Below are 144,179 nucleotides of genomic sequence, written 5' to 3'. Positions count from 1 at the left end.
CTGGCTGGCTGTATGGGTGAGGGCTAGGCCCTAACTGGCTGGCTGTGTGGGTGTGGCTGCCCTCTTACTGGCTGGCTGTATGGGTGTGGCTGCCCTCTGACTTGCTGGCTGTGTGGGTGTGGCTGCCCTCTGACTGGCTGGCTGTGTGGGTGAGGGCTAGGCCCTGACTGGCTGGCTGTGTGGGTGTGGCTGCCCTCTGACTGGCTGGCTGTGTGGGTGAGGGCTAGGCCCTGACTGGCTGGCTGTGTGGGTATGGCTGCCCTCTGACTGGCTGGCTGTGTGGGTCTGGCTGCCCTCTGACTGGCTGGCTGTGTGGGTGAGGGCTAGGCCCTGACTGGCTGGCTGTGTGGGTGTGGCTGCCCTCTGACTTGCTGGCTGTGTGGGTGAGGGCTAGGCCCTGACTGGCTGGCTGTGTGGGTGTGGCTGCCATCTGACTTGCTGGCTGTGTGGGTATGGCTGCCCTCTTACTGGCTGGCTGTATGGGTGTGGCTGCCCTCTGACTTGCTGGCTGTGTGGGTGAGGGCTAGGCCCTGACTGGCTGGCTGTGTGGGTGTGGCTGCCCTCTGACTTGCTGGCTGTGTGGGTGAGGGCTAGGCCCTGACTGGCTGGCTGTGTGGGTGTGGCTGCCCTATAACTGGCTGGCTGTGTGGGTGTGGCTGCCCTCTGACTTGCTGGCTGTGTGGGTGAGGGCTAGGCCCTGACTGGCTGGCTGTGTGGGTGTGGCTGCCCTCTGACTTGCTGGCTGTGTGGGTGGGCTGGCTGTGCTGGGTGGGCGCCCTCTGACTTGCTGGCTGTGTGGGTGAGGGCTAGGCCCTGCGGCTGCTGGGTGGGCGCCCTGACTTGCTGGCTGTGTGGGTGAGGGCTAGGCCCTGACTGGCTGGCTGTGTGGGTGTGGCTGCCCTCTGACTGGCTGGCTGTGTGGATGAGGGCTAGGCCCTGACTGGCTGGCTGTGTGGGTGTGGCTGCCCTCTGACTGGCTGGCTGTGTGGGTGTGGCTGCCCTCTGACTTGCTGGCTGTGTGGGTGTGGCTGCCCTCTGACTTGCTGGCTGTGTGGGTGAGGGCTAGGCCCTGACTGGCTGGCTGTGTGGGTGTGGCTGCCCTCTGACTTGCTGGCTGTGTGGGTGAGGGCTAGGCCCTGACTGGCTGGCTGTGTGGGTGTGGCTGCCCTCTGACTTGCTGGCTGTGTGGGTGTGGCTGCCCTCTGACTTGCTGGCTGTGTGGGTGAGGGCTAGGCCCTGACTGGCTGGCTGTGTGGGTGTGGCTGCCCTCTGACTTGCTGGCTGTGTGGGTGAGGGCTAGGCCCTGACTGGCAGTCCTGATTTATCCTGAAGTTATGTAAGAGCCGTAGTGCAGCGCTGGCGATTCCATGGCCAAGATGAGCTCAGCCCCACAATCTCCTCAGAGAGAGAGAGATACAGAGAGAGACAGACACACATCCAGACAGACACGTGTTAGAGTCATCTAACGGAAAGAGTTTTGTGAGGTGAACTGTGGGTGTCTGGATGGTACAGTGAGTGATGTGTAGTGAACTGTGGGTGTCTGGATGGTACAGTGAGTGATGTGTAGTGAACTGTGGGTGTCTGGATGGTACAGTGAGTGATGTGTAGTGGACTGTGGGTGTCTGGATGGTACAGTGAGTGATGTGTAGTGGACTGTGGGTGTCTGGATGGTACAGTGAGTGATGTGTAGTGGACTGTGGGTGTCTGGATGGTACAGTGAGTGATGTGGACTGTGGGTGTCTGGATGGTACAGTGAGTGATGTGGACTGTGGGTGTCTGGATGGTACAGTGAGTGATGTGGACTGTGGGTGTCTGGATGGTACAGTGAGTGATGTGTAGTGGACTGTGGGTGTCTGGATGGTACAGTGAGTGATGTGTAGTGGACTGTGGGTGTCTGGATGGTACAGTGAGTGATGTGTAGTGGACTGTGGGTGTCTGGATGGTACAGTGAGTGATGTGTAGTGGACTGTGGGTGTCTGGATGGTACAGTGAGTGATGTGTAGTGGACTGTGGGTGTCTGGATGGTACAGTGAGTGATGTGTAGTGAACTGGCACGTGGAGTGTGTTAATTGATTTTTAATGAAGTGAGGAATTCCACTCAGTCTCATGGGCTCCCCACTCTCTAAATAGAGCCTTAATTAGCTTCATTTGAGGAGATGGGAGCATCCGCACATGAGCACTGGCTTACCATAACTCAATTTGCAGTGAACAAACACACGCACACACACACACAAAGGGATATGGGCACAAAGCAGCAAGACAACATCAATACTAAGCGCAATGTTCAACCAGCAGTCGTCCTTACCTTGAGCACCTCTCAAACTGTGTGGTGATGTTTGTTACCACTAGGTGTTGCTGTATTTCAACAGCCGTAAGGGCTATTTGTTATGTAAGTGTGAACAGAAGGGGCAGACTGGACATGCATGTTTCATCCATTAGCTAAAGGGGGCTAGTTACAAAAACACACCCAGGGCTATACTGTGTTCAGCATGCTGTTGCCATGGAATAGCAGCAACAGGGGTTATGTTGTTACTTGTGTTGCTGCTCACACACACATGCACACCACACACACACAGCCTGACCCTCACACCTGTGTTTTCACTAGGGTCACCAATGCCTACATTGACTCACTTGGACGGCTCTGGCATCGTGGCAGCAGCCGGGTATTATGGGTAATTACTCAGACCTGATTGTATGGTTGGCACTGTCTCCATGGGGTCCGTCCAGACTCTGGGTAATAATGCAGGGTAGGCAGGGGCCCATCCCTTCTCCCCTCCCCTCCCCTCCCCTCCCCTCCCCTGATGCCTGCCTGTGTGTTGTGGGGCAAACATGTCTTTGTCCAGTAGCCATGTTGAACAGTAGCCATGATGCATCATGGATGTTAATTATTGCTCCCCGTCCCCCTCCCCTCCCTCATATTTCAGAGGGAACAGGCTCATCCAGTTTTCCGCGAGGCTGCAGTGCACTCTGGGTAATTGCTCATGGGGCGGCAGGTCTGTGATCAGCTGCATTGGGCTCATGGAATCCAGCTCTGTGTTCTGATTGGACACGTCAGAGAGGGAACAGAAGGGGGCCACTGGCTGACGTCCAACACATCGATACACACTCACATGCGCACTCAGATACATACACAAAAGTGTACATATGTATGCACAGGGTACAAATCACATCCTGATGAGCAGAAATGTACTGTACACTCAAACACAGCGGTAGGTAATACATAGGATTTAGAAATGCTATGGCAACACTATAAAGTCAGTGGTTCCCAAACTGAGGGGTCGGCGGGCCCCCCCCCCCCCCAAAAAAAAATACAAATTATAATACTATATATATATATATATATATATATACATACAGTACCAGTCAAAAGTTTGGACACACCTACTCATTCCAGGGTTTTTCTTTATTTTGACTATTTTCTACTTTGTAGAATAATAGTGAAGACTTAAAAACCATCAAGCGCTATGATGAAACTGGCTCTCATGAGGACCACCACATGAAAGGAAGACCAAGAGTTACCTCTGCTGCAGAGGATAAGTTCATTAGAGTTACCAGCCTCAGAAATTGCAGCCCAAATAAATGCTTCACAGAGCTCAAGTAACAGACACATTTCAACATCAACTATTCAGAGACTGCATGAAACAGCCTTCATGGTCGAATTTCTGCAAAGAAACCACCACTAAAGGACACCAATGCTTGGGCCAAGAAACATGAGCAATGGACATTAGACCGGTGGAAATCTGTCCATTGGTCTGATGAGTCCAAATTGGAGATTTTTGGTTCCAACCGCCGTGTCTTTGAGAGACACAGAGTAGGTGAACGGATGATCACCGCATGTGTGTTCCCACCGTGAAGCATGGAGGAGGAGGAGGTGTGATGGTGTGTGGGTGCTTTGCTGGTGATACTCTCTGTGATTTATTTCGAATTCAAGGCACACTTAACCAGCATGGCTACCACAGCATTCTGCAGCGATACACCATCCCATCTGATTTGTGTTTAGTGGGTCTATCATTTGTTTTTCAACAAGGCAATGACCCAACACACCTCCAGGCTGTGTAAAGGCTATTTGACCAAGAAGGAGAGTGATGGAGTGCTGCATCAGATGACCTGGCCTCCACAATCACCCGACCTCAACCCATTCATTTGGGATGAATTGGGCCGCGGATTGAAGGAAAACAGCCAACAAGTGCTCAGCATATGTGGGAAGTCCTTCAAGACTGTTGGAAAAGCATTCCAGGTGAAGCTGGTTGAGAGAATGCCAAGAGTGTGCAAAGATGTCGTCAAGGCAAAGGGTGGCTACTTTAAAGAATCAAAAATATAACATCTATTTTGATTTGTTTAACACTTTTTGGTTACTACATGATTCCATATGTGTTACTTCATAGTTTTGCTGTCTTCACTATTATTCAACAATGTAGAAAATAGTAAAAATAAAGAAAAACCCTGGAGTGAGTAGGTGTGTCCAAACTTTTGACTGGTACTGTATTTTAAAATTATTATATATATATTTTTTTTAAAGGAACTCAGTCCGGCTTTAAACTTGCTCTTGAAAGTTGTAATAATGGAAGGTGCATTTTCGAAATTGGGTAGTGCATCATCAGTTTTCCTTCGTCATGTTAGTCATTGCATAACTTAGAGAGCTATTTATAACTTGTCAGAAATGTCCAGATTAACTAGCCCATGTCAGCTAATGTTTTTATATTCTGTATAGTTTTTTTTAGGCCATAGATAATTTTGTAATTTTTTTGTCATTCAAATATCACGAATACACATTCGACATGGCAAAATGAACAGTTTGTGTCATGAACAGTGCTTGTACCCATAGAAATAGACATGGCGCACGCGCAGGGGAGGGGTGGGGGTGGGGGATGTTCCCCAATGCTAGAAGGGGGGCCCCGAGTGAAACATTTTGTGAACCACTGCTATAAGTGAAGCCCACACAACACTGTGGGGTTCATGGTAAGTGGCCCTGAAATGGGGAGGTATGCAAGGGAGGCTTGGGAAATACTCCACAGGGTAGACTCGAACCCAATGCCCCTTTCCCTCCCCAAACACCCTCCCCCATCTCGTCCCTCCCACCCTTCTGTCCCCTCAGGTCCTTCCCAACACCCTCCTCTGTGATCCCCCCCTCAGGCTTGACCTCTGAACTTTCCTTAGAGACAGAGAGAAACAAGTCCAAGGGTGATGTGTGACCACAGCATCTGGTCTACCCCTCCTGAGAGCAGGGGTAGGCTACACACTGTGTTGCAGAGCTACTGATGATAATGATACAAATCATGTATTTGTAAGTAAATGCTTGGAGCACTGCTCCCTAACCCTCCCTTAAACAAACCCACTCTGTTCTTCCTATGGTTTTGGCCTTGGTCCTAATTGTAGATGATGTGTGTGTGCTTGTGTACATGTGTGTGTGTGCATGCATGTGTACGAAGGGAACGGTATAGGGGACTAATAGCTTAGAACTTAATTTAGAAACATGCATATTCCTGCTCATCTTGGAGGACACTAGCTAATCACATGGATCCAAAGGAACCAAACTACAACAATTGCCTTGGAGAGAGAGACTGTGTGTGTGTGTGTGTGTGTGTGTGTGTGTGTGTGTGTGTGTGTGTGTGTGTGTGTGTGTGTGTGTGTGTGTGTGTGTGTGTGTGTGTGTGTGTGTGTGTGTGTGTGTGTGTGTGTGTGTGTGTGTGTGTGTGTGTGTGTGAGAGAGAGAGTCTCTCTCTCTCTCTCAGGGATGGACGCTAATAGCTCGCCTTAGGCCACAATTTAACTGTCTAACAAGGTTTTCCCCAAAGTGGCCCCAGGGGCATCTTTCTCAAAGACAATCAAAAAGCTCTCTTCACATGCACTGTCTCTCTCTCTCACATACAGTACATACAATACAAGTATTTCATCAAACTTTAATATGAAGACACTGTTTAAAACAAAAAGGCTATTATGATTCCTAAAAATATATGAATACTATACATGGAATACTGAGGCTAGATCAGACCTGGGTTCAAATACTATTTGAAATCTTTCAAATACTTTGGGCTTTTGCTTTAGCCCATCTGGAGCACTAGATTGGCGGGGATTTTATTTGTTCCATTGCAACAAGCAATCTCAATCAAGCACAGAAATAGTATTTGAACCCAGCAGGTCTGGTACTGTGTTTCAAGATGTGTAAGTGCAGCAAACAAGAGAGAAATAGAACTGATAAAGCCCTGGAGACTCTCCTCAGTGAGATTAGGCACTGGCGCTAATACAGGCTAATCTTTGCCACTCACAAAACATGCCACACTGACGCTAACCCCTACCTGAAGCTCATCCTTATAGTCAACACAGTAAGTGCTATAGGTATGCCACGACAAACAACCTTCTATGGAATACGATGGTGGGCAATGCCTTTTTAAAGCATCTAATTGTGTTGTGGAATACATGCTAAATGCATAATTAGTCTTCAGGAAATAGCTTTAGGTAATTACAAATCTGTTACTTCCATGGAAGCTATGGTCACCTCCTGTAGCAAGCATATAAATGCACTATATAATGACAGAAATGACACCTATTTTCCTCCTAGTACATAGTAAAGTGTGGAATGTAACAGCAAACAACACTAATTTGGGGTAAGCAGCTGTGAGTGCAGTAATGGAGCTCTGGTGGTGGAGGTTACAATAGAAGCTAAGTGGCAGAAAGTACCACAAAGGGTTCTGGCTGCCTACACACCGTCCAAGAAATATGCACAAGGTTACAAGTTTAGTAGCTGTCATTGTTCAATTGGTAACGTACATGCGCGCACACACACACGCACACAAACACACCCATCTGGTGAATTGTACACATACAGAAACCCAAATCAACCCGCTCACAAGATTAGAATTTCACCATTACATAACTCTTTCTCTCTGTCCCCCATCTCTCTCTCTCTCTCTCTCTGCATCTTCCTCTCTCCTCTTTCTCCCTCTGCCCTCTCTCTTTCTCCTTTGCCCGTTACTTGTTCTCTGTGATTGACATCATGATGACCGCCACCCACAATCTCTAAAGCGTACACTTGGGATATAGCCAGGTGCTACTGAACAAAAGTGAGCTGATGAGGTCAAAGTTCAATCCCATATTGCACCACATCACACTACACCGCACTACCAGAGTGCGTCTGCTACCATCACTACCAGCCAGTGTATTAGACTAGATGAAGAATCCTGCCCGGATACACTGCATCTATTAAGAGATACTGCCAGTGTGTTTAACTAGGACTTTCTAAAGAGAGAAAGCTTGTTTATTTGACTCAGAGTCAATCAGCACTGGGGTGCTAGGGATCTCTTATCCCTCACAGCTGAGATAAAGTAGAAGAAATGTACTGTGCTGCAATGTAATGCTAGTCACACACACACATCACACTGACTGAACATATTCCATTGCTCTCAGCGGGGTATTGCCTAGACTCCCCTCAAAAGCTGACGAAATAAAATCAACACAGAGCAGTCCCTAAGCAAACACACTTGGATTCCACTGGGAACCACACTGACACAGACACGTGCTACAGGCTACAGTATCTAAAATACACTGATAAATCAAACATGCACACACACACACCACCTCTCCTCATTTGAGTTGAAAGTAGGAGTGAAAGAAGAGCAGACAGGTCGAGTGAGGAGAGACAGTGATACAGGGTTAGAGAGAGGATAGAGGAACACAGTTAGAGATAGATAGAGACTATACATAGTCATATGTGGATGTGTGTGTGTTGTGGTGCAACGCCTCAGTGTGGAGGATTAGCTCTCCTGGCCCGGGCTTTGAGTAATCTTTCCCCCAGTTACATAACACTGGGCCATTAGTCAGCAACACACACACACACACACAATGAAAACATTTTCCTCTCTTTTATTCTGGTCATTCTTCAGGTACGTTGACACACATTTCACCACCACCAATAAAGGTTTGTAGGGATGCTTCTTCACCACAATGAATGATACTCAATGAAAGTAAGTTTGATGTTCCTAACTAAGACAATAATACACTGAACAAAAATATAAACGCAACATGCAACAATTTCAAAGAGTTACAGTTCATATGACAAAATCAGTCAATTGAAATAAATAAAAGAGGCCCTAATCTATGGATTTCACATGATATGCATCTGTTGGTCACAGAGAACTTAAAAAAAAAAATGGGCCTCAGGATCTCGTCTTGGTATTTCTTTGCATTCAAATTTCCAGCGATAAAATGCAACTGTGTTCGTTGTTCGTAGTTTATGCCTGCCCATACCATAACCCCACTGCCACCATGGGGCACTCTATTCACAGCAAACCGCTCACCCACACGATGCTATACACGTGGTCTGCGGTTGTGAGGCCGGTTGGATGTACTGTTAATGACGTTGGAGGCGGCTTATGGTAGAGAAATGAACATACAATTCTGGCAACGGCTCTGGTTTACATTCCTGCAGTCAGCATGCCAATTGTATGCTCCCTCAAAACTTGAGACATCTGTGGCATTGTGTTTAGAGTGATTAAATGATTAAACTGCGCACTACAGTATAGATTATGTAAATGATTAGACTATGCGTTACAGTATAGATTATGTAAATGATTAGACTATGCATTACAGTATAGATATTATAAATGATTCAACTATGCACAACAGTATATATTCTTTAAATTATTACATGATGCACTACAGTATAGATTATGTAAATGACTAAACTAGTCATCACAGTATAGATTATGTAAATTATTAAACTATGCACTACAGTATAGATTTTGTAAATTATTAAACTGCACTACAGCATAGATTATGTAAATTATTAAACTGCACTACAACAGATTATGTAAATTATTAAACTGCACTACAACATAGATTATGTAAATTATTAAACTGCACTACTGTATAGATTATGTAAATTATTAAACTGCACTACAACATAGATTATGTAAATTATTAAACTGCACTACAGTATAGATTATGTAAATTATTAAACAGCACTACAACATAGATTATGTAAATTATTAAACTGCACTACAGCATAGATTATGTAAATTATTAAACTGCACTACAACATAGATTATGTAAATTATTAAACTGCACTGCAACATAGATTATGTAAATTATTAAACTGCACTACAGCATAGATTATGTAAATTATTAAACTGCACTACAACATAGATTATGTAAATTATTAAACTGCACTACAACATAGATTATGTAAATTATTAAACTGCACTACAACATAGATTATGTTGGGGATTGCTTCCGTAGAGCTTCAGGAGGCATCGATCCCCTGATCACGCTAGGATTGACTGATCAATGCAGATGCAGGATGCCTCATTCTATTGGCATTGGGACCTCATGCATGATATTCTGGCTATTTGTGTTTTACAGGCCAGAGCAAAGCACGGTGTGTGTGTGTGTGTGCATGCGTGCGCTTGGCATGAGTGTGAAACAGAGAGCGAAAAAAGCGATAGTTAAAGCGATGTGAAAGAGAGAAAGGGAGTAGAGAGGGGTGAGGAGAAGGAGGAGAGAGACTGTGGGCTTGTTTGAGTGGAAAGGCTGAAGCAACCAACTGCAGACGAAAGTCGAGGAGTGAAGTCGGAGGAGGTGCATCTGCTACAGCTGAAAGTCAGACACTGATGTGGTTTTCCAACAGCAAGGCTTAGTGCAACATGGCAGTGTTTGTTTGACCTGACCAAAATCCATTTAGGATCAAAACGTTGTCAATAAAGCAGTGAATTGGGAGCTTTAACAGTGTGCGCAGGCTTTCTTGGTCTTTACTAACATGGCATTGTTGCCATTGTTTATAAACGTTTTCTTTGTAACATGTCTCCAACCCCCATATCACACACTCACAAACTGTAAATATATGTGTGTACATTGTATTATCAATTGGGGAGAGAAAGCCTCAAATATCACATTAATTTGCATGGGTGTAAAGTACTTAAGTAGTACTTTAAAATATTTTTACTTAAGTACTTTTTGAGGGTCTCTAACCTTTACTTTACTATTTATATTTTATACTTTTACTTCACTACATTCCTAAAGAAAATAATGTACTTTTTACTTCATACATTTTCCCTGACACCCAATAGTACTCTTTACATTTTGACAGGAAAATGGTCCAATTCAAACACTTATCAAGAGAACACCCCTGGTCATCCCTACTGCCTCTGATCTAGCGGACTCACTAAACACAAATGCTTTGTTTGTAAATTATGTCTGAGTGTTGGAGTGTGCCCCTGGCTATCCGTCAATTTTAAAAAAAACTATAAAATTTTGCCGTCTGGTTAGCTTAATATATGGAATTTGAAATTATTTATACTTTTACTTTTGATACTTATGTACGTTTTAGCAATTCGATTAACTTTTGATACTTAAATATACTTTTACTCAAGTAGTATTTTCCTGTGTGACTTTCACTTTTACTTGAGTCATTTTCTATTAAGGTATCTTTACTTTTACTCAAGTATGACAATTGAGTACTTTTTCCACCACTGTTAATTTGTACATATCCACTGTATACATATGAAACGCGACGAAGTTGCTTGCTGTTTAGTCACGTCTTTGGTCCCGTTCATGTGGGTCAAACAAAGACACTCTAATGATTGGATGACAAATATTGCCTCCCACAATGCATGCAATGACTACAAGTTGCAGCTGGTGAAGAGCAACTGCAGAAAATTGAAGTCGACCGCAGTCGAACCTTCATGACCTTTGATCACATGGTTGTTGTTCATGCAGTCAACATGTAAACATACGTCTAACAATGTTTATTCCCATAATGCAACACACTTTGAAATGCTGGTCACCGACTTGAAAAAAGTGATCCGCTCAAATGCGCCGAGAGAGAGAGAGAGAAGAAGACAGTGAAAGGGGGGACTAGGGTTGCAAAGCTACTTGTAATATACCAAATTACTGGAATCTATAGCAATCTATGGCAACTTTGGTAATTTATACCTTAATAACTTGTATGTCTGTGTCCATATTGTCCATGAGTGTTTAATGGATAGACCATATGGTTGTTAATGGGATCGGGGTGTGAACTAAGGTGTTGATGGAAAGGCTTTGTTAACTAGTCCTACAGGCAGAAATGAGCAGTTTGGGAATATAGCTATAGGATTACTAGTAAGGATGCACTGATATGACATTTTTGATCAATGCCGTTATCTGCGTTTTTCCTTGCCAAAAAAACGATACCGATAACCGATATTTAAAAATGTTGCGGCCTTTTTAAGCATTCTAGTACAGTTAAATAGTTAACACACACACACATGAACACAGCGGTCTAAGGCACTGCATCTCAGTGCAAGAGGCGTGCGTCACTACAGTCCCTGGTTCGAATCCAGGCTGTATCACATCCGGCCGTGATTGGGAGTCCCATAGGGCGGCGCACAATTGGCCCAGCGCTGTCCGGGTATGGCTGGGGTAGGCCGTCATTGTAAATAAGAATTTGTTCTTAACTGATTTGCCTAGTTAAATAAAGGTTACACACACACACACACTGACCTAAAAATTATTTTGTTGGCATTTAGGCATGTCCCCATTACCAGTAAAACATAATCAAGACCCATTTCTTTCACTTACTTGCTGTGCTGTTTCGTTGTTCATTTGTTCAGTCGTTTCATTCTCAACCAGGATTTTATCATACACGTCAAGCAGTGAAGTTTCAGCTCTGTCTGTCCGTGGCCTCTCCTCCTCGGTGCGCACTGTCAATGTGTCCGTTTCCATCTTGTCCAGCTGTGTATGTAACATTTCACGTAAACCCTGTTTCTTGTCTGCATCGAAGTAACGGTCCTTGTACCTAGCATCGAGCATGGCGGCGACACAGTAGAGGCTCTGAGAGAATGCCACCGAATCACTTGTTCACAGCCTCAAGTACTTTTGTAAGTTTTAACCCAACGGTCTGTCTGCAGTTTTGTTGAGCAGGCGGTTCAATGCCATGACAGAGGATATCAGGTCTGCTGCAGACGCAGTTGATGAGCTTATTTCTCAAGTCAGTTGTTCAAATGGCGCTAGGAGTGTGTTCATATTTCCAAGTTTCAAACATGTTCTCAAATGCCATTGAAATGGCAGCAGCGGTATGAGAATCAGCACATTCTTGAGCATGCAATACGGCTTTCCTCAGTACAAAATCCTCGTCGACCCACTGTGCTGTCAGACTCAGCATACTCATGGGGCTGACATCGCTGGTCCAAATGTCCGTTGTGAAGCTAATAGCAGTGACGCCCAAAGCAAGTAGCTCATATATGTACATTTCAACAATACTGTATAACTCCATTGGGGCAACATCTGAAAAATAGTGTGTACCGGGGCTCGACCAGTCGGTGAAAGCCAACATTATCCACGACAGAGGATGGTTGATTGTCAAGGGCAATGAATTCCATTATCTTGGCAATAATGGATTTCAGATTTGAGTTGTCTCGCTGAAATGTTCTTACTCTTTCAAATGACTGCTCGACTTGAACTTGTTTAGTTGTTGGAAGTGTGCGCTTAGTATTTTTCTGCTTTTGTTCTGTGTAGCTCTGTATTCTTCGTGGCGTCATTACATAATCTACTTACGTTATATAGGTATGCATGTCAGCTTTGACATCGGTTTTGCACATTGGCGTTAAACTAGACATTGGGCTGATGCCGATTTTGGCATTTTTAGCTAATATGGTCTGATTTCGATATGCTCACTGATATATCATGCATCCCTAATTACTAGACTGCGATTTCTGTGCATAGGATGACCAGATTAAATGAATGTAATGACCTTCACTTCAATACCTTCAGAGAAACAGAAATAGGGTGCACACTGGAGGACAACAATGTTTATCTTTGCGTTCGAAGTGATACCTACAGAATCACCACTATAGTTATACTGCACGGCTTTGTGTTATGTTGATAATAAACATCATAGAAGAAGTGGCATCATTCCTTTAGATTTAATATCTCCGATCCTCTTTCTTTCTTTCTCTCTCTCTCTCTCGCAATCTTCCTCTCTCACATTTCCACCACACCTCAGGTGAAGTGAAATGGTAGGTGAGGGTTAATTAAGGTTGTTATAACAGAAAAAACCTTGACGTTAAGTTTAGGCATTCATTCTGACTGGTTGTCAGGGTTAAGGTTTTGGATAAGGTTAAAACAGGAAAAAAATAAAACAAGTGCCTAGCACTGAGTTAAATAAAGGTTAATATATATATATATTTTAAAGCACTAGGATTGAACCCGCAATCCTCAGAGCCGAAGCGCACAGTTTAACACAATGCCCTAGTAAGCTGCGAGCCTACTAGCTGGTAATACGTGCTCACGTTGCCCCTAGTGGATGGTATTGAAGGCATCTCCTGACGTCCTGTGGACCTGGACAAATGTCGAATACTGAAGTCTATCTGGTGTGATCTCGCTGCAAATAGCCCACCTCTGACCCATGATCCATCCTCCTTCTGCCCTGGACTAAACTCAGTGACCTATACCATCTATGGGAGGGTTAGCCTGGGTAATACTGGCTTCAGCAGCATAATCTGATCAGCACAAGACTCAGTCTATCTCACTGAACACACACACACAAACAAAAACATAGGAATAAATCGTATGAGGTGTACAAAATTGGATTGCATTACAGTAGATTGTCATTGTGTGTGTGTGTGTGTTGGTATGCATTTGTGCATGTAGCCTAAACACATATATACACATATATATATTATTAATTTAAGTGTGTTTGGCCATGTTTATTAGGCCTATGCATGTATTCCCATATCTGTGAGAATGTATGTATGTGATCATGTGCACTTGCATGGAGGCATCATTGTGTTTATTATAATGAAGGTATGTTTTGGGGGGTTCACTGTGTTTGTGTGTGTGGAGGTGGGAGTGTACAGTAAAGTGCAGGTGCAATGCAAAGGTGCACGTGGTTCCTGAAGCCCCCTGACCAAACACAGGCCGAATCAAACTGAAAAAACGAATCCATCTGCACCAATATGATTCTAGAATGTGAATTGATTTGAGGTAAGGTAAAGAGATGCAAAAAAGATGCAGAAAATAAACCAAACATTATTTAATTTGAATGGACAATGTTTGTTAATTAAAGAAGTAGGCTGTTTGATTATTAGAATGATTGAAAAACAAATTTCAGTGATTAGAGAACTTGTATAAACCAATTATTAGTGATAGCCTGGTCAACAAGATCAAAACGGGCTTGAAGTTATTTAATTGGCAGTAAAAAAGAAATCAGGAGAAGGTTCACTTGGGAAAATAAATGCTCGGACCCCAAACATTAAAATCTAAGAATGAGTTCATGGAATCAAATCAGGGAAATAAAAATAACAGCTTTTAACAAGAGCACATAAAAAACATTTGACTTGAGCGCGCTCTTATTTTTTTTAAATGTTTTAGGGCAGTTCAGGTTGGGCTTTAGGCCAGATGTGTCAAACTCATTCCACAGAGGGCCGAGTGTCTGCGGGTTTTCGCTTCACCCTTGTACTTGATTGATGCATTAAGGTCACTAATTAGTACGGAACTCCCCTAACCTGGTTGTCTAGGTCTTAATTGAAAGAAAAAAACAAAAACCCGCACACACTTGGTTCATGTGGAATGAGTTTGACACCCCTGTTATATGCTAATTGTTTCAGAGGGTTTCCAACATGCTTGACCTTGAATAACGTATATTTAGCCTAACAGTAGGCCTATAAGAGCCGCGACAATGAGATTTTTTTGATAACCAACTTCTCTATGTTTCACCAAACAACGTTTTCTTTCTCCCTTGTTTGGTTGTGATTATTAGTCTAGCATATGCTACATCATCGTCCGTCAGTCAGTCGGGATAGGAATTTTGGCAATTGCTAAATGATAATTAAACAAGACATATTGTGGGGCCCTCTATTTTTTTATAACCTCGTGGATGGGAGTGCATTTCTCTGTGAGCGGCATAGACTCCACAGGCCGCAAAGGTTGGGAGAGGGGCCGCCCGCGCACACTGATTTAATCATATCCGACAAAACCCTTTGGGGCGTGCAGAGAGAGAGAGGAAGACTGGGAGGGAGAGAGAGCATCTTTTACCCACCACGGCTATAAAGTAAAAGGTTAATGCAAGGAAGCGCTTGACTTTCAAAGCCAAATACCATTAGCTAGCAAGGGACACCATAATAGTCACGAAAAAAAAGAGAAAAATACTGTTAATATCACAAAAGTGTTGTGGCCTAAATTAATTATGTTAAATAGGCTAAATATTGACTAGAATATCTAGAACTTCAACAATTGGCAAAAATGAACAGGGGAATAATGTAATAATAATAATAATTATAATAATAATTTGAATGCTATTATTACAACAGCAATTTCTGTATGCACCATCCCATGTTTTCTATTTAATGATGACAAACTCAAATTAAGCTACCCGTTGATAATCAATGATTACCGTTAAATTGCCTATAATTCAGAAGTCTACAGTTTAGTTCAACCTCACTTCATTATTAACATAATTATGTTTTATTATAATTTGCGATTATAGGTATACAACGTAGAATTAGTATGTTGCCTGAACAACAGAGGCAATAGCCTACCTCCCAGTGAGGCTATCACCTGTCTTTCATAAAAAAAACAGATTATAGGCTACTTTTATGTAATGATAATAATTCCTGTAGGCTTAGTTTCTTCATGGGTTATATTTTTAGTGATTGTATTTATTTTACAATTAATAAGTTATAGGCTATAGTGATCATCTTAATAACACTACCTATGTAATTTGCCCACAATTAGTAATCATAGATACGCTAATTTGTTCAATTATTGGGCAGAACTGCATTGCCACTGTTTTGCCATTCTGGCATAATTTGTAGGAGATGTAAAACAGGCCTACTATTCAGGATTAGCCTTTGATCTAATGCACATGATTGGGACCGGGAGAAAGAGGGAGAGCTGTGGAGTGAACTTCCGTCTGGAAGACGGGGGTCAGTTCTTTATCGCTCACTCTCTCTGGTGTATGTGTGCGCGTGTGTGTATGTGTTGGACCTGGGGGGCACTGCATTTCGATGCTTTCGGCGCGGTGCGGCGCTTGACTGACGGAAATGGGTTAGTAGAGCGCATAACACGTTGGAACACAGAACCTCCGCGCTTGGCCCTAGCACCATGGAGGTCTGGTACACACAGCCTATACCTGCTGCTCTCTGAGAAAATAGTTGTTTCTTTAAATCATCACTGGCAATAGTTAATGGCAATGGCAAGAGAGGTCTTCACGCGCGCCCATTTGTTTGTAGTGAGTAGAAGTTCCTCCAAACTAGTGGCGTGTGGAGTTAACTCAAACACTGTAACTCACTTAATTAATGCAAGGTGTTTGATGGACCACACACACACACACGAAGATCCGAACAGGCTACAATAATGACAATAAATGGCCATGTTATCCTCACACTTGGGCTAATAGTCTGACTGAGGCTGTATGAGCAAGTTAGGCTGAAAAAACGTCCCGAGTAAGTTTACACAGCCCACACACAACATAACTACAGTCCCGAATGGATGTGTGGAATACCAGTGTGATGTGAGTGAGTGGATGTGAGGGATATAGCGGCCGGGCGCCACGCGCGCTCCATGGCCAGCTATTTAAATGAGCTGTCAAAAGCAGTTGGATTCTCCTTACCTCGCATAGTGGTTGTGGTGCGATTCGCTTCCGAATGCAGCAGTCATGAAGAAACAAACATAAAGACTTAAAAAAGCAATATCCTCGGGCAAAAAAACAATGTTAATATTCGGCGTCGTCCACGTTCATTCAAGGAGTGTTTTTTATGTGCAAAAGCATTCCAGTCCAGAACGGGCTCGAGCTTGGTGACGCACTGGGCAGAGCGCGGGCGGTGGAGTCTGGAGCCGTAGTCGGACGGTTTGAGTCGTGCGCGCAGCGAGCATGCGAGTTTTCACATGACATCTGCGTCTGCACATCAACCCGAGGTTTTCACTGTTTCCCCCCGGCGGAGGGGAGAGCGCTAGAGGCTTACAGGAGCAGGGATTGGACTAGCACTTTCTGCTCCTCCCACTCTCGAACGTCCCCAATGAGTGTGAGTGTAGTAGCCCATACGAGACAGTATCCGTCTGCGCGTGAGGGCACTGTCATCTGTAACTCACATACATAACAGTGAGGATAAGATATATCATCCTCCCAAATAAATTGTGTTTACAAACAGTTAGTTTGCCTACAATAACACATAACCTAACTATCTAACGGCCATATGTAGAACCTACTGAATTGTAGTCAAAAGATGGAGCGTTTGGGTTAAGTCTGTCTACATGAATACGTTTTCTTTAGAGTTAACTATGGAATGCGGGGGAAATCACACGTCTCTAAGTTCACAGACAGTTTGTAGTCAAAGCAATAGTTTACAGAAATGCTTTTTGAATTTATAGGCCTATACATATCTTACAATCAGGTATAATAGCCTAGGCCACACCAGTTAGATGAGCAAATCTCGAAATCTTTCAGAATGGGGATTTGATAAATGGTTGTATCTAAATAGTTTATTGATACACAGTTCAACACTCTCTGGTAAATATTTAAAATATTTCTTGGATGTTAAACACTGTAATGGCTGTGAATTAAATAGTGGAACAGAACCATGGAAAAATATATATTTAAATAGGCTATTCAATTGGTAATCAGTAACATTTTGCTGTTCAAATGCTTATTTAAGTGTCACTGAGAGTATGACATTAGGCTACATGTCTAATGTTTCTTCTGCAAAGCACATACAGTGGTTCCCAGTGCATATGCCCAGGATGAGTGTGTTTATTTACAGAGCAGGAGAAACTGACAAACTATATGTACAAAACAGAATAAGAAACAGGATGATGAAAATAAGAAACATACATTGGGGATAACTGAATGTCATTCAAATCATACTAGCCAAAATAACCAGGGCTCAATCCCTAACTGGCAGCATGCCAACATTGCCCTGTCTGATCAGGACAGAAATAAAGGAGTTTAAATACACTTTAAAACATGGCCTTCATTTGGACCATACCATTATTGGAAAATCATAAATCAGCGGCATGAAATAAAGACACAAAATTACTGTACGATTATTTTATGAAGATTTATGTTTTGTTTTAGTGAACTAAGTTTTTTCTTTATGGCATTTTACACATGACTAATATATGATGAATCTGTGTTTTAGGAAATTATTTTTTACCTAATTTTTTACCTGGTAACTAATAATCTATTTGGTGATTGGTCAATACATTGCTTGTTATAGCTTTATTGAAAACAGGAAGTGACAGACATTTTTTATTTGTGGTTGTGGTTGTGGCTGATGGTGACCATCCAGTCCTTGCTCCTACAGAAAGTCCTCCATCCACCTGTACTCTGACCCTCAACTTACATTACCAATAACCATAGTCAGGCATATTCAAATAGAGTGAAGAAACATGCATTGTTTTATGCTGAGCATCACAGAGATGAACAAACAATTCACCCCTTCAATAACGAGGAATTACCAGTAAGTAACACACAGAACCCATTCAAATTAAGCCTATATTCTATATATGCCCCTGTGTAGTGCAGAGTGATTAAAGGTCATGTGTGGTGATGATCATGGAGTTGTCCCATTGTGCCATCACTAGCACATAGAGGCATGCTGCCTTTATATATACACTTGTAATCACTGACCACTTTAATAAATGGAACACTAGTCACTTAAATAATGTTTACATATCTTGCATTACTCATCTCATATGTATATACTGTATTCTCTTCTACTGTATCTTAGTCTATGCGGCTCTGACATTGCTCGTCCAAATATCTACTGTATATATTCTTAATTCCATTCCTTACTTAGATTTGTGTGTATTGGGTATATGTTGGGAAATTGTTAGATATTACTGCACTGTCAGAGCTAGAAACACAAGCATTTCACTACACCCGCAATAACATCTGCTAAACACGTGTATGTGACCAATAAAATTTGATTTGATTTAGAGACGTTATTATGCCATTCTTACCCCAGCCTGACCAGCTCTGACCCCTGACTGACCCCGCATTACATTACTTCCTATTATGTCTGACTTCGCTGTACCTCAGTGTACCTACAGATTCACTCTATCGCAATCTGAACCATTATGTCATAAGCATGCATTGCAGTGACTCTACCTCGTCACTTATGGGATCATTGCTGCCTTACTGAGATTTTAGCAACATATCTTGTTTTTTCATTCTGAGTAGCCCAGCTACAGTTGTATCCCAATTGTATTTCATGGAGATTATTAGCCTTATGATGGACATAATGATGGATGTAAGCACCTTTACATACAAGAGTATATGTTGGTTTGCAGTCTATAGCCCCCCTGTCCCATAGCCCCTCTAGTTGTGGCGTCAGAGTGTTGGACCTGGAAAGGCAAGGAAAGAGAGAGAGACAGAAAGAGGGGGAGAGAGAGAAACAGCCCCGAGCACATCTCCACTGACCTACATTTCATCCCTTGCTTTTTTTCATCCATTATATTTTCATCTCTCATTTCTCTTGTACCAACAGCTCCGTAATTGTGATGTAATGACCAAAGCAAGTGTGACAAAAGGCTAGACTGGTCAAATAGATGGTCCTGAAGAGAGACAGACATCCAGAGAGAGAGAGGGAGAGAGGGAGAAGGGAAGAAAGGAAGGAGTGGGCTGTGTCAAAATACAAAAAGCTTTTCCTTTTTGTTCAGGCAATACAACCTGTCCTCATGTGCTCTTTGTGTGCTTCAGTGATCTTAATGGCATACAGCATAGTAAGCAGGAGCCATCTGAGCTCTAAGGATCCATTAAGCAGGATTACCTCTCATACTGATGCCTTATCAACTGAGAGAAAACCTATTGATGACATGGAACTGAAATGATGTGACACTATATTGTTCCTTGAGAAGGAAAGAAATAGAGGATAACATTCTTGTGTTGGTGGAGGTTCCTTTAGCTAGGAAACGGAAGATAGACCTACATAGAAAAAAATATTAAATAATATTAATTCTACTATAGGCTTATGAAATATCCTCCTTGTAAGTACAACTACTGGTATACTAAGTGTGTAATTCTGAATTGAAGAAGTCTGCTGCCATATGGTGTCTAAGCAGAGTGAGAAAGGAAGTGACTGGGCCATGCCCAAGGGCTTAGCTTGGGGAATGCATTGAAAAGCACTCAGACCAGTGACAGGATCCAAGGTCTCTCTCTCTCAGTCTGTCTTTCTATCTGATTCAGCGCTACTGCTTCACTTTACCTCCTTGGTTTTGTTCTCTTCCTGATTCTTCCAGTTGCATCCTCTCATAAATCTTCTCCTATGTGGCCTTTCTACATTTGACCTGCTTGTTTCACCCCAGCCATATGTTTAAAACTATTATGAAATTATCTCTCTGTATCACTTTCTCTCTCATTGTATCTCTCTCTGTATCTCTCTCTCTCCCTCCCAATTTCAATTAAATTCAATTTCAATGTAAGGGCTTTATTGCCATGGGAAACATATGTTAACATTGCCAAAGCAAGTGAAGTAGAAAATAAACAAAAGTGAAATAAACAATAACAATTAACAGTAAACATTACACTCACAAAAGTTCCAAAATAATAAAGACATTTCAAATGTCATATTATGTGCAAATAGTTAAAAGTACAAAAGTAAACAGAAACAGAAACGTCCTCTCACTGTCAACTGTGTTTATTTTCAGCAAACTTTTTATGAACATAACAAGATTCAACAACTGAGATATAAACTGAAAAGTTCCACAGACATGTGACTAACAGAAATGGAATAATGTGTCCCTGAACAAAGGGGGGATCAAAATCAAAAGTAACAGTCAGTATCTGGTGTGGCCACCAGCTGCATTAAGTACTGCAGTGCATCTCCTCCTCATGGACTGCACCAGATTTGCCTGTTCTTGCTGTGAGATGTTACCCCACTCTTCCACCAAGGCACCTGCAAGTTCCTGGACATTTCTGGGGGGAATGGCCCTAGCCCTCACCCTCCGATCCAACAGGTTCCAGACGTGCTCAATGGGATTGAGATCCGGGCTCTTCGCTGGCCATGGCAGAACACTGACATTCCTGTCTTGCAGGAAATCACGCACAGAACGAGCAGTATGGCTGGTGGCGTTGACATGCTGGAGGGTCATGTCAGGATGAGCCTGCAGGAAGGGTACCACATGAGGGAGGAGGACGTCTTCCCTGTAACGCACAGCGTTTAGATTGCCTGCAATGCAACATGCTCAGTCCGATGATGCTGTGACACACCGCCCCAGACCATGACGCACCCTCCACCTCCAAATCGATCCCGCTCCAGAGTACAGGCCTCAGTGTAACACTCATTCCTTCGACATTAAACGTGAATCCGACCATCACCCCTGGTGAGACAAAACTGCGACACGTCAGTGAAGAGCACTTTTTGCCAGTTTTGTCTGGTCGAGCGACAGTGGGTTTGTACCCATAGGCGACATTGTTGCCGGTGATGTCTGGTGAGGACCTGCCTTACAACAGGCCTACAAGCCCTCAGTCCAGCCTCTCTCAGCCTATTGCGGACAGTCTGAGCACTGATGGAGGGATTGTGCGTTCCTGGTGTAACTCGGGCAGTTGTTGCTGCCATCCTGTACCTGTCCTGCAGGTGTGATGTTCGGATGTACCGATCCTGTGCAGGTGTTGTTACACATGGTCTGCCACTGCGAGGACGATCAGCTGTCCGTCCTGTCTCCCTGTAGCGCTGTCTTAGGCGTCTCACTGTACAGACATGGCAATTTATTGCCCTGGCCACATCTGCAGTCCTCATGCCTCCTTGCAGCATGCCTAAGGCACATTCACGCAGATGAGCAGGGAATATGGTCATACATTTGGCAGGAGGTTAGGAAGTGCACCTCAGTTTCAACATCATTTTGTGGGCAGTGTGCACATAGCCTGTCTTCTCTTGAGAGCCAGGTCTGCCTACATCGGTCTTTCTCAATAGCAAGGCTATGTTCACTGAGTCTGTACATACTGTAGTCAAACCTTTCCTTAAGCTATGGTCAGTCACGGTGGTCAGGTATTCTGCCACTGTGTACTCTCTTTTTAGGGCCAAACAGCATTCTAGTTTGCTCTATTTTTTCAAGTAATAATCTGTTTGTTTTCTCATGATTTGGTTGTGTCTAATTGTGTTGCTGTCCTGGGGCTCTATGGTGTCTGTTTGTGAACAGAGCCCCAGGACCAGCTTGCTTAGGGGACTCTTCTCTAGGTTTATCTCTCTGCAGGTGATGCCTTTGTTATGGAAGGTTTGGGAATCGCAATGCCAATGGGTTCTATAACTGATTGAAGTATTTTTTGCGAAATCCGAATTGGTATGTCGAATTTGATCTTCCTTTTGATGGCATTGAATGCCCTTCTTGCTTTGTCTCTCAGATCGTTCACAGCTTTGTGGAAGTTACCTGTGGTGCTGATGTTTAGGCCAAGGTATGCATAGTTGTTTGTTTGCTGTAGGGCAATGGTTTCTAGATAGAATTTATAGTTGGGGTCCTGGCAACTGGACCTTTTTTGGACCACCATTATTTTTGTCTTAATGAGATTTACTGTGAGGGCCCAGGTCTGACAGAATCTGTGCAGAAGATCTAGGTGCTGCTGTAGGCCCTCCTTGGTTGGGGACAGAAGCACCAGATCATCAGCAAACAGTAGACATTTGACTTCAGATTCTAGTAGGGTGAGGCCGGATTCTTCAGACTGTTCTAGTGCCCTCGCCAAGTCGTTGATATATATGTTGAAGAGGGTGGGGCTTAAGCTGCATCCCTGTTTCACCCGACGGCCCTGTGGAAAGAAATGTTTGGTTTTTGCCAATTTTAACCACACACTTGTTGTTTGGACAAAAGGAACACTTACGTGAGAATGCTATTCATTGACTACAGCTCAGCGTTCAACATCATAGTACCCTCAAAGCTCATCAGTAAGCTAAGGATCCTGGGACTAAACACCTCCCTCTGCAACTGGATCCTGGACTTCCTGACGGGCCGCCCCCTGGTGGTGAGGGTAGGTAGCAACACATCTGCCATGCTGATCCTCAACACTGGCGGTGCGTGCTCAGTCCCTTCCTGTACTCCCTGTTCACCCACGACTGCATGGCCAGGCACGACTCCAACACCATCATTAAGTTTGCAGACGACACAACAGTGGTAGGCCTGATCACCAACAACGACGAGACAGCCTATAGGGAGGAAGTCAGAGACCTGGCCGGGTGGTGCCAGAATAACAACCTATCCCTCAACGTAACCAAGACTAAGGAGATTATTTTGGACTACAGGAAAAGGAGGACTGAGCACGCCCCGATTCTCATCGATGGGGCTGTAGGTTGAGAGGTTCAAGTTCCTTGGTGTCCACATCAACAACAAACTAAAATGGTCCAAACACACCAAGACAGTCGTGAAGAGGGCACGTCAATGCCTATTCCCCCTCAGGAAACTAAAAAGATTTGGCATGGGTCCTGAGATCCTCAAAAGGTTCTACAGCTGCAACATCGAGAGCATCCTGACCGGTTGCATCACTGCTTGGTACGGCAACTGCTCGGCCTCTGACCGCAAGGCACTACAGAGGGTAGTGCGTACGGCACAGTACATCACTGGGGCTAAGCTGCCTACCATCCAGGACCTCTACACCAAGCGGTGTCAGAGGAAGGCCCTAAAAATTGTCAAAGACCCCAGCCACCCCAGTCATAGACTGTTCTCTCTACTACCGCATGGCAAGTGGTACCGGAGTGCCAAGTCTAGTACAAAAACGCTTCTCAACAGTTTTTACCCCCTAGCCATAAGACTCCTGAACAGGTAATCAAATGGTTACCCAGACTATTTGCATTGTGTGCCCCTCCCCCCCAACCCCTCTTTTTACACTGCTGCTACTCTCTGTTTATCATATTTGCATAGTCACTTTAACTATACATTCATGTACATACTACCTCAATTGGGCCGACCAACCAGTGCTCCCGCACAGTGGCTAACCGGGCTATCTGCATTGTGTCCCACCCACCACCCGTCAACCCCTCTTTTACGCTACTGCTACTCTCTGTTCATCATATATGCACAGTTACTTTAACCATATCTACATGTACATACTACCTCAATCAGCCTGACTAACCGGTGTCTGTATGTAGCCTCGCTACTTTTATAGCCTTGCTACTGTATATAGCCTGTCTTTTTACTGTTGTTTTATTTCTTAACCTACCTATTGTTCACCTAATACCTTTTTTTGACTATTGGTTAGAGCCTGTAAGTAAACATTTCACTGTAAGGTCTACACCTGTTGTATTCAGCGCACGTGACAAATTAACTTTGATTTGATTTGATTTGTGTACATGGATTTCATAATGTCGGATATTTTTCCCCCAACACCGCTTTCCATCAATTTGTATAGCAAACCCTCATGCCAAATTGAGTCAAAAGCTTTTTTGAAATCAACAATGCATGAGAAGACTTTGCCTTTGTTTTAGTTTGTTTGTTTGTCAATTAGGGTGTGCAGAGTGAATACGTGGTCTGTCGTACGGTAATTTGGTAAAAAGCCAATCTGACATTTGCTCAGTACGTTGTTTTCACTGAGGACATGTACAAGTCTGCTGTTAATGATAATGCAGAGGATTTTCCCAAGGTTACTGTTGACGTATATCCCACGGTAGTTATTGGGGTCAAATTTGCCTCTACTTTTGTGGATTGGGGCAATCAGTCCTTGGTCCCAAATATTGGGGAAGATGCCAGAGCTAAGGATGATCTTAAAGAGTTTAAGTATAGCCAATTGGAATTCGTGGTCTGTATGTTTTATCATTTCATTGATGATACCATCAACACCACAGGTCTTTTTGGGTTGGAGGGTTTGTATTTTGTCCTGTAGTTCATTCAATGTAACTGGAGCATCCAGTGGGTTCTGGTAGTCTTTAATATTCTTTAAGATTTGTATTTGATCATGTATATGTTTTTGCTGTTTGTTCTTTGTTATATGGACAAAAATATTGGATAACTGGTTTACCCATACATCTCTGTTGTGGATAGATAACTCTTTGTGTTGTTGTTCGTTTAGTGTTTTCCAATTTTCCCAGAAGTGGTTAGAGTCTATGTAATCTTCAATTATATTGATCTGATTTCTGATGTGCTGTTCCTTCTTTTTCCGTAGTGCATTTCTGTATTGTTTTAGTGATTCATCATATTGAAGGCGTAGGCTCAGGTTTTCTGGGTCTCTATGTTTTTGGTTGGGTAGGTTTCTCAATTTCTTCCTTAGGTTTTTGCATTCTTCATCAAACCTTTTGTCATTGTTGTTCATTTTCATTTTTAGATTTGATAGGGAAGCTGATTGGTCATTGTTATTGGTCATTGTTGTTAATTGTCTTAGGTAGTCTGCTTGACATATTTTGATTTGATAGGGAAGCTGAGAGGTCAAATTTACTGTTTAGATTTTCTACTGCCAAGTCCACTATTACAGTGAAACCCTTTGTCCAGGAAGTTGTCTAAAAGGGATTGAATGAATTGTTGCCTAATTGTTTTTTGGTAGATTTCCACACTATTTTCCTTCCATCTATAGCATTTCTTAATATTATTCAGTTCCTTTGGATTTGATGCCTCATGATTGAGTATTGCTCTGTTCAAGTAGACTGTGATTTTGCTCTGATCTTAGAGGGGTGTCAGTGGACTGACTGTGAATGCTCTAAAAGACTCTGGGTTGAGGTCAGTGATAAAGTAGTCTACAGTACTACTGCCAAGAGATGAGCTATAGGTGTTCCTACCGTAGGAGTCCCCTTGAAGCCTACTATCTCTTGCTCTCTCTCTCTCTCTCTGTCGGTCTGTCTCTGTCTGTGTGTGTGTGTGTGTGTGCGTGCGTGCGTGCGTGCGTGCGTAGAAATGTCTTGCACATGTCATTTTGATTACAGCTCACACATACAGACTTATGCGCACACACACACACACAACACACACACACACCCAAGCACTTTGTGCGTACAACACAGAATTAAAGAGGATACTATTAGGGATATTGTGTGTGAGCAGGAACAGGAGACAAGAAGAGATGGGATTGTGTGCTGATAGTCCTGTTTTTTGAGGATAGAACTCATTCATACCACTCTGTCCCGCCCTTGAGTCGACCATCAGGAAGTTAACTTACATATAATTAGATCGTTTTCCTCCTGAAAATAAGAAATTAGGCCAATGGTCTCTAAGGATTCCCCTTCTCGTCTCAAACGACATGTACAACGTTGCCTTTTATTTTCTCCTGAAACAAGCAGGTGATTTTCACTGTGTGTGTGTGTGTGTGTGTGTGTGTGTGTGTGTGTGTGTGTGTGTGTGTGTGTGTGTGTGTGTGTGTGTGTGTGTGTGTGTGTGTGTGTGTGTGTGTGTGTGTGTGTGTGTGTGTGTGTGTGTGTGCGCGCGCGCGTGCGTACGTGTGCATTTGGGTCTATGTGTGTCTGTAAATCTATGCGAGGGAACATTTGTGTCTTTGTGCATAAATAAGTGTCGGCGGGATATCATCCACCTTGAACTTTCTGAAGTGTCAAAGTAGAGAGAGAGATTGAAAATACACTTGAGAAATGTGCAGAGAGATACCACAAGTGACATAGGCAATTTCTGGAGAAAAATGACTTCATCATAATTTCAATCCCAAAAAGAATTGAAAGGCAAGCCCTGAAGGAGGAAGGAGGCCATGTCACCTTGAGAAGCATTAGAGAAAATGTCAGCACACACATACATACACACGCACGCACGCACGCACGCACATACATACTCACGCACGCACGCACGCACGCACGCACGCACGCACGCACGCACGCACGCACGCACGCACACACACACACACACACACACACACACACACACACATAAACATTAAGAAAAGTACAAATATAATTGAAAATAAACAATTAAGCACATGTATGCCCTTCATTATGTTTGTAATATGTGTAAAATCATATCAATATTATTGAATAATGAAAATGACTGTAGGATTTGGTTCTGTGCTTAGCCACGGCACAGGCTTAATCCTGTTCTTGCTTAACAGTGTTGCACTCCAGTTAAAGTAAAAGGCTGTGGTAACCAGCGTCATCTCATCAAAGCTTTAAATAGTCAGTCACTTAGACAAAACAGGCCTATTTTCCACACTATACCTCACAGTACCAATCATCTGATTTTAATTGGATTTCTGTTTTATCCCGTTTTTTTCCACACAAAGCCATTAAGATATTAAATCTAGTTTTCATGTCCTTATTTTGGTACGCATTAGAATATGCCTGTATGGCCTGAGGCGCACTTTGAAAATTATTTAGCCGTTGATTTCGTTCGGAGCGCTTAATATAGTAAACGTTGACGTTAAAATTGTGAGAAATAGCAATCAGAGAGTCAGAAGCTTTCATGTTCAGGGTCTGTTGTTTGATGTGTTCTGGATGGCTCTAGCAAGGGAGACAAATCCCAATCCATACTCCTCTCAGATCAGTTTCTTAAGGTTGAACAATTCATCGTACTTTAATAATAACTGTTCCCCCATCAGCCCTTATTTCAAAATATCCTCTATAGCAGCTCTGAGTGACTTAAAGCACCAAGAAGACTGGCTCCAGTATTACTGTTACTGACAATTCAGTCTCCAATAGTAATGTTGGCTATGACAGCTTGACTGTAATTAACAGGTCAACAAGTTTTTCTTTACATTTACATTTTTACATCTTTCAGTAACAGCAGGTATTTCCACTCTCTATCCATCTTATTTCCTAACCTCCTAGAGTTGATGTCCACGTCCCCCTGAAATCTAATTAGCGTAATACAACAGTCCCCATCAAAATCCGTCTGTTTAAGCTAGATATATTTTTAAATGGGCTCCGTCTCAAGACTCAGTACCAGTTTAAAAAATGAATGGAAGTATATATGGAAGTACTGTAGGGCCAAAAAAGGGATTAAATATGGCAAAAAGAAATGTACAAATATATACACTATATATACAAAGTATGTGGACACCCCTTCAAATGAGTGGATTTGACTATTTCAGTCACAAGTCAGTTTGTAAAATGTATTCCCTTCTAGAGGTCCCCGGTCAACTGTAAGTGCTGTTATTGTGAAGTGGAAACGTGTAGGAGCAACAACGTCTCAGGCCACACAAGCTCACAGAAGGGGACCGCCGAGTGCAGAAGCGCGTAGCGCGTAAAAATCATCTGTCCTCGGTAGCAACACTCACTACCGAGTTCCAAACTGCCTCTGGAAGCAACGTCAGCACAAGAACTGTTCGTCGAGAGCTTCATGAAATAGGTTTCCATGGCCAAGCAGCCGCACACAAGCCTAAGATCACCATGCGCAATGCCAAGCGTTGGCTGGAGGGATGTAAAGCTCGTCGCCATTGGACTCTGGAGCAGTGGAAACGCATTCTCTGGATTGACCATTTGGCAGTTCGACCAACGAATCTGGGTTTGGCGGATGCCAGAAGAACGCTACCTGCCCAATTGCATAGTGCCAACTATAAAGTTTGTTGGAGGAGGAATATGGTCTGGGGCTGTTTTTCATGGTTTGGGCTGGGCCCCTTAGTTCCAGTGAAGGGAAATCTTAAAGCTACAGCATTCTAGACATTTCTATGCTTCCAACTTTGTGGCAATAGTTTGGGGAAGGCCCTTTCCTGTTTCAGCATGACAATGCCCCCGTACACACAGCGAGGTCCATACAGAAATGGTTTGTAGAGATCGGTGTGGAAGGACTTGACTGGCCTGCACAGAGCCCTGACCTCCACCCCATCGAACACCTTTGGGATTAATTGGAACGAAGACTGCAAACCAGGCCTAATCCCCCAACATCAGTGCCCAACCTCACTAATGCTCTTGTGGCTCAATGAAGCAAGTCCCTGCAGCAATGTTCCAACATCTATTGGAAAGCCTTCCCAGGAGAGTGGAGGCTGTTATAGCAGCAAAGGGGGGACCAACTCCACATTAATGCCCATGATTTTGGAATGAGCTGTTCAACAAGCAGGTGTCCACATACTTTTGGTCATGTGGTGTATATATCATTTCCTGATCTTTCTTATGTATCTCAGATACAGGACAGACACTTCAAAACATACTTCCGTTTGATTTATTTTTTCTCTCTCTATTTTGCCATGTATGAGTCTGTTATTCAATGTGTTTCTATCAGCTAAGAGCAGTAAGGCCTAATTCAATAGCTCATCAAAAACTTCATCAACGTTTTTATGCCTACAGGGGTCCTACACTTCAAAATCAATTAGCTAAATTATCCTTGTTTAAACATATTAAAACAATTCCATATGTTAAGTTAGTAGAAACTGTGCTCTGTGCCATTAGATAAAAGTCCAATGACGCAGTTTTTATGTCAATATCAAATCATTTCTGGGTTTCAAGAATTTTGCTAGGACTGTCTGGGAGTGTTTTGAGTGGGGAGCGGAAGCAGTACATTTGCTGTTATTGGCAGAGAGGTTTTGGAACATTCTTTCTTATTGGCCTATTAGATAATTTATGTCATGGTGATGTCACCATGGAAGGCCAAAACTCCCTCCCACCAAAACAGGCTGAAATTTCAGTTCTTACACTAAAAGGGCATTGTCATTATTTTCACAATTTCACAGTATTATTCCAACCTCATAGTGTGGAAATACTGTATATATTGAACAGAAATATAAACGCAACATGCAACAATTTAATATATTTGACTATACAGTTCATATAAGGATATCAGTAAATTGAAATTAATTCATTAGGCCCTAATCTATGGATTTCACATGACTGGGAATACAGATGTGCATCTGTTGGTCACAGATACCTTGAAAGAAAGTAGAGGCGTGACTCAGGATACCAGTCAGTATCTAGTGTGACCACCATTTGCCTTATACAGCGCGACACATCTCCTTCACATAGAGTTGACCAGGCTGTTGATTGTGGCCTGTGGAATGTTGTCCCAATCCTCTTTAATGGCTGTGTGAAGTTGCTGGATATTGGTGGGAAATGGAAAACGCTGTCATACACGTTGATCCAGAGCATCCCAAACATGCTCAATGGGTGACATGTCTGGTGAGCATGCAGTCCATGGAAGAACTGGGACATTTTCAGCTTCCAGGAATTGTGTACAGATCCTTGCGACATTGGGCTGTGCATTATCATGCTAAAACATGAGGTGATGGTGACGGATGAATGGCACGACAATGGGCCTCAGGATCTCGTCACAGTATCTCTGTGCATTCAAATTGCCATCGATAAAATGCAATGTGTTCATTGTTCGTAGCTTATTCCTGCCAATACCATAACCCCACCGCCTCCATGTGGCACTCTGTTCACAACGTGCACCTGTTTAATGATCATGCTGTTTAATCAGCTTCTTGGGATGCCACACCAGTCAGGTGGATGGATTATCTTGGCAAAGGAGAAATGCTCACTAACAGGGATGTAAACAAATTTGAGAAATTAGCTTTTTGTGCATCTGGAACATTTCTGGGTCATTTTATTTCAGCTCATGAAACATGGGACCAACACTTTACATGCTGTGTTTATATTTTTGTTCAGTACATATAAAACTCCCTGGAATGATAAATCCCTATTCTCTGATTGATAACACACCACACAGGCCCCTATCTTCATCAAGTCCTGCCCACCTCTAACCCTTACCTTTTGACCTCCACCCTATCAGAGGGATGCTTGACCAGAGACTTTTACAGGAGACCAATAACAAATCACTGGGGTACGCCCCAAAATCCTCTTACTGTCTGTTTCACAGGGGCAGCACTAAGCACTTTAATCTGGAGATAGCGACTATATGGATGTGGGTGGTGGGCATGGGTAGAAGAGCGGGGGCTCATGTTTTTAACCCCTTGCTCGCCCTCCTCTTTAATCCCAAGTCTAGCATGGGGATTAGAGGGCAGTGCGGCCCACTGTTTGACATAAAGCAGTGTTTCTTATGGCACATCTATAAGATTACGTCTATAAGCAGTTTACCCTTTCCGCACTGTGAGAATATTACAGTCAGCACATGGCTAAGGCTAATGACTTTATATCAAATCAGAACATCCCTCCATACATCCACCATGCAGCATCAGGGCCTGGTATGTCTACAGAAGTGTGTGTGTATATGTGTGTGTTTGTGTCAACAACAGGTGTGCCCATCAATGTGGCCCTGTCACTCACTCACTAGACTAGAGAATCTGGCTTCTCCCTTTTCATTCTCTCCAGCTCGCTGGTAACCCCCCCTCACCTCCCCTACCAACACGCACACCCACCCCACCATGCAAATACGAACCACACCGTTAACTGCTGGGGGATGATTTGACATCTCTCTTGGTTTGGGCTGATGTAAAATTAGTCTGTTGGTCTATTCATCTGTAAGGATTAAGAAGTAACAACAATCCCCCATGGAGTGTGTGTGTGTGTGTGTGTGTGTGTGTGTGTGTGTGTGTGTGTGTGTGTGTGTGTGTGTGTGTGTGTGTGTGTGTGTGTGTGTGTGTGTGTGTGTGTGTGTGTGTGTGTGTGTGTGAATTTAATGACATTAGCAGATTTTTGTAGAAAAAAAACTAAGTTGACATGATAAAATACATTTAGATAATATATATAGTAAGAATAAAGCCAGAAATTATGCTAAATATTTTGTATTTCCAAATCAGTCCCAGGTTCATCAGCTCTGTCTTGGCATGAGATCTGATGTTAATATTTGACCTCACACAACTCTTGATGTTGTTTCATTTACAGTATGTTGATCATCTGACCACACGGAGGATAAGTTCCTAAGTAAGACACAGTAATAAGGGTTTTGGGATTGCTAATGTGACAGAGTTTAAAATGAGAAGGGGACGCATCAGGGATTACATGATTGTTCTCTGGTATTACATACGCTTTGATGAGCATCTACTTAAGTCTTATGTGCTGCTGTCTGGAACACACACACACACAAAAAGTACCCTGTTCCATTCACACATACAAACACCATTAGTACAGTCCAGCTGATACTCTCAATACACAGAAGAAAGGAGAAGAAACATGTCAAGTCTTTGTCTTCCTCTGTCTGGCTCATTCATTGTCTCGCTTATAGGAGGAAGGATGGATTGGATTTATTCATTGAAGTTTATGGTTTTAAGTGGTAAACACTTGACTTTACATTGGCTATACTGAGCCATTTCATAAACAAATACACACCACTACTCCACCTCAAGTATACTAGACGGACACAAATAAACTTTTGTTGTTATCATATTCATTTTGTTGTGCTGAAACACAATTACCATTGTATCAAATGCAGCTGCTCATCATGTAAGTAGCATGTAACCTGCATTATAGACTTTTAACACGTTTTGGAATAATAGGATATTATGGTTTTCTAGATACCATTACAAAATAATTGTTGAAACTGTTTAGTTTCTCTATGAAGAATGTGGTAACACTTTACATCAACTGTAAAGTATGTGGAGGTCTCGCTCTAAACTGATTATAAACATGATTAAACACAGATTCACTTCCGGTTGAAAAGTTTTTTTCTCTCTCTACACAGCTTGGCGCGAGCACAATTGCAAGCTTGATTGGCTTCTAACACTGCAAGAGAGTTGAGTGAGTTTTAATATCAAAGTCACAAGTCATAAGTATTTCGCTTATGAGGGGCAGTCTGAGATTCTGGGGATGTTCCAGAAAAGTTGCTATCTTCAAGAGACGATTTGCATGGAGCGATAGTTTTTAGATGCGGTGCTTCGAGAATTCACAAAACTTGTGCCACGAAGGCTCAATGCAATGCTCAACGCAATGCTCAACGCAATGCTCAACGCAATGCTCAACGCAATGCTCAATGCTCAACGCAATGCTCAATGCTCAACGCAATGCTCAATGCTCAACGCAATGCTCAATGCTCAACGCAATGCTTGTTCATGGGAATTGCAAGGGAAATCGGTTATACCATCCAGGTAATATTATTTATCTCCCAGCCTCTGTTAATTTTAATGGCAAAACCAGTGTGGCTTCAAGAACGCACTCGAAGTTCACAAAAAGCACACGCTAGGGTTTGTACAGAAGGGCAAGAATCTATTTAATATATTGGCAATATATTTTAGGCGGGCATGAATCCAAACATTTATGGAAGGGTATGTTTTGTTTAGTCCATATGTGTAAATGATTTATGATTATATAGGCCCAAATGTATTCACAAAATATTAATTAATACATGAAGGAATACTATGTAATGATTTACTAACAGTTTAGGAATATTAACAAGTAATTTAATACTGGCATATTCCACAGGCACACCATCAAACTAAGTGTTACCAAAGATGCAAATTGCAAGGGTTTGACATACTGTATATAAACCATTTATGTATTTTCTATATAAATGTATTAATCTGTTACAAAAGATCTATAAAGTATCTATTCTTGCCTTTCAATAGTAACTACTGAACTACTGAACTGCTTACACCCTATCAAACCTTGATTGATACTTTAACAAGTGTTACCAAGGGGATTAACACAGGCATTCCTTTGAGTTGGGCTTTAGAATATTTTGTTACGCTGTTCAGTGACATAATGCTGTACGTACTCCAATCTGTCTTCTCCTGGGGTGTTTTTTCTTCTTCTGGGTTTTGTTCCACATACTTAACAATTTTTCTCATTTTGCTTCAGTGACTTCCATCTCTCCGCATGCCCTGCTATCCCCCTTTGGACCTCGTTCTGAATTATCCATACCGATCTCTCTTCTCTTCTTCATCCCCCTCTTTCCTGTCCTCATGCCTGCATGTCTACAGTACACCTCTCTCCCTCTCAGCCTCACATCCCCCATCTCACTTTACTCTCTCCTCCTCTCTCTGCTCTCTCTCTTCAGTTGCTCTCCATTTCCAACACTCTATCACAGCCCTTCCTCTCTGTCTCTCTCTCTCCCTTTCTCTCTCTCTCGCTCTCTCTCTCCTTTCCTCTCTCTCTCTCTCTCTCCCTTCCTCTCTGTCTCTCTCTTCCTTCCTCTTTCTGTCTCTCTATATCCCTTCATCTCTCTCTCTACCTTCCTCCCTCTCTCTCTCCTCTCGGTCTCTCTGTCTCCCTTCCTCTCTCTGTCTCCCTTCCTCTCTCTGTCTCTCTCTCTCTCTGTCTCTCTCTCTCCCTGCCTCTCTCTCTCCCTTCCTCTCTCTGTCTCTCTCCCTCCCTGCCTCTCTCTCTCCCTTCCCCTCTCTGTCTCGCTCCCTCCCTGCCTCTCTCTCTCCCTTCCTCTCTCTGTCTCTCTCTCTCTCCCTGTCTATCTCTGTCTCTCTCTCTGTGTCTCTCAGTCTCGCTCCCTCTCTCTATCTGACTCTGACTCTCTCTCTCTGTGCGGGTGTGCAGTGTAACTGTAGGATATAGGTCAGCAGGGTGGCTTGGTTGGCTCGTGTCTAGACTCAACCTCAGTCTTGGGGGCATGCAGTCCCACAGTGAAGCACATTGACCAGCACAATCAGCAAAGCACAGAGCTGCTCCAATGCACACTCCATTGTGTGTGTGCATGTGTGTGTGTGTGTGTGTCTGACAAGCATGAAACCTCACTTCCCTAAACAGAAACAGGAGGGAGTACTAGACACGAATGCCAAAAACATCTGCACAAACATCTGCACAAACACATACACACTCAGGCATTTAACACACACACACACACACACACACACACACACACACACACACACACACACACACACACACACACACACACACACACACACACACACACACACACACACACACACACACACACACACACACACACACACACACACACACACACACACACACACACACACACACACAGGGCAATAGTGCTTGTTAGGAAGCCTCACAGCACACTGAGCATTACCAAAAACATTCACACCGTCTGCGAGGACAAAAATGTACCCAGTCAAATGTCAGTGAAATGCCATTAGTTGATATTTACATCAGGGCTAACTACAGGCAGTCTTTAAAGTGATATGAAATTCAAAGAATGCATCCATGCAAATCTACATATTCATGAATACAAAGTGTACATGTAAGCATACAGTGTTTTCCATTTTGTTTGAATGGCAATAGAAATAAAACCCAGCTATTTAAAATAAAACATTGAAATCTGCATGTCTACAGAACACAAAGTATAATGTAAGATAATAGTATTGTAGGTGTGTGTGTGGAGGCATGGGGGGGGGGAAGCTATATGGCAGTGGGTGGGGGGAAGGGTAGAGGGGGGCAATGAGGAGGGGGGGCATGGTTCATTAACGTGAATCTAGCCATGTAACCCCATCCACTTTTCTTCCCTCACTTTTCACTTTTCTTCCCCCACTTTTCACCCCATCCACTCTCTCCCTGTGTGAGAGAGAGTAAGTATTTTCTTTTGATATTGCCATTTATAAATAGTTCCCCATTTAATGTTATTTTTTTACATTTTGACTACAATCAGGGTGATGACAGGAGAAAATAAGTGATTCAGCCTAGCAACAGCAGTTTCCCCTTAATGTCATGCTGAAATATTGATAGGTGAATTATGAATGGAGTAGAGTGGAGGTGTGGGTGAAATGTGAGTGTGTGTGAAGGAGTGACTTTTTGCATGTATACTGGAGAAAGAGAAATTACTGTATGTTGGTTGTAAGTACAGTATTATCCACTATACCACCACCACTACCACCACCACCACTACTACCCCCCCCCCCAACACCACTACTACCACTACCAACACCCCCCCAACACCACTACTACCACTACCAACACCCCCCCCAACACCACTACTACCACTACCAACACCCCCCCACAACAACAACACCACTACCAACACCAACACCCCCCCCAACACCACTACTACCACTACCAACACCCCCCCCAACACCACTACTACCACTACCAACACCCCCCCACAACAACAACACCACTACCAACACCAACACCCCCCCAACACCACTACTACCACTACCAACACCCCCCCACAACAACAACACCACTACCAACACCAACACCCCCCCAACACCACTACTACCACTACCAACACCCCCCCCCAACACCACTACTACCACTACCAACACCCCCCCACAACAACAACACCACTACCAACACCAACACCCCACCAACACCACTACTACCAACACCAACACCCCCCCAACACCACTACTACCACTACCAACACCCCCCCACAACAACAACACCAACACCCCCCCAACACCACTACTACCACTACCAACACCCCCCCACAACAACAACACCACTACCACCACCAACACCACATACATGCAACAACTCACTCCTTCACTGTATTATGATGCCAAGATCAATGATATAAAATCTTCTGCGTACTTTAAATGAAATTATGGGTAGAAAGATAAATTCAAGTTCATCTTTCATCGAATCAGATGGCTTATTCATCACAACACCATTTGATGTTGCCAATTATTTTAATGATTACTTCATTGGCAAAGTGGGCAAACTTAAGCAGGAAATGCCAACAGCACACAGTGAGCCATCCTATTCATGCTTAAAAATAATTATAATGAAAGAAAAGTTTACATTTTGTAAAGTTAGTGTAGGACAGGTGGGAAAATGATTGTTATCGATCAATAATGACAAACCTCCTGGCATTGACAACTTAGATGGAAAGCTACTGAGGATGGTAGCTGACTCTATGCTCACTACTATCTGACATATCTTTAATCTGAGAGTAGAGGAAGGTGTTTGTCCTCAGGCTTGGAGGGAAGCCAAAGTTATTCCGCTACCCAAGAGTGGTAAAGCGGCCTTTATTGGTTCTAACACCAGACCAATCAGTTTGCTGCCAGCTCTTGACAAAAGACGTTCAGCATGCTTATAGAGAAAGGTACTGCACTGACACAAATGAATGATGACTGATTGAAAGTAATTGATAAGAAGAATATTGTGTGAGCTGTACTGTTAGATTTCTGTGCAGCCTTTGATATTATTGACCATAAGCTGTTGTTGAGAAAACATATGTTTTATTGCTTTTCAAGCTTTGCCATATCGTGGATTCAGAGCTATTGATCTAATAGATCTAATAGAACTCAGAGGTTTTCTTTAATGGAAGCTTCTCTAATGTCAAACATGTAGGGTGTGGTATACCGCAGGGCAGTTCTCTAGGCCCTCTACTTTTTATATTTTTACCAATGACATGCCACTGGCATTAAAAAAAATCCTGTGTGTCCATTGATGCTGATGATTCAACCATATATGTGTCAGCAACCACAGCTAATGAAGTCACTGAAACCCTTATCAAGGAGTTGCAGTCCGTTTTGGAATGGGTGGCCAGTAATAAACGGGTCCTGAACATCTCTAAAACTATGAGACTAAGCATTTGGTGCAAAACCTTCCCTAAGCTCTAGAACTCAGCTGAATCTGATGATGAATGGTGTGGCTGTTGTACAAGTTGAGGAGACTACATTACTTGGTTTTACTTTAGATTGTAAACTGTTATGGTCAAAACATATAGATTCAATGGTTGTAAAGATGTGGTGAGGTCTGTCCATAATAAAGAGATGTTCCGCTTTCTTGACTCCACACTCCACATAGCAAGTCCTGCAGGCTATAATTTTGCCTTATCTTGATTATTGTCCAGCCATGTGGTCAAGTGCTGTTAAAACAACCTAGTTAAGCTGCAGCTGGCCCAGAACAGAGCAGCACGTCTTTCTATTCATTTTAATCAGAGGGCTAATATAAATACTCATTAGAATCTGGGGCACCACAAGATCGTATTTTAAAGAGTTACCATCTCCTGAATTAAACTCTAAAAGGTTTTTACCGATCACATCTTTAAACTGTCAACTTATTAAACATAACCTCATATCGTATCATCATTCTGAACAGTCATAACCTCCTTGCATCTGCAAAAACCAGAGCCTTACTTATCATTCAGTACTACACAAATGTGTTAAATTATTTATTCACTAGCTAATTAATTGGTAACACAGGATAAACATACACACTTAATAAGTTAAAAAAGGTCCCTAGCGGACTGACAACAATATGGCTGCTTCTTACAAAAGAGATGGAGAGGGCGAGAGAGAGAGGAACAGAGACACTTAACCTCTCTTGGGTACGTGAGACGTTAGCGTCCCACCTCTTCAACAGCAAGTGAAACTGCTGGGCGCCAAATTCAAATACAGAAATACTCATTATAAAAATTCAGAAAACAAAACATAAACATAAAGATGAACTTCTTGTCAATCCAACCACGGTGTCAGATTTAAAAAATGCTTTGCGGCGAAAGCATACCTTACGATTATTTGAGAACATAGCCCACTAGACAAATCATTACAAACAGTAACCAGCCAAGTAGAAGAGTTACACAAGTCAGAAATAGAGATAAAAGTAATCCCTTTGATGATCTTCATATGGTTGCACTCAGCAGACATTAATTTACTCAATAAATGTTCCTTTTGTTCGATAAAGTCTCTTTATATCCAAAAACCTCAGTTTTGTTCGCGCGTTTTCTTCAGTAATCCACAGGCTCAAATGCAGTCAAAACAGGCAGACAAAAAAATCAAAATTGTATCCGTAAAGTTCATAGAAACATGTCAAATGACGTTTATTTTCAATCCTCCGGTTGTTTTTAGCCTAAATAATCGATAATATTTGAACCGGACAATAACGTCGTCAATTTAAAAGGTAAACAAGAAAGGCACTTTCTCGGTCTCGCGCATTAAAAAGCTCTGTGACACTTTAGGGTCCACTCATTCAGACTGCTCTTACTTCCTCATTTTTCAGAATACAAGCCTGAAAGAAGAAGCCTCTAGTGATGATCCATGGCACGAAGCCTCCAGTGAGGAGTCATGGCACAAAGCCTCCAGCGACGTTCTCCAGTCCGGAGCCTCCAGCGACGTTCTCAAGTCCGGAGCCTCCAGCGACAGTCTCCAGTCCGGAGCCTCCAGCGACGGTGTCCAGTCCGGAGCCTCCAGCGACGGTCTCCAGTCCGGAGCCTCCAGCGAGGGTCTCCAGTCCGGAGCCTCCAGTGACGGTGCCCAGTCCGAGGCCCGCAACGAGGGTTCCCAGTCCGGGGCCCGCAGCGAGGGTGCCCAGTCCAGAGCCCGCAGCGAGTGTGCCCAGTCTGGGGCCCGCAACGAGGGTGCTCAGTCCGGGGCCCGCAACGAGGGTGCCCAGTCCGGGGCCCGCAACGAGGGTGCCCAGTCCGGGTCTCGCAACGAGGGTGCCCAGTCCGGGGCCCGCAACGGATAGATGCCCACCCAGACCCTCCCCTATAGGTTTAGGTTTTGCGGCCGGAGTCCGCACCTTTGGGAGAGGGTACTGTCACGCCTTGACCTTAGAGATCCTCTTTATGTCTCTATTTTGGTTTGGTCAGGGTGTGAGTTGGGGTGGGTATTCTATGTTCTATTATTTGTATTTCTATGTTTTGGCCGGGTAGGGTTCTCAATCAGGGACAGCTGTCTATTGTTGTCTCTGATTGAGAACCATACTTATGTAGCCCATTTTCCCACCTGTCTTTGTAGGAAGTTGACTTTGTTTGTGGCACATAGCCTTAAGCTTCACGGTTTGTTTCGTATTGTTTATTGTTTTTCCGACGTCATTTCTAATTAATAACAAAATGTACGCTCACCCCGCTGCACCTTGGTCCAATTCATTCAACAGCCGTGACAATAATTCACTGTATCACAATTCCAGTGGGTCAAAAGTTTACATACACTAAGGTGACTGTGCCTTTAAAAAGCTTGGAAAATTCCAGAAAATGATGTCATGGCTTTAGAAGCTTCTGATAGGCTAATTGACATCATCTGAGTCAATTGGAGGTGTACCTGTGGATGTGTTTCAAGGCCTACCTTCAAACTCAGTGCCTCTTTGCTTGACATCATGGGAAAATCAAAAGAAATCAGCCAAGACCTCAGAAAAAAATTGCAGACCTCAAGTCTGATTCATCCTTGGGAGCAATTTCCAAACGCCTGAAGGTACCACGTTCATCTGTACAAACAATAGTACGCAAGTATAAACACCATGGGACCACGCAGCCGTTATACCGCTCAGGAAGGAGATGCGTTCTGTCTCCTAGAGATGAACGTACTTTGGTGCGAAAAGTGCAAATCAATCCCAGAACAACAGCAAAGGACCTTGTGAAGATGCTGGAGGAAACAGGTACAAAAGTATCTATATCCAGGGTAAACGAGTCCTATATCAACATAACCTGAAAGGCCGCTCAGCAAGGAAGAAGCCACTGCTCCAAAACCACCATAAAAAAGCCAGACTATGGTTTGCAACTGCACATGGGGACAAAGATTGTATTTTTTGGAGAAATGTCCTCTGGTCTGATGAAACACAAATAGAACTGTTTGGCCATAATGACCATTGTTATGTTTGGAGGGAAAAGGGGGAGGCTTGCAAGTCGAAGAACACCATCCTAACCGTGAAGCACGGGGGTGGCAGCATCATGTTGTGGTGGTGCTTTGTTGCAGGAGGGACTGGTGCACTTCACAAAATAGATTGGAGGAAAATTATGTGGATATATTGAAGCAACATATCAAGACATCAGTTAGGAAGTTAAAGCTTGGTCATCAATGGGTCTTCCAAATGGACAATGACCCCAAGCATACTTCTAAAGCTGTGGCAAAATGCTTAAGGACAACAAAGTCAAGGTATTGGAGTGGCCATCAGAAAGCCCTGACCTCAATCCCATAGAAAATTTATGGGCAGAACTGAAAAAGCATGTGCGAGCAAGGAGGCCTACAAACCTGACTCAGTTACACCAGCTCTGTCAGGAGCAATGGGCCAAAATTCACCCAACTTATTGTGGGAAGCTTGTGGAAGGCTACCCGAAACGTTTGACCCAAGTTAAAGAATTTAAAAGGAATGCTACCAAATACTAATTGAGTGAATGTAAACTTCTGATCCACTGGGAATGTGATGAAAGAAATATCCTAACTGACCTAAGACAGGGAATTTTTACTAGGATTAAATGTCAGGAATTGTGAAAAACTGAGTTTAAATGTATTTGGCTAAGGTGTATATAAATTTCCGACTTCAACTGTATTTATGTGAAATGCCTTAGTTCGCTGGATCTCTCTCGGTGGACAGTGCCGCCTTGGAAAGGGAGTTGGGCCTTTTCGCGTCACTCTGGTAAGACTCTGATTGTCCAAAAGGGTTCCAAGAAGTCTTCTACTGTTGTTCTTCTCTGTAGTTGTCCGGTATCTGGTGACTTGTCGTGTTGTCCGGAACAGAACTACAGAGTTTATTTTCCTTCCATTAGCTCTTTGAAGATAGGCTAGCCAGCTGTGTCGATGGTTCCCAGTGGGGTGATGAGAGTAGCGTAAAACAATGGTTTGAGTGGAGTAGTAGAATGGTCACACTTAAATTTGCTTTAGAAGATACTTTACTTAGGACAGCTAATCAGCCGTACCAGTGATTGTCCTGGAGGTGAGTTTATCGTTTCTTCGTCGTGTTAAGATTCAAAGTTCAGACCACTTTAAACGTGTGGCTGCAGCTTGACACTTTTCTGGTCTGCTGTGTTAATTACTTGACTCATCATTTATACAGTTTGTTTGAAAGGGACGGCTCCGTCAGGTTGACACGCTCTCCAACCTCACTCAGGGGCGGTGGCTACTGACTGTGCACAGTTATAAAAAAACAATATATCTTATATTCTCAAATCACATTCCTCTCTTAAAACTTCTCTAGGGTAGGGGGCAGCATTGGGAATTTTGGATGAAAAGCGTGCCCAAATTAAACTGCCTGCTACTCAGCCATAAAAGCAAGAATATGCATATAATTAGTAGAGCTGGATAGAAAATACTCTGAAGTTTCTAAAACTGTTTTAATGATGTCTGTGAGTATAAAACAACTCATATGGCAGGCAAAAACCTGAGAAAAAATCCAACCAGGAAGTGGGAGATCTGAGGTTTGTAGTTTTTAAACTCTTTGCCTATTGAATACACAGTGTCTATGGGGTCATATTGCTTTCGCAACAGCTAATGGTGATCCTAATAAAATACCAAAATACCCCCAACACCACCACCAACACCACTACTAACACCACCCAACAACACCACCACCACCAACACCACTACAACCTTCCACCGACACCACCGACACCAACACCACCACCACCCACCAACATCACCACCACCTTTACCAACACCACTACCTCCACCACCACCCACCACCAGCATCACTACCAACACCAACACCACCACCAAAACCTCCTCCTCCACCTCCACCACCAACAGCTCCACCAACAGCTCCACCACCATCAACACCTCCACCTCCACCACTACCAACACCACCACCTCCACCAACACCTCCACCACCACTATCACCTCTACCAACACTGACAACACCACCACCTCTACCACCAACACCTCTACCTCTACCAACACCTCTACCAACACCAACACCACTACCTCCACAAACACCTCTACCAACACCAACACCACTACCTCCACCAACACCAACACCACTATCTCCACCTTCACTACCTCCACCAACACCACTACCTCCACCTCCACTACCTCCACCAACACCACTACCTCCACCAACACCTCTACCTCCACCAACACCTCCACCACCACTATCACCTCTACCAACACTGACAACACCACCACCTCTACCACCTCTACCACCAACACCTCTACCTCTACCAACACCTCTACCAACACCAACACCACTACCTCCACCAACACCTCTACCAACACCAACACCACTACCTCCACCAACACCAACACCACTATCTCCACCTTCACTACCTCCACCAACACCACTACCTCCACCAACACCACTACCTCCACCAACACCAACACCACTATCTCCACCTTCACTACCTCCACCAACACCACTACCTCCACCTCCACTACCTCCACCAACACCAACACCTCCACCTCCACTACCTCCACCAACACCAACAACACATCCACACAAGCACTCTGCTTTATTGTAGACTCCCCTCGAATTGTGGCCTAAGGCAAGCTATTAGCATCCATCACTGAGAGACACACACACATTCTCTCTCCCTCTCCCTCTCCCTCTCCCTCTCCCTCTCTCTCTCCCTCTCTCGCTCTCTCTCTCTCTCTCTCTCTCTCTCTCTCTCTCTCTCTCTCTCTCTCTCTCTCTCTCTCTCTCTCTCTCTCTCTCTGTCTCTCTGTCTCTCCCTCTCCCTCTCCCTCTCTCTCTCTCTCTCTCTCTCTCTCTCTCTCTCTCTCTCTCTCTCTCTCTCTCTCTCTCTCTCTCTCTCTCTCTCTCTCTCTCTCTCTCTCTCTCTCTCTCTCTCTCTCTCTCTCTCTCTCTGTCTCTCCCTCTCTCTCTCTGTCTCTCTCTCTCTCTCTGTCTCTCTGTCTCTCTCTCTCCCTCTCCCTCTCCCTCTCTCTCTGTCTCTCTCTCTCGCTCTCTCTCTGTCTCTCTCTCTCTCTCTCTCTCTCTCTCTCTGTCTCTCCCTCTCTCTCTCTGTCTCTCTCTCTCCCTCTCCCTCTTATTTATATTTTATTTATGTAACACAAAGAGTTTGTTCTGTGCTAATGGAGTAAACCTGCCCTGAACTCTGACTTCCCTCTACAATGGGCAACACAATAGTAAAATACCCACCTCAATGTAGAGACTCTCACCTACGCACGCACGCACGCACGCACACACGCACGCACGCACGCACGCACACACACTGATCCTGTAGAAATTGGATTGTGTGTTAGAGGATAACCTCAGTTCATTTCCCTATTTAGCGTAAGATAATTAGCCCTTTTCATTAAAAATGATCTTGGTTAAATGTTTATCTGTCCATTATGTCCACTTATCAATCAGATCTCTGGACCTCAGACAGCCCCCTTAGCTTATACATGCTCAGATGACTGAACATCTCCTTATGGGGCATTAAAACACGGAGGGGCATTTTGATTACTCTGCAACAGTGGATTATCTCTCAAATCTATCAACCGTGACACAAGAGGACATTGTGTTCAAATCAAATCAAAGTTTATTGGTCACATGCGCCGAATACAACAGGTGTAGACCTTACAGTAAAATGCTTACTAACCAATAGTGCAAAAAAGGTATTAGGTGAACAATAGGTAAGTAAAGAAATAAAAACAACAGTAAAAAGAAAGTGAAAAACAGTAGCGAGGCTATATTGTGTTGTCTTGTGCACAGTGCAATCAACAATACAGTATACGTGAATCATTTTCCTACTCTTAAAGTATGGACAGCTTGACATTCAGTACACAATATCAGACTGGCCTCTAGTGTGTTTGTGTGTGTTTGGTATCAAATGATCAAGGCATACTATATATACATTCCTTCCAACAGGGAAGTTTAATGAAAGCGAAGCAAAGAAAAAAACAATAACAACACAATATGTTAAACAATAAAAATGTATTTGCAATATTGAATAAAATAAAATAAACTCAAAGAATAAGACCAAACCAAAATCTGTTGCAATGCAGGTAGCACAGTATGGAACAAAATGTAAAAATGTACTATTTTCCCATGTCTGTAAATTCAAAATACCCATGATAAAGGTAGTCATGTATATCTTGTGTGTTGTGTTATTATGACAAAAAAAACTACAAATACGAAAATGTATGCACTCACTACTCTACCTCGCTCTCGATAAGAGGGTCTTCTAAATTAGCAAAATGTCAATGTAAATGTTACTGCCTGGGATCTGGTTCAGGAGTGGCCAGTTTGATCCACAAACGGTCCCAGAAGGCAGACTGCAGGGCCGGTTCCTGAGGCCAGTCCAGGTAGGTCCTGGTCTTGACCAGCCTGGCCAGGCGGTGGTGGGCACACAGCTGGCGAGGAGGGATGTCCTCCAAGAAGACCAGGATAAGGATGTCCCTGTGCTCCACCAACAGACGCAGGGTGGCCAGTCGTAGCTCCAGGGAGCACCAGTTACTGCGCAGGTAGTGATGACTCACCACACACAGAGTGTGGCGGCTGCTGTAGAGGCTGTCTCTGATGTTGTCCACAATGTCCTTCCCCAGCTGGAAGTCCCTGCTATGCAGACAGAGACGCAGGTAGGGAGGCCCCCTCTGCTCCAAGCCCGGCAGCAGCTGCTCCACCACCCAGCGCTCGTCTCTACCGCTGTACGACACAAACACATCATAGCAGTGGCGCCCTCTGGGGTTGGGCCTCCGCACGGCCTCCTCCAGCCAGCCACGGAGGATGTGGCAGAAGGCCAGCAGGTAGTCCCCAGCCAGCTGATAGAGCACCGTCACCAGCATGAAGAGGAGCAGGCCCAGGGAGGTGCAGAAGAGCAGGACAAAGCCCACGTCCAGGGAACAGTTGGCCTCTGAGTACCTGGCAAAGTTTTGGATACCGGTCTCATCTTTGCAGGTCAGATCAGCCTCATTGGGGTGCCAGATGATGACCTGGATATGCCTCTGACCCCTGGCCCAGTTGTCCAGCCAGGTGTTGTCACAGCTACAGTGCAGACGAGGTTTGTAGAACAACATGTAACTCAGGCTGGTCAGGGGCTCTGGGAAGGTCTCTAACATACTGAACTCCTCTTGGACTTTGATTGACAGCTGCACAAGGGAGTGCAGGTCTCTGCTCAGCTCCTCCTCCATAGTGAGGATCCTACAGGAGATGAGGTTCAGGCTCTCCAGTTTGGTCAGATTGTGGAACACCATGGCCAGCCCCGGTTGCAGGATAAGGTCAACTCTCATCAGCTTAAGATACCTCAGCTGCACAAGTGTGTTCAGGTCAGTCATATCTACAAACTCTGCATAGAGCATAGACTGGAAGTCAAAATACTCCAGGGAGGGGAAGTACTTTGCAGCAAAATGAGATCCACACAGGAGGTGCTCCGTTATAGCTGTGAGGCTGACGACGGACTTGAAGAACGGCCTCCAGCAGTCCTGGAAAGACACATTTTGGGCACGGACCTGAAGGGCCAAGCCTAGTTTAGGGGTGCTGTGCTGCCGATGATGATGTTGATACAATCGAAAAAGGAGGTAATGTTCATGTACATCAATCCTGGAGGGAAGACCCCAAATATGTGCGTCAGATTTAAAGTCACACGCTTCTCCCATTGGCTGGCTGGATGGTGAATGTCCCCTAAATCTACATTCTTCAGTGAAGTGAGGTGAATGAACGCAAAAGCTTCAACGTGTACAAGTGGGTTTAGTTCCAGTGTTAGGGTCTCTAAGTTGTGCAGGCCAAATAAACTGTTCTTTGTAATTTGAGAGATATTGTTACCCCTTAAATGTAGGATCCTCAATTTACCAAGTCCGTTAAATGTAAAGTCCGAAATATTGTTAATGTTGCTGGATTCTAGATTCAGATATTCCAGATTTTTCATTCAACTGAACTGCTCTGAGGTGATACTTGGCATGTGTAGGGTCAAGGAAAGTCTCTTCAGCCAAGTGATTGGGCCCTGAGTGTGAGTGTCACAAAGCTCAATGCACTCAGGTTTAACGTCCCAGTATCTTAACACTGACACATCAGTGAGATTCTTCAAATAATGGATCAAGTTGACTCTAACATTACCACTATGACAGATGCTGAGTCTGAGCACTTCAATCCCTGACAATTTCTTATTGCAGACTCTGAGTAGTTCTCAGTTTTATGATCACTTATATGAACTTGTCTGATTGATAGTTTGAATACAGTCTCACAAACGGATTCAAAAGAATTGTTATTGTTGAACACAAAATGACGCAGCCTGCTGATACCAGACTGCAGAAGCTGTGTCTGTAGCGCATCATTGTCAGGCAAAAAAAGAGATGAAATGTTTTCAAAGCATTTTAATGCTCTTTTTTCTAAACGGTGGGCATTAGGGAAGTTAAGAAACACCTCTTGAAGACGGTAGAAATAAGGAAGCTCAAGAACAGCTCCGTTGGTGTCCGAACAGTTTGGGTGCCTTAAAATGACTATCCCATCTGAAGTAAAGTCCAGGGCTGTCAATGACTGTGACATATTGACTATCCCACATAGCAAATCAGAGAGTTCCTCTGTACAACTATCGACTGTGAGTTTCTTCAGAAGAGGTATCCCTCCTAATGCGTCCAGTGCCATCACAGAAATCCTGTAGTTCTCAATGGACAATTCCTCAAGATTAGTCAGGTCACTGAATGTGTTAGGTAGAAGTGAGGAATTGTAACACTGTCCCATACACAACAGATAGAGTTTCTTCACATGGGACAGCCCCTTGAAGGTTCCAGGGAGAATCGTGGACAGACATCCGCATATGTGAATGGTCTCAAGGACGGAGAATCGAGAGAGAGCGCCAGACTGCATCACAGACCCACTCCTGATCTCGAGACAGAGAGCCTGGTAGTTTGACGGAACAATGGAAAGGTTGAGTTCAGATAAATCCCAGCAAACGGCAGTTAGGTTGCTGTGAGGGTAGGAACTGGAGTGAATGGATAGCCAGTAATTACATTTATTGTCATAGAGGACACATTTATTACTTAACCAACCCCAGGAGCCGATGATCCAAACCACCAATAGTCCAAACTGAGCAGAGACCAGCCTCATCTTTCTTTTGAAGTAGACACTGGTCTGCTAGGATGATGTGAAGCCGTCTGTAGTTTGTCCGTAGGAAATCACTTTCAGCATCCTGTTTCTTATCCAGTTGAGATTTTGTCATACAGTGTAGGTTGATTAACAAATCTGTCTGGGATTGTAGATTGATAATCAGAATACTCCTCTATCCTATGGGATGAGGCGTCGGTGGGATAGCTTGTCCATTGGACTGAAGACCTGGTGTTCTTCCACTGCTGTGTCTGTTAACTGAGTTGTATCTGTGTGCATCTCCTCTTGATATTTTGACTATATATGGCTTTTGCATCTCTGCAATCTCTTCCTGGTCTATTTTTAATTAACTGTTAGATACTTTGAGAAAGGCTGTTTCTCGCTTCCTCGTAGCTTCAACATAAGAGGTAGTGGTTAGCACTGTCTTTTACTTCTTAGTTTGTCTTCAGTCCCAAGACCCGAGACAAATCAGCTTTTCATTTATCTGACATTCATTTATCTGACATTCATTTGTCTGACATTCATTTGTCTGACATTCATTTATCTGACATTCATTTGTCTGACATTCATTTGTCTGACATTCATTTGTCTGACATTCATTTATCTGACATTCATTTATCTGACATTCATTTGTCTGACATTCATTTGTCTGACATTCATTTGTCTGACATTCATTTATCTGACATTCATTTGTCTGACATTCATTTGTCTGACATTCATTTATCTGACATTCATTTATCTGACATTCATTTATCTGCATATCCTGCCCTTATATTTAGCCTCACAATTAAATGTTTTACCATGTTCTTTTCAGGACAACCAGGGCTACAAGTAGAACACAAAAGTATTTTACATAAACAGTTGAGTTTTATTGACAAATGTCAATAAAAAAATAAGGTCAGCCAAAGTACAGAAATTGTTTGCTCAGTAGGAAATTAATATCCAACTAGTCAGTGATAACTGTGTGGAGTTTGGAGTTTGTGACAGCGACTATGTGTGTTTATTACAGTATTATAGACACCATGTCCAGGGATTTCCTAAGATTTTTTATGTAGAAGAACCCCTTACCTTCTAACGACTCTTGTGTAGATTGTGAGCATCATAGAGCAAAACATGTTACATGAGTGTGTTCGCGAGAGTCTCAGCTTTTCATAGATAGCTCAAACCATTCTGACGTTTTTGGGAAAAGACCCGGCCCGGACAACTTGGGGGCCCTTGTCTCACAAACACCACTGTAGCTCAGCCCCCGTTAATCAAACTAATCACATAAATGCAGAAGAAATGGCTGGGGTGTTGTCTTGTCTGCCACTGTGTCAGACATGCCATGTTTCTGTGGTCCATCACTGTGGGTTACAAACAGAGAACCTCCTGCTCTACTCTCTGGATGGATGAAGAGATGCAGTATGTGCATGTGGACAGGTTTGGGTGTGTGTGTTTTTAAATGTGTGTTTGTGAGTGTGTGTGTGTGTGTGTCTGTGTCTGTGTGTGTGTGTATTTCTAAGTGTGTGTGTGTGTATGCTGTGTGTGTGATGAAGCAGCATGGCTCACCCCTCCTGGCCCCCTCTATTAGACCCCGCCCTCTCCGTGGCTGCACCAGGCGCTAATGTCACTTCCCATCATGCCGTGGGAGCGCTGCGTTGCTAAGAAAGCACTCTCTAGATGTACGCTTCAAAGTGGATGGAACTGCACCGTCAGGGTCAGGGACATATTTCAGACATGTATTTTATTACATGGATTATTATTTGATGATTATTGCTAATGAACTCGGCAACTTGAAAGCGTGTTCATGCCCAGAACTTTCTCCTCTTTTCCCCATTCAGCTTTCTGCACTTGTGTGAAAACAACATTGTGTCAACATTTGCATAAACCCCTGTGTAGTCAATATGATAAGAGCGCTGCAAAGCACAAAAGCACATTGATTCCTTTACTTCTCACTTCCAGCTCAACAGCAAACCCCCAGCTGTTTCCAATCAATGAAAGTCAATTTGCCATCCGTCCATCTGCCCATGCGCCGATCCATTCATCCATCCATCCCTTAATCCATACCTCCATCCATCCCTTTATCCATACCTCCATCCATGCCATTATCCAGTCATCCATCCATCCATTTATCTATACCTCCATCTATTCAACCCTCTACACTATGTGATTCTGTGTGTAGTAGTATGGAACCCGTGCTCCTGTATTGTCGCCTGTCTCCTTGCCCTGGAAGTCAGAGTATTACAGCCTGGCTCAGACCATCCATATTTCATACAGCATTTTGCAAACAACAGATTAATAAAATATGCTGTAAAAATGGCCCCCTGCATCAGCATATCACCATGGCCTATTTCTCAATTTTTTTGAATGGGTGCACGTTGGTGTGTGTGGGTGTGGGTGTGGGTGTGTGTTTTCAGTGTGACTGGGCCGGTGTTGTGTCTCTGTTGTGTGTGAGAGAGAGAGAGACTGATATGCTGCACTGCCAGCTATCTCCACTGTCCTGTAACGTTATTACTTCCATAAAGAGGTAGTTACATTTGTCCATCCATTAACGGCTGCCATAACAAAAGAGAGAAATGTAATTACCAGCATGAATAACACTTCCTATTTTCCTGTTAAGAGAGGGAAGGAGAGAATGGGAAAGACAGAAAGAGCGAGTGTAAGAGAGATAGAGATTAAGGCGGGAGAGGATAAGTGAAAAGGAGGAAGAGAAGAGCAAGGCGAAAGAGTGGCAAGAGATGGGTGTAGATAGATAAACCCTCTGTGTGTGAACCTGAATGTATGTGTGTGTGTGTGTGGGGGTGTGTGGGTGTGGGTGTGTGGGTGTGGGTGTGTGTGTGTGTGTGGGTGTGGGTGTGGGTGTGGGTGTGGGTGTGGGTGTGTGTGTGTGTGTGTGTGTGTGGGTGTGTGTGTGTGGGGGTGGGTGTGTGGGTACACACGTGTACAGGAAAGGTTATGACCCCATGGTTATCTGGGTTATCTTGATGATATACACATGCAGTACTAGAATAAACGTAAATAACTGTAATTATGGTAATATGTTCTTTGTTCTGAAGTAAAGAGAGAGGGCGGCAGTGCTTGGTGCCATGTTGTTGAAGCAAAGTCATGTCACAATGAAACCTGCCAACGAGGCTAGTGGCAAAGACACACGGTTACTGTGTGTGTGTGTGTATGCGTGTGTGTGTGTGCGTGCATGTGTGGGTGTGAGGACGTGTTCTTATGAGTAAAACATGCCAGTGGCAAAGACAAAAAAAGCACAACGCCAGTTGATGTCTCCAGGAGTGAGAAGGACTGACAGAAGACCTCTCTATGTCCTCCAGTAAGAGAGCTGGTGTGTGTGTGTATTTTTGTCAATGTTTGTTTGTATGTTTGTCTTTCTCTGTGTGTGTATGTGTGCATGTTCATTTGCGTCACTGCATTTGAAAGCATCTGTATTTCACAAATAACCCAATGAACAGCGTTAACCTTAATGGTTCAACCTACATGTGTTTGTCAATATGATGTAGGTATGAGTCATTTCTCAGTTATCCTGAGTGTGTCATGCCTCAGATGGTGTGTGTGTGTGTTTCATTCGTTTTTATTGAGTGCACAAATACAGTGAAATGGCTTTTTTGCTTGCTCTTTCCCAACAATACAGTAATGAATATCAGTAGTAATATAAAAAAAAGTTAAGTACAACAAAAGCACACTAGAAATAGAAATACGAAGAACACGAGAAAGTATATAAAGGGTCAGTTCCAGGGTCAGTTCCAATACCATAAATATTATTTACAATGTGCAGGGATACTGGAGTGTTAGGGGTAGGTATATATAAGAGTAAGGTGACTAGGCATCATATGTTAGCCACGGCTAGTGATCTTCACCTTTTTCTCGGTCACCAGCCAGCCTTACGTCGGACAATATCTGCCAGTCTGCACAGCGCGATATCAACCCAGTGCATATTGGACTGCTTCTCTCTACCACATCACCGGATTCCTGCCGCTCTGGATCATTACACCGGATCATCGCAGCTAGCTAGATGCAAACAAGTGGCTACTGTTAGCTAACGCCTTTGTCCCGAAGCAAGCACCAGTTAGCCTTGAGCTAGCCTCGAGCTAGGCCCATATACCAGCTAATTCTAGGGCTACAATACCTCTTTTGCCAATTGGCCTGGACCCTTTATTGTCGACACGGAGCCCCGCCAATCCATCACGACTGGACTGCTGACGTGATCGCCCGATGTGGTCTCAACAGGCTATTCTGTTACGATGTCGCCGAAGAACCATCTGCTATCCCCGGCCCGCTAGCTTTCTGAACGCTGTGTCCCCTGCTCGCCTAGCGTAGTAGTGCCTACCGAACGGCACCCTGACTCACCCATTGCTGCCCTTTTGACCCTATGATCACACAGGTGATGCCCCCCGGACTGTTTCAATAACACAGTACCTCATTTTGTTTACCTGACGGCCCCAGCCTCGAACTCAGCTCCTGTATGTACCTAACCGACCCGCTCTGCCCATTCATCACCATTTACCCGTTGTTGTCTTTGCAACCTGTGATTGCTTTATGCCTCTCTCTAATGTCAATATGCCTTGTCTACTGCTGTCTTGGCTAGTTCTTATTGTTTTATTTCACTGTAGAGCCCTCAGTCCCGCTAAACCTTCCTTAGATAGCTCTTTTGTCCCACTGCACACACACGCAGAGACCTCACCTGGCTTAACTGGTGCCTCCAGAGACAAAACCTCTCTCATCGTCACTCAACGCCTAGGTTTACCTACACTGTATTCATATCCTACCATACCCTTGTCTGTACATAATGCCCTGCATCTATTCTACCACGCCCAGAAATCTACTCCTTTTATTCTCTGTTCCCAACACACTAGACGACCAGTTCTTATAGCCTTTAGCCGTACCCTTATCCTCTCCTCCTCTGTTCCTCTGGTGATGTAGAGGTTAACCCAGGCCCTGTAGCCCCCAGTTCCACTCCTATTCCCCAGGCACTATCATTTGTTGACTTCTGTAACCGTAAAAGCCTTCATGCATGTTAACATCAGAAGCCTCCTCCCTAAGTTTGTTTTATTCACTGCTTTAGCACACTCCGCCAACCTTGTTGTCCTAGCCGTGTCTGAATCCTGGCTTAGGAAGGCCACCAAAAATCAAAAAATTTCCATCCCCATTCTCCGCCAAGAAATAACTGCCAAAGGGGAGTTGCAATCTACTGCAGAGATAGGCTGCAGAGTTTTGTCATGCTGTCCAGGTCTGTGCCCAAACAGTTCTACTTTTAAAAATCCACCTTTCCAGAAATAAGTCTCTCACTGTTGCCACTTGTTAGGGACCCCCCCCAGCCCCCAGATGTGCCCTGGACACCATATGTGATTTATTTGCCCCCCATTTATCTTCAGAGTTCGTACTGTTAAGTGACCTAAACTGGGATATGCTTAAAACCCCGGCAGTCCTACAATCTAAGCTAGATGCACTCAATCTCACACAAATGATCAAGGAACCAACCAGGTACAACCCTAAATCCGTGAACACGGGCACCCTCATAGATATCATCCTGACCAACCTGCCCCCTAAATACACCTCTGCTGTCTTCAACCAGGATCTCAGCGATCACTGCCTCATTGCCTGCATCCATAATGGGTCCGCAGTCAAACGACCATCCCTCATCTGTCACGCCCTGACCTTAGAGAGCCTTATTATTTCTCTATTTGGTTAGGTCAGGGTGTGATTTGGGTGGGCATTCTAGTTTGTCTATTTCTTTGTTGGCCGGGTATGGTTCCCAATCAGAGGCAGCTGTCTATCTTTGTCTCTGATTGGGGATCATACTTAGGCAGCCCTTTTTCCCACCTTCAGTTGTGGGATCTTGTTTGTGTGTAGTTGCTTTCTGCACTGCATATAGCTTTACGTTCGTTTTTGTATTTTGTTGTTTTTCGGTGTCATTTTGAATAAAGAAGAATGTACGCCTACCACACTGCACCTTGGTCTCATTCTAACGATGGACGTAACAGAAGATCCCACCACAAACGGACCAAGCAGCGTGGCCAGGAGGAGCAGACATCCTGGACATGGGAGGAGATCCTGGACGGGAAGGGATCCTGGACATGGGAGGAGATCCTGGCTGGAAAGGATCGCCTTCCATGGTAGCAGATGGAGGCAGCAAGGGAGGAACAACGACGACACCGGGGTTCGCAATCAAGACGCAAGCACGAGAGGCAGCCCCATAACATTTTTTTGGGGGGGCACACGGGGTGGTTGGCGGAGCCAGGTTTCAGACCAGAGCCAACTTCCCGCACTCGCTTTAAGGAGCGTGTGACCGTTCAGGCACCATGTTTTGCGGAGATACGCAATGTGTCTCCAGTGCGCATCCACAGCCCGGTGTGTTCTGTGCCAGTGCCTCGCATTTGCTGTGTGAAAGTGAGCATACAACCAGGACGGGTTGTGCCGGCTCAGCGCTCCTGGTCTCGAGTACGCCTCCTCGGTCCAGGATATCCTGCGCCGGCTCTACGCACTGTGTCGCCAGTGCCTTCACAGCCCAGTGCGTCTTGTGCCAGCGCCCCGCACTTGCCAGGCTAAAGTGAGCATCCAGCCAGGACGGATTGTGCCAGCTCCATGCACCCGGCCTCCAGTGCGTGTCTCTAGCCTAGTACGTCCTGTGCCTGCTCCACACACGAAGCCTCCAGTGATGATCCATGGCACGAAGCCTCCAGTGATGATCCATGGCCCGAAGCCTCCAGTGATGATCCATGGCACGAAGCCTCCAGTGATGATCCATGGCCCGAAGCCTCCAGTGATGATCCATGGCCCGAAGCCTCCAGTGATGATCCATGGCACGAAGCCTCCAGTGGTGATCCATGGCACGAAGCCTGCAGTGATGATCCATGGCCCGGAGCCTCCAGTGATGATCCATGGCCCGAAGCCTCCAGTGATGATCCATGGCACGAAGCCTCTAGTGATGATCCATGGCCCGGAGCCTCCAGTGATGATCCATGGCCCGAATCCTCCAGTGATGATCCATGGCCCGAAGCCTCCAGTGAAGATCCATGGCACGAAGCCTCCAGTGATGATCCATGGCCCGAAGCCTCCAGTGATGATCCATGGCACGAAGCCTCCAGTGATGATCCATGGCACGAAGCCTGCAGTGATGATCCATGGCCCGGAGCCTCCAGTGATGATCCATGGCCCGAAGCCTCCAGTGATGATCCATGGCACGAAGCCTCCAGTGATGATCCATGGCACGAAGCCTCCAGTGATGATCCATGGCCCGGAGCCTCCAGTGATGATCCATGGCCCGAATCCTCCAGTGATGATCCATGGCACGAAGCCTCCAGTGATGATCCATGGCATGAAGCCTCCAGTGATGATCCATGGCCCAAAGCCTCCAGTGATGATCCATGGCCCGAAGCCTCCACTGATGATCCATGGCACGAAGCCTCCAGTGATGATCCATGGCCCGGAGCCTCCAGTGATGATCCATGGCCCGAATCCTCCAGTGATGATCCATGGCACGAAGCCTCCAGTGACGATCCATGGCCCGAAGCCTCCAGTGACGATCCAAGGCGCGGAACCTCCTGAGACGGTCCACGGTCCGGAACCTCCTGAGACGGTCCACTGTCCGGAACCTCCTGAGACGGTCCACAGTCCGGAACCTCCTGAGACGGTCTGCAGTCCGGAACCTCCAGCGACGGTCTGCAGTCCAGAGTCTCCAGCGACGGTCTGCAGTCCAGAGTCTCCAGCGGCGGTCTGCAGTTCAGAGCCTCCAGCAGGGGTTCCCAGTCCAGAGCCTCCGGCGAGGATCCACGGTACGGTTCTTCCGGCAACGATCCACGGTCCGGAACCTCCGGCAACGATCCACGGTCCGGTTCCACGGAAGCGGATGGATCAGCGTGCGGAGCCGCTACCGAGGATAGATGCCCACCCGGACCCTCCCCTATAGAGTCAGGTTTTGCGGCCGGAGTCCGCACCTTTGGGGGGGGGGGGGGGGGGGTACTGTCACGCCCTGACCTTAGATAGCCTTATTATTTCTCTATTTGGTTAGGTCAGGGTGTGATTTGGGTGGGCATTCTAGTTTGTCTATTTCTTTGTTGGCCGGGTATGGTTCTCAATCAGAGGCAGCTGTCTATCGTTGTCTATCGCTGATTGGGGATCATACTTAGGCAGCCCTTTTTCCCACCTTCAGTTGTGGGATCTTGTTTGTGTGTAGTTGCTTTCTGCACTGCATATAGCTTTACGTTCGTTTTTGTATTTTGTTGTTTTTCTTTTTCTGTGTCATTTTGAATAAAGAAAAATGTACGCCTACCACGCTGCACCTTGGTCTCATTCTAATGACGGACGTAACATCATCACTGTCAAACGCTCCCTAAAACACTTCAGTGAGAAGGCCTTTCTAATCGACCTGGCCCGGGCATCCTGGAAGGATATTGACCTCATTCCGTTAGTAGAGGATGCCTGGTTATTCTCTAAAAGTGCTTTCCTCACCATCTTAAATAAGCATGCCTCATTCAAAAAATTTAGAACTAAGAACAGATAAAGCCCTTGGTTCAACTCCAGACTTGACTGCACTTGACCAGCACAAAAACATCCTGTGGCGTAATGCATTAGCATCAAATAGCCCCCGTGATATGCAACTTTTCAGGGAAGTTAGGAACCAATATACACAGGCAGTTAGGAAAGCAAAGGCTAGCTTTTTCAAACAGAAATTTGCATTCTGTAGCACAAACTCAAAAAAGTTCTGGGACACTGTAAAGTCCATGGAGAATAAGAGTACCTCCTCCCAGCTGCCCACTGCACTGAGGCTAGGAAACACTGTTACCACCGATAAATCTACGATAATCGAGAATTTCAATAAGCATTTTTCTATGGCTGGCCATCTTTCCACCTGGCTAACCCTACCCCGGCCAACAGCTCTGCACCCTCCACAGCAACTTGCCCAAGCCTCCGCCACTTCTCCTTCACCCAAATCCAGACAGCTGATGTTTTGAAAGAGCTGCAAAATCTGGACCCTCTCTTTCTAAAATTATCCGCTGCAATTGTTGCAACCCCTATTACTAGCCTGTTTAACCTCTCTTTCGTATCGTCTGAGATCCCTAAAGATTGGAAAGCTGCCGCGGTCATCCCCCTTTTCAAAGGGGGAGACACTCTAGACCCAAACTGTTACAGACCTATATCTATCCTACCTTGCCTTTCTAAAGTCTTTGAAAGCCAAGTTAACAAACAGATCACCGACCACTTATGCTGCTAAACATACCCTCGTAAAACTGAATAACCTACCAATCCTTGACTTCGGCGATGTCATTTACAAAATAGCCTACAACACTCACTCTACACTACACTCTAGCAAATTGGATGTAGTCTATCACAGTGACATCCGTTTTGTCACCAAAGCCCCACATATTACCCACTACTGCGACTCGTATGCTCTCGTTGGCTGGCCCTCGCTTCATATTCGTCGCCAAACCCACTGGCTCCAGGTCATCTATAAGTCTTTGTTAGGTAAAGCAGCACCTTATCTCAGCTCACTGGTCACCATAGCAACAACCACCCATAGCACGCGCTCCAGCAGGTATATTTCACTGGTCATCCCCAAAGCCAACTCCTCTTTGGCCGCCTTTTCTTCCAGTTCTCTGCTTCCAATGACTGGAACGAATTGCAAAAATCACTGAAGCTGAAGACTTATATCTCCCTCACTAACTTTAAGCATCAGCTGTCAGAGCAGCTTACCGATCATTGCACCTGTATACAGCCCATCTGTAAATAGCCCATCCAGCTTCCTCATCCCCATATTGTTATTTTTTTCTTCTCCTTTGCACCCCAGTATCTCTACTTGCACATCATCTTCTGCACATCTATCACTCCAATTTTAATGCTAAATTGTAATTATTCCGCCATTATGGCCTATTTATTGCCTTTCCTCCCTAATCTTACTATATTTGCACACACTGTATATGTGTGTGTAGAGTCAGAATAAATGTGTGTGCGTGTTATGTGTATGTGAGCAAATGAAGTGTGTGAGTGAGTGTGTAGAGTGCGCATAGAGAGTGTGTGTGTGTGTGTGTGTGTGTGTGTGTGTGTGTGTGTGTGTGTGTGTGTGTGTGTGTGTGTGTGTGTGTGTGTGTGTGTGTGTGTGTGTGTGTGTGTGTGTGTGTGTGTGTGTGTTGGAGTGTGAGTGTGAGTGTGTAGAGTGCGCATAGATTGAGTGTGCATAGAGACTGCAAAAATCGAAATACAATAGAGGGGTCCGTGTAGCCATTTTGTTAACTATTTAGCAGTATTATGGCTTGGGGATAGAAGCTGTTCAGGAGCCTGTTTCAGATTTGTTTCTCCAGGTACCACTTGAAAGGAATTTTAAAAAGTCTCCCTGTATTAATTACATAATAACCAAAGCTTCAATAAAAGGTAAGTGAAGCAGTTTTTTTTAACCAATGGCTTATTGGTGGTTTATTGGCAAAAGTTGTGATCACACCGAATGTGTATTGGTTTTAATGACTGACATGTGAGCAGAGAAAATATGTAATTTAGAGTTGTTAATTCCACTTTTAAAGTTGGTCATTTTGTTTGTGTATTGGAAAAGGATCAGTTGAAGATCTCTGTTTTGGAGCGCTTTTGAGGTGTAGGTGTGAGGGAGACTGAGGAGAGGCAGGCATCTGGTTATTTCTGGCCCTGCTGACAGCTGTTGATTTATGACCGTGTGTTGGAGGGGAGAGAGGCTGATAAAGGTCTCAACTGGTGACTTGGCTGGCTGAGGGCCTGTTTGAAATAGAAAAAAACAGTTTATGAATTAGGAAAATATGAAAAATACATTGACGTCTAGGGGGCCACTAGAGGGTGCTGAAGCAGGATCAGGGTAAACAGCTTCATTTTGGCTTCAGTGCGCTGTTGAGTCTTCACATAGGAATGAATGGTGTCACGTGATCGATGGCTTTGTCCATTCACATATACAGTCATTTAGCGGCAGTGTTCCGTTCCCTTCTCAAAGAGTTCCCAAAGATGAAATTGTTAAAAAATATATCTATACAGTTCCTTCGGAAAGTATTCAGACCCCTTAACTTTTTCCACATTTTGTTACTTTACAGTCTTATTCTAAAATAGATTAAATACTTATTTCCCTCATCAATCTACACACAATACCCATAATGACAAACCAAATTTATATTAAAAAAACAACTGAAATATCACATTTACATAAGTATTCAGACCCTTTACTCAGTACTTTGTTGAAGCACCTTTGGCAGCGATTACAGTCTCGATTCTTCTTGGCTATGACATTACAAGCTTGGCATATATGTATTTGCATAGTTTCTCCCATTATTCTCTGCAGATCCTCAAGCTCTGTCAGGTTGAATGGGAAGCGTCGCTGCACAGCTATTTTCAGGTCTCTTCAGAGATGTTCGTTCGGTTCATGTCCGAGCTCTGGCTGGGCCACTCAAGCACATTCAGAGACTTGTCCCGAAGCCACTCCTGCGTTTTCTTGACTGTGTGCTTAAGGTTGATGTCTTGTTGGAAGGTGAACCTTTGCCCCAGTCTGAGGTCCTGAGCGCTCTGGAGCAGGTTTTCATGAAGGATCTCTCTGTACATTGCTCCGTTCATCTTTCCCTCAATCCTGACTAGTATCCCAATCCCTGCCGCTGAAAAACATCCCCACAGCATGATGCTGCCACTACCATGCTTCACTGTAGGGACGGTGCCAGGTTTCCTCCAGACAGGATTCTTGGCATTCAGGCCAAAGAGTTTAAACTTAGTTTCATCAGACCAGAGAATCTTGTTTCTCATGGTCTGAGAGTCTTTTAGGTGCTATTTGGCAAACTCCAAGTGGTCTGTCATGTGCCTTTTACTGAGGAGTGGCTTCCGTCTGGCCACTCTTCCATAAAGGCCTGATTGGTGGAGTGCTGCAGAGATGGTTGTCCTTCTGGAAGGTTCTCCCATCTCCACAGAGGAACTTCGGAGCTCTGTCAGACTGACCATCGGGTTCTTGGTCACCTCCCTAGCCTAGGCCCTTCTCCCCCGATTGCTCAGTTTGGCCGGACGGCCAGCTCTAGGAAGAGTCTTGGTGGTTTCAAACTTATTCCATTTAAGAATGATGGAGGCCACTGTGTTGTTGGGGACCTTCAATGCTGCAGATATGTTTTGATACCCTTCTCCGGATCTGTGCCTCGACACAATCCTGTCTTAGAGCTCTTCGTACAATTCCTTCGACCTCATGGCTTTGTTTTTGCTCTGACATGCACTGTCAACTGTGGGACCTTATATAGACAGGTGTGTGCCCTTTCAAATCATGTCCAATCAACTGAATTCAGCACAGGTGGAATCTAATCAAGTTGTAGAAACACCTCAAGGATGAGCAATGGAAACAGGATTCACCTGAGCTCAATTTCAAGTCTCATAGCAAACTGTCTGAATACTTATGTAAATAAGGTATTTCTGTTTTCCTTTGTTATTATAGGGTATTGTGTGTAGATTGATGAGGAAAATAATGAAATACATTTTTTAAAGGCTGTAACGTAACAACATGTGGAAAAGTGAAGGTGTCTGAATAATTTCTGAATGCACTGAACGTCCATATCATTTGCCTATTTCTAAATCCGAAACTGAATCTGAATCCTTTTCAAAAAATGACTTTTCTTCCTCTATTTGAATGTAAACTGAGTAGTGTAGTTGTGTGCTGGGTGTTAGCGTAGCTTGTTAGCACTGTATAATACTCCTGGCTTTATATATCTAACTAACATGGAAATAAACATTTATTAGCTTTAGCTTCAGCTGGAGCAGATTGCGAGCAGACTGCGCATTGTAAATGCAGAATTACAGATTTGATGTAAACAGTAAGCCTATGTGGAGTCTCAGTGAGGAGGAAGGAGGAGAGAGCTAGGATGGTGCCTCTCACTCAAAAACAGATCATGATTATCATGTTGGCAGGATCTGAAAGATTAGAAACATCAATAGTTGATGACTCTCTACAGAGTTGCACTCAATTCCCACATCTATAAATTACTAAATAAGGACATTTACATCACAGCGCCACAGCAACTTTTGTCTCTTCTCCCTTTTCTTTCTGTTCTGTTTTGTGAAAAAATATCTGACCCTTTTGAGAGAGAACACAATGCGCTGAGTAAGAAAAAAATCTATCAAAAAAGAACGAGGGATAGAGGAAGAGAAAGAAGTTGTTGTAATGTACCTCTTTTTGTTGTTTTGAGTCAGCGAGTGAGAGAGAGAAAGACATGGTAAAGACGTGAGCACCTAAAAAGAAAGACATCATTAATAAATGCGGCATGCTGATACACATGAATAATGTAACTTTTATATTGAAGAAAATTACAAACACAACCCATTGGGAGAGAATGGAAGGAATCATTACCCGCAAACTAGAACCTTTGTAAAATGCAGCAAACTTTTAATAATTAATCTGCATAAACAAATAACACATGAATAAAGAACATTAAAAAAGCCACCCAAGCCACAGGAGTTGCGCAAACTTCTAGTGCAACTTTTAGCATCTGGAGAGAGGGAGGAATAAAGGAATAAAACAAGTTTTCACAGAGCAGTATTCAAATGAAGACAGTTTGCTAAGTTTGCTCATCATTTTTTCACTTGTGCAGTTTGCTGCCGATCAGTTTCCGAACTTTTAGATTTTATCCTCTGCTTTTAGAGACGAGGTTTTCAGGAAAAAAATAGGCCTCAAAAGGTTCTAACGACATCAAAACCCATTGCAACTTTGTGATATATAAACCTTGAACCAGAAGTAACAATGTGTGATTTGGTTTTATTATGCATGGCAATGTGTGATCTATAATCTAGCGCTGGACAGCGACAATTGGCCTTTCATGGGCAATTTTCCAGACGTTTGCGAATATCACATTCACGGATAATGCTACACGTGTCGGTTCAAGCGTCAATTACCTATTAAAAGTCCAATACAATGTGCTTCTCTATAAACCGTATTATATTTAATCCTGGCTACATTTCTCCAGACCCATTCCTCAGCTTCATGCCTTTCAGAGTGATGTACCTGTCTAACAGGGGCTAAAACACACATTAAGGATTGTGGCTATATGCCTGACAAGAGACAGAAGACGGATCCAGAATTATTGCAAAATGGAGTAGAGAGTGTAATGTTTTTTGTGCGCATGTGTGGATGTGACCTTCTCACAGTAACACCCTGGAAATCAAGGTGATATGTTGCTGTTAACAAGGACACACACAATTTACGATTTGGGTTTAACACATGCATGCGCGTACACACCAGTGGAGGCTGCTGAGGGGAGGACGGCATGGAGTTTAATGGCTGGAATGGAATGAATGAAATGAAATGAAAACCATGTTTGACATCATTCCAATCACTCCATTCCGGCCATTATTATGAGCCGTCCTCCCCCCAGCAGCCTCCAGTGGCACACACGCACGCACGCACGCACGCACGCACACACACACACACACCATTATCAAAAAGACAAACAGACTCACACCCAGTCAGAAAAATAGAGATACTGTACATTCTAGTTTACAGCATGGTTTTCCTCTCTCACATCCTGACTCTCATCCTTTGGTCAGCTCAACTGTCTCTCTCTCTCCCTCTCTCTAATATCTCTCTCTCTCTCTAATATCTCTCTCTCTCTCTCTCTCTCTCTCTCTCTCTCTCTCTCTCTCTCTCTCTCTCTCTCTCTCTAATCTCTCTCTCTTTATCTCTCTCTCTCAGTTAGCTGCATTTATGTGAACACGTCTTTCTACTGTACACAGTCACTGGTTCACTTCAGGCAATAAGGCATGGTGTTTTTTTCTTTTCCTCAAACCAGTCAAAACACGAACACAAAGTTACTCTGAAAACTGGGACAGTTATGGTCTACATTTGTCTGTTTACATTTGTCTGTTTATTCATTCTGCAACAATTGTACATAGATCACCTTGTGCTTTAGAGAGTTAACAACACAATGACACACACACATGCACGCACACACGCCACAGACAGTAGTTTAATGTGGGCTATATTGGGATTATTTTTACTCACAGCTGGAGGCCATTCTATTAAAATGAAACGGTTCATGCTTATCTACGTCTATACCGGGTCCCATCGCTCTTCCCCTCTTTGTCTTTGTTATAACTCTCTCTTCCTCAATCTTTATCTCAATTTGCCTCTTTTTGACTCTGTAGTCGACTCTGGTCACTGTTTCTGTCATTATCACGCTGACACTGTTTCCCTTTCTCTGTCTTCTTCTCTGTCTTCTTCTCTCTCTCTGTATCTCTCTGTATCTGTATCTCTCTCTATCTCTGTATCTCTCTGTATCTGTATCTCTTTGTATTTATATCTCTCTCTACCTCTGTATTTCTCTGTATCTGTATCTCTCTCTATCTCTGTATCTCTCTGTATCTGTATCTCTCTGTATCTGTATCTCTCTGTATCTGTATCTCTCTGTATCTGTATCTCTCTTTATCTCTGTATCTCTCTGTATCTGTATCTCTGTATCTCTCTGTATCTGTATCTCTCTCTATCTCTGTATCTCTCTGTATCTGTATCTCTCTCTATCTCTGTATCGCTGTATCTCTCTCTAAATTCAATTAAATTCAAGGGGCTTTATTGGCATGGGAAACATGTGTTAACATTGCCAAAGCAAGTGAGGTAGATAATATACAAAAGTGAAATAAACAATAAAAATTAACAGTAAACATTACACATACAGAAGTTTCAAAATAATAAAGACATTTCAAATGTCATATTATGTCTATATACAGTGTTGTAATGATGTACAAAAGGGACAATAAATAAACATTAAAATAGGTTGTATTTATGGTGGTGTTTGTTCTTCACTGGTTGTCATTTTCTTGGGGTTTGATAAATCTTGCTGCTGTGATGGTACACAGTGGTATTTCACCCAATAGATATGGGAGTTTCTCAAAATTTGATTTGTTTTCGAATTCTTTGTGGATCTGTGTAATCTAAGGGAAATATATGTCTCTAATATGGTCATACATTGGGCAGGAGGTTAGGAAGTGCGGCTCAGTTTCCACCTCATTTTGTGGGCAGTGTGCACATAGCCTGTCTTCTCTTGAGAGCCAAGTCTGCCTTCAGCGGCCTTTGTCAATAGCAAAGCAATGCTCACTGTCTGTACATAGTCAAAGATGTCCTTAATTTTGGGTCAGTCACAGTGGTCAGGTATTCTGCCACTGTGTACTCTCTGTTTATGGCCAAATAGCATTCTAGTTTGCTTAGTTTTTTTTGTAAATTCTTTCCAATATGTCATGTAATTATCTTTTTGTTCTCTCATGATTTGGTGGGGTCTAATTGTGTTGCTGTCCTGGGGCTCTGTTCAGAAACAAAAACAGACCCCACAGAACCCCAGGACCAGCTTGCTTAGGGGTCTCTTCTCCAGGTTAATCGCTTCCTTTTAGGTGGTTGTAGAATTGAACAGCTCTTTTCTGGATTTAGAAAATTTGCAGGTTTTGGTCTATTTCTGCTCCTTATGCATTATTTGGTGTTTTACGTTGTACATGGAGGATATTTTTGCAGAATTCTACATGCAGATTCTCAATTTGGTGTTTGTCCCATTTTGTGAATTCTTGGTTGGTGAGCGGACCCCAGACCTCACAACCATAAAGGGCAATGGGTTCTATATCTGATTCAAGTATTTTTAAGCCAGATACTAATTGGTATGTCAAATTTTATGTTCCTTTTGATGGCATAGAAGGCCCTCCTTGCCTTGTCTTTCAGATTGTTTACAGCTTTGTGGAAGTTACCTGTGGCGCTGATGTTTAGGCCAAGGTATGTATAGTTTCTTGTGTGCTCTAGGGCAACGGTGTCTAGATGGAATTTGTATTCATGGTTCTGGCAACTGGACCTTTTTTGGAACACCATTATTGTTGTGTTAATGAGATTTACTGTCAAGGCCCAGGTCTGACAGAATCTGTGCAGAAGATCTAGGTGCTGCTGTAGGCCGTCCTTGGTTGGGGACAGAAGCACCAGATCATCAGCAAACAGTAGACATTTGACTTCAGATTCTAGTAGGGTGAGGCCGGGTGCTGCAGACTGTTCTAGTGCCCTCGCCAATTCGTTGATATATATGTTGAAGAGGGTGGGGCTTAATCTGCATCCTTGTATCACCCCCCGGCCCTGTGGAAAGAAATGTGTGTTGTTTGCCAATTTTAACCACACACTTGTTATTTGTGTACATGATTTTATAATGTTGTATTTTTCCCCCAACAGGCCAAATTGAGTCAATAGTTTTTTTTAAATCAACAAAGCATGAGAAGACTTTTCCTTTGTTTTGGTTTGTTTGTTTGTCAATTAGGGTGTGCAGGGTGAATACGTGGTCTGTCGTACTGTCATTTGGTAAAAAGCCAATTTGACATTTGCTCAATACATGTACCAGTCTGCTGTTAATGATAATGCAGAGGATTTTCCCAAGGTTGCCGCATATCCCATGGAAGTTATTGGGCTAAAATTTGTCTCCACTTTTGTGGATTGGGGTGATCAGTCCTTGGTTCCAAATATTGGGGAGGAGGCCAGAGCTGAGGATGATGTTAAAGAGTTTAAGTATAGCCAATTTGAATATATGGTCTGTATGTTTTATCATTTCATTATGAATACCATCAACCCCACAGGCCTTTTTGGGTTGGAGGGTTTGTATTTTGTCCTGTAGTTCATTCAATGTAATTGGAGAATCCAGTGGGTTCTGGTAGTCTTTAAAGGTTGATTCTAAGATTTGTATTTGATCATGTATATGGTTTTGCTGTTTGTTCTTTGTTATAGAGCCAAAACGTTTGGAGAAGTGGTTTATCCATACATCTCCGTTTTGGATCAATAACTCTTCATGTTGTTGTTTGTTTTCTAATTTTCACAGAAGTGTTTAGAGTCTATGGAATCTTCAATTACAATGAGCTGATTTCTGACGTGCCATTCCTTCTTTTTCCGTAGTGTATTTCTGTATTGTTTTAGTGATTCACTAAAGTGAAGGTTTGATGGGTTTCTCAATTTCTTTCTTAGGTTTTTGCATTCTTCATTAAACTATTGGTCATTGTTGTTAATTGTCTTAGGTAGTCTGCTTGACATTTTTTGATTTGATAGGGAAGCTGAGAGGTCAAATTTACGGTTTAGGTTTTCTACTGCCAAGTTTACACCTTCACTATTACAGTGAAACCTTTTGTCCAGAAAATTGTCTAGAAGGGATTGAATTCGTTGTTGCCTAATTGTTTTTTGGTAGATTTCCACACTATTTTCCTTCCATCTATAGCATTTCTTAATATTATTCAGTTCCTTTGGATTTGATGCCTCATGATTGAGTATTGCTCTGTTCAAGTAGACTGTGGTTTTGCTCTGATCTTAGAGGGGTGTCAGTGGACTGACTGTGAATGCTCTAAAAGACTCTGGGTTGAGGTCAGTGATAAAGTAGTCTACAGTACTACTGCCAAGAGATGAGCTATAGGTGTACCTACCATACAAGTCCCCTCGAAGCCTACCATTGACTATGCACATACCCAGCGTTCGACAGAGCTGCAGGAGTTGTGACCCGTTTTTGTTGGATATGTTGAAGTAGTTGTGTCTAGGGGGGCATATGGGGGAGGGAATGCTGTCACCTCCAGGTAAATGTTTGTCCCCCTGTGTGCTGAGGGTGTTGGGTTCTTGTCCAGTTCTGGCATTAAGGTCGCCACAGACTAGTTCGTGGTCCTGAGCCTGTAAATTGTTGATTTCCCCCCCTAGGATGGAGAAGCTGTCATCTTTAAAGTATGGGGATTATATTGGGAGGGGGGGGGGGGGGGGGGTATAGGTAGCACACATGAGGACATTTTTCTCTGTTGAGATAATTTCCTCATTCATTTCTAGACAGATATAAAATGTTCCTGTTTTGACCGATTTAATAGAGTGGGTTAGGTCTGCTCTATACCAAATTAGTATACCCCCTGAGTCTCTTCCCTGTTTCACAGCTAGTAGTTTGGTGGATGGGACTATCAGCTCTCTGTAACTTAGAGGGCAACCAGTGGGTCCGTCTCCTTTATACCATGTTAGGATGATAATGTCTGTATTTCCAATTTCTTTGATGAAGTCTGGGTTCCTGCTCTTTAGGCCAAAGGCAGATGACCTCAGACCTTGTGTATTCCAGGATGAGTAAAAGCTTTGTGTTCCACAGTGTCTAGTGTTGTTTTTGTGTGGTTTAGGCACGGACCATCACAGTACGTGTGAGCAGAGCATGTTGAGCATCTAATACATACCTCTTAGGTCACAGGATGGGGCTTGGGCGGATGTAATAGTGAGGGTTGGATCTGTTGCTCTGCTCACGACTTGGGCATCGCTCTCTCTCTGTGTCTCTCTCTATCTCACTGTATCTCTCTCTCTCACTGTATCTCTCTCTCTGTATCTCCCTCTCTATCTCTCTCTTGATCTCTCTCACTGTATCTCTCTCTCTCGCTCTCTCGTTCTCTCTGTATCTCTGTCTGTATCTCCCTCCCTCTCTCTCTCTTTATCTCTCTGTATCTCTTTCTCTGTATCTCTCTCTCTGTGTAGTTATATCTCTCTCTCTCTCTCTCTCTCTGTATTTCTCTCTCTCTCTATGTCTTTGCATCTATCTCTCTTTCTTTATCCCTCTCTGTATCGCTCTCTCTCTATATATCTATCTATCTCTCTCTCTCTGTATCTCTCTCTCTGTATCTCTCTCTCACTGTATCTCTCACTGTATCTCTCACTGTATCTCTCTCTCTGTATCTCTCTCTCTCTGTATTTATCTCTCTCTGTATCGCTCTCTCTCGCCTCTTTTCAGTTCGCTGCAGCTAGAGACTTGAGCGAGCTGCAACAATCACGCAAACTGGACAGTTTTATCTCAATCTCTACATTCAAAGATTCAGTCATGGACACTTACTGACAGTTGTGGCTGCTTTGTGTGATGTATTGTTGTCTCTACCTTCTTGCCCTTTGTGCTGTTGACTGTGCCCAATAATGTTTGTACCATGTTTTGTGCTGCCACCATGTTGTGTTGCTACCATGTTGTTGTTATGTTATGTTATGTTGTTGGAGCAGTAGGTTCATGCTCTACAACATTCGCAGAGTACGACCCTGCCTCACGCAGGAAGCGGCGCAGGTCCTAATCCAGGCACTTGTCATCTCCCGTCTGGATTACTGCAACTCGCTGTTGGCTGGGCTCCCTGCCTGTGCCATTAAACCCCTACAACTCATCCAGAACGCCGCAGCCCGTCTGGTGTTCAACTTTCCCAAGTTCTCTCACGTCACCCCGCTCCTCCGCTCTCTCCACTGGCTTCCAGTTGAAGCTCGCATCCGCTACAAGACCATGGTGCTTGCCTACGGAGCTGTGAGGGGAACGGCACCTCCGTACCTTCAGGCTCTGATCAGGCCCTACACCCAAACAAGGGCACTGCGTTCATCCACCTCTGGCCTGCTCGCCTCCCTACCTCTGAGGAAGTACAGTTCCCGCTCAGCCCAGTCAAAACTGTTCGCTGCTCTGGCACCCCAATGGTGGAACAAACTCCCTCACGACGCCAGGTCAGCGGAGTCAATCACCACCTTCCGGAGACACCTGAAACCCCACCTCTTTAAGGAATACCTAGGATAGGATAAAGTAATCCTTCTAACCCCCCCCCCCCTTAAAAGAGTTAGATGCACTATTGTAAAGTGGTTGTTCCACTGGATATCATAAGGTGAATGCACCAATTTGTAAGTCGCTCTGGATAAGAGCGTCTGCTAAATGACTTAAATGTAAATGTAAATGTAAATGTTATGTTGTGTTGCTACCATGCTATGTTGTTGTCTTAGGTCTCTCTTTATGAAGTGTTGTGTTGTCTCTCTTGTTGTGATGTGTGTTTTGTCCTACATTTGTAGTGTACAGTTGTGGCCAACATATTCATTTCCACAAAGTTTGCTGCTTCAGTGTCTAGATATTTTTGTCAGATGTTACTATGGAATACTGAAGTATAATTATAAGCATTTCATAAGTGTCAAAGGCTTTTATTGACAATTACATGAAGTTGATGCAAAGAGTCAATATTTGAAGTGTTGACCCTTCTTTTTCAAGACCTCTGCAATACGCCCTGGCATGCTGTCAATTAACTTCTGGGCCACATCCTGAATGATGGCAGCCCATTCTTGCATAATCAATGCTTGGAGTTTGTCAGAATTTATGTGTTTTTGTTTGTCCACCCTCCTCTTGAGGATTGACCACAAGTTCTCAATGGGATTAAGGTCTGGGGAGTTTCCTTGCCATGGACCCAAAATATCAATGTTTTGTTCCCCGAGCCACTTAGTTATCACTTTTGTCTTATGGCAAGGTGCTCCATCATGCTGGAAAAGGTATTGTTCGTCCTGGATGGTTGGGAGAAGTTGCTCTCGGAGGATGTGTTGGTACCATTCTTTATTCATGTTTGTGTTCTTAGGCAAAATTGTGAGTGAGCCCACTCCCTTGGCTGAGAAGCAACCCCACACATGAATGATCTCAGGATGCTTTACTGTTGGCATGACACAGGACTGATGGTAGCGCTCACCTTGTCTTCTCCGGACAAGCTTTTTTCCAGATGCCCCAAATCGGAAAGGGGATTCATCAGAGAAAATTACTTTACCCCAGTCCTCAGCAGTCCAATCCCTGTACCTTTTTCAGAATATCAGTCTGTCCCGATGCTTTTCCTGGAGAGAAGTGGCTTCTTTGCTGCCCTTCTTGACACCAGGCCATCCTCCAAAAGTCTTCGCCTCACTGTGCGTGCAGATGCACTCACACCTGCCTGCTGCCATTCCTGAGCAAGCTCTGTACTGGTGGTGCCCCGATCCCGCAGCTGAATCAACTTTAGGAGATGGTCCTGGCGCTTGCTGTACTTTCTTGGGTGCCCTGAAGCCTTCTTCACAACAATTGAACCGCTCTCCTTGAAGTTCTTGATGATCCGATAAATGGTTGATTTAGGTGCAATCTTACTGGCAGCAATATCCTTGCCTGTGAAGGCCTTTTTGTGCAAAGCAATGATGACGGCACGTGTTTCCTTGCAGGTAACCATGGTTGACAGAGGAAGAACAATGATTCCAAGCAACACCCTCCTTTTGAAGCTTCCAGTCTGTTATTCGAACTCAATCAGCATGACAGTGATCTCCAGCCTTGTCCTCGTCAACACTCACACCTGTGTTAACGAGAGAATCACTGACATGATGTCAGCTGGTCCTTTTGTGGCAGGTCTGAAATGCAGTGGGAATGTTTTTTTGGGGATTCAGTTAATTTGCATGGCAAAGAGGGACCTTGCAATTCATCTGATCACTCTTCACAACATTCTGGAGTATATACAAATTGCCATCATACAAACTGAGGCAGCAGACTTTGTGAAAATTAATATTTGTGTCATTCTCAAAACTTTTGGCCACGACTGTATATATATATTTTTTATTTTTAATCACAGGCCCCCATCCCCGCAGGAGGGCTTTTGCCTTTTGGTAGGGCGTCATTGTAAATAAGAATTTGTTCTTAACTGACTTGCCTAGTTAAATTAAATAAAACATCTCTCTCTCTCTTTATCTCTCCCTCTATATCTCTCTCTCTGTATCTCTCTCTCTGTATCTCTCTCTCTGTATCTCTCTCTCTGTATCTCTCTCTCTCTCTCTCTCTCTCTCTCTCTCTCTCTCTCTCTCTCTCTCTCTCTCTCTCTCTCTCTCTCTCTCTCTCTCTCTCTCACTCCCTCTGTCTCTCTGTCTGTATCTCCCTCTCTCTATGTCTCTGTCTCCCTCTCTGTATCTCTATCTTTATGTCTCTATCTCTCTCTGTATCTCTCTCTCTCTGTATATCTCTCTGTATCTCTCTCTCTCTCTCTCTGTATCTCGTTCTCTCAATCTTTATCTCTCTCTCTGTATCTTTCTCTAGTTCTTTCTCTCTCTCTCTCTCTCTCTCTCTCTCTCTCTCTCTCTCTCTCTGTATATATCTCTCTGTATATATCTCTCTCTCTTTATCTCTCTCTCTCTCTCTCTCTCTCTCTCTCTCTCTCTCTCTCTCTCTCTCTCTCTCTCTCTCTCTCTCTCTCTCTCTCTCTCTCTCTCTCTCTCTCTCTCTCTCTCTCTCTCTCTCTCTCTCTATAGGTCTAAGACAGAGTGGATGTGCGCTGTGTCATTAGAATGGCTGGTAATTGTTTCATTACGGTAACATTTACCAATTACCCATAATTACCTGATACACACTGTATGCTCCCTGACTGGGAAAAACCATTAACCTCTGCCAGAACTCGGGCGGACTCCCTCTCCATTCTCCATCCTCTGAATATCAGAATGTTCAACCTGTCTGGGAGCGGGCCGGCACTCCGATAGCATGAAAGAACACAAGCGGGAGTCTCCGGTGGGATTTCCGTGGGGACCCGGGGTCATTTGGCTCCTAATTGCTGTGTGCCACAGAGGCCTCGTGAGCCAATCACACAGGCAATCTCCAAAGACACCCGCCCGGTAATATGTTAACAATACTCCCATTTCTCTCTTTCTCTCGCTTTCTCCCTCTGTATCTCTCTCTCTCTCTCTCTGTATATCTCTCTCTTTATCTCTCTCTCTGTATCTCTCTCTCCAGTGTTCGCTTGCTGTCCCAGCAGTGTGTAATGACCTTGCTCAGGGTAGAGGTGTTGATGAGAGACAGTCAGAGGCACTGACAGGATAGGGCCACTCCTCAGTAGAACAGGAGATATTTGTGTTAGTTATTATGTGTATCTATTTGTCCATCTAACTCTGTACTTATCTGTGTCTGTGTGCTTAGGTGTGTGTTACAGACACACCTCATGGAGCGTGAGAGCAGAGCAACTGTGGTCAGACAGTGAACACAGGAATTTGGCAGCCTGTTCTGTTTGTTTGTGTGTTTGTGTGTATCTCAGTATCTCCAGCTTCAAAAGGCAGTACCTTTCACTCTACAAAGTCATCTCTCTGTGTGAGAATACCAAATGTAATACCTTGAGACCTGACTTGGAACTGATGACTCAAGACTCGGGACTCGACTTTGACTTGAGACTTTGACTTGAACGTGTCTGGCCAGGTTTTGTAACATTTTGTCACTCATTTTGTGGCACAGAGTCTCCGTGGATTACTCTACACGCAGCCAGAGACAGTAGCCGCAGCAAAAAAAACATGCAACAGATTGGCTAATGAAACAAACGCACACTCGGCCCTCTGATTGGATTAGCAAACTGTCAATAAACACAAGTCGGGTGAGCTAGTGAACAGATTGATTTGCTGTACAGCTATAGGATCGGGTGCAGTGCAAACGTCAAATTATAGGGAGAAAGGATTGGCATAAATAAATATGCAGCCTCAAAAATAGTTTAACTGTTTACTTTGCAAGCTCACCGGTGATGGGGCATCAAGCTATAATTACTAGCATAGGCCTACTGGACTTTTGGTATGTCAACATTTTTGGTATGTCAAAAATGTATAATTTACTTAAGCTTGCATTTGGAATTTGTTGTTAAAATGAATTATTACACAATAAAAATAGGTTGTAGACAAAGGTCTGTCTGGTATCCTCAATAAATAAACAAAGATTTGTAGTTGAACAAGTCATTGCAGGTATAGATTTTTATTTTACTTGACTTGAAAAAACTTGTGACTCGACTTGACATGCTCTTAGAATGTATGACTTGGGCTTGACTCGAGACTCAACCCGTTCTACTTGGGACTCAACTTGGGACTTGCTTGTGATTCGAATAATAGTTACCACCTCTGGAGAACACACACCTCTCTCTTAAAACACGCTACTCTCATGATTAAGTGATATGTTGTTGTGTAATGCTGGCACAGCAGTGAGTAGCTCCCCACTGGGAGGGAGGGAAAGTAAGGAAAGAAGACTTTATTTGTTTTAATTCCAGATAATCTGCTGGTGTTGTACCTCAAGCAATAGTTTTTAAATACACACCCCCACGCAGACATCGAGAGACATGCAAAAACACACACACACACACACACACACACACACACACACACACACACACACACACACACACACACACACACACACACACACACACACACACACACACACACACACACACACAGAGATCTCTCAGTCCTTTGATAAGTACAAGAAGGTATAGCGAATGTCAATTACACACATTTTTGTTGGATGCTAGTTACACACAGTTGTATGATAAAACTGTCAAGCAACTCAATCCTTCAGAAGGTTAGTCACAAACAGATACAGATGATCTTTTTCATGATAGCTATTTTGATTATAGCTCCATCTTGATAGCTTCTGAAATTACCACTTTTAATCGGTTGTCACCTTGGGAGAAAAGAACGTTGCGTTCAATCATAGTCTAATTGGATCTCAGAAAGATTAAATTAGATATTCATCTTATTAGGTGACAATAATGGCTGAATACAGTAAAACACACACACACACACACACACACACACACACACACACACACACACACACACACACACACACACACACACACACACACACACACACACACACACACACACACACTTGTCCCAACACATGCACACACGCATGCACATACATGTCTCAACACTCACACGGATGCACAACAATGTATCATGTCGACAAAATGAAGTCAGAGGGCTCGTTGTCTATAATATTTCATCACTTTACCATGTAGCGCTGAAATAAGGTGCACAAAGAAAGATAAAGAATATAACTACAGAAAGTTTAGATGGGGCTAAACCATATGGCTGAATACAGTAAAACACACACACACACACACACACACACACACACACACACACACACACACACACACACACACACACACACACACACACACACACACACACACACACACACACACACACACACACACACACACACACACACACACACACACACACACACACACACACACACACACACACTTGTCCCAACACATGCACACACGCATGCACATACATGTCTCAACACTCACACGGATGCACAACAATGTATCATGTCGACAAAATGAAGTCAGAGGGCTCGTTGTCTATAATATTTCATCACTTTACCATGTAGCGCTGAAATAAGGTGCACAAAGAAAGATAAAGAATATAACTACAGAAAGTTTAGATGGGGCTAAACCATATGCCTTTGGAGAGACATTATATAACTTGTTAATATAGCACAGAATGTTTCTTTTTTTCTCAGATCAAATACCCAGTCACTAATGACACCATGTCACTGTGGACATGTCCCAAGCTCTCCCTTTTGACCTCTGAGGTGGAACATGTCAGCCTCCATTGTTAGAACTCACGGAGGGGGTCAGTGGTCAGCCCATTGTTTCATGTCAGATGGCGTCACTTTTCCACAACGTTCGTCCCTCAACTGATCTATCTTGTAGGATGTGGAACTAATATACACATTTTAATATTGAGCATCCACCATTCAAAAAAGGAAAATATAGTTCCAAATTTCACAATATAAATGCACTCTCGTATGACTCATCATGAAATATGCAGAATAACTAGCTAGCTAAATTAATACAAACGTTGTGACAGTGATTTAACAGTTTGCAATTGTGAGAAAATAAAAACAAACTGGTGGCTATCTCTTGCACAAATTCTGTGCATGGACATTGGTCTCCAGTGCAGTGACTTTATCAGCTGTGTAACTAACTGTTATAGCTAGCTAGCTTATAGGCACAGTTAGCTAGCTAGTTAGTTAGCTCTTCCTTCACTGACAAAAAAAGCTTGCTTAGCCTGTTTAAATTACCCTGAAGTTGGAGACATGCAGCCCCACAATTAAGAGGAACCGACAGTTATCCGAAATCAGTCCGTAGATCAACATGTTTCTCAGTGATGAGCACAGTCAGCAGCTGACTTGTGGCAGAACAGATGCTTCATGAAAACTCATAATAATATAAGCATTAGCACTACTAGCTTGCTATCTAGCTTTTGTTGGAAGGTTCAATTCTGTGTAGGTAGCTGGTTGGTTAGCAGCATCGTTTCAGTCAAAGATGATTTCAGTGACTGGCTCAGCTGACGTTAGCTTTAATGTTGGACAAATGTATGCTATATTTTGTGCCAATGTCAAACTTCAGAAATTCTGCTCATTGAAGCACAATCCTTCTTAGCTAAATGTAAAATGGGGCGACTAAGATTTCCTCACCAAAAAAGCATCAACATTATTTAAATATTTATTGTTTTATTTTAGATAAATTCAGACACTTTTAGCCATTCAGCAGATTATGTCACCTAGGTAATATTTTCGAAAGTTGGACAACACATTATAGCAGAACTACTTTCGAGCTATCCCATTACCCTTTGCGAGATACGAGACAGATAAGGGGAAGGGGGAATCAACGCGCTATCTGACATAAGACAATGGGGTCACCAGGGTTAAGGCTGACATAGGTCTCCTGTAGTGTCAATTCTAAAAAAGTATTTCTACACTTTGTTGTGGATGGGCCTCTGGACGTCATCGACAAGACAAGAAAATAAATGTGTTTTTCTCGAGAAGAGACACCTTTCCTTTTACAGCTAAAAGAATGAAGAATAGTGTATTACTGAATACACTACTGAGTACTTGTATGTGTCCCCACATAATGACCATTTGAATCTGATTCATCCTGACATCTGAATTTCAGTATTTTTATCTGCTAAGCAAACATTAGAGCCCCCCGCTGAAGACCTAGGGTGAAGACCTACTCCCATTGCAGTGCCTGTAATGTTAAACTAACATTAGGACGGGTGGAGTGGGCAGGGGTGGGCAAGGCTGGCAGCACCAACACCAACACACACTAATGAGGGGTTTCACTGCTTATGAATGCCGTTCCCGTTAGTGTTGACGACCACAGACACATCGCACCGTGACGATGAGCAGGAGGAATGCCCCGAGAAGCAGACGATATTGTTCAGCAGCGTCCACCCGAGCATCCACCCCCTGTCTCTTGCCCCTTTTCCCCCCCGACCCCCCTCCCACCAGGCTATCCCATGCCCCCTCCCACCAGGCAGGCTAGGCTCTCTCTCGTCCCAGACCCCCTGGAACCCCCCAGAGCCCCATGGAAGCCCCCAGACTCAGGCCCCGGCTGACCAGGGGGAGCAGGCCGTTGGTTCCCAGGCTGGGCACGCACTTGTCATGTAAATGAAGAAATCACAACCAATTAGAGTCATTGCAGCGCATCGCCTTGTCTTCGCTACGGAGTCGAGACTTGTGGAGAGAGAGGGAGGAAGGGAGGGAGAGAGAAAAAGAAAATGGGAGGCAGGGGGATGAGTTGAGAAGGGGTGTTAAGGTTCCCAGTCTCACATTTCCTGTCCCTTCTTGCAGGGGAGCTTTTTTGTGTGTGTTTCTACATTCTTATTTATTTGTCTGTTTTCCATTGTGTGTATGTATGTTTGTTTGTGTGTGTGAGCACTTAGGGACGGGGACGGGGACAGGGGGGTCACAGCAGGTGGTAGGGCTAATGGAATCCCCCATGGCCTGGGGGGGTAGGGTGATGGGGGGGCCGTGATGTATCTTTACTGACAGAGCTGTTGTAGTTTGCAATAACCCCCCTCCACTGTAAGCGAGAGAGAGAGTGATAGAGAAAGAGCAAAAGATAGAAGTATGTAAATAGATGTAAGCCTATAGTGGCAGAGAAGGAGGCAAAAAGAGGTGAGAGAGGTAGGGCCGACATGGAGCAAATAAACGAGAGAGAGAGAGAGAGAGATGAAGAGAGAGAGGAGTAAAGGGCCTGGGGGGGGGTCAATCTGTAACACACCGTGGTCAGTCAGCATGGACTATAATGCTTCTCATATATCCATTCACTGGCCCTATCCAACTGATCACTGTGTCTATATATTACTGCACAGGGCCTGGGGGTGGCTATATAGATCTTACAAAAACATAGCATGGGTAATCAAATCAAGCTTTATTCATACAGCACATTTCAGACATGGAATGCAACGTAATGTGCTTCACAGAGTTTTTCTTTATTTTTACTATTTTCTACATTGTAGAATAATAGTGAAGACATCAAAACTATAAAAGACCACTTATGTAATCATGTAATAACCAAAAAACTGTTAAACAAATCAAAATATATTTTATATTTGAGATTCTTCAAATAGCCACCCTTCGAGAGAATGCCAAGAGTGTGCAAAGCTGTCATCAAGGCAAAGGGTGGCTATTTGAAGAAGCTCAAATATAAAATATATTTGGATTTGTTTAACACTTTTTTGGTTACTACACAACTCCATATATGTTATTTCATAGTTTTGATGTCTTCACTATTATTCTACGATGTAGAAAATAGTATAAAGAAAAATGCTTGAATGAGTAGATGTTCTAAAACTTTTGACCACTGTTTCGCCCCCCCCCCCCCCCCAAGTTCTCTGCAGGCTATTCCAGAGGCTGGGGGCATAATAACTAATTGCTGCCTCTCAATGCCTCTTGGTCCTAGGCTTTGGGGTAGTTAAAAGGCCAGTGCCAGAGGACCTGAGGGACCTACTGGGTACATAACTTAAAAGCATGTCTGACATGCACTGGGGTCCACAATCATGTATTGATTTAAAAACCAATAGAAGAATCTTAAAATTAATTCTAAAACTCACAGGCAACCAGTGCAGAAACCTTAAAACCTTTAATGTGTGCTCTCCATCTAGTCTTGGTCAGTACCCGTGTCACAGCATTCTGTATGTTTGCAGTTGATCAATTGCTTTCTTGGGTAAACCAGACAGGAGAATAAAAGCATGGATGAGTCTCTCTGTATCAGTCTGAGAGAAACCGCTGCATCTTGGCAATGTTCCTACAGTACAGCACATACGCATCTAGACAAAAAACATACAGTACATACACATCTCTCTCGCTCTCTTTCTCTGGTAATCCACCGGTTTTGTCTATGAAGACTAGTGGTTTATTGTGGGTTCTTGATTCCAAGTCCGAGTTTTGAAGCGCAGTCTCTGAGGCATAAGGGACAGATGTGTTTCCGCTGGTGTTGTGGGTCCGGTTATGCGGGAATGACTCTTTGCTCTGGCTGCAGTTTGACGGTTGTTTCTGTCCCGCTCTAAGTTGTGTACTGTTTTTGGAGTGCCATATGGATCGGATAGAGGCGATGTCTCTGAGTTAGCTGGGCTGGATATTGCAGAACTTGAGGTTGTGTTTAACATTGTCTTTGAAGCGCTTTCGGGGTCGGCCTGTCTTCCGCTGCCCCTGCTGCAGCTCGCCAAAGAAGATCCTTTTTGGCAGACATTGTTGGGGCATCCTGATGGTGTGGCCTGTCCATCAGACTTGTGCCTTATTAATGATCTTAGCCTCAAGGCTGGTGCTGGTAGCTTTCTGTAGTACCTCCAGGTTGGATACCTTGTCTTGCCCCCGGATACCCATAATAGATGTTAGAGATTGTGTATGGAATATCTCCAGCTGTTTGAAGTGGCGACTATACAGGATCCAAGTTTCACAGCCATACAACACAGTTGTGATGACTAACGCAGTGCAGATCTTCATGTTTCTGGAAAGAGTGATGGTGTGATGGTTTAGTATCCTGTTCCTCAGTCTTCCCAATGACTTCCTTGCTTTCTGGATTCTGCTAGTTTTTTCTTGGTCGAGTGAGTCCTCAGAGATGGTGCTCCCCAGATATCAAATCAAAATCAAATCAAATGTTTTTATAAAGCCCTTTTTGCATCAGCAAATGTCACAAAGTGCTTATACAGAAACCCAGCCTAAAACCCCAAACAGCAAGCAATGCAGATTTACTGTAGAAACATGGTGGCTAGGAAAAATTCTCTAGAAAGGCAGGAACCTAGGAAGAGACTCAAAGAGGAACCAGGGTCTGAGGTGTGGCCAGTCCTCTTCTGGCTGTGCCGGGTGGTGATTATAAAAGTACATGGCCATTAAAAGCAGATTGTTCTTTAAGATGTTCAAACGTTTATAGATGGCCAGCAGGGTCAAATAATAATCACAGCAGTTGTAGAGGGTGCAAATGTCAGTTGCCTTTTCATTGCCGAGCATTCAGAGGTGGAGACAGCAGGTGCGGTAGAGAGAGAGAGAGAGAGAGAGAGAGAAGAGAGAGAGTGAAGGAGAGAGAGAGTCGAAAACAGCAGGTCCGGGACAAGGTAGCACGTCCGGTGAACAGGTCAGGGTTCCATAGCCGCAGGCAGAACAGTTGAAACTGGAGCAGCATCACGGCCAGGTTGATTGGGGACAGCCAGGAGTCATCAAGCCAGGTAATCCTGAGGCATGGTCCTAGGGCTCAGGTCCTCCGAGAAGGGTAGGGAGAGAGGGAGATAATTAAAGGGAGCATACTTAAATTCATACAGGATACCAGATAAGACAGGATAATTACACCAGATATAACAGACTGATATGTGAAGTGATCGATATGTGAAGTGGTTCACATTCTGGAGCTCAGATCCACTTAGGTAGATGCTGGGGACCACTGGGTTAGACAGAGGTGATGGTTGACTGAGGACTACAGTTTGTTAAAGCTGATGGTAAGACCGAAAATCTTGCAAACTTCATCAAAGTTGTCCGCCAAAGACTGGAGATCTGCCTCTGTGTGTGCGAGTAGGGCACAGTCATCAGCAAAGAGGGCCTCACGGACAAGATGTTCTTGTGTTTTGGTCTTTGCTCTGAGCCTGCGCAGGTCGTAGATTGAACCATCATCCCTGTATCTGATGTTGATGTCTTTGTTAAGGTCCATAGTGTCGTGGTTGAGGACGGCAGTGAAAAAGAGTTTGAACAGCAACGGGCCCAAGATACATATTTTCTGGATGCCATTGGAGATGAGCGAGGCTTCAGATATATCACCACCACAGCGGATCTGGACTTGCATTCCGTCAAGGAGTAAACGGGTTAATGTTTTAATTTAAATTTAGTTTATTAATTCGACCATTTAAAAAAACAAGCAAACATAAAACATGAAAAGCCATACACGCACATGAGTAAAATAATTGAGGATATCACACAATAAAGTCTGGGACTTATTTCCATTGTTGTCCTCTTGAGACAAGATGGCTAGGCAAGATCCAACACGGTTGCACACAGTATGACAGTGAGAAGAACATCTATCTCATCACTGCAGTTGTATTGTAGGGTACATTCAAATGGGAACAGAAGACATCAAACAGTTTTTTACTTTATTTTTAAAGCTGCCCAGAGAGGACGTTGTTTTTATGGGCAGAGGCAACACAAGAAAGTACCTTTCCCAGCATTACTCCTGAACCTGTATAAGCATACATTAGCAACACCTGATCTGGTGCTGTGATTGTGTGCATCCCTAACATGCGGAACGTAATCAGTTAGATATCTGGGCGCAGAACCATAAATACTCCGACAAACCAAACCTAGTCTCATCTGGGACACCCTAGCCTCAACAGGCAGCCAGTTGAGTTCCTGAAATAAGCTCCTGCCTATGTGAGTACGTGGACTTACCTTCAATACTACCCTGATCAGCTTCTGGGCTATCTGGAGCTTCCCCTTCACAAGTTTAGATAAGCCCACAAACCAGGACGTACTAGCATAGTCAAAATGGCATTGGACGAGAGCAGTGGATAGCACACCCATAGAGTCCTTATCAAGCAGCTTGGACTTTCTAGCCAAAAACTTAGTTCTGGCATTAATCTTCCCTAGCACCTAGCCATGCTCACACCTTCCAAGCTTCCATCAAGGATGCATAAAAGGTAGCTAACAGAGGTTTTAGTAGTCAGCACCTCACCCCCTAACTCCACTCTGATTTCAGACGAACTACACAATTTAGGTCTGGACCCAAAAATAATTGCCTCCGTTTTACCTAACTTCAGAGATAGCTTATTATCTCCAAGCCATTTGCTAATGTTAGTAAGCTTTGTGCTAAGTATGCTCTCCAACATAGTTTTACTTTTATGAGACACCAGAAGTGTAGAGTCATCTGCATAAAGGAAAAGACGTTAAGGACAAGCATCTTTCATAACGTTAAAATATACAGAAAAAACAGTAGAGGCCCAAGCACTCCCCAAGTAAAGTAGCCACAACTTTACTTGAACCATTAATCTCTACCACTTGCTCCCTACCTGACAAGTAGGACTTTACCCAGCCTAGAGGGATACTGCTTAACCTCTCTGCGCACAGATCCCTTTAGCGGGATCATTTCCCTAAACAACCGCTGAATTGCAGGGCGCCAAATTCAAAAATATTACAAAAAATATTGATAATCATGCAATCACAAGTGAAATATACCAAAACACAGCTTAGCTTGTTGTTAATCCACCTATTGTGTCAGATTTTGAAAATATGCTGTACAGAGAAAGAAATCCAAGCTTTTGTGAGTGTAGCAATCAATGCTACAACAGCTAGCCCCAAATTAGCATGGTCACGAAAGTCAGAAAAGCAATAAAATGAATCGCTTACCTTTGATAATCTTCAGATGTTTGGACTCACGAGACTCCCAGTTACACAATAAATGTTATTTTTGTTCGATAAATATTACTTTTATAACAAAAAAAACACCATTTGGGTTGCGCGTTATGTTCAGAAAACTACAGCCTCGTTCCGTTCGACGAAAATTCCAAAAAGTATCCGTAATGGTCGTAGAAACATGTCAAATGTTTTTTATAATCAATCCTCAGGTTGCTTTAACTTCCTGACTGAGCTTTAACTTCCTGACTGATGTCTTGAGATGTTGCTTCAATATATCCACATAATTTTCCTCCCTCATGATGCCATCTATTTTGTGAAGTGTACCAGTCCCTCCTGCAGCAAAGCACCCCCACAACATGATGCTGCCACCCCCGTGCTTCACGGTTGGGATGGTGTTCTTCGGCTTGCAAGCATCCCCATTTTTCCTCCAAACATAACGATGGTCATTATGGCCAAACAGTTATATTTTTGTTTCATCAGACCAGAGATCATTTCTCCAAAAAGTATGATCTTTGTCCCCATGTGCAGTTGCAAACCGTAGTCTGGCTTTTTTATGGCAGTTTTGGAGCAGTGGCTTCTTCCTTGCTGAGTGGCCTATCACGTTATGTCGATATAGGACTTGTTTTACTGTGGATATAGATACTTTTGTACCTGTTTCGTCCAGCATCTTCACAAGGTCCTTTGCTGTTGTTCTGGGATTGATTTGCACTTTTTGCACCAAAGTACGTTCATCTCTAGGAGACAGAACGCTTCTCCTTCCTGAGCGGTATAACGGCTGCGTGGTCCCATGGTGTTTATACTTGCGTACTATTGTTTGTACAGATGAACGTGGTACCTTCAGGCGTTTGGAAATTGCTCCCAAGGATGAACCAGACTTGTGGTCTACAATGTTTTTTCTGAGGTCTTGGCTGATTTCTTTTGATTTTCCCATGATGTCAAGCAAAGAGCCACTGAGTTTGAAGGTAGGCCTTGAAATACATCCACAGGTACACCTCCAATTGACTCAAATTATGTGAATTAGCCTATCAGAAGCTTCTAAAGCCATAACATCATTTTCTGGAATTTTCCAAGCTGTTTAAAGGCACAGTCATCTTAGTGTATGTAAACTTCTGACCCACTGGAATTGTGATACAGTGAATTATAAGTGAAATAATCTGTCTGTAAACAATTGTTGGAAAAATTACTTGTGTCATGCGCAAAGTAGATGTCCTAACCGACTTGCCAAAACTATAATTTGTTAACAAGAAATTTGTGGAGTGGTTGAAAAACGACTTTTTGTAACGATTTTCTTCTTGGGATGAAGGAGAGGACCAAAATGCAGCGTAGCCAGTGCTCAACATGTTTAATTAAACAATAACCATGAACACTTAACAAATAACAAAATAACAAACCGTGAAAACCGAGACAGTCCTATCTGGTGCAGAACAAACACAGAGACAGGAAACAATCACCCACAAAATCCCAACACAAAACAAGCCTCCTATATATGATTCTCAATCAGGGACAACGTTTACCAGCTGCCTCTGATTGAGAACCATATTAGGCTGGACACAGAAACAGACAAACTAGACACACAACATAGAATTCCCACCCAGCTCACGTCCTGACCAACACTAAACAAGCAAAACACATAATAACTCTGGTCAGGACGTTACAGTACCCCCCTCCTGAGGTGCGGACTCCGAACGCACCCCTACAACTCAAGAGGAGGGTCTGGGTGGGCATCTGAGAGAGGTAGCACAGGACAGAGAGGTAGCTCAGTACAGAGAGGTAGCTCAGGACAGAGAGGTAGCTCAGGACAGAGAGGTAGCTCAGGACAGAGAGGTAGCTCAGGACAGAGAGGTAGCTCAGGACAGAGGTGTAGCTCAGGACAGAGGGGTAGCTCAGGACAGAGGGGTAGCTCAGGACTGGAGGGCAGCTCATGACTGGAGGGCAGCTCATGACTGGAGGGCAGCTCATGACTCATAACACTAAACAAGCAAAACACATAATAACTCTGGTCAGGACGTTACACTATTAATGACTCCAACCTAAGTGTATGTAAACTTCCGACTTCAACTGTAGGTATAACTTTAGCTTGTTTCATGTCCCTGGGGAAGATGCCTTGTTCAAGATTTGAGATTAACGATATATGGAATACAAGTGTCAATGTGCTCAGCAGAATCTCTAATTTACCTTGCAGGAATATTATCCAGGCCTGTGGCTTTGGAGCATTTAAGCTCTGCTAGCATACTGGCTACTTTGGCTGTTGCTACCTTTGCAACAAAAAAAAGAGTTTGGCTGAACCACTAACTCTGCATATTACTTCTTGACTTGGTAATTTCTATACAATCCAGAACTGGTGGGCAGCTTGCTAACCAGCTTGCTGGCAACAGAAGTAAAAAAAAGAGCTGAATTCATTGGCAGCCTCTTCTTTTTCATATAATATCTCCCTCCTGAGTTCAGTCCAATATTGTTTATTTTGTTTTTGATAGTACTCAGTGCTTAATTTGTAAATCGGGAGGTGCTGTAACAAAAAGTGAGTGCGAGAGGCGGGTGACCTAGAACGCATGAGAAAAAAATCACCTTAATAATAAAGTATTGCATGCATATCATCACATTTGCGTAGAGGCATAGAGTAGTAGAGTAGAGGCAACCGGGAACTCAGAGCTGGGAAATCTCAGTCTTCCGACTTCAGTGCATTCAAGACGACTGGGAAATCGGGGAAAAACGAGCTCCGACTGGGAAAATTAGTTTTGAACAGTTATCCAACTCGGAATTCCAAATGGGGAACTGGCCTCTTTCTAGAGCTCTGACTTTCCGACCTGAAGATCACTGACGTCATTATTCAACCTCGTTTTCCCCCAGTTGTCTTGAAAGCACCATAATACCGTACAAATGATCAAAATGACAGGCTAATTTGACACTGACAAACTGAGAATCTGAGATCAATGAAAATAAACTTTTCTGAAATCCATCAATAGCCTAGGCCTAGGTGTGTGGAGACATATTGTTTGCTACTATATGAGGAGGAAATTATAGTCCTAAAAATGCTTTCAAGTTTCACTGACTCACCCAATGATGTGCAGGTCACTCGCTGGTGATGGTATATGCCTTTGTCCCAAAAGCCACTCTCTCTCTCTCGTTTTACTTTGTAAAAGAATATGGATGTTGATAAAATATTTTGATAGCCTTCAGCTAACAGATTAGAGTCTTCTCTTTTCAGCAGGAGCCATTTGCTTTCCAACCTGTGTTTTCCCACGATTGTAGACTGTTTGAAATATTGCGAAAGGCCAGTTTTGTCTGCAGGCTGTTTGTTCACTGACAGATTTGCCGCGCGTTCCCGACTGTAGGCTATGCCTTTTTATTAGGCTAAGCTCCACAGCTAGGCTATTTTTAAATAAGCTATTTATCCTGTGTCAAAATTAATCTTTCTCATGGTGTAGTAGGCTATTCTGAATTATTTCATATCTTTCTGAACAGACAGCAGTAACTCTATAACTTTGGCAAATGTATTTTAAATTATCAGGTGTGCTGCAGCTCCTCCAGAATGCTTTGCGCGGCTATATAAGGAAATAAATTATGAAGTGCAATGCTGGAGAGACGAGAGTTGCAGGCTCATGTTTATCAGAGCAGAGAGAGGGAGATAGATCATAGAAAGTGAATCTCATTCTTGTTCCTTAAATGATTTCCAAAGCTTTTTGGGTCGTTTTTGTTCTCAATGATTTTATCAGCAAAGTAACCCCTCTTAGCTTCATCCATCCTGCTCTGTGCTTCATTTCTGTGACGTTTATATAGGACAAAATCAGGCTGCTCTTGAGAGTTCTTACATTTCTTAAAGGCCTTATTCCTTGCTTTGATAGATTCTAGAATCTCATGATTAAACCAAGGGCTAGATCTCTGCTTTACCCTGACCCGTCTAATGGGAGCCATCACATTCACCACCTCAAGGAATCTATATTTAATGGCTTCCCAGGCACTGTTAACCCCTATACTATCCAGCACAGTGGACCAGTCAATTTTACCCACTTGCTCCCGATTTTTTTCACAGTTTTGTGACACTTGAATATATTTTAGAAAACCCTCCTTGTGCAAAATGTAACAAAAATGATCTCTGATTCCATAGACTATTACTTCACTCTGTGATATTTTGGATTTATCAGACACCAATATTTGGTAAATTGTACTTTGCACTGTTTCACATACCCTGGTGGGATCTTTTATCATTTATCATTTATCAGAGCAAATGATCTACAGAAATGCATAAATACATTGTGGGTTGGGCTATCCCTTTTGCAGACATCAGTATTGAAATATCCTAACAAAATGATTTCCTTCACCAGGGAATCATTACAGTTGAGACCTTCATAGAATGAGTTCTGATTGTAGAGGCCTGTAACACGCCCCCAACAAAATCGGCTTGGTTTTGGGAAGGCAGATATCCAGCCAGACAATCTCCAGATCGATTAAATCCGATCTGAAGTTAAAAGCAATGTCGGATCTGACGAAGGCACATATCCCCCCACCGTTCCAATTCCGTACTGACAATAGAGTAATTGCCTATCTCAATATTTGAGTCACAAACAGATGAATCCAACCATGTCTCTGTAAAACATAAGACACCCACCTCTGATTTGCGAACCAACAGGTGTATCTCATCAATCTTTGGTAGTAAGCTTCAGTCATTTAAGTGCACAAAATGTAAACTTTCTTCCCAAAGGCCTTGCTGAATTCCCGATCCACTCGCCTCCCGCTGCACTGCTATCTACCCGCTGCACTGCCTCTGGTGACCTCTCTGCTGCTATGGAGCAACCCTCCCCAGGTGCACGCATTGCCAGCTCACCTTCTGCTGCACCGTCGTCCTCACCACCACATCCCCCTCTCTCGTCTCTCGTGGCCTCTGTGGTGCTGTGGAGCTCCCCTCCTCTAGTGTGCTCTCCGTCCTAGGTGAGTCCTCTGGTCTCACTTCAACCTTGATGCTCACACACCCTGCGGGTACAGCACATTGACAGCAAAGGTACATTTCAATGACCCCATGCCCAAAGCTTGGATCACTGCATTTTAGATGAATCAACTGCACGCATTCCAAACATACCAGAGCTTTGCTGTTACTCTTAACCCATCGCAGGAGGTGTGAGCGGCCACATTTGTGGAGCATCGTCCATAACCTCTCCCTGTTCACCGTGTCAAAAGCAAATGCACATTTGTGGCCTGCTGGAGGTCATTTTGCAGGGCTCTGGCAGTGCTCCTCCTTGCACAAAGGCAGAGGTAGCGGTCCTGCTGCTGGGTTGTTGCCCTCCTACGGCCTCCTCCACGTCTCCTGATGTACTGGCCTGTCTCCTGGTAGCGCCTCCATGCTCTGGACACTATGCTGACAGACACAGCAAACCTTCTTGCCACAGCTCGCATTGATGTGCCATCCTGGATGAGCTGCACCTCCTGAGCCACTTGTGTGGGTTGTAGACTCCGTCTCATGCTACCACTAGAGTGAAAGCACCGCTAGCATTCAAAAGTGACCAAAACATCAACCAGGAAGCATAGGAACTGAGAAGTGGTCTGTGGTCACCACCTGCAGAACCACTCCTTTATTGGGGGTGTCTTGCTAATTGCCTATAATTTCCACCTTTTGTCTATTCCAATTGCACAACAGCATGTGAAATTTATTGTCAATCAGTGTTGCTTCCTAAGTGGACAGTTTGATTTCACAGAAGTGTGATTGACTTGGAGTTACATTGTGTTGTTTAAGTGTTCCCTTTATTTTTTTGAGCAGTGTATTTTTTTAAATATGAAAACATTTGCCCAGGAGTAGGAGCCCATTTCTAATTGTGGTTCCCACTCCATCTTTGCCAATCACTCCTTGCCAGTTGGTGCTGTCTTTACCCATCCTGTCGTAGAAGTCTCTAACAATGATTAGTTTGTCACTCTGGGGAGTTGATTGGATGATGTTGTCTGGCTCTGAGTAGAACTGCTCTTTCACATTGTCAGGGCCTGCAGTGTAGGCACGGATTATTGTGGCATGCCTGGTCTTGTTGAGAGGAGTCCTGATTTTCATTAGCCTCTTATTTATGCCGGAGGGTAAGTCTTGAAGGTGCCTGGGAAGGTTGGTTCTTATGGCAAGTCCCACCCCATTTACTCTGTCCTAATCAAACGATTTCCCGTTCCAGAAAAACATATAGCCACCTCCTGGTTCAGTGATGGTGCCATCGTCAGCTAACCTTGTTTCACTCAGAGCTGCTATGTCAATCTTATGTCTGCTCAGTTCCCTGAACAGCAAGGCAGTTCTTCTCTCGGGACGTGGGACAGAGTTTTTGTCAATCATTATTCTAACGTTCCAAATAGCTATTATGAACTGCTTTTTGTCCAGTTTGCCTGGTTTTCCTTTTTTGTTTATAATGCTTGTGTTTGGAGGATGATCTGCCAGTCTTAGTTCGCTGGCCAGATTCAGTAGGGCAAACAGACAGTACACACACATCTAGACACAAACATACAGCACACACACAAAGTCATAGCACATTGACACAAAGAAAGACAGCTTAAGAAAAATAAGAGAACATGCACACACGCACACACACACACACACACACACACACAAGCACACACAGGTTTCTTGTCCACCCATGCAATGTTTTACAATATCATCAGTATCAGACATTGATGTCATGTTATAGCTGACATACTCAACGTCACCCTGACATAAATGCCCCCCCCCCACACACATTGCATTTAAATAAATGACACTTTAATATACTGTGAACATTCCCATACAGTGTTTCCCCATAGCGTTGGTTGGGGGTAGAGAGAGAGCGGCCTCTCAGAGGGAACAGGGGATCCAGCATGTCTGCCTCCATTTAGCCCATGAAACATTCATGTGGAGAGAGACTTTCAGAAAAAGAGAGCAGCCCCAACACAGTCTGACCACTGCTCCCTAAAAGCAGCTCCGGCTCATCTGCTTCATGAATACGGTATGATAGTGTCTGTTAATTGATAAAACTTAATTACGGATAATGAAAACGTTCAGTGATTCGGCTTTAATCAGCAAGGAAGAAGCCACTGCTCCAAAACCACCAGAAAAAGCCAGACTACGGTTTGCAACTGCACATGGGGACAAAGATTGTACTTTTTGGAGAAATGTCCTCTGGTCTGATGAAACAAAAATAGAACTGTTTGGCCATAATGACCATCGTTATGTTTGGAGGAAAAATGGGGAGAAAAACCACCACCCAAACAGTGCAGCACGGGGGTGGCAGCATCATGTTGTGGGGTGCTTTGCTGCAGGAGGGACTGGGTCACTTCACAAAATAGATGGGATCATGAGGGAGGAAAATGATGTGGATATATTGAAGCAACATCTCAAGACATCAGTCAGGAAGTTAAAGCTTGGTCGCAAGTGGGTCTTCCAAATGGGCAATGACCCTAAGCATACTTCCAAAGTTGTGGCAACATGTTTTAAGGACAACAAAGTTAAGGTATTGGAGTGGCCATCACAAAGCCCTGACCTCAATCCCATAGAAAATTTGTGGGCAAAACTAAAAAAGCATGTGCGAGCAAGGTGGCCTACAAACCTGACTCAGTTACACCAGCTTTGTGTCACGATCGTTATAATAAGTGGACCAAAGCGCAGCGTGATCTGGGTTCCACATCTTTTTATTACTAAGTGAAACTCACAGCAAAACAAAACAATACATCTCAAACGAAACGTGAAGTTAAACAATAGTGCTAACAGGCAACTATCCATAGTCAAGATCCCACAAAGCACAAAGGGGAAATGGCTGCCTAAATATGATCCCCAATCAGAGACAACAATAAACAGCTGCCTCTGATTGGGAATCATACCAGGCCAACATAGATATATAATTACCTAGATGACCCACCCTAGTCACACCACAACCTAACCAACATAAAGAATAACAGGCTCTCTATGGTCAGGGCGTGACACTCTGTCAGGAGGAATGGGCCAAAATTCACCAAACTTATTGTGGAAAGCTTGTGAAAGGCTACCCAAAACGTTTGACCCAAGTTAAACAATTTCAAGGCAACGCTACGAAATACGAATTGAGTGTATGTAAACTTCTGACCCACTGGGTATGTGATGAAAGAAATAAAAGCTGAAATAAATCATTCTCTCTACTATTATTCTGACATTTCCCATTCTTAAAATAAAGTGGTGATCCTAACTGACCTAAGACAGGGAATTTTTTACCAGGATTACATTTCAGGAACTGTGAAAAACTGAGTTTAAATGTATTTGGCTAAGGTGTATGTTAACTTTCGACTTCAACTGTACATCATGACACTACATAAAGAGAGACTTAACACAACTACATAGCATGGCAGCAACACTTGATAACACAGCATGGTAGCACCACAACATGACAACAACATGGTAGCAACACAACATAGCAGCTGCACAACATGGTAGCAGCACAAAACATGGTACAAACATTATTGGGCACAGACAACAGTACAAAGGGCAAGAAGGTAGAGACAACAATACATCACGTGAAGCAGCCACAACTGTCAGTAAGAGAGTCCATGATTGAGTATTTAAATGAAGAGATGGAGATAAAACAGTCCAGTCTGAATGTTTTTTGCAGCTCTTTCCATTCGCTAGCTGCAGCGAACTTAACTGGCTGGCCTAGTTAAATAAAGGTTAAATAGAAATGAAAATAACAACATGTTTGTTGTTATGGTCACCTGCGTCCCCCGGATTTGCCTCCCAGATTTGCCTTTTAAGCAGCACTTTCACCACTCTCTCAAACGGCAAATTCTGTCCTCTTGCAGCATAGGCCAAGGCCGACGTGAAACAAACCACCCTAGCTCGCAGTCGGCTTAATAGCAACTAGTCTAGACATGCTGCTGACGGTGTGTTTGTGAGATGCCGGGCAAAAGGCCATTTTAAAACTGCCCCGCCATGTCTACAGACATCCCCCAACAAACAAAAACCGACTCTCGGAGAATGAGTACAAAACTGGTAAACAGTCAATTATAGATACACTATTTATTTATTTTGTTTGAAATATAGCAGGATGAAATCTCTTGAGATGCACAATCTCGTTTTCAAGTGTGTCCAAATGAAATCAACTAAACAAACAAACATTACTTACAGTAGTAAGAAGGATAATATGGCAACTACTGTCTAATAAAAAATAATAACAATGAAATTGCAATAATAATAATAATAGAACAAAAAAACATACATTAACAGCATAAAAAAGTTGTTGTACAACTAATAAAAACGACTACTACTAATACAACTAATAAAACTAAGTACCCATAATATATACGGCAGGTAGGTAGCCTAGTGGTTAGAGTGTTGGACTAGTAACCGAAAGGTTGCAAGATCGAATCCCCTAGCCGACAAGGTAAAAATCTGTCGTTCTGCCCCTGAACAAGTCAGTTGCCTTTTAAGCAGCACTTTCACCACTCTCTCAAACGGAGAGAATGGTGATTGAAAATAACAATTTGTTCAATAACAATAACAAATTATTGCAAACTTGCCTAGTTAAATAAAGGTAAAATATATATAAAAAAATCTGCGTATACGGTGACTGACTGGCCATTGATTACCCGGGGGGAGGGATGAGCCTGGAAACAAAAGACAAAGGACAGTGAGACACGGTCTTAATTCTGGACACATGGAAAGTAGGGTGGATATGCAGGTTAAGGGGGTAACACAAGACTGACAGCAGTGGAACTAAGGACTCTAGAGATGGGAAAAGGACCAATGAAATGGGGAGACAGTTTGTGGGACTCTATCTGAAGGGGCAGGTCCTGAGTGGAAAGCCATACCCTCTGCCCAGCTGGGAGCTGGAGTCTGGTGACGATACCTGGAGTTGGTCTTGAGAAGTACCGCCCGAGCTCTTCTCCAGGTATGTTGACAGCGGTGGACAAACATCTGGGTCGAGGGTACGCTGACCTCTTCCTCTTGTTCTGCTCAGACAGTCTGGGTTTTTCCACTATACAGGTACATTGTTTTAACCTAATTCTGACTAAAACTACACACATCATCAGAATATAATTTTATGATTCTAATCAATTTCATACAATTATATGGTTTCAGGGTGGAATATTCTAATCATTAATTTAAACATATAAATTCCATTATCAGTGTGCTCCGGGCATGTGCTGACCAATTGGCAGGGGTCTTCACTGACATTTTCAACATGTCCCTGATTGAGTCTGTATTACCAACATGTTTCAAGCAGACGACCATAGTCCCTGTGTCCAAGAACACAAAGGCAACCTGTCTAAATGACTACAGACCCGTAGCACTCACGTCCGTAGCCATGAAGTGCTTTGAAAGGCTGGTAATGGCTCACATCAACACCATTATCCCAGAAACCCTAGACCCACTCTAATTTGCATACCGCCCAAACAGATCCACAGATGAGACCAGGGACGATGAGGGGCCGGTAGTGGCTGAAGGAGGCCAGAAGGAGCTTGCCGTGGAGTCTTGTTCTGATCACACACTGTGCATGCGGTGATGACTACCAGGGTGATGCGGTGACAATGGCAGAGACGTCAGGAACTATTGTGGGCCACCGGAAACGTTGTCGGAGGAAGGCTAGTGTACGACGGGACCCTGGATGACAGGTCAGCCTGGAGGAATGAGCTCATTCCAGGACCCGGGACCGGACTGGGTTAAGGACAAACAGCCGATTAGCCGGGCCCCCTTCAGGTCCAGGCTGGGAGCGTTGCGCCTCGCGAACCAGGTTCTCAATACCCCAATCCACAGTGGTATCAAGGCATGAGGTAGGGAGAATGGTTTCAGAGGTCGAGGGTGTGCCAGAAGAACTGTATAGGCGAGATAGAGCGTCAGGCTTCACATTTTTTGACCCTGGGCGGTAGGAAATGGTGAAGTTGAATCTGGTAAACAAGAGGGCCCACTGGGCCTGCCTGGAGTTGAGGCGCTTGGCTGTACGGAGATATTCCAAGTTCTTATGGTTGGTCCAGACCAAGAATGGCTGTTCTACTCCTTCCAGCCAGTGCCTCCACTCTTCCAACGCCATCTTAACCGCCAGGAGTTCTCGGTTGTGTACATCGTAGTTCCTCTTTGCAGGATTGAGACGATGGGACAGGAAGGCACAGGATTGTACTTTTGGAGCCAGGGAAATCCCAAAACAACCGGAACATGGGGAGATGCAATGAGGAGGAACTGTATGGTCTCACTGTGGTTACCAGAAACCCATAATTGAACGGGCACAGTACTATGGGTGACTTCCCCTATAGAGCGGCCGTCCAGTACCCTAGCATCCATGGGAACAGAGAGAGGCATACCAAGCTCCGAAGCAATAGTGGCATCCATAAAACTTTCATAAGCCCCACAGCACAGCACAAAAAAGGGTGTGCGGGTGATGGGAATTAGGGAACTCCCAGTCTGACTCACCATAGTACTGCTACCCAGTAGAAACAAGGGTTTCCTAATAGGGTAGGTAGCTATAACATGTCCTGCCCCTCCACAGTACAGACAACAGTTACTCTTCATCCTCTGTGAGTGTTCCCCAACTGATAACCTAGCTCTTCCCAACTGCATAGGCTCAGGAGTATCCAACTCACCCGTCGTAGATTCACGAGAGGGCTTAGAATCCTCTCGGAAAAGCTGCCTTCGGAAACTTCCGGATTCCCTCAAAGGTGAACGAGCCATAGCGGGTGCACGAGTGTGCCTGAGACCAGATCTCTTCTCACTCCTGCTTTCCCTTAGGCGTCCATCGATTTTAATGTTTAGGGCGATAAAGGAGTCGAGGTCCACCGGCAATTCCCGAGCAACTAGCTCATCCTTTACCTCCTCAGATAATCTGTGCAGAAAAGTATCAAAAAGAGACTCCGGATTCCAGGCACTCTCGGTGCGAAAATCAACCGCGTAGTCTGCCACACTACGGGAGTTCTGACGTAAGTCAAGCAGCCGCCTTTCTCCCGGATACCGGAGACTCAAATACCTTTCTCACCTCTGCCATAAATTCCTCCAGATGACTACAAATGGGAGATTGTTGCTCCCAAACTGCCTTAGCCCAGGAGAGCGCCCTTTCCGACATTAGCGTAATAATATACGTTATCTTTGATCGGTCTGAAGGAAACTAAGATGGCTGTAGCTCAAAAATAAGCGAGCACTGAGAAAGAAAACCCCGGCAGCTACCAGGATTCCCCGAATATCGCTCCGGAGGAGGTTAGTGGGGTTCTCGGGGAGCCGGGATAGGCTGTACAAACTCACCACAGATAGGGAAAAAATTACCAGGTGAAGTCCCTGATTTGCTCCATAATAGCTTTTAACCCATGGTCGTGGCGTTCCGTCAAGGAACTGAGCCCTTCCAAAAGGCCCTGAAACAACTCCTCATGTCTCCTAATGTTGGCTCCCTGTAGGGAGACAGCGTGGCGGAGATGGTCCGTCTGCTGGGTCTGTCATGGCCAGTTCGTACTATCAAGACACAAGGCGAGACCCAGATGCAGACACAAGAGGCAGATGGTTGGAGTCTTACAATGTTTATTAATCCAAAAAGGGTTAGGCAAGAGAATGGTCTTGTACAGTCAAAAGGTCTAAACCAGTTCAGAGTCCAATAGGTACTGAAGGGCAGGCAGATTCAAGGTCAGGGCAGGCAGGATGATCAGGCAGGCAGGAAAGTAGTCCAGAGTCAGGCAGTGGTCAAAACCGGGAAGACTAGCAAGAGAGAATAGAAAAGGAGTACGGGAGAAAACATGCTGGTTGACTTGACTAAACATACAAGACGAACTGGCACAGAGAGACAGGAAACACAGGGATAAATACACTGGGGAAAATAAGCGATACCTGGAGGGGGTGGAGACAATCACAGGGACAGGTGAAACAGATCAAGGCGTGACACAATACCCCATAATGCCAAAGTGGAATTATGATTTTAAAAATGTGTACAAATTAATTTAAAATGAAAAGCTGAAATGTCTTGATCCGATAAGTATTAAAACCTTTTGTTATTTTATTTAATTGAATTATTATTTTTTTATTTAACCTTTATTTAACTAGGCAAGTCAGTTAAGAACAAATTCTTGTTTACAATGACGGCTTACACCGGCCAAACCTGGACAACACTGGGCCAATTGTGCACCGCCCTATGGGACTCCCAATCACGGCCGGATGTGATACAGCCTGGATGGCAAACCTTAATAAGTTCAGGAGTAAAAATGTGCTTAACAAGTCACATAATAAGTTGCATGGACTCACTCTGTGTGCAATAATAATGTTTAACATTATTTTTTAATGACTACCTCAGCTCTGTACAATTATCTGTAAGGGCCCTAAGTCAAGCAGAGATTTTCAAACACAGAGTCAACCACAAAGACCAGGGAACTTTTCCAATGCCTCGCAAAAAAGGGCACCGGTTGGTAGATGGGTAAAAAATAAAATAAATCAGACATTGAATATCTTTTTGAGCATGGGGAAGTTATTCATTTCAGTTTGGATGATGTATTAATACACCCAGTCACTACAAAGATACAGGCGTCCTTCTTAACTCAGTTGCCGGAGAGGAAGGAAACCGCTCAGGGATTTCACCATGAGGCCAATGGTGACTTTAAAATAGCTACAGAGTTTAACGGTTGTGATAGGAAAAAACTGAGGATGAATCAACAACATTGTAGTTACTCCACAATACTAACCCAATTGACAGAGTGAAAAGAAGGAAGCCTGTACAGAATAAAAATACTCCAAAACATGCATCCTGTTTGCAACAAGGCACTAAAGTAATACTGCAAAAAATGAGGCAAAGCAAGTCACTTTTTGTCCTGAATACGTCAGTGTTATGTTTGTGGCAAATCAAATACAACACATTACTGAATACCACTCTCCATATTTTCAAGTATAGTGGTGGCTGCATCATGTTATGGGTATGCTTGTAATTGTACGGACTGGGGAGTTTTTCAAGATAAAAAATTTACGGAATGGAGCTAAGCACACGTAAAATCCTTTCCACCAGACTATGGGAGATTAATTAAACTTTCAGCAGAACAATAACCTAAAACACAAGGTCAAGTCTACACTTAAGTTGCTAACCAAAAAGAAAGTGAATGTTTTTGAGTTACAGTTTTGGCTTAAATTTTCTTGAAAATCTACGGCAAGACTTGAAAATGGGTTGTCTAGCAATGATCAACAATCAATTTGACAGAGCTTGAAGAATTTTTAAAAGAATAATGTGCAAAGCTCTTAGTATCCAGAAAGACTCACATATGTGTCTGTTACTTGAACTCGGTGAAACATTTATTTGGGCTGCCATTTCTAATGAACTTATCCTCTGCAGTAGAGGTAATTTTGGGCCTTCCTTCCCTGTGGTGGGTGGTCCTCATGAGAGCCAGTTTCATCATAGCGCGTGATAGTTTTTGCGACTGTACTTGAAGAAACCTTCAAAGTTTATTTGAGTTTAATGTTTATAATGTTTATTTGAGCTGTTCTTGCCATAATATGGACTTGGTGTTTTACCAAACAGGGCTATCTTCTGTATACCACCCATACCTTGTCACAACACAACTGATTGGCTCAAACACATTAAGAAGGAAATAAATTCCACAAATGAACTTTTAACAACCTACATCTGTTCATTGAAATGCATTCCATTGAAATGCATTCAGCTGGTTGAGAATGCCAAGAGTGTGCAAAGCTGTCATCAAGGCAAAGGGTATTTTGATTTGTTTAACACTTTTTTGGTTACTATATGATTCCATATGTGTTATTTCATAGTTTTGATGTCTTCACTATTATTCTACAATGTAGAAAATAGTAAAAATAAAGAAAAACTCTTGAATAAGTAGGTGTGTCCAAACTTTTGACTGGTACTGTATGTCAGTCAGGTGGATATCTGCCGGCAGAGACTTCTATTGTAATAACGTTGAGGGGGTCTGGCTAGTATTACTTAGACACCTAGAAGGATGAAGTAAGAAGCTAACGTTAAACAGAGCCTATTTCAGCAGGAGCAAAAAAGACACTACTAAGTTCTCATAATAACTTTGCTTTACAGTGAATAGACTACTGAGACAGACAGTGATGTGGCGCTCAGTGGTGAGGCTGAGGCAGTTTGCAATATTAATGCAGGAGGAAACAGAAGACTGAGAGAGACCGGAAGCAAGCAGAGAGAGAGAGAGGTTAGTACAGCGGTTCCCAAACTTGGGTTAGGTGCAAAGTTCTGCTCTTCCCCTCCCTCTGCCAGGACTGACCATCAGATGAAGGTAGCCTACAATCAGTCCAGTAAAGCAAATTATTTCAATTTATGGTCAGCTATGACTTGTAAGTAACTGATCTATTTTGTTATCATAGAGTTTTGCAATATAATATGGTCTAAGAAGAACAGTATTGGCAGGCCAATCATAGCCAATTTAATGTGATAATGTATTAGGCCTAATCCAAAAACGGATTTTATTAGGTTAATGTTGTATAGCCTTACAAGTCATGTTTAAAAAATTATCTGAGCGGTAGATCTAGGCTTGCATTTGATTCTGAAAGTGATCTTGACTTAGAAAAGTTTGGTAACCACGGATCTAAAGGATTGCCTGAGTACTCATATAACTGCTTGTGTTTTTGGTGCTGCTGTCCTGTCCCCCTCCCTGTCAGCTTGTTTTTGGTGTCACCATACAGCAGAGCAATACCAGCCCAGCATAGGAGTGTATATGCTTCTCCAGTTATGAATTATGAAAAGAGTTAGCTCTTTTGTTTATGAATTATTACTGATCCGCTTGCCTCAACAGAAAATAAGCTGGAAAAAAAGATTTTACAGCGTAAAGCCAACCAATATTGTTCTTTTTTTTAAATGTGTTTTTATCTGAATTACTATTTGAGAGGATCTACACCAATGGGGTCAAACAAAAACAAAGCATACAACTCATTTGGAGAGAAGAAACAGTGTTTTTCACATGCCATAGCTTTGTATGAAGTTATGAATAAATAAAACCACATGCATTTTGATTGTGTCTACAGTAAATAACAGAAACAGCAGCTACACAGACACATTAAAGACATCCCATGGAACTGATCTTCTTCATTGTATAGGGCCGGTATTTATTCAAAGCGCGTTCTACATCTGCAAAAGTGCGTTCTACCACTGCACGCTGAACTACCCACAATGTGCTTTTTAAAGGGAATTTTCCCAACGTTCGCGGAGATTATCATTCATGGTAGATGCTGCGGATGTTGGTTCAAGTGTAAATTACCTTTAAAAAAGGCAACTTCGACATCTACTAAACAAGAGCGATGCGTTCATCGGTTAATTTGTTTTCAGATTGAATCCCGGCCTAGACTTCCATTGGCTGCCACTGAAGAATAACATTTGAAACCAGGGAACTGCTAAGTTCTCCCTCTTGAATGTGAACTCATGTAAACTCATTTGTTTGAATTATTTTATTTTAATGAGCAGTTTGTTCTTTCATCTTGAAATAGGAATGTCTACTATTATATTTGATGTTGATATGACTTGTTTTCAAGAAGCAAACATATAATGCTATGTGTTCAAATGGATGGAAGAGAAAATGAACGGGTGAGTAAGGGATAGAACATCAGAAAGGAAAGCAAAACAAAATCAAAGAGGTCATGAATATGCAACGGCGATTTCCATATTATTTAAATATTCATGACAGGACGATTAGTATGTCATAACGCAATTATCTGATACAACACAGAAACAAAAAACTCTGGCTTGATTGATCTCATCACAATATAATCAATAATGGATTCCTCCAATCATAGTTCTGGGAACACACACAGACAAACACACACACACACATGCAAGCATGCACACATGTTTGCACAGTCACACAAACGCAAGTATGCATGAGATCAAACAGCAGCTACAGAGAAACATTACACATGTACACACTCACTCATGCTTGCATGGTCTTGCGAACCCATTAAAGTACACAAACACACACACGAACGCACACACACACGAACGCACACACACACATGCACACACACAAGCAAGCATTCATACGTTTGCACAGTCACAAACGCATGCATGCAGATACACACGTACACACTCACTCATGCTTGCATGGTCTTGCACACCCATTAACGTACACAAAACACACACGCATGCACGCACACACACACAAATGCTATACACACCTTTTCTATTCACATACTGTCCATATCTAAGCTTACCTCTTGAGCTGTCTATATTCTCCTGACTGGTGGCTATTTTTTTAAAATAAATTAAATATGCTCCTCTGCAGCTCAGGTAAAATATTTAAAGGAATGTGAGTCTTATTCAGTACTTTTAGTAGTTGCTTGCTTTTCTGAAGTCTACCAACCTTGCCAGCACACATGCCAGCTAAGATAGTTAGACAAGCTAGCTACTCTTACTTGATTGATAGCCTGAAATGGCTTCTTGATAGCTAGTTATGAGGTTGGGAGATTGGGAACCTATCTGGGCTAGCTAAAGCAAACTTCATAAAATTGCTAGGTGTCTAGTAGTAATATAACAGAGAAACAACAACAACAACAACAAAATGTAAACGGGACAAATCTGAGGGGGCACATGCACGGAAGCAACATTTCTGCAGTTCAATCCATTTTACCATGAGGTTCTGTACAGTGTATTTAAATACTGTATTCTAACATACTACATTCTATTAGTTTTACTACTGTACATTGCATTTTAGTTACACTGTTTATATACTTCGCATATGTATGTATATACTGGATTCTTGACATAGCTCACATTAATATACAGTGTATTCAGAAAGTATTCAGACCCCTTGACTTTTTCCCCATTTTGTTATGTTACGGCCTTATTCTAAAATGGATCAAATTTATTTTATTCCTCATCAATCTTCACACAATATCCCATATTGACAAAGGTTTAACAGGTCATTTTTTTTGCACATTTATTCAATATAAAAAACAGAAATATCTTATTTACATAAGTATTCAGACAGTTTGCTATGAGACAGTTTGCTATGAGGTGAATCCTGTTTTCATTGCTCATCCTTGAGATGTTTCTACAACTTGATTGGAGTTAAATTGATTAATTAAATTGGTTGGACATGTTTTGGAAAGGCACACACCTGTCTTTATATGGTCCCACAGTTGACAGTGCATGTCAGAGCAAAAAACAAGCCATGCGGTCGAAGGAAGGACAACCATCTTTGCAGCACTCCACCAATCAGGCCTTTATCGTAGAGTGGCCAAACAGAAGTCATTCCTCAGTAAAAGGCACATGACTATCCCACTTGGAGTTTTCTAAAAGGCACCTGAAGGACTTTCAGACCATGAGAAACAAGATTCTCTGGTCTGATGAAACCAAGATCGAATGCCAAACGTCACATCTGGAGGAAACCAGGCACTGCTCATCATCTGGCCAATACCATTCCTATGTGAAGCATCATGCTGTGGGGATGTTTTTCAGTGGCAGGGACTGGGAGACTAGTCAGGATCGAGGGAAAGATGAATGGAGCAAAGTACAGAGCGATTCTTGGACCGCAATTATCTGATACAACTGATACACCTGCTCCAGAGCGCTCAGGACCTCAGACTGGAGCAAAGGTTCACCTTCCAACAGGACAACAACCCTCAGCACACAGCCAAGACAACGTAGGAGTGGCTTTGGGACAAGTCTATGAATGTCCTTAAGTGGCCCAGCCAGAGCCTGGACTTGAACCCGATCAAACATCTCTGGAGAGACATGAAAATAGCTGTGCAGCAACGTTCCCCATCCAACCTGACAGAGCTTGAGGGGATGTGCAGTAAAGAATGGGAGAAACTTCCCAAATACAGCTGTTTTAAGCTTAGTCATTTTAAAATATAAACAATAAATTCAAACCAATCATAACATACCGTTGCATTTTGTTCTTTGATGTTCAATCTCTGATCCCCAATGAGAAGGCTAGGCACCCCAACCTCACTGAGCAAGGGTCACTACACTACTGTGGAAGAGCTGAGGCTAAAGAGCTAACATCACAAATAAGCCCTTGTTGACGTGGAAGGACACTAAGGCTAATGCCAGTAGGGAATATCTGTGGTAGTCAAATAATGGTAAACAATTGCTGTTTGTTTTGTAAAATATTGTGTACGGTATTAGTGAGGAGATGTTGTACACAAGGTCAGTTATTCCCTTCTTCCTCTCATCCTCACATCGCCCACGGAGAGAATCTCACAGACAGATCATGTGGAAGCCTTGAGCTGTGTGTGTGTGTCTGTGTGTGTGTCTGTGTGCTGAGAGTGTGAGTGTGAGTAGATAAGGCAGGATAGCGCTTTGGGATGGGTCCTCCACTTGTAAAGTGTTCCATTGTGCATAACGGTGCCCTGAGTGTTTAGACATGCCTACATGTAAAGTTCATTCTGATGCACTTAAAAACCACTCTCTCTCTCTTCCTTTTCTGTCTGTCTCTCGTTTGCTCACTCCATCTCTCTTCCACAGTCCCTCTCTCTCAGCCCACCAAAACATAGAGGCCTTATGAAAATGAATTTATATAAAAGAAGAGTTACCAAGGTGTTTACCCAGGGATTTTATGGTACCTAAAGAAGTGCTATCCTAATACGATTGCAAAAGAACAAAACTAAAACAAAACATTAAAAGTTCTCCATCCTGAACAGAATTTCCAGTTTTCCTTGCTCTCCATATCTAGCCATCACCCCACCACGATGGCACTATTTTACTCTCTCTCTCCCCCCCCCCCCCCCCTTGTTCTCTGTGGTTGCTCATCTTCAACTGGGTGTTACTGCCTGAGGGCTTGAGACATGTACTTAGTGTGTCTAGTCACTGTACAGCTGTGCTCGATGCCTCCCTCAGTCACCACACAGTTCTGAGGCCAAGGCCAGCCATGCCCATCTCTCCTCTCCTCCCACTCTTTTTCTTCTCTCTTCATCCGTTCACCTAGCTCTCTAGCCTTCTATCCCACCATTTCCTCTCCCCATTCATTCCTTTCTTCTCTGCTTTATTTTGTATTTTATTTTATCTTATTTTATCCAGGTTATAGTCTTGTTGGGATAAAGAATAGCTGCAGGGTGATCTCGTCTGTTCTTCTATTCTCTCTTAAAAATATGTATTTGACCTGTGGTGTTTTGAGCAGGTCTGATAGACTAGTGAGTTGAGGACACCAGTCTAACGTAGAGGGGAGATGTTTGGGCTGCACCCTACTGTCTGCTAACACACTACAATAAAACAGGAGTCTCGGGTTTGATTACTGTATGAGATTATTCTCAACGTGACAGCTAGTGCCCGCTTTTTTATTTTTTATTTTATAGATGGAAGCAATGCACACAGGCATACCTGTTACACACTCTATTCTTTGGGGCAAATAAGAAAGCATGTTTTCTCTTTGGTAATGTTACTTTTGTTCACAGTGAAGAAGCAATATCTGCCCACTCTCAGATTTCCTATTCATCTTCTCATATTCATTGTGTGGTCCCACCGGTTATACAAATACACACACACACACACACAGTGAGAGGACAACAAGTTTGCCGTAGAGAGGAAGTTCCAAAAACATTAAAGCAAAGGCTCATGGGACAATTGAATCAAAACATACCGTACATACTGAACATCAAAGGTATCCATTTATTCAACCCTGGACTTGATCAGCAGTATTCAATGACACCCTCTTTGAAAGACACAGTAGTACTGTGACAGTACCAAGCAGAACAGACTTGGGACGTGTTAATTAGGGCACTGAATGGAAAATGTTTTAAAACTGTTTGCAAAAGAAAATTAAAATTTGTTTTTTAATGTAAAAGTAGTCCCTCCCTGTTTTTTTCTGTTTCGTACCTAATGAACATGGCCCTGGTGTCTGGGTTAGCCTCCGAAGGAATGGTTGTAGCAATGCGAATGCTCCGCCCACCTGTTACGGTAGTCGTAATCCTCCTCCTCGGACGAGGAGAGGCGAGACGGATCAGACCAAAATGCGGAGTGGTTGGTTTCCATGGTAATTTAATAACACAAAATAAACCATATACGATACAAAATACAAAATGAAACTACCGTCAAACAGTCCCGTGAGGCACAAACACTGACACGAGATACACAAGATACAAACACCCACAAACACACACGTGAACCCCGGCTGCCTAAGTATGATTCTCAATCAGGGACAACGATCTACAGCTGCCTCTGATTGAGAATCATACCCGGCCGAACACAAACATCCCCACATAGAAAATGACACAGACAACCCACCCCAACTCACGCCCTGACCAACTAAATAATACAAACACAACAGAAAACAGGTCAGGAAACGTGACACCACCTGAGCATCTGTCCTTTTCAGACATCTATAGTATCTCCTGTGTTTGAGGGTTGCAAAATCCACTTGTCACTTACATCTGGTTGGATGATTGCTTTCATTTTACTCCGGCGATACTTTTCCACTTGTTTTTGCCATTCCTTTTCCCCCTTTTACCTAACGACCGCAGAAATGTTTGCAACGACCTGTAAAACACACTCTGGTTATAGTTGAGGTCACCGGAATACATTGGCTTAATGTTGCATCTTTAAAAACACTGACTCTTCGTCAGTGATTTAACGCACCATCTCGATACTTACATCACAAGAAAGAGTTCATTTTTTGTGCAATTGAAAAATGTAATGATTTAATGTAGTTGAAATGTACAATGACATAGACTGACCAGGTCAATCAGGGTGAAAGCTATGATCCCTTATTTTTAATCCACTTCAATCAGTGTAGATGAAGGGGAGGAGACAGGTTAAAGAAGGATTTTTAGGCATTGAGACAATTGAGACATGGATTGTGTATATGTGCCATGCAAAGGTTGAATGAGCAAGACAAAAAATGTAAGTGCCTTTGAACGGGGTATGGTAGAAGGTGCCAGGTGCACCGGTTTGAGTGTGTCTAGAATGGCAACGCTGCTGGGTTTTTCACGCTCAACAGTTTCCCATATGTATCAAGAATGGACACCACCCAAAGGACATCCAGCCAACTTGACACAACTGTGGGAAGCATTGGAGACAACATGGGCCGGCATCCCTCCATTTATTTGTCAGTGCCAGTAGAATGTTTTATGTGCTATAACTCAGTCAATATCTGATGGATCAAAAAAGTATCAATGCGTTTGTAGTATCTATATCCATTGTCCAATGGTTGCATTTATTATAATTGATTTTTAAACCTTTTAAAAATGTCAATGTCCGTTGCTAATGGTTGTCTGTCCCATACTGGGATCACTATGACCAATTGTTATGTCATGTCTCTGTCATGTGTGCCTCCTTAAGCATGGTTTGTGTTGGTTGTTAACCTCTCCCTCAACAATGTGCTTCTAGTGGATATGTTTGTATTTTTGTTGAGGATGTATTATGTCCTGTAGCATTGTTTCTGCCCTGTGTTGTACGACTCCCCAAGCTTCATTTGTGCTGTGTGTCTTACGGCATAGTTTTTGTATGTTGCATCATCTGTGCTGAGTATGTGTGTGTGTCCTATAGTGTTGTTTCTGTTGTCTGTGCCACTGTAATGCTGTTGCCCTCAGTGAGAGCAGCCCAGCCAGCAGGCCCAGTTCTGTTTTGCTTCCATGTGTCACTTTGAGTCATCAGTCAACCTGTCTTCGCCATGGCGACTACAGTGACATATGCCCACTTGTCTGCTCTATGACGAACACGTCTGCTGAAGGACAGATACAGAGAGATGGAAACGCTATGGCACCAAAACTCACACCTTTATATCTTGTTTCCAGTGTGTGCGTGCTTGTGTGTGTGTGTGGTGGGGGGCTGTATCTGTGTGTCTGTGTGTGTGTGTGGTGCATTTGTGTGCCTAGCAGGAGTCAGACTTATAATGCTCAGATTTCCAGAACAGGCCACACGAGTAAACTGTCTCACACGATTTGTTCATTGTAAATTTGCACATACATACAGTGCATCCTGAAAGTATTCAGACCCTTTGCTATGAGACTCGAAATTGAGCTCAGGTGCATCCTGTTTCCATTGATCATCCTTGCTGTTTCTACAACTTGATTGGAGTCCACCTGTGGTAAATTCATGATTTGGAAAGGCACACACCTGTCTATATAAGGTCCCACAGTTGACAGTGCATGTCAGAGCAAAAACCAAGCCATGAGGTCGAAGGAATTGTCCGTAGAGCTCCGAGACAGGATCGTGTCGAGGCACAGATCTGGGGAAGGGTACCAAAAAAATTCTGCAGCATTGAAGGTCCCCAGGAACACAGTGGCCTCCAGCATTCCTAAATGGAAGAAGTTTGGAACCACCAAGACTCTTCCTAGAGCTGGCCGCCCGGCATCTAATGGACTCTCAGACCATGAGAAACCAGATTCTCTGGTCTGATTAAACCAAGATTGAACTCTTTGGCCTGAATGTCAAGCGTCACGTCTGGAGGAAACCTGGCACCATCCCGATGGTGATGCATGGTGATGGCAGCATCATCCTGTGGGGATGCTTTTCAGTGGCAGGGACTAGGAGACTAGTCAGGGTTGAGGGAAAGATGGTTACTACATGATTCCATATGTGTTATTTCATAGTTTTGATGTCTTCACTATTATTCTACAATGTAGAAAATAGTAAAAATAGAGAAAAACCCTTGAATGAATAGGTGTGTCCAAACTTTTGACCGGTAGTGTATATGGATGCATTTGTGTGTATTAAGGTAATGTTATGTTTACGCATGCTACAGATGTAGGATATTAACCCAACGTGGTCTCAGAGCATTTCGTATTATTCTGTACGTAAATCCGAGACACTCCATTTAGTATGAAACGTATGTTGCATTTCGTATTGTTTGTATTATTTTGTGGATAACCATAATCCATTTAGAGTGATATTTTACAAATTACAATTTGTAGGATACTGTATCTTACGAATTTTAATTCGTACGATATGTTACAAATTGCAATTAGTTGAATATGTTACGAATTTGCAAAACGTATGATATGTTAAGAATTCCAATTTGTTGTGGCTAACGTTAGCTAGGTGGCTAACATTAGCTAGGCTAGGGGTTAAGGTTAGGATTAAGGTTAGGGTTCGGAGTTAGGTTAAATGGTTAAGGTTAGGGTTAGCTAACATGCTAAGTATTTGCAAAGTAGCTAAAAAGTAGTAAGTTGCTAATTTGCTAAAATGCTAAAGTTGTCCGTGATACACTTCCGGCGCCGACAGAGATGGCCGCCTCGCTTCGCGTTCCTAGGAAACTATGCAGTATTTTGGTTTTTTATGTGTTATTTCTTACATTTTTACCCCAGGAAATATTAGGTTTTATTACATACAGTCGGGAGGAACTATTGCAAATAAGAGCCACGTCAACTCACCAACATTACGACCAGGAATACAACTTTTCTGAAGCGGCTCCTCTGTTTGGTCCACGACCCAGTACAATGGATCGGATCCCAGCCGGCGACCCAAAACAATGCCGCTGCAGAAGGGGCAGACGGAGTGGTCTTCTGGTCAGGCTCTGTAGACGGGCACATCGCGCACCGCTCCCGAGCATGCTACTGGCCAATGTTCAGTCTCTTGACAACAAGGTAGATGAAATCCGAGCAAGGGTTGCCTTCCAGAGAGACATCAGAGATTGTAACGTTCTTTGTTTCACGGAAACATGGTTCACTCGGGATACGTCATCAGAGTCGGTAAAGCCACCTGGCTTCTTCACGCATCGCACCAACAGAAACAAACATCTCTCTGGTAAGAAGAAGGGCGGGGGTGTATGCCTTATGATTAACGAGACGTGGTGTGATCATAACAACATACAGGAGCTCAAGTCCTTTTGTTCACCTGACCTAGAATTCCTTCCTATCAAATGCCGATCGCATTATCTACCAAGAGAATTCTCCTCAATCATAATCACATTCGTGTATATCCCGCCCCAATCAGACACATCGACGGCCCTGAAAAAAAGTAATTTTTCTCTATGTAAACTGGAAACCACATATCCTGAGGCTGCATTTATTGTAGCTGGGCTAATCTGAAAACAAGGCTCCCTAAATTTTATCAGGATATCGAATGCGCGACCCGGGCTGGCAAAACCCTGAATCGTTGTTACAAGCATTTCGCTACACTCGCATTAACATCTGCTAACCATGTGTATGTGACAAATAAAATTTGATTTGATGAGATTCGAACATGCAACTTTTGGGTTATTAGAGGTTCGCAATACCGCCAGTATGTTCACATACACACAAACCGTTCTTCCCATACAAACATTCAACTTGAAATGAAACCACTCGCTATACAACCAGTCTTAGAATTGTTTTGATTATTTAAGTCAATTTCTTTTTTTTTTTTATTAAAAAAGTTTCTTTCAGTATGAGACTAGTAAAAAAATTAAAATAAACATTTACTTGTCAAGGATTCCTCCGGAACTGTCATTACGCACACCTGGCCCCTATTCCCTGTGATTAGTTATTGTACAAGTGTGCCCTTGGTTTACCAGTGTCCTGTCGATTATTGTTACAATGTATGTTGGTTCGTGTGAGTACCTGTGCTGTGTGTTTTGGCTTTCGTGCCATTGTGGATTGCGCAGATGATTACGGGTTATTATTATTCGAGGTACTCCTCGCTCTTTTGTTTGGGTTTCAACCCTGTGTTTTGTATAGTGTTTGTTTGGTTTTCGTCCCCGCGTCTTTACACGGCACGCCGTAATTTGGGTAAAACAATTAATACAAATATTATGCATTCCTGCGCCTGCCTCCCGAATCATTCATACCAGCGTGACATTACTGAAGATTTGGTTGTATTTGTTAAATTGCCCCAATGTCTGTACACCCCTAATGTGAGCACATGCAGTGTGAACAGATGAAATGTCACCACTGGTCTCTAATCATCCACCTCTTACACTCAGGGCATGTTTAGCATTTAAGCTTCCCAAACCAGGACTGCTAACATTTACTGCCAGGGAAAGGACAGTGGAAGAGGTTTCCTCAGCCCCTCTGGATGGGCTGCAGGGAAGTTTTAATTCTTGCCATCTTGGTTCATTTGTTCCCCAGATTCCTCAACTGAATCCCTGCAATGACCACTCATGTGTGCATCCCCAATGAATTATTTAGTAGAGGGAAGAGGAGGGGAAAGGGGAAGAGAAATGAGCGGAGATGTTGGAGTAGGGGAAGAGAGGTAATTATGGAGGCTTGGAGGAGAGGTGAGAGGAGAGGAGATGATGGAGGCTTGGACTATGGGAGGAGAGGTGTGGTGATGATGGAGACTTGGAGTAGGGGAGGAGAGGTGAGAGGAGAGGAAATTATGGAGGCATGGAGGAGAGGTGAGAGGAGAGGAGATGATGGAGGCTTGGAGTAGGGGAGGAGAGGTGTGGAGATGGAGGCTTGGAGTAGGGGAGGAGAGGTGTGAAAAGATGGAGGCTTGGACTAGGGGAGGAGAGGTGTGGTGATGATGGAGGCTTGGAGTAGGGGAGGAGAGGTGTGGAGATGATGGAGGCTTGGAGTAGGGGAGGAGAGGTGTGGAGATGATGGATGCTTGAATTAGGGGAGGAGAGGTGTGGTGATGGAGGCTTGGAGTAGTGGAGGAGAGGTGAGAGGAGAGGAAATGGAGGCTTGGAGTAGGGGAGGAGAGGTGTGGAGATGATGGAGGCTTGGAGTAGGGGAGTAGAGGTGTGGAGATGATGGAGGCTTGAAGTAGGGGAGGAGAGGTGTGGTGATGGAGGCTTGGAGTAGGGGAGGAGAGGTGAGAAGATGATGGAGGCTTGGAGTAGGGGAGGAGAGGTGAGAGGAGATGATGGAGGCTTGGAGTAGGGGAGGAGAGGTGTGAGGAGAGGAGATGATGGAGTCTTGGAGTAGTGGAGGAGAGGTGTGAGGAGAGGAGATGATGGAGGCTTGGAGTAGTGGAGGAGAGGTGAGAGGAGATGGAGGTTTGGAGTAGGGGAAGAGGGTTGAGAGGAGAGGAGAGGTGATGGAGGCTTGGAGTAGGGGAAGAGAGATGTGGAAAATAAACATGGGAGGTAGGTGGATGGGAGGGAGGTGAGAAGAGAGGTGGGAGAAAGGGAGAGTGGATAAGAGGGAAATAAATTGGGAGTGGGAGAACTGAATACTTAGACACACTATCTGCTGGATGTGTGTGTGTGTGAACATGGGTCTGTTTCTTATATTTGTGCTCTGCTACTTCCAACATCCTTTTCAGATTGTATTGCTAATTTCCATAATTCATTAGACTTTCTCTCTCTTTATCTGTTTATTCATTTCTCTCTCCTCTGTAGCAATTAACCCATTTTACAAGCGATATTGAATCCCAGTGATTGTGTGTTGCGTTGCAGAAGGGCAATTCCACAATAATGGAATTGCGCATAAAATATATGTCAAACTAAAACCAATGATTTCAAAGTTTAATATCCCATACTTTTTTTTAGTAGTGGTTTCTTTGCAGCAATTCGACCATGAATGCCTGATTCACGCAGTCTCCTCTGAATAGTTTATGTTGAGATGTGTCTGTTACTTCAACTCTGTGAAGCATTTATTAGGGCTGCAATTTCTGAGGCTGGTAACTCTAATGAACTTATCCTCTGCAGCAGAGATAATTCTGGGTCTTCCTTTCCTGTTTTGGTCCTCATGAGAGCCAGTTTCATCACAGCGCTTGATAGTTTATGCGACTGCAATTAAAGAAAATGTCAAAGTTCTTGAAGTGTTCCGGATTGACTGACCTTCATGTCTTAAAGTAATGATGGACTGTCGTTTCTCTTTGCTTATTTGAGCTGTTCTTGCCATAATATGGACTTGGTCTTTTACCAAATAGGGCTATCTTCTGTATACCACCCCTACCTTGTCACAACACAACTGATTGTCTCAAACGCATTAATAAGGAAAGAAATTCCACAAATGAACTTTTAACAAGGCACACCTGTTAATTGAAATGCATTCTAGGTGACTACCTCATGAAGCTGGTTGAGAGAATGCCAAGATTGTACAAAGCTGTCAAGGCAAAGGGTGGCTACTTTGAAGAATCTCAAATATAAAATATATTTGGATTTGTTTAAGACTTTTTTGGTTACTACATGACTCCATGTGTTATTTCATAGATTTTACAATGTAGAAAATAGCACAAACAGAGAAAAACCCTTGAATGAGTAGGTGTGTCCAAATCTTTGTCTGGTACTTTACACAAATGTATACATTTGGAATATCCTCCTTTGCATATTTGGCTATTATTTTAATGAGCTCTGCCTCCAAACAAGACCAAATTTGCTTGGTCCAAACAGGACCAAATCTTAACCAATGATAGACGTCTATGCTTCAAAAGTTTTAACCTCAAAGTACAGCACAGTAGAACTCAGTAGAGTACAGTACAGCACAGAACGGTAGAGTACAGTAGAGTGGCCTCGGTAATGCTGTACTGTTTATTGCTACTTGGCTACCTGCCAACTTTTTTTACCTTTTTTACTCTTAAACTTTAATCAAACTCTGTATTTAACAAGTTTACGAAGGTCTTAGTTTTGTCCTGACAACTTTTTCAATTGCACTTTTTCACCACAGACTATTTATCTTTACATACACCTTAGCCAAATACATTTAAACTCAGTTTTTCACAATTCCTGACATTTAATCCTAGTAAAAATTCCCTGTCTTAGGTCAGTTAGGATCACCACTTTATTTTAAGAATGTTACATGTCAGAATAATAGTAGATAGAATGATTTATTTCAGCTTTTATTTCTTTCATCACATTCCCAGTGGGCCAGAAGTTTACATACACTCAATTAGTATTTGGGAGCATTGCTTGTAAATTCTTTAACTTGGGTCAAACGTTTTTGGGTAGCCTTCCACAAGCTCCCAGAATAAGTTAGGGGAATTTTGGCCCATTCCTCCTGACAGAGCTGGTGTAACTGAGTCAGGTTTGTAGGCCTCCTTGCTCACACACACTTTTTCAGTTCTGCCCACAATATGTCTATAGAATTGAGGTCAGGGCTTTGTGATGGCCACTCCAATACCTTGACTTTGTTGTCCTTAAGCCATTTTGCCACAACTTTGTAAGTATGCTTGGGGTCATTGTCCATTTGGAAGACCCATTTGCGACCAAGCTTTAACTTCCTGACTGATGTCTTGAGATGTTGCTTCAATATATCCACATAATTTTCCTACTTCATGATGCCATCTATTTTGTGAAGTGTACCAGTCCCTCTTGCAGCAAAGCACCCCCACAACATGATGCTGCCACCCCCGTGCTTCATAACATAACGATGGTCATTATGGCCAAACAGTTTCATCAGACCAGAGGACATTTCTCCAAAAAGTACAATCTTTGTCCCCATGTGCAGTTGCGAACCGTAGTCTGGCTTTTTTATGGCCTTTTGGAGCAGTGGCTTCTTCCTTGCTGAGCGGCCTTTCAGGTTATGTCGATATAGGACTTGTTTTACTGTGGATATAGATACTTTTGTACAGAATTAAAGATAGACTTCTCCTTAATGCAACCACTGTGTCAGATTTCAAAAAAACTTTACGGAAAAAGCATAATCTGAGTACGGCGCTCAGAGCCAAATCCAGCCAAAGAAATTTCCGCCATGTTGGAGTCAACAGAAGTTAGAAATAACATGATAAATATTCACTTACCTTTGATGATCTTCATCAGAATGCACTCCCAGGAATCCCAGTTTGACAATAAATTACTGATTTGTTCTATAAAGTTCCATAAAGTCCATAATTTATGTCCAAATAGCCACTAGTTGTTAGCGTGTTCAGCCCAGTAATCCATCTTCATGAGCACTAGGTCCAGACAAAAACTCAAAAAGTTCCATTACAGGTCGTAGAAACATATCAAACGATGTATGGAATCAATCTTTAGGATGTTTTTAACATAAAATCATCAATAATGTTCCAACCGGAGAATTCCATTGTCTGTAGCAAAGGACTGGAACGAGAGCTAACTCTGTCGGGAGCGCACGTCACGAGCCTGAGACACTCTGCCAGACCACTGACTCATTCAGCTCCCATTCCCCCCTCCTTTATAGCAGAAGCCTGAAACAAGTTTCTAAAGACGGTTGACATCTAGTGGAAGCCTTAGGAAGTGCAACTTAACCCCATAGACACTGTGTATTCGGTAGGCCAAGCTTTGAAAAACTACAAACCTCAGATTTCCCACTTCCTGGTTGGATTTTTCTCAGGTTTTTGCCTGCCATATGAGTTTTGTTATACTCACAGACATCATTCAAACAGTTTTAGAAACAGAGTGTTTTTTATCCAATACTACTAATAATATGCATATATTAGCATCTGGGACAGAGTAGCAGGCAGTTTACTCTGGGCATGCATTTCATGCAAAAGTGAAAATGCTGCCCCCTATCCCAAACAGGTTAACCAGCCTGCCAGGTTAGTGGAGTCGGCCACTAGCACAGTCAGTGTAGTCAGCTTAATTTTCCCCATTGAGACCGTGTCTGTGCCTCAATCTAGGCCGGGCCAAACTAAACATGGCGGTGTTTGCCTTAGCAATATCACTGGAATAAAGATCTCCTCCATTCCTGTCATTATTGAAAGAGCTTGTGATAATATCTGACATCTCAAGAAAGGACTACTTAATGTTAGATCCCTCACTTCCAGTCATAGTCAATGAACTAATCACTGATCATGACCTTGATGTAAAATCTATGCAGCCTACTCAATCACTTTTTATAGCTTCTGTTTACAGGCCTCGCGGGCCGTATACAGCGTTCCTCACTGAGTTCTCTGAATTCCTATAGGATCTTGTAGTCATGGCAGATATTTATTTTTTAGTGGTTCAGACCACTAAACTACTAATGATTTAGAACCACAGAGAGTTAACACATGTCGCAAAGAAAACAGGAACTGCCTCCACTATTCCAGCACCATTTCCACTTCAACATCATCAAAACACCTCTGCTTAGTCTAATACAGTGACAACTAAAAGATACCAAAAACAATTTAGCCCAATCAAGAGAGGTGCTGTTTCGCTCAATCGGATGCTGTCTCCTGTGAGATACATTCAGCCTCTTGCGAATTTAAGGAAAATTAGGAAACAGAGACAAATTATAAATTATTATTATCATTATTATTTTATTTTTTTTATTTTGGGGGGGGAAGTCTGGCTTCCCTTGGCATCCATGAATACACACCACTGGCAATACTACTCGGTGACTACTGTAAACACACGTTAAATAACCGTTCCATTGGGAAGGAAAGGAGGGGGAGGGTGGGATAGGATGGGTGGTTAGAACATCCTCCTAGGGGAGCAACCGACTGGATCCACCCCTCCTCCTTGGCTCTGTCTGGGGGAGGTACATTAAGCCCTAGTGGATTTGAGAGAGGCCCGGATTGTTCATTAATAAAGAAAGGATGAGACTAGGAGTGGTGGTGGGGTTAGGGGGTAAGGGGTGAGGGTGGGGGTTAGGGGGTGGTGTGTGGGGGTTAGGGGATTGGGGGAGGAAGGAAGGGGATTCAGGGGCAGGGGGATCGAGGGGGGAAGGAAGTAGGGGGTGGGTAGGAGCAGGGTGCGAGGGGGGAAGGGGCAGACTAAAAGGGAGTGGGAGAGAAAGAGCAGGGGAAAGAATGAATGATACAGAGGGGGAGGGAGGGAGAAAGGGGCTACTTCATATTAGACAGTAATTAAATAATCATCTGTGTTTCCCTTGCTCACCTCCTCCCCTCCGCCTCCATAAGCACCAGTGGCCACAACACCTGTCACAACTAATCACACACACACACACACACACACACACACACACACACACACACACACACACACACACACACACACACACACACACACACACACACACACACACACACACACACACACACACACACACACACACACACACACACACACACACACACACATAAAATAAGAAACAAACGCAAAAACAGTGATGTGTGTGTATCGTATGATAATGGCCTTACAGATGAGTATATCTTATGGGGACTAGTCAGAGATTTACAGACAGGGATCTTCAAATAAATGTCTGGATAATCCCCCCCCCACCCCCACTAGCTTGTCCTACTGTGTATCAGATATCTGCTATTCTCCCCTAGGTGAGGGTTAAGCTCTGACCGGGCCTGGGTGATCGGGGGGTGGGGGATGGTGGGCGGGTGGTAGACTGAAGTTTGGAGATGAGGACACACTATCAACCCTAATTAAAAACAGCCCACACCAGGACAGAGCAGATGATCCAATATGTATGTTAATTTTGACAATGAAAATAGTGACAAAAATATTAGTCAAACAGCTATTTTCAGTGGCAATTGACGAGATGACATCTGACTAAATAGACCCAGAAAAAACGAAACAAATTATTTTTAATTTCTGTTGAGGAAAACAAGATGAGACTAAAGTATCTCTGTGACTAAAATCTGACTAGTAATTGGACTGGACACGAGCTTTTGGAGAGATTGAGAGCGTTTCAGTGCAGGACATTAACAGAATTGTAAGGCTTTATCATGTGTGGTGGAAAATAAATACCATGCCCAGGTCATTCACTAGTCACTTTTCTACCCGACAACCATTCTCCAATCTGGCAGCAACAAGTCATTGATGCAAATAAGGCACATGCCAAGGCTACTCTCCCAGTGGTACAAGCTCCCAATAGAAAAAGTTTGGAGCCACTTTACTTATCGTGTTGATTCAAACAAGACTGAATGCAACATTTCCACAGGAGAAGACAGCATTTGCACCCATAATTTGACAGGGAAAAATATACCAACCTCAAGAGACATCTGAAAGCGCATCATTCCAATATACTGTATATGCTCAGATAATAATAGATTGATAATGCCAGCTAGTTAGCTTGCTGCAATCAATCAGACCACTACTTATGACAGAACTTTGGTTATAGCTACAGTATGTCAAGGGGTAGGGCTCCAGACTGGGATCATTTAGTGCATTTTGCGACCCTTTGACTTGGCTGCGCAAGTTTCATTTTTAATTGGTTGCATCAGTGTGAGCTGAACATTCTATCACACCCTGATCTGTTTCACCTGTCTTGTTTGTCAAGTCAACCAGTGTTTTTGTTCTCAGCGCCTGCTTTTCACAGTCTCTCTTTTTCTCGTCCTCCTGGTTTTGACCCATGCCTGTCCTGACTCTGAGCCCGCCTGCCTGACCACTCTGCCTGCCAACCTGTACCTTTGCCCCATCTCTGGATTATTGACCTGAGCCTGCCTGCCGTCCGGTACCGTTGCCCCACCTCTGGTTTATTGACCCCTGCCTGCCTTGACCTGTCTATTGCCTGCCCCGGTTGGATTATTAAACCATTGTTCATTTGATGTGTCTGCATCTGGGTCTTAACTTCATACCTGATACATTCATTATATGGTCACCTCACTGAAAAGTTTCAGAACATCCTATTTTTTTAGGTGGGCAAAAACATGATTTGGTCAAAAAGTCAAGTGCATTATCCTCATGATTCCTGGGCCTGGGTATAATTGGTTATTTGTGATCTCTTAATATTGAGCTCCATAGCAACCATTTTACAACCAAGATATTTGATATTGCTTTAAGATACGATGCCCGCGAAATGCACAATTGCACATCAGCCTATGATATTAGTGCACATACACTACCGGTCAAAAGATTTAGAACACCTACTTATTCAAGGGATTTTCTTAATTTTTATTTTAGAATAATAGTGAAGACATCAAAACTATGAAATATCACATATGGAATCATGCAGTAACCAAAAAAAGTGTTAAACAAATGAGGTAGTCACCTGGAATGCATTTCAATTAACAGGTGTGCCTTCTTAAAACTTAATTTGTGGAATTTCTTTCCTTAACGCATTTGAGCCAATCAGTTGTGTTGTGACAAGGTAGGGGGGGGGGGGGGGGGGGTATACAGAAGATAGCCATATTTGGTAAAAGACCAAGTCCATATTATGGCAAGAACAGCTCAAATAAGCAAAGAGAAACGACAGCCCATCATTACTTTAAGACATGAAGGTCAGTCAATGCGGAACATTTCAAGAACTTTGAAAGTTTCTTCAAGAGCAGTCGCAAAAACCATCAAGCGCTATGATGAAACTGGCTCTCATGAGGACCGCCACAGGAATGGAAGACCCAGAGTTACCTCTGCTGCAGAGGATAAGTTCATTTGAGTTACTGTACCAGCTTCAGAAAGTGCAGCCCAAATAAATGCTTCACAGAGTTCAAGTAACAGACACATTTCAACATCAACTGTTCAGAGGAGACTGCATGAATCAGGTCTTCATGGTCGAATTGCTGCAAAGCAACCACTACTAAAGGACACCAATAAGAAGAGATTTGCTTGGGCCAAGAAACACGAGCAATGGACATTAGACCAGTGGAAATTTGTCCTTTAGTCTGGAGTCCAAATTGGAGATTTTGGATTCCAACCGCCGTGTCTTTGTGAGACGTGGTGTGGGTGAACGGATGATCTCTGCATATGTATTTCCCACCGTAAAGTATGGAGGAGGTATGATGGTGTGGGGGTGTTTTGCTAGTGACACTGTCTGATTTATTTAGAATTCAAGGCACACTTATCAACATGGCTATCACAGCATTCTGCAGCGATACACCATCCCATCTGGTTTGGTCTTAGTGGGGCTATCCTTTGTTTTTCAACAGGACAATGACCCAACACTCCTCCAGGCTGTGTAAGGGCTATTTTACCAAGAAGGAGTGTGATGGAGTGCTGCATCAGATGGCCTAGTCCAATCTCAACCAAATTGAGATTGTTTGGGATGAGTTGGACTGCAGAGTGAAGAAAAAGCAGCCAACAAGTGCTCAGCATATGTGGAAAAGCCTTCAAGACTGTTGGAAAAGCATTCCAGGTGAAGCTGGTTGAGGGAATGCCAAGAGTGTGCAAAGCTGTCATCAAGGCAAAGGGTGGCTATTTGAAGAATCTCAAATATAAAATATATTTTGATTTAACACTTTTTTGGTTACTACATGATTCCATATGTGTTATTTCATAGTTTTGAAATCTTCACTATTATTCTACAATGTAGAAAATAGAACAAATAAATAAAGACCCTTGAATGAGTAGGTGTTCTAAAACTTTTGACAGGGAGTGTAGAGTAAAGATGTAGGCAAATTCATCTCTATTGAACAACAATTCAGAACTATCTGGAGCCCTATTTTGACAGTAAAACATAACAATACTATATTGTCAACCCACAATTCATGACAATCACTGGATTAGGTTGCACATCAAAATATTTTGAATCTGTACCGATGTGCGCTGAAAGTCAGGAAGCAAGTTCAGGGAGTGAGTGTTTTAATAAAAATAAACAGACCATAAAACAAAACAAGAAACACTAACAGCACACAGACAGGAAACAGAAACAATGACACCTGGGGAAAGAACCAAAGGGAGTGACACATATAGGGAAGGTAATCAGGGAAGTGAGGGAGTCCAGGTGAGTCTGACGCCGCGCAGGTGCGCGTAACGATGGTGACAGGTGTGCGCCATAACGAGCAGCCTGGTGACCTAGAGGCCGGAGAGGGAGCACACCTGACAGAATCATGCATTCCTGCTGCTACATGTTAGATGAAACAACTTATTTCTTGAATAGCATATCTCAGTAGTCTATTATTCAGTCTAAAGCACTGTGAATGACTTTATAAGGTGATAAAAAATATATATACATATTGCGTGGCGCCGCAGAAAAAAAATTGGTGTGACCAAATCATGGGCTGATGCAACCAACTGAAAAAGTTAGTGGCACCAGTGCCACCTGGGAATAGTGTAAGTCTGGAGCACTGTCAAGGGGTGTGATTTTTCATCTGCTGCAGAGTAGCCAATTTGGCTGTTGGGTAGCCAACTTCCCAGTAGCCAATTTGGCTGTTGGGAAGAGAATCATGCGATAGGATGTTATGCCAAAAAATATGTTGGTTGGACAAGGTTATGTAGGTTTATGCACATGGAAGGCAGTGATTTATGTTTACTATAGGTTAATGAGGCAATACAAATGTGATGTGACTAACTAAAATAAAAGGGCATTTCCACTGATAAGAAAATATAAACGCAACATTTAAAGTGTTGGTCCCATGTTTTATGAGCTGAAATAAAAGATCCCAGAAATGTTCCATATGCACAAAAAGCTTTTTTCTCTCAAATTTTGAGCACAAATTTGTTTACATCCCTGTTAGTGAGCATTTCTCCTTTGCCAAGATAATGCATCCACCTGACAGGTGTGGCATATCAAGAAGTTGATTATATAGCATGATCATTACACAGGTGCACCTTGTGCTGGGGGCAATAAAAGGCCACTCTAAAATGTTCAGTTTTGTTACACAACACAATGCCACAGATGTCTCAAGTTTTGAGGATTGGCATGCTGATTGCAGGAATGTCCACCAGATCTGTTGCCAGATAATTTAATGTTCATTCCTCTACCATAAGTTGCCTCCAACATTGTTTTAGAGAATTTGGCAGCACACCCAACCGGCCTCACAACTGCAGACCACGTGTAACATAGCCAGCTCAGGACCTTCACATCCGGCTTCTTCACCTGCAAGATCTGAGACCAGCCATCCGGACAGCTGATGAAACTGTGGGTTTGCACAACCGAAGAATCTCTGCACAAACTGTCAGAAACCGTCTCAGGGAAGCACATCTGCGTGCTCGTCGTCCTCACCAAGGTCTTACCCTGACGGCGTCGTAACCGATTTCAGTGGACAAATGCTCCCCTCGATGGCCATCCTGAGGCCCATTGTCGTGCCATTCATCCGCCGTCATCACCTCATGTTTCAGCATGATAATGTACAGCCCCATGTCGCAAGGATCTGTACACAATTCATGGAAGCTGAAAATGGCTCAGTTCTTCCATGGCCTGCATACTTACCAGACAAGTCACCTATTGAGCATGTTTGCGATGAACTGGATCGACGTGTACAACAGCATGTTTATATTTTATATTTGTATTTTATATTTTTAAGTGTAGTTTACTAAAATGGCCCACTGTTTGTCAGTTTGACAATAACTGGATTAAATCATTATTCAAATGATAAAAATGTCACTACGATTTACTGATATTTTAGTGAAAATTACTCAAACTAGAATACAGTTTTAAAAAGAGTGCCAAAATGAACACTGCTGTAAAGACAATCACGCACACACACGTGTGCGCACACATGCACACACCCACACATACTCAGCCAACACCAGATTAGGCTGTAAAACTCCAGGAGAGACCAGGGTGTCCATCCATCATCAATAACAACAGCTTTGTCTGATCTACTATTGTCTGTAGAAGTCACCACGTCTTGACATCCATGTTTATTCAAAGTTGTATAACATTATTACCTCTAATTTGGATTTAGGGGTTAAATGTAACCATGGTCCCTGTGTAATGTACACGAGTCAGACTCATGGTCTCGTGACGAGGTAGCCCTACCTGCGACTTCAAAACCAGTGTCACCCTCGTCCCAAGAGGGAATTTCCCCTTGGTCTAACGCAAGACCTTAGTTTCTCCCGTGGGAGACCTGCGTTCAGATACCGCCCGTGACACCTGGTTGTTCCTCCAGATTGCAGAGAGAGTGATGTCGGCATGGATTCAAACGAAACCAGATAAACGACATGTGCACTGTACCTGTAAAACTGATGTCTTTTTAAGCCGACATCTGCAGCATTGGACATCTAAAATGGACACCATATGTAACTTCACCTCCACCTCAAAGATGCAATGCTAGGCATTTTGTCCTCATACTGTATTTTCCACACCATAATATCATGCTTACTGTTTATTACATTCATTTGCTTTCATGACAAAACAGATACATTCAACTCTAGCACACATAAATTACAACATGTCAAGCAACATCTACAATGGCTCCACCATAACATCTATTTCATACATTACACTGTAAGACCTTTAAGGACAAGAGGTTCATATTAGATTCTAATACGCTTAATGAAAACATGTCAGATGTACAACATACCCACTATCATTTAAACATCCCATACATTACAGTATAATACCATCACCCCAAAAATCTCCATCTGCCAATACCAATACCAGATTAAGCATACACACACCCTTAGCAATTACATTGGCAACACTCTGGATAGCAACTAAACATGGACGTTACATTATGTATAATTATCAAATCAAATCAAATGTTATTTGTCACATGCACCGAATACAACAGGTGTAGACCTTACAGTGAAATGCTTACTTACAAGCCCTTAACCAACAATGCAGTTTTAAGAAAAAATACAAAAAAATGAAGAAAAAATATATAAATGCTAAAAATACTAATAAAATGAACAATGTGCATAAATAAATATATATTTTTAAATATAAAAAAATAATGACAAACAATATAAATAAATAATAACAATAAAAAATACAATTCAAAAATAAATAAAAGTAACAAATTATTATAGAGCAGCAGTAAAATAACAATAGAGAGGCTATATACAGGGGGTACCAGTTAGTCAAGGTAATTGAGGTAATATGTACATGTAGGTAGAGTTATTAAAGTGGCTATGTATAGATAATAAATAGAGAGTAGCAGCAGCGTAAAACGGCGGGGGGTGGGGGGGAGGCAATGCAAATAGTCTGGGTAAATATTTGATTAGATTTTCAGGAGTCTTATGGCTTGGGGGTAGAAGATGTTTAGAAGCCTCTTGGACCTAGACTTGGCGCTCCGGTACCGCTTGCCATGCGATAGCGGGGAGAACAGTCTATGACTAGGGTAGCTGGAGTCTTTGACAATTTTTAGGGCCTACCTCTGACACAGCCTGGTATAGAGGTCCTGGATGGCAGGAAGCTTGGCCCCAGTGATGTATTGGGCCGTACGCACTACCCTCTGTAGTGTCTTGTGGTTGGAGGCCAAGCAGTTGCCATACCAGGCTTTGATGCAACCAGTCAGGATGCTCTTGATGTTGAAGCTGTAAAAAAAAATTGAGGATCTGAGGCCCCATGCCAAATCTTTTCAGTCTCCTGAGGGGGAATAGGTTTTGTCGTGCCCTCTTCACGACTATCTTGGTGTGCTTGGACCGTGTTAGTTTGTTGGTGATGTGGACACCAAGGAACTTGAAGTTCTCAACCTGCTCCATTACAGCCCCGTCGACGAGAATGGGGGCGTGCTCGGTCCTCCTTTTCCTGTTGTCCACAATCATCTCCTTTGTGAGCCATGACCAGCTTTTCACAGCACTCATGGCTACAGACGTGAGTGCTACGGGCCGGTAGTCATTTAGGCAGGCTACCTTAGTGTTCTTGGGCATATGGTGGTCTGCTTGAAACATGTTGGTATTACAGAGTCAGACAGGGAGAAGTTGAAAATGTCAGTGACGACACTTGCCAGTTGGTCAGCGCATGCTCGCAGTACACGTCCTAGTAATCCGTCTGGCCCTGCGGCCTTACTCACATCGGCTACAGAGAGCGTGATCACACAGTCGTCCGGAACAGCTGATTCTCTCATACATGCTTCAGTGTTACTTGCCTCAAATCGAGCATATAAGTATTTTTAGCTTTTCTGGTAGGCTCGTGGCTGTGCTTCCATTTGTAGTCTGTAATAGTTTGCAAGCCCTGCCACATCTGACGAGCATCAGAGCCGGTGTGGTAAGATTCAATCTTAGTCCTGTATTGATGCTTTGCCTGTTTGATGGTTTGTCAGAGAGCATAGCGGGATTTCTTATAAACTTCCGGGTTAGAGTCCCGCTCCTTGAAAGTGGCAGCTCTACCCTTTACCTCAGTGCGGATGTTGCCTGTAATTTATGGCTTCTGGTTGGGGTACATACGGTCACTTTCGGGACGATGCCATCGATGCACTTATTGATGAAGCCAGTGACTGATGTGGTGTACTCCTCAATGCCATCGGAAGAATCACAGAACGTATTCCAGTCTGTGCTAGCAAAACAATCCTGTAGCTTAGCATCTGCTTCATCTGACCACTTTCTTATTGACTGAGTCACTGGTGCTTCCTGCTTTAGTTTTTTGTTTGTATGCAGGAATCAGGAGGATAGAATTATTGTCAGATTTGCCAAATGGAGGGAGAGGGAGAGCTTGTACTCTGCTCTGTGTGCAGTAAAGGTGGTCTAGAGTTTTTTTCAGTCTGGTTGCACATTTAACATGCTGGTAGAAATGAGGTAAAACGTATTTGAGTTTTCCTGCATTGAAGTCCCCGGCCACTAGGAGCGCCGCCTCTGGGTGAGCATTTTCCTGTTTACTTATGGCCATATACAGCTTATTGAGTGCGGTCTTAGTGCCAACATCGGTTTGTGGTGGTATGTAGACAGCTATGAAAAATACAGATGAAAACTCTCTTGGTCAATAGTGTGGTCTACAGCTTATCATGAGATACCTCAGGCGAGCAAAACCTTGAGACTTCCTTAGATTTCGTGCACCAGCTGTTGTTTACAAATATACATAGACTGACACCCCTTGTCTTACCAGAGGCCGCTGTTCTATCCTGCCAAAAATGATTAACACCCGCCAGCTCAGCTGTATGTTATTCATGTGGTCGTTCAGGGACGACTCGGTGAAACATAAGATATTACAGTTTTTAATGTCCCGTTGGTAGGATATACGTGATCGTAGTTCGTCTATTTTATTATCGATTTATTGTACTTTGGCTAATAGATAGTAGATTACCCTCTCGGCGACGGATCCTAATAAGGCACCCGGATCTTCGTCCACAATAATTCAGTCTCTTTCTCCTGCGAATTACGGGGATGAGGGCCTTGTCGGGAGTCTGAAGTAAATCCTTCCCATCCGACTCGTTGAATGAAACGTATTCCTCCAGTATGGGGTGAGTAATCGCTGTCCTGATATCTAGAAGCTCTTTTCAGTCATAAGACACGGTGGCAGAAACATTATGTGCAACATAACTGACATACACAATAGCACAATTGGTTACAGGATCGTAAAACGGCAGCCATCTCCTTCTGCATCATGGTCTCTCCTATACAACCCCTTATGGCGATGTAGACTTCTGGCTGGGTCGTCAGGGTTTGGCTTTATGTTGTAGGAGTGGGTGGGCAGTGCTGTCTGTGCGTATTCCTTCACTCACTCACTCACTCATTCATTTTCACTTAGGTTAGCCAGAGGCAGGGTAATGTAGCATATAGACAGTATGTGCTGCTAATATGGCCACCACTAATGACGGTCATCTAGATAGCCTTTATAAGCTGGAAAATAATATTTTACATATTATGTTTGTTAATATTATGCCTGTGAAGGTCCAACTAGTGGAGTAGACGACTACTGCTGTGGCTGTTGTCGTATAGGCTACTTATGCATTTCAAAAGGTTCAGACGCTATAGCCCTTATTGTACTAGCTGTTTACCAATCACTTTGTATCTTTACTAGATGAAGGTTTGAAATAAAAGTGTCTCATACTGTAAACATGTACACACACACACGCATACACACACGAACATGCATACACACATTGACACACACACACACACACACACACACACACACACACACACACACACACACACACACACACACACACACACACACACACACACACACACACACACACACACACACACACACACACACACACACACACACACACACACACACACACACACACACACACACACACAGGAGCAGAGGAGACAGGATTTGATCATCGGAAAGAATCTCCATGTATGTAACGTGATAATGAAAAGGAAATATTCATATTAGGGGAAAACAAACTATTGAAAAGCTCCTCATTAGACCTCATTAATATATGCAAATGCTCTTAATTAGACAGAGGACCTTGGGATTCCTTCCTTCTTTTTGGCTTGTTTTTTCCCACTGTTTGTTTTTCTCTTTTTGTTGTTTTGAAGTCCTTTCCCATTCCCTTTCGTCCTCCTTCTCCCATTTTCCCGGTCCTACAGTATCTTCCTCTCCTCCCCTCTGGTTCCTCTTACCGTCCTTTCATCACTGGGGTGCCAACCTGACCTGTCCCTTCTCCTCTGACACCCACAGCTTTCTGCTTTACTGTACTGGAGGATGGAGCTGCTCCACAGGAGGAGTCCTGGTTTGGTGCCTCTCTCTGTGGTTCCGGCCAAACCCAATCACTCACAATGACTGGCACAGGCCCAATCTATCATCCACAGTGAGCTTCTAGTAAAGACACTTTCAATTGGGGGCTCATGAAATCTCATCAAGGCTGTATGAGTTTGATTAAGTGTGGTGCCTTAACAAAGTCAAGATGAACGTATGTTTTAAGAGCTGAATGACATGTAATCCGACTTTTACGACCCACTCCAGTTTAAGTTCCATATACATTTATTTGCCATTTGTAACATTGGAATTTCTCCTCGACGAGACCTAGTAAAAAAAAAGAAATATATATAAAATCTATACAAATAGACACTCAAGGTGCGGTTAGATAGACTTTTATCAGCATGGGTGCCACTGTCTGTCAGGAGATGCTGTTGATGGGGCCTTGAGGGCCTCATTGAACATGCAAGTGTCAGTGAGACGTGTTACACTGTTATTTTCTACAGGTGCACATTCGTCTCATAATTTACAGTGAACTTGTATCGCTTTTATTTTTGGCACTTGGTTATTGTTAATTATTTAGAGACATCTAATTGGCTCTTGTGTTCAGGGCAAAGGAATCGTTAATCTTAAGAGGTTTGGTGCCACCACAATTTCCTCTTCCCGTTTTTACAATATTTTTACAGTATTCTCAGTATTATTTGCAGTATATTTACACTACAATCTTCCCCACTAAGTCATGTAGTCAGTCAGACCATTAGACCTTGAGTCCCCAATGTATCACCATTATGAGACCCTCGGTCAGCTTCTGCTAGTAACCAAAATAAGTTGGTTTCTTACTCAGTAAGAAAACTCCAAGCAAACAGAAAAGTAAACAAATTAAGATCAAAATTGAACAGAGGAGTAAACTGAAGGTGCAGCAGCAGGCTGCCAAGAGCTGACGTGATTGACGGCCTAGAGGAATTTTTGTTTAACATAATCCCAGGGGTGTGACAGGGTGTCCCTTACACATGGCCTACATGCAGTCCATACTCAGGGCCGTACCTACATATGAGGACACCAAGGTCTCGATATTTTGTTTGTTACTTTACAGCCTTATTCTAGAATAGATTAAATCGTTTTCCCCCCTCATTGATCTACACACAATACCCCATAATGAAAAAGTAAAAACAGGTTTTTAGAAATGTTTGCAAATATATATATATATATATAAATAAATAAATAAACTGAAATATCACATTTACATAAGTATTCAGACCCTTCACTCAATACTTTGTTGAAGCACCTTTGGCAGCGATTACAGCCTCAAGTTTTCTTGGGTATGATGCTACAAGCTTGGCACACCTGTATTTGGGAAGTTTCTCCCATTCTTCTCTGCAGATCCTCTCAAGCTCTGTCAGGATGGATGGGGAGCGTTGCTGAACAGCTATTTTCAGGTCTCTCCAGAGATGTTTGATCGGGTTCAAGTCCAGGCTTTGGCAGGGCCACTCAAGGACATTCAGAGACTTGTCCTGAAGCCACTCCTACATTGTCTTGGCTATGTGCTTAGGGTCGTTGTCTTGTTGGAAGGTAAAACCTTCGCACCAGTCTGAGGTCCTGATCTATCTGGAGCAGGTTTTCATCAAGGGTCTCTCTGTGCTTTGCTCCGTTCATCTTTCCCTCGATCCTGACTAGACTCCCAGTCCTTGCCGCTGAAAAACATCTCCAGAGCATGATGCTGCCACCACCATGCTTCACTGTAGGGATGGCGCCAGGTTTCCTCCAGATGTGACTCTTGACATTCAGACCAATGAGCTCAATCTTTGTTTCATCAGACCAGATAATCTTGATTCTCATGGTCTGAGAATCCTTCAGGTGCCTTTTAGCAAACTGTAATGTGCCTTTTACTGCGAAGTGGCTTCCGTCTGGCCGCTCTACCATAAAGGCCTGATTGGTGGAGTGATGCAGAGATGGTTTTCCTTCTGAAAGGTTCTCCCATCTCCACAGAGGAACTCTGGAGCACTGTCAGAGTGACCATCGGGTTCTTGGTCATCTCCCTGACCAAGGCTCTTCTCCCCCGATTGCTCAGTTTGGCCGGGCGGCCAGCTCTAGGAAGAGTCTTGGTGATTCCAAACTTCTTCCATTTAAGAATAATGGAGGCCCCTGTGCATACATTTTCTGGTACCCTTCCCGAAATCTGTGCCTCGACACAATCCTGTCTCTGAGCTCTACGGGCAATTCCTTTGACCTCATGGCTTGGTATTTGCTCAGACATGCACTGTCAACTGTGGGACCTTATATAGACAGGTGTGTGCCTTTCCAAATCATGTCCAATCAATTGAATTTACCACAGGTGTAGAAACATCTCAAGGATGATCAATTGAAACAGGATGTACCTGAGCTCAATTTCAAGTATCATAGGAAAGGGTACATAATACTTATGTAAATAAGCTGTTTTTATTTTAGATACATTTGATAAAATGTATAAAAAACTGTTTTTGCTTTGTCATTATGGGTTATTGTGTTTAGCTTGATGAGGAAAATTATCTGTTACATTTATTTTAGAACAATGCTGTAACATAACAAAATATGAAAAGGTCAAGGGGTTTGAATACTTTCTGAATGCACTGTACATAAATAAATATTTGAGAGAGAGAGAGAGAGAGAGAGAGAGAGAGAGAGAGAGAGAGAGAGAGGAATTTGTTTTTAATGGGGAGGGTCTCAATTTACTGTTGAGAGTTAGTAGAATACATGCAATTTTGAAATTTGGTTGTGCATCAGTAATTTTCCTCTTGTTATATGTCACTCACTGACAGTCAATCAATTAGCCCATGTCAGATAAAAAAATTGGATTGGTAATTTAGATTAGTCTAGTTAGTCTAGCCAGCTATCTAAACTTGTAGTAATCATGGCCGAATTACCGACCAGGCACGTGCACAGGGGCCGTGTCCTCCAGGGGGCCAACATTGATTTTGGTAGTCCCTCTCACTCAGATATTACATTGACATGGCATAAATCATGTCAAACTGTGTAGAATTGCAGGAAATTTGCTTTGAAAATGTAAAAAACTTCTCTCCACCCTATTGCAAAATGTTTAGATTTGCGGGAAATTTGCTGTAAAACTGCAACAACAAAAAAAGTTTTGTAAAGCAAACATATTTCTTTACCTTTTGTTAATAAAATACTTTTTATTCAAACAGTTCCCTCTGTATGTATTAAATGTGTAGCGGCTAATTGTATAGCTAATAGGCTATGTGTTTGTAGATCAACTGGGGTGAATGAAGCTACAGCAACCAATGTGATGATGGCTGGGGTAATTTCTTCTTGTTTTTACTGTACTCTAAATAGCCTTTTAGAGTTTTTAATTGTATAGAAATGCAGTGAATGAGACACACCGCTGGAGCTCACTGAAACTCAGACCCTGGATATGGCTCTGGCCATACATACAGTACATGCATACTGTACATTCTGAACGTACACACTCTGACACATACACGTACGTGTTATAGTACATACAAACACTTTTAAAATGAAGTGTTTCAAAATATACAAGTACACTGCCACCATTTTGACAGTGTTGGGAATCACCTGGAAGGCTGTGCAAATGTTTTTCTGCTGCTGCTTTACAATTAATCTCATGAATGTTAACTTAACAATACATCAATTACCAGTAATATTGCATTGTAAAGCATACGCATAAAAAAGCACATTACAGAAACCTTTCAGGTGTATCCAAACACTTGCAAAAGGGTGGCAGCTGGTTGTAAGAATATATACATTTGTGTGTGTTTCAGATCTGTTTACTGTATACATAGAAACATCACTACTCTGGTGTTGTGTCTGTTACTGCTGATTTAGACTCAATTAAATCAAACTCATTGTGCATTTGTTATGAAGAGGCTGTTTTTCCCAGGATCACATTTATATCGTTTTTTGATACTGTAAAAAAAAACTGTTACTGTTACCAGGTAGACTGCTCTCACAGATAGATGGTTCCAATTTTCAGTCTTGGAAATAGACGGCTTACTAAAATAGTCTGCTGCTGGACTGCAAACACATTCTCTAAGCGCTCAACAGAGGAAGACATTATGATTATTTCAATGTTACAAAAACACCCGATGGACAACTCATTACAGTAAATGACCAAAAATAATTTGACTTATTCAAATGGTCTTCATCTTTCAGTCCATAGGCGAGCCTCCGCTGGCATGAACTTTCCTTTTGATTCTTATGTTGTTTTTTCCCCCCTGCTTTTAATTATTCAATATTTGTTTGAATAAGTGAACATGAAAAATAATCTCTGTAGACTAAAGAAAGCAATAGTTAATTGGAGTTCAAGAAAAGTTTAGCAATTTTTTTTCTTTTATACTTTTCTTGCATTGTACCATTGGACTTTTTATGCTTTCATGTCAGTTCATTACATTTAATTTATTAATAGCCAATATTTAATGTGCCAAAAATGTCAGATTCAAAGACATGAAAATGGGGCATTTTTTCCTCGTAAGGGGATGCTCAATCTGTTTGGTGCCTGTTGTTGTGACTCAGGGGGGCTCAGACATAGAGGGAGGGGAAGGAGAGAGACAGAGGGAGGGTAAGAGAGCGAAAGAGTGAACTCATCAGTCAGACCTGAAGTTTATCTTTAAACTATGCTCTAAGTCCCAAACTACAGTTCTGCTGTGTGCCAAAAGGCATAACTTTACTCAAACTAACCTCAAAACACAATATAAGACAGTTACAACTTAGCATAAACAAACATCAGTTCAGGACTGTATTGAAGGCAATAAGAACTTTACTCAAACTAAACTTAACCCAAAACAAAAATATATTTTCACACAGTTGCAGTGCCGTCAGGACTGCAGAAGAGTTCATGGTGTCTATGCATGAAGTTTGGACACACACACACAAAAACACACACACATTGATCTGCTGGCTGTTTGCCCTTGATGTCTGTCCCTCTTCAGCAGAGATGATCGATATTTCATTGATTGGCTGGGAGAGACACAAATACACACATTCACATTTACACACACACGCATGTACGCACGCACCCACACATACACACAAAAACACACACATACACACACATCTGAGTTTACTGCATTCTTGACAAACATCATTTTGACAAACATCATTTTACGGCAAGATTCTGCATCAGAACAGTTTGCTTGCACTGTTGAACGGCACGTAGGAAATCACGTGGTTTGAGATGCCATTCATCCACTCTCCTCTTCCTCTTTGTCCAGCAGCAGGCCGTTGTGCCAGAAGCTCTAGGTTCACCTCGTCTCTGATAAAAGCTATCCCAAGTATGTCCCAGGTATAAGTAGTGGAATTACTAACAAATCACAGCCATGAATGGGATGACGGGGGAAACTATTGTCATGTTTATTCATAGCACATTATTCTCTCCTTCCAGGGCACTCACCGCAACACTAAACACACATTTAAAACTCTTCAACTGTGAGTGTTCTCGGAAAAGCTACAGAAAAGACAATACGAAAGTTTCAGACAATAAGGTTCTATCTGCATTTTTGTCAAAAGTTTGTTATTGATATAGCCTTGTGTTCAATGTTTTCTACCTATACAGTAGCCTAAATACTTCAATTCATGTTGTTAAGTTCAAAAGAATACAATATAAAAATAGCTGACACCATTCAAACCAAACAGCGTTTGGAAATGCAAAGCCAGTTATCTCAGAATCATCTATTTGCAGATAGAACCTTATAGTCCTAAGCTCTTGAATAACCACATACATTAAAGGTAAATGTGTTTGTGAGTTTGAAAGACAGAGGTGAGACAGAGGTAAGTGAGAGAGTGAATGAGTGAGTGAGTGAGTAGCATATGTGTTTGTGAGAATGAATGAGTTAGTCAAAATAAAAGTCATGCACATGACTCGTCTCTGTCTGACTGTGTGTGAATCAGACTGTGTGCCCTTAGCGGAATCGATTGATAATCATGTGTGACTCAATAATTTCCTGACACACACACATCAAATATAGAGTTTCTATGGCAACCTCTGACTAGCACAGAATGTTCAGGAGGCAGTTTCACATACCATTTGCCAATTTGGTTAATTTAGTCTTTGTGCCGGTGAATAGGGCTTGATTTCCCCCCACCCTACTCATCTCCAGCTACAGCCAGCCATAACCCTGGCGGCAGCAGTGCAGAGCTGAGTCTTCTGTGTACTCTCTCACTCTCACACACACACACGCACGCACGCACGCACGCACGCACGCACGCACTCACGCACGCACACACACACACACACACACACACACACACACACACACACACACACACACACACACACACACACACACAGAGACATTGTTTGGGGGGCTGGAAAACGGCGGACACAGGAACAGAGTGCGCGGCAGCCCTAATGAGTGACTGGCTGTCAGGAACGGTTAGGGCGCTGCACACAGAGAGGCGGGGCCAGAGAGGGGCGGGGGTGTCCAGACTCAGTCGTGGAGGAGGGGAGGACATCTCTCTCTGCATCTGTCTCTCCTAGTCCTCTTTACTAGATCACGATCTCTGGCTGTCTTTCTCTCTTCATCTGTCTCCTAGTCCACTTCACCAGCGCATTATCTCTGGCTGTCTTTTTCTCTACATCTGTCTCCTAGTCCTCTTCACCAGCTCACTATCTCTGGCTGTCTTTCTCTCTTCATCTGTCTCCTAGTCCACTTCACCAGCGCACTATCTCTGGCTGTCTTTCTCTCTACATCTGTCTCCTAGTCCTCTTCACCAGCGCACTATCTCTGGCTGTCTCTTTCTCTCTTCATCTGTCTCCTAGTCCTCTTCACCAGCTCACTATCTCTGGCTGTCTTTCTCTCTTCATCTGTCTCCTAGTCCACTTCACCAGCTCACTATCTCTGGCTGTCTCTTTCTCTCTACATCTGTCTCCTAGTCCTCTTCACCAGCTCACTATCTCTGGCTGTCTCTTTCTCTCTTCATCTGTCTCCTAGTCCTCTTCACCAGCTCACTATCTCTGGCTGTCTCTTTCTCTCTTCATCTGTCTCCTAGTCCTCTTCACCAACTCACTATCTCTGGCTGTCTTTCTCTCTTCATCTGTCTCCTAGTCCTCTTCACCAGCTCACTATCTCTGGCTGTCTCTTTCTCTCTTCATCTGTCTCCTAGTCCTCTTCACCAGCTCATTATCTCTGGCTGTCTCTTTCTCTCTTCATCTGTCTCCTAGTCCTCTTCACCAGCTCACTATCTCTGGCTGTCTGTCTCTCTTCATCTGTCTCCTAGTCCTCTTCACCAGCTCACTATCTCTGACAAATTCTCCCTCATGGGGACATTTCTCACATCCCCAAGAGGACAAAGTTGGGGTTAGGGTTACAATTAGAGGGTAAGGTTTAGGGTTGGGGTTAACATTAGGGTTGGGAAAAACAATGTCTCTCTCGTGTGTGTGTGTGTGTGTGTGTGTGTGTGTGTGTGTGTGTGTGTGTGTGTGTGTGTGTGTGTGTGTGTGTGTGTGTGTGTGTGTGTGTGTGTGTGTGTGTGTGTGTGTGTGTGTGTGTGTGTGTGTGTGTGTGTGTGTGTGTGTGTGTGTGTGTGTGTGTGTGTGTGTGTGTGTTTGTATATGGTTTTTGGTTGAACGTGCCGCCTTTAGTTCGACTCAATGAGTCCTGCTGTCCACTACATATGTTTGGTATGTTCCTCTGCCTCTATTACATGAATGTGCAAACAAGCTCTCATACAATGACAACCATCTGTCTACACTGCCCCAGTCCTCACTGCATCTCCAAAGTGGAGGGGAAACTGTTCCGCTTTTACAGCAGATCAAAATCAATACACACCTAACAATAGCTCTCAATTGTTCTCAATGAAACTGTAACTTGCTCCGTTGCCTCTCACTTGCCAACAGATGTCCGAAAGCTGTGGAAACGGGTTTATCAGGGCACACAAAGGAAAACATTTTAAAACCTTTTGCAACGGAACACAGATTCCGTGATTCAGTCTATTTGGAACCTCACATACAGTGCATTCGGAAAGTATTCAGACCCCTTGACTTTTTCCACATTTTGTTACATTACAGCATTATTTTAAAATGGATAAATAAAACATTTTCCTCATCAATCTACTCACAATACTCCGTAATGACAAAGCGAAAAATGATTTTTTATATTTTTTTCAAATTCATATTTAATTTTTTTTACAGAAATACGTTATTTACATAAGTATTCAGACCCTTTACTATGAGACTTGAAATTGAGCTCAGGCGCATCCTGTTTCCAATGATCATCCTTGAGATGTTTCTACAACTTGATTGGAGTCCACCTGTTGCAAATTCAATTGATTAGACATGATTTGGAAAGGCACACACCTGTCTATATAAGGTCCCACAGTTGACAGTGCATGTCAGAACAAAAACCAAGCCATGAGGTTGAAGGAATTGTCTGTACAGCTCCGAGACAGAATTGTGTCTAGGCACAGATTTGGGAAAGGGCACAAAAAATGGCTGCAGCATTGAAGGTCCCCAAGAACACAGTGGCCTCCATCATTCTTAAATGGAAGAAGTTTGGAACCACCAAGACTCTTCCTAGAGCTGGCCTCCCGGCCAAACTGAGCAATCGGGGGAGAAGGGCCTTGGTCAGGGAGGTGACCAAGAACCTGATGGTCACTCTGACAGAGCTCCAGAGTTCCTCTGTGGAGATGGGAGAACCTACCAGAAGGACAACCATCTCTGCAGCACTCCACCAATCAGGCCTTTATGGTAGAGAGGCCAGACGGAAGCCACTCCTCAGTAAAAGGCACATGACAGCCCGCTTGGAGTTTGCCAAAAGGCACCCAAAGACTCTCAGACCATGAGAAACAAGATTGTTTGGGCTGATGAAACCAAGATTGAACACTTTGGCCTGAAGTCAAGTGTCACGTCTGGAGGAAACCTGGCACCATCCTTACCGTGAAGCATGGTGGTGGCAGCATAATGCTGTGGGATGTTTTTCAGCGGCAGGGACTGGGACACTAGTCAGGATCGAGGGAAAGATGAATGGAGCAAAGTACAGAGAGATCCTTGATGAAAACCTGCTCCAGAGCCCTCAGGACCTAAGACTGGGGCCAAGGTTCGCCTTCCAACAGGACAATGACCCTAAGCATAGAGCCAAGACAACACAGGAGTGGCTTCGGGACAAGTCTCTGAATGTCCTTGAGTGGCCCAGCCAGAGCCCGGACTTGAACCCGATCGAACATCTAGGATATGCTAGGATATGCATATAATTGGTAGATTTGGATAGAAAACACTCTAAAGTTTCCAAAACTGTTAAAATAATGTCTGAGTATAGCAGGACTGATATGGCAGGTGAAAACCTGAGAAAAATCCATCCAGGAAGTGGGATTTTTCTATGTTTGTAGTTTTCCATTGACTGCCTGTACAGATTCCATTGACTTAGGACTCAAATTGCACTTCCTATGGCTTCCACTAGATGTCAACAGTCTTTAGAAATTGTTTCATCCTTGTATTCTGAAAAATGAGGGAGTAAGACCACTCTGAGTGAGTGGACACTGGAAAGTCCCAGAGCTGTTTACTGCGCAAGACCGAGAGCGCGCATTTCTTGTTTTTCTTTTATATTGACGAAGCTATTGTCCGGTTGAAATATTATTGATTATTATGACTAAAAACAACCTGAGGATTGATTATAAACATCGTTTGACATGTTTCTACGAACCTTACTGATACTTTTTAGATTTTTCATCTGCCTGTTGTGACTGCCTTTGAGTCAATGGATTACTGAACAAAACGTGCCAACAAAACGGAGGTTTTTGGATATAAAGAGGGACTTTATCGAACAAAACAAACATTTATTGTGTAACTGGAAGTCTTGTGAGTGCAACCATATGAAGATCATCAAAGGTAAGTGATTAATTTTATCGCTATTTCTGACTTTTGTTACTCCTCTACTTGGCTGGTAACTGTTTGTAATGTTTTGTGTGCTGGGCGCTGTCCTCAAATAATCGCATGGTATGCTTTCGCCGTAAAGCCTTTTTGAAATCTGACACAACGGTTGGATTAACAAGAAGTTAATCTTTAAACTGATGTATAACAATTGTATGTTTTATGAATTTTTATTATGAGTGTTTTTGAATTTGGCGCTCTGCAATTTCATCGGATGTTGGCCAGGTGGGACGGTAGCATCCCACATACCCTAGAGAGGTTAAGGGGTATTGTGTGTAGATTGTAAAAACTATTTAATCCATTTTCGAAAAAGGCTGTAACGTAAAACAAAATGTGGAAAAAGTCAAGGGGTCTGAATACTTTCCGAATGCACTGTAGTATGCAAATCAAACAGTTAAACCCACATAGACGTTCCAAAATGGTACCCTATTAATTCAAAATGCCCGTGTAGTTTGTGTGTGTGTGTGTGTGTGTGTGTGTGTGTGTGTGTGTGTGTGTGTGTGTGTGTGTGTGTGTGTGTGTGTGTGTGTGTGTGTGTGTGTGTGTGTGTGTGTGTGTGTGTGTGTGTGTGTGTGTGTGTGTGTGTGTGTGTGTGTGTGTGTGTGTGGTGGACGTGTTTAGCTATTCTTTTGTGTACCAAAAGTCCCCACAAGAATAGTAAACAAACAAACATTTGGCTGGGGACATTTTGTTGTTCCCCACAAGGTCAAATGCTATATCTAGGGGGCTTAGTGTTAAGGTTAGAATTAGGGTTAGAATTAGGTTTAGGGTTAAGGTTAGGAGCTAGGGTTAGATTTTGGGTCAGGGTTAGGAGCTAGAGTTAAGGTTAAGGTTAGATTTTGGGGTTAGGGTTAAGGTTAAGGTTAGGGTAAGAGTACGGGCTAGGGTTAGGGGTCAAGGAAAATAGTATTTTGAATGAGACTGAATTGTGTGTCCCCACAAGGTCAGCGGTTCAAGACTGTGTGTGTGTGGTCTAACTTTACTATCCTTTTGGGTTTCAAAAGTCTTCACAAGGACAGTAAAACAAGAAAAGATAGTAAAACAAGAAAAAGTGGGGATTAGAGTTAAATTTAGAGTCAGGGTTAGAATTAGGGTTAGGTGTTATGTTTCAAATTTGTTTTAGTGTTAGGGGTTTCAGGTTAAGATTAGGGTTAAGTTTAGGGTTAAGAGTTAGGGAAAATATGATTTTGGATTAGGGTTGGAATAGGGGTAAATTTTTTGGTCCCCATAGTAAAACCAACATGTGCGTGTGTGTACGTGTGTGTCTGTTTGCGGGCATGATTGGGTATCTTTGCTTATGTGTGTATGTGTGTGGCGTTTATTTTATTTGTGTGTGTGGGTTGTGTTTTCATGTGCCACTTAGAAATCTGACGTCTGTCCAGGCACAAGGGACGTCGGGAGATGCCTTCAAGACCGGCCACTAGGGGCAACGGTGAGAGCTATTACCATCAAGTAGGCTTTCTATGGTTTTCTCTGGAGGGGGATGGCGGATGGCCATAAACCGTGAGCTTCGGCTTTGAGGGTTGCTTGTTCAATCCCAGTAATAGGCACACGTTTAATTTTTTATATTTTTTTTACCCTATCCCAAACCTTAAAGATCTGCAGATGGACCCCACCCCCCACCAGCCATGAGTAATCTGATGAATAGTTGTGGATTACAGTTAATTCATATACATTTTTTAAATCGCAGAGGAGATGCTGGTGATGAGGAGGATGATTGTTATCATTACCATAATCATTACACTTCGTCTACACGTGTCTGTGTGTGTGTCTGTGTGTGTGTGTATGTCTGTGTGTGTGTGTTGTGTATGTCTGTGTGTGTGCGTGTGTTGCGTGGCCGCGTAAATACTGTATACCCGCTCGCAGAGGTTTATAAACTCATATTAATTTGCATTTTGTCTAGACATGACATCACAATTATCCTTTTGTTTTCCATAAACAATATGTATTGACCTTGCGTCAGTGGGGACGGCATCTCTACTTACGCTTTAAGACCGTCCGATAACAACACAGATAAAACCCCTTTTGTTTTAAGAGAGGGGGGACAGGAATCAAAGACTAATTTCCCATCTCCTCCTCCTCTCTCATTCCATAGACGAGGTTGAGACACGGAATTAAACATAATTCTGAATGCATGGATAATGTGATAATGTGGATAGACAACAGGGAGGAATGTAGTAAGCAGAGGCATGCTGCTACAAGGTCAAGGTTAGGCCATAGTGCCCATGGAGTAAGTCATCAATGCTTTAGTAGTGGCTTTTGAAATAAATAAAACGTCCTCTTGCAGGATGCAGACTGAGCCTCTCTATCTCTCTGTCCAATTACAACAATACAGCGATCTCAGAAACAATAGGGAGGAACAGCACAGCCTGTTATAGGTTTCCCTATGTAGTGTTCTCCTTGAGACCAACTCTTGCACAGCTCCACTCATGCTTACTTAGATGTTTCAATAACTTGTGTAACAATAACTTCAAGCATGGCTTTTGAAAGAACGCATAGATATATGCCATATGTCATATTTGTCATATATTGTATACAACATATGTCATATATGTAACATGTATAAACCGGGTAGTTGGGATCCTGGTTGCTAATTGGCAGAAACAGCATTCCAGCCATATGTATCAGATGATATACCACAGGTACGACACAAAAATACTTGTTTAATGTTCTATCTGAAGTATCACTGCACTGTTCTTGACCTGCCATGGCAAATGACAAAAGAAAAGCAATTAAGCTCTTATTAACACACTATTTATCCTCGCTTCTAACCTAGTATTTGGTTTACAACAGTGAGGGTTTGTATTAACCTTGCGGTCTGCCGCTGTGACCTCAGCAACAATGTTTCAATTTAGAAATGTAATCTCCCTTTACCATAGAGACTGAACGTTGTCCTGACAAGACAACAACCTTTCTGAGCCTGGTGAAATCAAGTACCAGCACAATTATTATGGATATATTCAAATAAATGTCAATAGAAAATAGCTGACAGAAAACGAAAATGCAGCTAGTTTGCTGTCATTCCAGCTGACGAGTTTGACATGATTTTGTTAGCTGTAGATGGCTAGCTAACAAGGTAGAAGAAGGTTAACCAGTCTGCATAGCAACCATTCATGTTTATAGACCCTAGGATCAAACTCAAGCAATGTCTTTGTGCTACCACTTAACCAGACTCCAGCACTTGATTTTAACTTCCAAGATAACAAGCCTGGTTTTCTCCTCAGCGGAGATACACAATAGAAGACATGATCATAGAGAGATTGTTAACACTCAATCTCACTGAATGAATATAATTTGGAGTGGGAGACATTAAGCCTTGTTAAACATCGTTAATGTTACTATAGGACATCCCTGGCAAACTCGGGCTTGACGCGTGAGACTATGGGAGGGAGTCTCGTTGGACATGGAGAGGTGCTGGGAGAGATGAGGCTGTCACTTCAGCTGTCTGTCTGTCCATGGCGAGGGAGGCGCGAGGACGAGACTGGGCGCCCCTAACGAGCAGGTCCCTAAAAGCCAGCCGATTACCCCAATTAAGCAGCATTCACATCACCATCCAACAGTTCCCATTACCAGCCCGGAAGCCTGTCTGAATCAGTTTACTTAGCCCACACTGACAAACCCAGCGCACATCACCCCCCCCCCCCCCCCCCCCCCCCCACATAGATACGCAAACACATTCCCAACACACAAACTCAAGCCCCATCACAAACCCCCCACCGTCCCACATACACACATCACCCCCAGACACCCCCACCCTCCATCAGATAGAGAACATACACATGCCCCCCCCCCCACACACACACACACACTGCCCTCCTAAAACACACATAGACATGACAGCTCCTGTAACTCCTCCCATGAAGCAACCCTACTCATTAGAGGCATTGATTTCATGCACCGGGCCCGTTACTCTGTCTGAAGGACATCCTCATACACAGCCTACACAGGAACAGTGTGGACACACACACATTCACACGCACACACACAGCGCGCTCCTCTAGTCCCATCCTGTGTCTGGCTGTCACAACCCCATGGTTGGGCCTTCTGCTCACTCTGACAAGCCCTCTCTGGGCAGATCATATTTAGACAGATTAGAGAACCAACGTCCAGCTGTCTACAGCAGCAAAACACTGCCTCTCTGATCTTTTAACCTGATATGCTCTCTCTCTCTCTCTCTCTCTCTCTCTCTCTCTCTCTCTCTCTCTCTCTCTCTTCTCTCTCTCTCTCTCTCTCTCTCTCTTCTCTCTCTCTCTCTCTCTCTCTCTTTATTTGTGTGTGCTTTGTTACTGTAAGAATGTTATTTTGTGCTGGATGTTTGTCGACTGCTGTCAGAGGCTTTTGCTGCTGAATTAGATTAGGTCAGGTGTTTCTGAGCATGGCTGTGTCAGCCTTTGTTCCTCCTTGAAGAACATATACACTTATCCATGTATAGAGCGAGAGATCGCAAAATAACAACACTTCCATTAAACTTCTTATGGCTGCAATGCCAGTAACGGGATCGATATGACAACAGCCAGTGAAAGTGCAGGGCGCCAAATTCAAACAACAGAAATCTCATAATTAAAATTCCTCAAACATACATGTGTCTAATACCATTTTAAAGGTAATCTTGTTGTTAATCCCACCAAAGTGTCCGATTTCAAATAGGCTTTTCAGCGAAAGCACCACAAACGATTATGTTAGGTCACCACCAACTCAAAGAAAAATTCAGCCATTTTTCCAGCCAAAGAGAGGAGTCACAAAAAGCACAAATAGAGAAAAAATGAATCACTAACCTTTGATGATCTCCATCAGATGACACTCATAGGACTTCATATTACACAATACATATATGTCTTGTTTGATTAAGTTCATATTTATATCCAAAAACCTCAGTTTACATTGGCGCCATGTTCAGAAAGGCCTCCAAAATGTCCAAAAGTTCCGTAACAGTCCGTAGAAACATGTCAAACGATGTATTGAATCAATCTTTAGAATGTTGTTAACATAAATCTTGAATAACGTTCCAACCGGAGAATTACATTGACTTCAGATGAGCGATGGAATGGAGCTCCCTCTCATGTGAACGCGCATGGTCAAAGAATGGTCACCTCATGGCAGACCTGACTAATTCTCCTCTCATCCGGCCCCCTTCACAGTAGAGTCATCAGACAAAGTTCTACAGACTGTTGACATCTAGTGGAAGCCGTAGGAAGTGAAAACTCATCCATATCTCGCTGTGATTTCAATGGGAGCTTGGTTGAAAATCTACCAGCCTCAGAGTTTCCACTTCCTGTTTGGATTTTTTCTCGGGTTTTTGCCTGCCATATGAGTTCTGTTATACTCACAGACATAATTCAAACAGTTTTAGAAACTTCAGAGTGTTTTCTATCCAATGCTACTAATAAGATGCATATATTAGCAACTATGACTAAGGAGCAGGCCGTTTACTCTGGGCACCTCTGTGTGTGTGTGTGTGTGTGTGTGTATGCCTAATGCTTGCCTGCAACCACTTAAATATCCATTCGTTCCTAATAAATCTTGTGTCCGAGCCCACACATATGCTGGAAATGTAAAGTAAATATCTCATTATCTCTGCTTTGTTTACATATGACCACTGCCCCTTTGGAGCCAAAATGGAAGAAGATTTTCCAGGTTTACCAAGCCTACTGTTCTCAGGGACTGCCAAGGGGGAATGAGCAGGTCCCTCTTGTCAGGGAGTGTATGATGGCTGAGGGTTATTCTAGTGAATGTTCTAATGACACAACAAGTGCTTTGAAGGGCGATTAGAGGTGCTTACAGTACATGTGCACTCAATAAACCTCCACTTTGCACTTTCTCCCCCTCCGTCATTATCTACCTGTATGCATAGCAGGTGAAGAGATAGGGGAAGGAGGGAAGCTTATAGGCCCCGCGCTGATGAGACAGATTGCAGAGCAACAGGTCTGTATAGTTTGAGACCATTGAAAAGACGATAACATGAAACCAACATAGTCTTATGTAATGCACCATATGCATTTCTCTGTGTTTTGGCAGTTTGATTTCTTTCTTACCGTGTTGTCGTTGAACTCACATGAGTTTTATTCAGGAAGACCCAACTGACTTTTCATCAGGCAGAACACGGCAGAGTTTTCATTTTCAACGAGGTGAGAGGGATGGAATGTGGTGAAAGAAGCAGAGGAGGGAAGGAGAGAAAGACGAGTGGTCTGCACCCACCAGTGCTGATAAGAGAGAGACCTCCCACTGCAGGTGCCAGATTGGCAGGATATTCCCTGCAGAGGGGAGACCCTCCTGCCACAGTTACCATTGTTGTGACTGATGTTACCATTGACTGATGCATGGATCTCTGTGAAGATCTCAATTTCATACACCTCGTGTCCTCTCTTCTCCCTCCTCGTCTGATTCTCAAAACCCATTGGAGGAGAAGGTCAAAGGAGAGGGACCTCTGGCTTTCTCATCTAATGTGTTTTGAGAAGGAGATGAGGAGAGAGAACACGATGAGTATCCAATTGACATCTTCCCTATGTTGTCCTGACACATTTAGTCACACGGTTATAGACTGTCAGTTATAGTCCGTTATTTACTTTTAGGATAGAACAACTGTCTGATTATGGAATAAAGCTGGAAGATCTGTGGTGAAGCAAATTTTTGTTTGACAGAAACCAGTATAGCAATATTGCAATATATAGAAAACAGTATTGCAGTATTGCAATATATAGAAATCGGTATTGCAATATATAGAAAACAGTTTTGCAGTATTGCAATATATAGAAACCAGTATTGCAGTATTGCAATATATAGAAACCAGTATTGCAGTATTGCAATATATAGAAATCAGTATTGCATATAGAAAACAGTATCGCAGTATTGCAATATATAGAAACCAATATTGCTATTAAATGACAATTCAACTGTTTTGTGGCTTTCTGTGAATTCGTTGCCTGTCATCATCCAGAGTAGGTTCAGGAGGAAGGGATGCCCGTGATTCTTTTGTACCTCGAAGCTATTTCATTTCACACAGTAACAATGAAGATGGGACTCAGAGGTGGTCAATAACACCAACCTTATATGCGTATCACATAGACGTGCAGGGAAAGGACAGGCCCCATCAGGCCCCATTATGGTTCCAATCAGGCCCCATTCAGGCCCCATTCAGCCTGTGCCAAACTGTAAGCTATACATTAACACCCCAAAACAATAGTAAACAGACCAAATAAAAAACATTTATTTAAAACGCAGGAATAGAACGACAGAGAGAGGGTTCTCTGACTGTTGCATCGTCTACCATCGGGGAAGGAACAGGGAGGTAGAGATTGCAACATGTTTTGATCTCAGCAAACAAAAGTGTTGTTTCTTCCATTTTGTCGCCTCGGAGTCCCCCGAGGGGGAAGAGGTGTCGTCTTTTTGCGCGGCTATTGTCCCGCGGGCGGCAGAATGGCCTGCTGGGTAACCTAAGCTGGGAGGTAAAGGGCGAGCCGGATCATCAGATGTTGACCTTTTGTTTGATTTAGAATAATAAGAGACATGGACACCTCTCCAGGTCTGATCCTATCACCGCACACTGCCACTTTGTTTCCCTCCCCTTCTCCTCTTCATCATCCTCACCATCATCATCTTGGGACCAGACTATGTTTAGATTTCCCTGTATGAACTCCGAAAGGTGTTACAACATCCACGTCAAATCAAATCACATGTTATTGGTCACATACACTTGGTGAGCAGATGTTAATGGTCACATACACATGGTGAGCAGATGTTAATGGTCACATACACATGGTGAGCAGATGTTATTGGTCACATACACTTGGTGAGCAGATGTTATTGGTCACATACACATGGTTAGCAGATGTTATTGGTCACATACACATGGTTAGCAGATGTTATTGGTCACATACACATGGTTAGCAGATGTTATTGGTCACATACACATGGTGAGCAGATGTTATTGGTCACATACACATGGTTAGCAGATGTTATTGGCCACATACACATGGTTAGCAGATGTTAATGCGAGTGTAGTGAAATGCTTGTGCTTCTAGTTCTGACCATGCAGTAATATCTAACAAGTAATCTAACCTAACAATTTCACAACAACTACCTTATACACACAAGTGTAAAGGAATGAATAGAATATGTAAATAAAAATATATGAATGAGCGATGGCCAAACGGCATAGGCAAGATGCAGTAGATGGTATAGAGTACAATCCATGTCCTTTATATTAAAATGAGTTACTCTGCTTTGGATTGCGTTGTCGATTCATGTTTTTATTATTTATACAAAAGGCTGGGGTAAGGTTATGTCATGGAGGGGCAGCTATGATGGCGGGGACTATTTAATAACTCTTAGCAGGGGATGGCGATGACTTGAGGAAGTCAATGAGGTGGAGACCATGTGACTGGGGATGATACAGAGTGTGTGTGTGTGTCTGTGTGTCTGTGTGTCTGTGTGTGTGTGCGTCTGTGAGTTTGTGCGTGTGTGCGTGCGTGTGTGTGCGTGCGTGCGTGCGTGTGTGCAGGCTCAGGGTGACCTGGAGGCCAGGATGCCCTTCTCTCTCTGAAACAGCAGCAATATATAATACTGTATGTGTTGTATTATTATTAGTTTTACAGATCCACTCAGTATAGGTCTATCTGACACACATACACACACACATTGTCTGTAGAATGTAGAGGGAAGCGTTTTAGTTATATATATTTTTTTACATGCATTAGATGCAGCATCAACGGGTTTGGAAAATGAAAAACTCAGGAGAAAGGGTGCCACAGCCAAATCCAGAGCCACTAAAGTACCATCAAATCCCACCAGTCTCCTCTGGGTTTACAGATTCAAACACCCAGAGACAGGACTCTGACAGGTGTGACTTATTTGCATGTTTTACCTAACTAGCAGTTCTATTGGTTAATCGACAGATCATGTGACTTTAAGTCAGTTTATTTAAACCCCCTTGTCTTTGTCTTCCAGGCGTCCGCACACAGGAAGTGAATGCAGTATGGAGGAACCAACGTTGTGGTCGGGATCCCCTGCTCAGACGTAGCATGCATCAAATAATAGTTGTATGCCAAGTCATCGACTGTTCTGTCAGGCACCAGATTGCTATAACATAAGATGTGGTTTACCTGATACATAAAATACCTATCCAGGCGTTGTAAGATCTGGCATGCATCAGCAACACCTGGGCTGAGGAACGCACCCTTTGTCTTTGTCTCAGTATGTAGTGCAGGGTTTCCCAAACTCGGTCCTGCCCCCCCCCCCCCCCCCCCGATTCAAATTAACTAATCAAGTTTTGATCATTTGAATCAGCTGTGTAGTGTTTGGGCAAAAAATGAGTTTGGAAAACGCTAATGTAGCCGCTTAGCTTGGTGAGAGCACATGGTGGTTGTGCTAAATTGACATCTTGAAAGAATGAAAGCCTGCCTCCTGGACTGCACCACTTCCTGTGCCCCTTTTTGTTTGGTTTGGTTTGTATGTTTGTCATTTCAACTAGCATGGTTTTTCAACTTTAAAAGTAAGAGAATGCCATTTATGGAACATTTGTAAAATCTAACTATCAGAAAGCCATGCCCTGTTAAAATACGTTTGTTGAAACTGTTGTCTTCCTCTACTTTACTTTGCCTGCTCAACTCAGACCTAAAATAATTTGTCACTTTTCCACCTCGTGACAGGACGGCCACAAACACCCAGCATACAGAGAATTTGAGCACACCATGGCAAATGGTCTATTTGGCTTGAATGATGCAACTGCTGGTTATTTTTGTTTTCCATTCATCATGAACAAGATTAAATGGCTACTGTAAATAACATTACAATGAGTTGGGGCTATAAAGGATGAACCTTTATATCCCTCACATTTTAATCAGGGACTGATTTAGACCTGGGACAGCAGGTGGGTGCAATTCATTATCAGGTAGAACATAAAACCAGCAGTACTCTGGACCTCGTAGGGTAAGATTTGAATACTCCTGCTATATATGATACATGTTATGGACCTTGTTGTGGACTTTTGAAAGCTAGAAAAGTATCGCATTTACCTTACAATATAATTGACAAGATTTGAAGGGCTTTTGTATTGTTACCCCTTGATAAGGTGTATTATTCTGAAAAACAATATAATTATACTGAAATGAAAGGTGCAATATACAGAAATTGCTCTGCCATTTCCTGGTTGCTAAAATTCTAATAGTTTACCTTTCAGTTTGTGACAAAAAAAGCTATGTATATTGTAGAGAATCATTATACCTTCTAAGCTGCTGTGAAATATATTTTCAATAACCCAAGATATTGTACTTTCAGCTGTTTGAAGATGGTATACAAAACCGAAAGTAAAAGATGCAAAAATTCAACTTAAGAACGGGGAGCATAGTAATAGGGTTCACAGTTCAAACTTGTTCCTCCTCAGTTTTAGTTGTATGTCACTATATAAAAACAGTAAAAAAGTTCCCACAAAAAATCTGTATCTCCGTTACGCTGTGTCAGCACAATGGACAGAGCAGCGCTGCGGTGTGCGTAGGGGGGGCTATGGAAAGCCACTGGGGTGGTTAGGTATGACTCCTTTGGGTTTCCATAAAAAGCGGGGAAAAACGCTTCTAAGTGAATAAGGTGATATGCCTCCGCCTGTAATATTTTATTTTGATTTAAAATGGCGAGGCCAAGTTTACCAGTCGGGCCCTGGTGAGGACGTCGTGTTGGAGGCCGAACTGTCTCCTTCCTACTCCTATGCTGTTCCTATGGTGGGCGCTCTATGGTGTGGGAAGTTTTCATCCCAACATTGACTGACAATGAATTGATTATGATCGAGCTCTCTCCGGAGCCTGGAGAGGAGAGGGTATGCTCTGACCCTTTCCTGGGGCTTGGAGAGAAAATTATTGCACCGTAAAATGTTCCTGGGTGTGGCACGGAAGAAGTGTCACTGCTGGGGGGTCTGGAGACAACCCCCAGTGTCCACTGTGCATCGTTCGGGAGAGAATGCTCCCTTACGTACTTCAACAAAGGCCCATACGGAGAAGTTTGTGCCCTCGCATCAAAAGGTTAGTGGATAGTGTTTAGGGCCTGGGCAAAGTGTTCATCTGCCTCAGGGCAACTTTTACATTCACCAAATGGACATACCATGTTGGTCAATATGTATCATGTACCCAGTGCTCTTTTGGAATGTGCCATTCTGCCTTGCTGTCACATGTCCATTACTTTGGGTAGTGTGTGCTTTTAAATCAGAAATACTGAACTGTAATGATTTCAGTTGAAGTCAAAATGACCACTGCTACTTCCTGACAATGTTTGAGGTTACTGCTTATGTGTGAGGAATGTGCCTCGAGCATCATTTCAAATGTCGAGACCAGAATAAGGGGAGGGGTGTGTGGTGAAGACAGTCTATAGACACATCTCTCTCGACTATTGCGCACGTCTCTCTCGACTCCTACCAATTCGTGCGCACTATTTGTTTCATTGTGTCAATGTTTGTCCATTTTTGTCAATGCCCTGTGAAATATATATTAACATGTGAAGTTACTGATAATCCCAACATATTTTGGGAATGTTGATAATTCATTAAATATAATATACATTCATACCATTCTCATTTTCCAAGTGGACATATTGTTTGAAGAGCACACAAACGGTGCAATACTTGTGATTAAGAACTTTTGGTTTATTTAATTGCATCTACCAGTTTACTGTCAATTGTTTTGTTGTATTTGTATGGAGAGAATGGTATGAATGTATATTATATTTCATGAATTATCAACATTCCCGAAACCAAACATTCTAAATGAATGGGTGAATATGTTGGGATTAACAGTAACTTCACATGTGTTCGGTTTCTCCATCATGTTTAATGTTGTGAACTTGCACCCTTTAGTGTGCATAGATATCCCTGGCCTGCGCGCCAAGAATAGGTGTGGCCAAATGTATTTCATTGCCCGTTTGGGGTGTTCTAGTTAGTTCCCTTTTGGGTAACTCAAGGGGCGGCTGTATCTGAGCCTGGTAGACTCCACCTGTTCATTATTGGTTAAGACAGGTGTTGCCTGATGAGAGGCTTTTTCTTTTGAATGCGAACATTTTGAAGTCAGAACTTTGTATATATATATATAAGTATTACCATCATCTTTGAAACACCAGCACTGTGTAAATAAATCCAACACTCATTAGCACCTCTACCTGCCTGC

The 144,179-nt window shown here is 43.2% G+C and overlaps 2 protein-coding genes, 1 long non-coding RNA gene and 1 pseudogene across 3 annotated transcripts in view; 1 reads left to right on the top strand and 3 right to left on the bottom strand.

Moving 5' to 3' along the window:
* LOC139577074 (nuclear receptor ROR-beta-like) overlaps positions 1 to 16,883 on the bottom strand; it is a 40,679-nt gene extending 23,796 nt beyond the window's left edge. Inside the window, exon 1 of the mRNA XM_071403839.1 lies at positions 16,583 to 16,883. Within this exon, the coding sequence (XP_071259940.1) occupies positions 16,583 to 16,589 (7 nt within the window). The 5' untranslated portion in view covers positions 16,590 to 16,883. The remainder of the gene's footprint in view (positions 1 to 16,582) is intronic.
* Positions 16,884 to 43,631: 26,748 nt separating this feature from the next.
* LOC139577071 (toll-like receptor 13) lies at positions 43,632 to 46,083 on the bottom strand (annotated as a pseudogene).
* A 164-nt stretch (positions 46,084 to 46,247) lies between these two features.
* Positions 46,248 to 47,510, bottom strand: LOC139577072 (uncharacterized). Its single transcript, XM_071403832.1, has one exon. The coding sequence runs from the start codon at positions 47,256 to 47,258 to the stop codon at positions 46,248 to 46,250; it is 1,011 nt and encodes a 336-aa protein (XP_071259933.1). The 5' UTR covers positions 47,259 to 47,510.
* A 9,571-nt stretch (positions 47,511 to 57,081) lies between these two features.
* LOC139575240 (uncharacterized) lies at positions 57,082 to 141,258 on the top strand. Its single transcript, XR_011674926.1, has 3 exons — positions 57,082 to 57,605; positions 140,733 to 140,875; positions 140,983 to 141,258. It is a non-coding gene; the product is annotated as an uncharacterized lncRNA (long non-coding RNA).
* The last annotated feature ends 2,921 nt before the right edge of the window (positions 141,259 to 144,179 follow it).

This window comes from Salvelinus alpinus, chromosome 5, assembly GCF_045679555.1.
Source record: "Salvelinus alpinus chromosome 5, SLU_Salpinus.1, whole genome shotgun sequence".
NCBI lineage: Eukaryota > Metazoa > Chordata > Actinopteri > Salmoniformes > Salmonidae > Salvelinus > Salvelinus alpinus.
This window is presented reverse-complemented; position numbering and strand designations above follow the sequence as displayed.

Bases quoted from the DNA above. Each gene is read 5' to 3' on its own strand.
- LOC139577072 (XM_071403832.1), bottom strand. From the start codon at position 47,258: ATGAGGCTGGTCTCTGCTCAGTTTGGACTATTGGTGGTTTGGATCATC.